A 144,179-nucleotide genomic window follows, 5' to 3' on the forward strand; every position below is an offset into this window, starting at 1 on the left:
CCACAGCTTGCACCCCTCACTGCCTCCTGCCCCAGGCTCTGCCCACAGCCCCCCCGCTGCGAACCCCTCGGCCCCAGCCCAGAGCCTGCACCCCCTCCCGGACCCGGACCCGGACCCCAACCCCCTGCCCCTGCCCCTGCCCCGTGAAAGTGAGTGAGGGCAGAGGAGAGAAAGGGACAGAGGGGCGGACGGAGTGACCAGTGCGGCGCCTCGAGGCAGGGGCGGGGTAGATCCTGGGTTGCCCTTAATTCAAACATTGATTTGGGGCTTAAATAGATTGGAGACACTGTGCCAGGCCCTGCCGGAACTGGGCAGACCGCCGAGCCCGCGGCCAGCAGATGAGCGACGCCGGCTGGGGCCTGTCAGCGGAGCTCCCACTCCGCCCCTGCGCCGCCAGGGAGCCCCGCCCCCACCCGCTTCCCCTCTGCGCCGCCAGGGAGCCCCGCCCCCATGCCCCCGTGCCCCTCCGTGGAGCCCCGCCCCCATCCTGCCGTGCCCACCCCCCCCGGAGCCCTGCCGCCCGTTGCTCCTGGTGTCCCAGCACAGACTGTCCCCCACGGGCCTAGACAGCGGAATCAAATTCCTCGGCGTCGGTTCCCGGGGGGGAATATTTTCGGGCCGCTCCCTGGCAGGTGCGTGAGGTGGCTAGCGGGGGCGCGGCGAGACCGGTTCCGCTGCGGGCGGGGAAGATGGCGGAGAGCCGGGGTGAGGTGGCGGCGGCGGCGGCTCCGCCGTCGGGTTCCTCTCAGGGGCTCGCCGGCAGCACCGGGACCGCGCCCCCCAGTAGCAACCCGCTGTCCCGTAAGCTCCACAAGGTCCTGGAGACGCGGCTGGACAACGACAAGGTGAGAGCGGGGCGGGCTCCGGGCCTCCCTGTGCGGCCGGCACTGCCTCGGGGGGGCGGCGGGGCTGGGCGTTGGGTACCGGGGGCAGCGGGCTGCCCAGGCCGGAGGGGGCGAGTATGCGGGTGTGTGCCCAGGCTGGGGGCAGCGGGCTGCCCGTGCGAGTTGGGCGAGCACTAGAGCAGGGGGAATGGGGAGATGCCCTGGCGGGGGTGGAGAGCAGGCGAGAACGTGGGGGGGGGGCAACGTGCCTGGGATCGATGCTCTACACCGTCTGGCCCCCGAGCATCCCGGGGAAGAGGTGAGCCCCTCTTGACTGATCTCCAGGGCGCTCTGGCGGTCGGTGCTTGCCGAGATGCTCTCATGCAGCCCCACAGCAGGTGTTCACAGTGGTTCGTACCCTGACCCGCTGCACTGGGCCAGGCGGGTTACCGGGCCAGCCTGCGAGTAGGGGTGGCTTGATGTTGGAATGAATGGGTGATGCTGGCTGCCCCGGCACACCCTTATGCTCTTCTCTTATCCTGCATCATCATCCCATTGGAGTGTAAAAACCCAGGTGTGGCTCAGGCCTGCAACCCATAAATAGGTGTCTGGTCCTCTGGGGGTAAAACCTGCAATGTTGATGATAAAGTATGTTCACTGGGGTATATATAGGCACCTAGATCTCTTTCCAAGAGTCCTCCAACAAGCTTCAGCTATGGAAGCAAACTTTTCAAAGTACACATTTACCCTTTTAATTGGAATAGTATGTTATAGGATTTTGGCCAGAGTAGTTTTAATGTGGTATTACAGTATGGTCAGCAGTTTGCAACAGAAAATATTCAGCAGGCAGCTGTAATATCCCATAACTTCAATCAGAATAGCAATAAATACTATCTACATTATGTGTTTCTGTCACAACCTTATTTTCTAAGACTTTATTACTTGGACATTAAAATTTATGTATTTTGTGTTTAAATTAACATCACGTGTCACCCACTCTTTTCTGACCATAAGGAAATTCACACTGAAGAACACCTAATGGTTAATTATTTGTGTCAATCTAAATCTTGATTGGTGCATGGCACATTCATATCAGTTATTAATATAGTGGTTGAAAATCATGCACCATGTCACATATGAAAATTTGAAAAAAATAAAATAGAGATAATCTAACTGCTTGAGGAGTTTGTTCTAATTTTTTTTTAAGATGTGTTAACTTTAGATGGTTAAATAATACAAGATGTTGATGTTGAGTATCTCAGAACAGAAGTTTTTAGTTAATTTTCTTATATTGTACAGGAAATGCTGGAAGCTCTCAAGGCTCTTTCAACCTTCTTTGTGGAAAACAGTTTGCGAACCAGAAGAAACTTACGTGGAGATATTGAGCGCCGTAGCTTAGCCATAAATGAAGAATTTGTCTGCATTTTCAAGCAAGTTAAGGAGGTAACATTTTTGTTAACAAATCATCTTAAAACATCTAGAGTTGATCTGAAAAAGACCCCTGTAAGCTTGAAAACTCATCTTTCACCAATACAAGTTGATCCGGTAAAAGATGTTATCTCGCCCACCTTGTCTCTCTAGTATTGATTACATGAAAACCAAGCCTCAAAGAATTTTTCCTTTTCCAAAACAAATTTACCATCATAGTAGAATTGTTTCAGCATCTTCTATAATTTGACCATTTTTCTCATGTGTAAGATATTCATCATTTGGCTTATGAACATAAATACACTGGACCTAAAGCTGTCCTGGAAATGACTTGACTCAGTGCATGTAAATATGTATGGTTGGAAGGAGCCTTCAGTGACTGGATTTGATCGTAAAGTGATTTCACTAAAATCAAGCAAAACAGATGCTCTTTACTGAATTGTCTCAGGGACATCAATTTGAAATTTGTTTGGCTGTAATGTACAAGTCTGAGTCAGACTAACAAGAAACAAAGATACGCTAAACTTCCAAAGCTAGCTGCTTTTTCCCTTAAAAATGAACCAACTAAATGCTCTGTGGTATCCAGATTTAGTTTTTATTGGTATGATAGACTGGCACTGAAGAGCCAAAGAAGTGGCAAGTTTTCTTCTGTAGTAATAAAAGGTCCTTCATATTTTGCTCAGCAGAACAAAATTGCAGTATACTGAACAGTCTGTACAGATGCTGATGCATCATGGAAGATAATGTGTGCACTGCTTCTTAGCAGATAAAATGGCAATATTTTCTACTACTCTTTAATCCCAAAAAGCTCACTAATATTCTCATTGAGTGAAATTAAACAAATTTAGGAAAAGTACATCCAAGAAGAGAACTGGACTAATAACTTCTACTCCTGAGAGGGTGGGGAAGGGGGAAGTGTTGCTGAAACATAGATAAATCATGCATGCCAACATTTTGAAAACTTCTGTAGGTAGATTCAAATTGTAGACTTGATGTAGCATGACCATTACAAAAAATACGCCCCAATACAAATAAATTACCAGTCTTATTCTATTCTTAGGAACTTGAAAGTATAAATGAAGATGTTCAGGCAATGAGCAACTGCTGTCAGGACATGACCATTCGTTTGCAGGTACTGTAGGAATAGATGTCTGTTTTTCCCTGCCTTTCCCTGCTGTATCTTGGCAGGTTACTTGACTGCTTTCTGTTAATACAGTAACCAAAAAAGTTTTTTCTGTTAACAGCTCTATTAAAGCAACTCTAGAATATTAATGCTACTATTTAACTGTTATCTTAGTACAGTAATCAGTGTGTTTCTAGCTCTAAGGAAAAGGCGTTCAACGACTTTGGGGGGAGTTACATATCACTACTTCTATTTCAGCTATGGGAGTATGTTTCTTTCAGAGTATCAAGGTATCTATCCGTTTTTTATTGTGAAAAACTGATTATGTGAAGAATGCTGTATTTTAATTTTGAATCTAAAAGTGTATTATATAGTATAATAAAACTACCTTGTTCCTCCTTAAGGTGTGTATGGAACTATTATGAGGATTGTCAAGATTCCTTCCCCATTCTGAACCCTAGGGTACAGATGTGGGGACCTGCATGAAAGACCCCCTAAGCTTATTCTTACCAGCTAAAGTTAAAAATTTCTCCAAGGTACAAACTTTGCCTTGTCCTTAAACCCTATGTTGCCACCACCAAGCATGTTAAACAAAGAACAGGGAAAGAGCCCACTTGGAGACGTCTTCCCCCAAAATGTCCCCCCAAACCCTACACCCCCTTTCCTGGGGAAGGCTTGATAAAAATCCTCACCAATTTGTACAGGTGAACACAAACCCAAACCCTTGGATCTTAAGAACAATGAAAAATCAATCAGGTTCTTAGAAGAAGAATTTTAATTAAAGAAAAGGTAAAAGAATCACCTCTGTAAAATCAGGATGGTAAATATCTTACAGGGTAATCCAATTCAAAACAGAGAATCCCTCTAGGCAAAACCTTAAGTTACAAAAAGACACAAAAACAGGAATATACATTCTATTCAGTACAGCATATTTTACCAGCCATTAAACAAAAGGAAATCTAACGCATTTCTAGCTAGATTACTTATTAACAGAATTTCTGAGACTGCATTCCTGATCTGTAGCGCAGCATGGTCGGTTTGCAGGTGGAAACGCTGTCCCCAAACGTATGGGTGTAGCTTTTCCAGAGCATAGATAATGGCGTAACATTCCTTTTCACTGATTGACCAGTGGCTTTCCCTCTCGGACAGCTTCTTCCTGAGAAACACGGTAGGATGGAACTCTTGATTTGGTCCTTCCTGCATTAAGACTGCTCCCACACCACAGTCGGACGCATCTGTGGTTACTAGGAACGGTTTGTCAAAGTCTGGGGCCCTTAGCACAGGGTCAGACATGAGTGTTGCTTTAAGCTGGTTAAAGGCCTTCTGACACTATTCAGTCCACTGAACTGCATTTCGCTGTTTGGTTTTGGTTAGGTCTGTCAGTGGGGTGCGATTTGGCTGTATTGCGGTACAAAATCGCCTGTAATATCCGGCCAAGCCTAAGAAGGATTGGACCTGTTTCTTTGACTTTGGGACAGGCCACTTTTGGATAGCATCCACTTTGGCCTGTACGGGGTTGATAGTTCCTTGATCCACCTGGTATCCAAGGTAAGTCACTCTGAGGCCTATTTGATTCTTCTTAGCCTTAACAGTTAGTCCTGCCTCCCTTATGCGCTCAAAAACTTTTTGTAGATATTCCAGGTGTTCTGCCCAAGAATCCGAAAATATGGCCACATTGTCAAGGTAGGCGACTGCATATTCTCCCAATCCCGCTAGGGGACCATCTACAAGTCTTTGGAAGGTGGCAAGTGCATTTCACAGCCCGAAAGGGAGCACATTAAATTCATACAGCTCGACGTGTGATGAAGGCTGATCTTTCCTTGGCGGATTCACCTGCCAGTACCCCTTGGTTAAGTCCAAGGTAGAGATGAACTGGGCCCGTCCCAGTTTCTCCAATAGTTCATCTGTGTGTGGCATTGGATGGTTGTCTGGGCGAGTTACATTTTGGCCCGGACTACCGTAAGCTAAATGCTGTATCTCCCCATCTGGTTTGGGAACTAGAACCACTGGAGATGGCCATGCACTGCCAGAGGGGCGGATTACACTCATCTGTAGCATACCCTGGATCTCCCATTCTATAGGAGTTTTAGCTTGAGGAGACACCCAGTAAGGTTGGGCTTTAATTGGATGAGCATTACCTGTGTCAGTGGAGTGGTATGCCCATTCAGTCAGTCCTGGGGTGGCTGAGAACGTCGGCACGTAGCTAGTGCACAGCTCCTTGATCTGCTGTCACTGCATACGCCCAAAGGTCATGGAGAGGTTCACCTCTTCCACACCACCATCACTTTTCCCTTCGTAGTAGACACCTTCAGGCCACTCAGCGTCATCTCCTCCCTGGGTTGTAAACTGACAAACCTTTAATTCTCTGGATCGATTAGAAGAGCTGAGAGGCGGTGGGTTGCTCCGTGTCACCGTCCAAGCTCTCTGGAGGCTTTCATCTGCTTCCTGTTTGGTCTGGTACTGTTCCCTTGATGCTGGAGACATCAGTTCCTTACTGGATTGTGGACCTGGGCTTGGTCCCTCTGGAAGAGATGCAGGTGATGGGGCTGTTCCCGTTGACTGTGAACCGCTCTCCGCTGGTGCGCTTTGTTGGGGTTCAGGCTCCGGCTAAGCCTCTTGTGTAGGGTTATGGGCTGCTGTTGGTTCAGGTTCGGTGGGGCCCTCTGGTGTTGGGGTTGCAAGTACTGGATTCAGTGCTGGCAATGGTTCTGGTGCTGGTTGTTCCATCGGTTCCGGTTCTGAGACTGGCTCTGTCTGGGTCTCTGTGGCTGGATCCACTACTGCTGTTGCAGATGTTGGCATGGGGTCCGGTTCCATCACCTCTGACCGGGTCCTGGTAGAAGTTTCCGGAACAGAGCTAGGTGTGACAGCTTGCTTAGCCTGGCTGCGGGTGACCATTCCCACCCTCTTGGCTAGCTTCACATGATTGGCCAAGTCTTCCCCCAACAGCATAGGGATGGGATAATCATCATGGACTGCAAAAGTCCACATTCCTGACCAGCCCTTGTACTGGACCGGCAGCTTGGCTGTAGGCAAGTCAAAAGAGTTTGACTTGAAGGGTTGAATTGTCACTTGGACCTCTGGGCCAATTAAATTGGGGTCCACTAAGGAAGCATGGATAGTCGACGCTTGTGCTCCAGTGTCCCTCCACGCGGTGACCTTCTTCCCACCCTCACTCACAGTTTCCCTCCGCTCTGAGGGCATCTGGGAGGTATCTGGGCCTGAGGACCTCTGGTGTGATTCCGGTGCAATGATCTGTAGTCTGTTGGGGTTCTTGGGGCAGTTGGCCTTTACATGCTGCAGCTCGTTACATTTAAAACATCGTCCAGCTGACAGGTCACTGGGGCGAGGTGGGTTGGTGGAGAACTGTGTGGCGGGACGATAAGGTGTCTGGAGTGTTCCTTGGGGTGTAGTTGGGGCCTTGGGCTGCCCCCGGTAGTAGGGAGGGTCTGAGGTTGTCCCTTTTGGTATCTGCTCCAACTGCGACCAGGGTTGTTTCTCCTCCCTCCACCCATTTTGTTCCGGTTTGCCCTGCCTCTCTGGCGGTCTGGGACTGCTCGTATTAATCAGCATAAGAAGCAAGACTTTCTGCTGAGTCCATTTTCTTATCCCAAGCGTGTGACCCGTTTTCATATATTGACTTTGCTACCATGATCTGGGGCAGGGATTCAATGTAGCTGAATTGAAAGGGAGGCTATAAGCCTGGGAATGGGTAATGAGGGAAGAGATTGAAGGGTAAATGGGAATTTGAATTAGTAGGGGAAGATGGAGGAACTAAAAGCACAACAGTCATGGATCAGCGAGTGACGAATAACAACTTGTTCATTTTTTGCATGTTTCAATCCCTTCTTCTCGCTCTTTTTGGTCCTATGTTATACGAAAGCCTGTCATTCTGACCAATATTGTCACATTGGTTCCTTGTACTTCCCCATTGGTCTGTGTCCATGTGTTGTCTCTTGTCTAAGGCCTTGTCTACACTACCAAGTTTTGTCAGCAAAGCTGCCTTTTGCTGATAAAACGGGGGAGGTGTACACACTACAAAGCTACTTTTGGTGGCAAAAGGAAACCGCCTCAGTATGAGGCATAAAGCTTTTTGTGGCAAAGTTAAAGCAACAAAGCGTCAGTGTAGACACTGGTGTTTGTTTTGTTGACATAACTGCCTTCCATTTGTATTCCACAATGCTTGCCATGATCGTTCTGCTTACTATTTTGATCTCTGCTGCCCTGCAGGCATGCACCCCTCCCCTTTCAAAGCTCCAGGAAGTTTCTGACAGCTAAGCATGCTGCTACCTTGCTAGCAAATCATTAATGTGGAATGCTCCTGTTCTGCCTTGCAGTATGAACACAGCAGCAGGGGACAGAGGGGACTGCTGTGCTGTTTTGACATTCCTCAGCACAGAGAGCTCACAGAGGGGCTGTGGGAGAACTCAGAGGGAATCACAACTATAGGCAGGCAGAGCTGGCTGCTTCAGGAGAGACTGCTGTGCCGAGCAGAGGGGTGTGTGTGTGTGTCTCCCCACCTCAGGATAGGTCTGTCAGCCTGCTGTCTCTGCTGTCCCAGAGACACCACTCTCCTCTCCCTCCCCCAACACATTTCAGTTGGAAAAGCCACTGACAATCTCCTAGGATGTTCCTGGAAGGATGGGATTGAGGAACCTGCATCATGTGACGCTGTACCTGCTCTCTGAGGCATTGCAAACCCTTCCCAAAGCACTCTGTGACCAGTTGCACAGTGGGATAGCTACCACAGTTCATTGCTCTCTGTGTCGATGCAAGAGCTGCTAGTGTGGATGCATTCTGCCGACACAAGATGCTAGTGTGGACATGCAACAGCACTTTTTAGTAAAGTGACAAAACGTTTGCTGACAAAACTTTGTTGTGTAGACAAGGCCTAATACTTATGTGATAAGCTCAGGGACGGTATTTGTTCAGTGTTTGTATAGCACAAAGCACAATGGGGTCCTGGCCTCTAGCACACTGGAGCTCCTAAGTGCTATGTTAATACAAATAATAACAATTGGGAGCTCCTTGGGGGCAGGGATACTGTCTTACTCTATCTATGTGCAACATTTAGCCCACTTTTGGGTGCTAAATAAATAAGACATTCCCACAGATGTATATAGCCAGCTCTGAATCAAGATCTTTCTAATTTTTCTCTCCAGTTTTGGTGTTGGTATTTCTTTTAGCAATTTGTATTTCAATTCAGAAAGGAAACTAGGACCTTGACTTCTCCAAAAGAGGTGTTCTTCAGAAAGGAAGCTGATACCTTCTCTTGTGTTTCGTGGCTTTTTTTTTTTTAAATTAAAATATGTAACTTTGGAGAAAAGATCTGGATACAATGCACTTTTTCATAAAATGGTTTAGACTCAAGTCCTTAATTCTGAGCACCTGAATTTCATTTTAATGACCATTAAAGGCTGCATTTCTTTATTACTGATCTATTCTGATTCTTCACATTTGTGTAATAATGTTCAGTTCTAAAAGGTCCTAAAGACATTAAACTTCATAATCCAACCACACAGTATTATACCTCTTGTTAACAAAATATTTTGTAGATACTCATGAATTCAGGAAAAAGGTAAATGCATTTTAAAGTGCTTTCTGGAATAAAACCTGGAAAAAAATTGCCATGTGAATTTTAAAATGCTTCCTTTACTTTATTATTATTTCCTTTTTTGCTTTAAGGTTAATGATGCTTTCTTTACATTCGGGAGGATGTGATTCTAAGGAGCAATTCACAATGTGCATGCTCTACTACGTTTTTGACAATGGCTAATAGTATATTTAACTAATCAGTTACAATGGAAGAAAAGCTAACTGGGATAGTGGAAAAAAGATTCAACCTTACGCAGTAATATGAAACGTGCTTGGGCGAAGTCCCATCCCAGTGCAACTTCATTAATAACTGTGATGTTTCTTACCTGCCCTCTTCTCCCCTCCCCACACTGCTCCTCTGATAAAAGTACCCACTGAGAGAGGGAGAAGGCAAAGGTAGTTTGATAATGGGGAGTTAGTACCCAAAACTGTGTTACTTGGAGGTTGAATGAGACCTCTGAAGTATATTATCAGAGTACATTTATACATGCTGTTAAAAACTTTTAACTATATCTTTTTTAAAAACTCTAAGCCTCTTCCCTGTAGAGTTACCCTTTCCTCCCTACCCCCAACAAAAACCTGTTGCTGAGCCTTACAGTATAGCTTTATGGTCAGTAGCCTTATGGCTTTGACACATGCATGGATATTGAGGGCTCTGGAATAGGACTGATCTACTTCCATACCACCAGTGGTAAAATCTAGGGCCTGTTCTCATAAACTCTTCAGCTGATCTTGATGATTGTGGCATAATTGTTAGTGAGGATAATGTTTCATAGAAATGTAGGACTGAAAGGGATTTCAGTAAGTCATCTAGTCCAGTCCCCCTCACTGAAGCAGGACTACGTATTATCTAGACTATCTCTAACAGGTGTTTGTCTAACCTGGTCTTAAAAACATCCAATATCAGAATTCCATAACCTTCCTAGGCAATTTGTTCCAGTGCTTAACTATCCTTACTGTTAAGACATTTTTTTAAATGTTTAACCTAAATCTCCTTTGTTGCAATTTAAGCCCATTGCTTCTTGTCTTGTCCTCATTGGTTAAAGAGAACAATCTATTGTCCTCCTCTTTCTAACCACCTTTTATGTACTTGAAGACTTATCACGTCCTCCCTTAATCTTCTTCAGATTAAACAAACCCAGTTTTTTCAATCTTTCCTCATGCTTTTTAGAACTTATTCATTTTTGTTGCTCTCCCCTGGACTTTCTCCAGTTTGTCCACATTTGTCCTGAAGTATAATGCCCAGAACTGGGCACAATACTCCACTTGAGGCCTTATCAGGGTTATAGTGGAATGGAAGGAATCACTTCTTGTGTCTGGCGTACTAAAATCCTGCTAATACATCCCAGAATGATTTGCTTATATTATAAAGTTTGTGATCCACTATAACTCTGTGACATACCAGTGTACAATTCAGACCAATGAGTAACTGTGTCACCCCTGCCTTGTAACGTGGGGTGCCCTTTACAGTGCTTTGTTGCTGTAGCCTCCAACTGGGACTGCTCACAAATAGCCTCCAGCATGTAAATCACTTCCAACTTTCTGTGTGTGCTGCAGCCAGCCAGCTGCATCTTGTCTCTTACCAGCCTTAAAGAGTACTAGAGAGTGACCGCAACACACTCCCAAGCCCAGATTTTCCCCTGGGAATGTATTTCCTGTACTGCCCAGCCCTCTCCTAGCCAGTAGAAATATATTGAGTCTGTTGTTCCTTTAAGGGAATATTATGCACAAAACTTGTTATCCCAAATGGGGTTACCCAGGCACTTCATCTTGAACACACTGGATAGATAAAACAAAACCAAGCTTATTAATTATAAAGAGAGATTTTAAGTGAGTACAAGCAATGAGCATAGAAGTCAGAAGTGATTACAAGAAAAATAAAGATAAAATACTTACTGATGCCTAACTTAACTACATTAGATTCAAAGCAAAGTTTTCTCACTACGTGCTTCCAGCAGTCTTATCCCCAAGCTCCTTTGGTTAGGACCCCTCCCCTAGAGTCCAATGGCTGCGTCCTTTGCCTCTTCTGTTGAAGTGGGTAGGGGGAAAGAGTGCAGGGAGGTGTCTACCTCTTCTTTTTATATTCCTTTTCCGCCCTTAGAGAAGCATTTCCAGCTGGGAGCAAGGCGACCAGCAGTCTGTGTGGAAGGAAACTCCATGCTGTTGCTTTGCTAAGATGTAGATTTTTTGCCCCTGCCTCCTTTCCTGCCAGAGAATGGCTACTTAGTGGGTAATGTCTGTCAGCCTTGTTTATAGCTGGCTGAGATGTCAGCTTGTCCTGTGTCTCTGGCCACTCCCCAGACTTAGCTTGCAGAACATGCTTTTAGTCATGATTTCAGCCTGTGTTTATATCTTCACATATAATGCTGCTGTGTGCATTTTGTCATGGTATTATTGATCAGCAAATTGAGTTTTGAAATGATACCTCAAAAGATATGCCTTGTACAACAATTATTGCAACACTGTGTGGGGTGTTTACACAGGTATATTCTGTCAGATCCTTTTCTGAATAAAACCCATGGACTTCAAAAAAAGCAGACCATAAACTCAGATAACTGGTAGGTAAGGACCAATGGGTAGAAAAATTTTAGCAATAAAGTAGTTCAGGAGACAATACTAAAGGCACAACAGCAAACTAGCCTGATGAAGAGGAAGGACAGGAAGAGGTCAATATGGCTCCATCAGGAGCTCTTCAATGACCTGACACTCAAAAAAGAATCTTACAAAAAGTGGAAACATGAACAAATTACTAAGGATGAGTACAAAAGAATAGCACTAGCAAAAAAATCATAAAGGGCTCAGGGACAAAATGATTTAAACCTAGCAAGGGACATAAAATGGCAATAAGAGGTTATTTAAATACATTAGGAACAAGAGAAAGACTAAGGAAAGTGTAGGTCCCCCACCTAGTGGTGAAGGAGAGTTAATAAGGGATGGCATTAAGAAAGCTGAGGTGTTTAATGACTATTTTGCTTCTATCTTCACTAAAAAGTGATGCTTAACACAATATTAACAACGAGGAAGGAACATAAGCCAAAATAGGGAAAGAACATCATTAAAGAATATTGAGTTAGATGTATTCAAATTGGCAGGGCCTGATGAAATGCTTCCCAGGATATTTAAGGAACTATCTGAAACAATCTTTGAACTGTTAATATCTTTGAGAATTCATGAAGGGCAGGTGAGGTCCTAGAAAACTTGAGAAGGGCTAACATGGTACCTGTCTTTAAGAAGGGAAATAAAGAGGACCTGGGAAATTACAGAACAGTCATCATTACTTTGAAAGCATCTAGTGAATAATAAGGTTATATGTAATAGCCAACAATGGATTTGTCAAGAACAAACATGCCAAACTAACCACTACTTGGCCTAGTGAATAGAGGGGGACAGTAGATGTTACATCTTGATTTTGGTAGGGTTTTTGAGACAGTCCCACATGACATTCTCATAAAAAAGAAAAACCCTAGGGAACTGTGATCTAGAAGAAATTACTGTAAGGTGGGTACAAAAGTGGTTGAAAGACCATACTCAAAGAGTAGTTATCAGTAGCTGACTGTCAAACGGGGGAATATATCGAGTGGAGTCCTGTAGAGGTCTGTCCTGAGTCTGGTACTATTCATTCATTTTATTAATGACTTGTCTAATGGAATGAAGAGTATGCTTATAAAATTTGCAGATGACACCATCCTGGGAGGGGTTGCATACATTTTGGAGGGACAGGATTAGAATTCAAAATGATGTTTACAAATTGGAGAATTGGTCTGAATTCAACAAGATGAAATTCAATAAAGACAAAAGCAAAGTACTGCATTTAGGAATTAAAAATCAAATGCATAGCTACAAAATGGGGAATAACTGGCTAGGGTGTAGTACTGCTGAAAGGGATCTGGGTTATAGTGGATCACAGTGTGATGCAGTTGAGAAGAGAGGACTGAGGGGAGAACTTTATAACTGTTTTCAGATATGCAAAAGTCTGACAAGAAGGCGTAATCTGCTGCAAGGGCAATTTAGGGTAGATTTTAGGATATAGGAGATTTTTTAACTATAAGGATAGCTAACCATTGGAATAGGCTTCCAAGGGAAGTTATGGAATCCCTGACATTGGATGTTTGTAAGAACAATTTGGACAAAAATCTATCAGGGATGGTTTAAGTTGACTTGGTCCTGCCTCAGAGCAGGGGACTGGACTAGATGACCTCTTGAGATCCCTTCCAGCCCTATATTTCTATGATTCTGTGATTGTTTCCTATCATATATCTTTCTAGGTCTTTTCCCACTACTTCTGTTGGGAGATTGTTCCACAGCTGAATACATCTTGCTGTCGGGAAGTTTTTCTTGATACTCAGCCTAAATCTTGCTTTAGGGTTTCCTCTGTCAGTGGAATGACACCCACAGTATCTAGAGGGAGTACATATAGACCAACAGTATAAAATAGAGCTCATTACCTCATGGCTCAAAGTCACATTCCTGTGCTATTTCATTTTGACGCTAGAGAGAGCCACAGCTCTGGTGCAGCTGGCTGTCACCTGGGGGGCTAGCCCTAACGGATCTGTTGTGTTGTCGCTGCCCAGCAGCCAGAGCCTATGCTGGGTGTACTATGCTTAAAGGGTCCCCAGAGAGTGGGGATAAATAGATATCTGAGCCCTTTTGCGTTCAGATGAGCATGTCCAACTCATTTGTAGCACAAAGTATTTGCAACTGAAGGACCAAATAAAATAATTGAAATGGTTTTGTAGCACAGGTCAAGAATTTTAAATGGAATTCCTTTTTTATGCCAAACTATTGAAAACTAGGAAATAATTGATTAATGGTTATTATAACAAGGCAGTTCTCCTTCAAAGAGTACTTTGTTTAAATGTCTTGTAATTAGAGGGCTTTTAAAAATATATTTAAAAACAGTAGAAATGGAATTAGTTTGGTACTGTATGTTAACTTCATATAGCTACAGTGATTCAAATTATATTCTAGGCAGCGAAAGAACAGACCCAGGATTTGATGGTGAAGACGACAAAGCTACAAGCAGAAAAGTATGTATGCTACCTTATTTATAATTCATATAATATTGTGGATTGCTTTTAAACTGGATTCTGCCATCCTTATTTTAAGAAGTACCTTTTTTTGCAAGAGGTCTCAATTGAAACTCAACTTAAATAAAGGTAGCAGAATTGGGTCCTAGTTATCATAAGATGACGTGAACCTCATTAACACACTGCTGCTTGTTGTTATCAAAAGTCAATGTTTCCAGTAGAAAAGAACAACTTACTGTGGTACAGTATGATGAACTATAATGCAGTTTATCTGATGTTTAGCTGGTATATAACATTTACTACAATAATACATTATATATCAGTTCATGGTACATAGTTAAGGCTACGTTTTAGTCACAGGTATTTTTAGTAAAAGTCACAGACAGTTCATGGGCAGTAAACAAAAATCCACGGGCCGTGACCTGTCCATGACTTTTACTAAAAATACCAGTGATTAAAACTTGGGGGGGCTGCCCGGGGGCCCCGCGAGTGCTGCGGGGGGCAGGCGGGTGGTGGTGCATGGCCCGGGATCCTCGCTGGTGCTGGAGGGCATCAGCACACGTCTTGGGACCCCCGCTGGTGCTGGGGGGGGGATTGGCAGAGTTGGCAGGCTCCCTACCTGGCTCCGCATGCCTGCCCCCCCCCAGCAGCAGAGTTTGGGAGGGGTAGGGAATTGGGGCACGGGACGGGTGAGGCGGGCTCTGGTCCGTGCTTACCAGGGGAGCTCCCCGGAAGCGGCGACATCCCCCTTGCTCAGCTGCTAGGCGGTGGCATGGCCAGGCAGCTCTGTGCGCTGCCTCCACCCAAAGCACCTTCCCTGCAGCTCCCATTATACCCCCTTCCCTCCCCCCAGAAAACAAAAACAAAACTGCTCCCATTTACAAATCCTAGACAAATAACTTCATAACCAAACATTACCTAGATCCCAGTGCTCAGTCTCCCATTGTAGGCTGGTTTTTTGTTGTTGAAAACCACTCATTCAGTGGGCTAGTATTGTGCTATGTTATGTCTGCAGGGGAGAAAAAAAGTATGTTGGTACAAAAAAAAAATTAGAATACAGTTCGATTTTGCCATATTTAAAGTCCATTCCGAAATATAAAACTGCTCTTTAATATGAATTAAAATGAATAATTTCCCCTTAAACTCCATTGGATACCCAGTACCGGTGAAAAGGAAAATATCTTTTCTTTGCGTTTACTCATGGGGACCATCATGGCCCATGACAGCTTTATGTACTCTTTACGTGTTTTGTGGTTAGGACATATCTTGTTACAGCTTTAGTATTTATTGTCATCTTAAGGAGAATTAAGCTGTTTGCTCTTGTCTTCTTCCTCTGAAAAGTATATGTAGATCACTGGAGATTAATTTATCACAGGAAACAATTACTTAGAACAGAAATTATGAGCTAGAGTAGACCTGATTTTGCTTCCAAAGAAGTCAATCGGAGCGTATCATGGATTTTACTGGGAGCTGGATTGTGCCCTATGACAGTGTGAGTGTGGGGCTGTAGTGTAATTTAAACATAGATTTAAAGTAAGATGTAGGATGTTGGGTACATTAAAGAGATGAATGACTTTGCCAAAACCTTGATACAAATTTCACCCTTTGAATAAGTAATTGAGTAAAAGATAGGTAACTTTGATAATTCATTAGTTTGAAAGATGAATATGTGAAATGGTTAGAACTGAGATGCGGTTATCTTTTTTTGTGGATATATAAATATATTTTAACAACAAATGGCTGCTTATGGTTGAACGTAGTTCTGCAGGAATTTCTGACTAATGGGAATTAATTGCATATCTGAAGGTAGAAGCCAATTGGGTGAAAGTGATCATAAAATAGTAGATTTCATGATTCCTAAGGAAAGGAAGTGAGAGCAGCAGAATAAAGACAATGGACTTCAAAAATACAGATTTTAACAAACTCCGGGAATTGAGAGGTAAAATTGTGAGGCTTCCTTGGGGTGTTCAGAACTGTAAATCGCCTTGTTACCCCTCTGCCTCAGTGAGAGAGAGGTTTGCTGCTGTTAAACTTGTATTAGCTCCCTGATACTCCAGACTGTTAGGTAGCCCAACAAACACCTCAGGACCCTTTCAGCCATTACTTCAGCTTGCAGCTAACACTTGGTGCACTTTAGTTCCTGCACTCCCTTGGAGAGCATTCCCCTGCTACAAAATGGGGAATATTGGTTTGGTTGTAATACTGGTGAAAAGAATTTGCAGGTTATAGTGAATCACAAATTGAATATGAGCCAACAATGTGGGATAGTTGAGAAAAGAAGACTGAGGCGGGAAACCTGATAACTGTCTTCAAATATGCAAAGATTTGTTATAAATAGGACAGTGATCAATTGTTCTCCATGTCCACTGAAGGTATGGCAAGACGGCTTCATCTGCAGCAAGGACAATTTAGGTTAGATATTATGAAAGCTTTCCAAGTATAACTGCTGGAATAGGCTTCCAAGGGAGGTTGTGGAATTGCTACCATTGAAGGTTTTTAAGAACAGGTTAGACAAATACTGATCAGAGATGGTCTAAGTATACATGGTCCTTCACAAATTTTATAAGCACACTCTCCACTCCATTATCCAAGTTATTAATAAAAATATTGAATTGTACTGGACCAAGGACTGACACCTGCGTACACCACTAGATATGCCAGAAACAACTGAAACATACTCGGAGTAGGGTTTTTTCCAAACAGATGTGCACCCGTGTTACAGTAATTTCTTCTAAACCAGTGGTTCTCAACCAGTGAGGTCCACAAACTGTCTAAGATTTCCAAAGGGGTTCTCATCTGCGTTCGAAATTTTGTAGGGGTCTGCAAATGAAAAAAAAGCCGAGAACCATGGATCTAAACCATATTTCCGTAGTTTATGAGAGTGACATGTGGGACTGTGTCAAAATATTAATATTGGACATCTACTGCTTCTGTCCTATTCACTAGGCCAATAACACTGGCAAAGAAGGAAATTAGGTTGGTTTGGCATGATTTGTTCTTGACAAATTCATGTTAGCTATTCCTTATCACCCTATTATCCTCCCAGTGCTTACAAATTCATTGTTTGATAATTTCTTCCAGCATTTTTCTAGGTATCAGAGTTAGATGTCACAGTTCAGGGCAATGGCTCCTGTATTCTACTTCTGTGGTCCATGGAGGGCACCCACTTTAGGCTTCTGGTTCCTCAGCAGTCACCTCTCTTGGGCAGAGACCTGTGTCCCTCTCCCTCCTGACTGAGGTTTCTCCAAGCCTCACAGTTCCCTGGCGACACTGCATTATTCCCAGCAAGCCAGACTGCCAGAACAGGCCAGTGCCTGCATTTTACTTCCTCTTTGAAGGATATCAACAGTGTAATGACACACTGCCATAAGTTAGCACAAAGATTTTCTAAGCAAGCACATTTATTCTTAAGGTAAAAGCATAACAGAGGAAATATATTAAAAATGATTAAAAAACAAACCTCTACACACATACTAAAAATCACAAACTTTGCAAAAGGACTATGGAGGGTGAGAAACTGTTTTAGCCAAAGGATTGTAAACTGTTAAGTTTTAGTAATTAAAAATTGTGTTATACTCTGGTTTTATTTGTAACCATATTCTGTTTCTCTTATCCTTGCTTAATATCACTTGAATCTCTGCTCTTATTAATACACTTATTTTGTTTTATTATAAATTTATCTCAGGTGTGCATCCTCTGCTGAGCCAGCAGGCTGTTGTGTATACTGTCTCTTTGGAGACAGTGGAATAGGTAATTTCTGTGAGTGTCCAGTGACAGGGGCTGGATACGGCAGGGGAATGCTCTCCAAGGGAGTTCAGGAACTAAAATGCACCAAGTGTTACCTGCAAGCTGAAGTAAGGGCTGAAAGGGTCCTGAGGTGTTTGTTGGGCTACCTAACAGTCTGGAGTATCAGGGAGCTGACACAAGTTTAACAGCAGCAAATCTCTCTCTCGCTGAGGCAGAGGGGTAACAAGGAGATTTACAGTTCTGAACACCCCCAAGGAAGCCTCACAATTTTACCTCTCAATTCCCGGAGTTTGTTAAAATCTGTATTTTTGAAGTCCATTGTCTTTATTCTGCTTCTCTCACTCCCTTTCCTCAGAATCATGAAATCTATCATTTCATGGTCATTTTCACCTTCTACCTTCAAATTTGCAATTAATTCCCATTAGTCGGAAATTCCTGCAGAACTACGTTCAACCATAAGCAGCCATTTGTTGTTAAAATATATTTTGTTAACAGGTGTTGTAATTAGTATTGAGTTTGAAATTGTCTGGCAATTAGGTTCACTTTAAAAACTAAAACCAAATAAAAATACTCAACTCTGGAATGGGGGATGGAGACCTTTTTTCAATTGGGTCTCACAAATACAAACAAAGCACTTGTTTGAAGCATTGAAATAATGCCAGAGACCTTATTTACCCTTACTTTACCACATTTTAATTACTTCACAAACATATAGACCGCTCTTAATTTGTCTCATCTCAGACAAATCACAGGTCTTAATACTCTCCTTTAAAGGTAGCTGCTTATGTTTTGCAGGAACCACACCATCCTGAAAGGGTAGGCGATTTCCTCAGGGTAGCCAGTGTGCAAGAAAATCAGAGAGTAAGAGGAGTCTTTGAGTCCTCTGAGACTTCAGTTGGTGCTTCCATCTTTGCAGATTATTCCCATTGATCTCTTCTGAGGTAGCTGCCAAGGATAATGGTCCAGTGCAGGGACCCTCCAGGTTTATTCAGTTATGTTCTGTAGAATGGTTGTTTCTTTTCTTTTTGCTTGAAGTATAGTCTCCTCGTATGCTGTACACAGGTCATTTGACTCAATTCCTGGTTAGTTAGACAAATTTTGACGGCTTTCAATTTGATAACTTACTTTTTGACTTAGAGAAGGACTTAGGGAAATTGATGGAGTCTGTAAATGAAGGGTCCTCCTCTGGATTACCATAAAATAATCCTAAACAAAGAAGTTGACTCTTCTCCTTTAGGGGCTTCTTCTGATCCCACAAGCTTGGCCATAGCAGTGAGGACAATGGGAGTTGTAGAATGTTGAGCTCTTTTGAAAATTAGCCCATAATGTGGACAAGTCCTTTTGTCATTTCACAGTAGTGAAGATTTAGGAGCATATTTACACCTTACTTCAGCCTGGCACTGCCTGGGTTCTATGGAGGCTTTCCTAGATCTGCTATTGTGGGCCTATCTAAACATGCCAATCTAGTAATTCTCCTCAGGTACTTGTTTAGCTATGTATCCTTTTCATTTTGTTTAAATATTTTCTAGCAATTGCAGCTCAGATGGTTTTCTTGGAGGCCTCAGAACAGTGGTGAATCATGAACATGAAATGAGTTGTAATGCCTAGATATACCAGGTAGGCAAGGAATAAAATAGTTATATAGCAAAAGCGGCAATGAGTCCTGTGGCACCTTATAGACTAACAGACGTACTGGAGCATGAGCTTTCGTGGGTGAATACCCACTTCGTCGGATGCACAAAGTGGGTATTCACCCACGAAAGCTCATGCTCCAATACGTCTGTTAGTCTATAAGGTGCCACAGGACTCGTTGCCGCTTTTACGGATCCAGACTAACACGGCTACCCCTCTGAAGCTAAAATAGCAAGGAAATTCCTTACTTTTGTACATGCTTAAGAAGCTTTTGGACATTATTTTAATGTGGTATTTTTTTTAAAGATATGTAATAACTTGTTCTTTTTAGTGAAGGGCTCTATATTCGTTTTAATAGTAAACTTCTGAAATTTGGTGCATCTGTGGGTTAACATTAACCTTAGCTGTCTTACATTTTTGGATCTGAGATTGTAAGATGATTATTTCAGTATTAAAATAACTGGGCTCAATTCAGCCTGTTATATAGATACAGAACATTTTTTGGTTAGATAAAATACATTAACAATTATGATGATTTTGTGGCATAGGATCTTTCAGTGCAGTATTACACAGCATTGTGTATTATTCTTACCCTACAAATCACTTAGAAATAATTGGGCTTATAGGTATGTTACCTTTTTCTTTTTTCACAGAACATTTATTATTCGTTAGATAAGTGTTATGAAAAGCTTATATTCCATTTAAGTGTTCATTGCAGCTTGGTTTGAATATGAGGCATGTATCTGAAACAAGTTGGTAAGGTTTTATTCTGTTTGGAGGGAGTGCCTCTAGTCTCTGCTGTATCAACATTTTAGCCCACAAAATGAATTACTGGCAAGGTGGAGAGACTATAGTACTTAGTGAGCACCGTAAGAATAAGTTAAGGAAAAAATGTGTGATCCATAAGACTAAAGTAATGCTGTAATTATGAAAATAGTTTAAAATATTAAAATGAGTCTTTAAATACTAAATTTAATTCTTTGTTAGCCCAAATACACACTTTATTACACTGGAGATAAACGTTCAAGTGCTCTGCTAAGCAAAGTAATATACATTTGGAAATGCCCTACTGGGCAAGATTGTTCAGGCTGAGCTGCTGAGATCAGTTAGGAAACAGTTGAATGCTTTCTTGGGAGAAACGAAATATTGGAAGTAATGAGCCATAATGAGCTGATGGACTTTTTCTTGTCTCAGGACTTTATGTTGCTTTTGTCTAGAATTTCCATCTACAGATTTGTTATGAATCATTGAACATTTAATTCTTGTTTAAGAATGGCTAGAATCAGTGACAGCTTAAATTTCTTTTCATTACCAAGGTGGGTGTATATTTTGAAATCATTATCTTAAAATTATTTACAACTCAATAGAAATATAAAATATTTCTATAAGACAGCCACATTTACCACATAGATGCGCCTTGTAAATCTTGCCGACCTGATTTTTACCTTAAAACAAATAAAAGATGAACAAACCATGTGCTGTAGTTTGGTTTTTAAAAAAGCATATCTTATCAATGCATACCTGGGTACAGAATGTAATTGTGTTCAGAAAAGTTATGTAAAATTCTTACAGAACATTCTGGTAACTAGTTGTTTTAGTGGTTAAAATAAGATTTCACAGCTTTTTCCTCTCTTTAGCACTGCAAAGCCAATACAGCTATGGTAGAGTGAGCAGGATTCTTTTCTGGTCCATGTATCAACAAAATTATTAAGTTCCAATTGCAGAATCGCTTATTACTGATGGTAATGTGCAACCTGAAAGTATCCAGCTTGACTTTCATATCGCACATTGATTTGGCAGGGCTAACAGTTGCTTTGATAGTGAATGAATTGAAAAGATAAAATGGAATCCCACACGGCCAGTTTTACAGTCACTTTTCAAAAGAGTCATGATTTAAGAGAGACCACAAAAAGAGTAGTGCTTGGAAATAAAAATGAACTGATGACAGTGAAAGTCTACTGAAAAGATACTTAAATTCCCATTAATAATAATTGAATGTTGGCAGTTTTTATTGGAAAAAAGACCTTAAAACGCGTAGTAATGGCGACTGTTCCATCCTTCTTTATTGCACGCTGACCTAACCTCCTCTGGATGTGGTTGCTCTTAGGTCATTCTGGGATGCAGTGGTGGAACTTTGTGGGGACAAACTGTTCTTTACCTATCTCATTTTTGTTTTAAGATTTTTTGTATCTCAGCTCAGTCTCAACTGTGATGTGTATTGGGATTTATTACGTGTTCCAGCTATATCTAATCTTGACATTAATTCACAGCTCGGCTTGCCTAATAAGTGTGTTGGATATAAACAGTGTAACAGAATCCAAGATAGACAGCCATCATGGGAGACAGCAAGTCCTATGTAGTAGCAGAAAATGGACAAATATATATTTATCCTGCTTAGTTCTACTATGGGTTATGATTCGATTTCACTTGCAGTGAACTTGTAATTCTGATGAATCTGCCAGTCATCCTGATGGAAGATTGCGAAGCATCTTGAGAGTGAGAAGTATATCCATGCCACTGACCCCTCTCATATATTTAGAAAGCATTATACATAGGATGAAAAAAGAGTAGAATGTTGTTTTTCACCAAAATCAAGAATTAGCAAGAACTGAGCTACTGTAGGCTGAAAAGCTACTTAAACTGTTTGTATGATGGTTCTCAGGAAGTGACATAACTCTTTTGAACGTGCAGTTTCCCTCTCTTCCATTCTCCATACCTTCAGGACAATTTTACTGCTCTGTCATCTTTTCCACTCAGAATACTCAGGAAAATACTTGCTACAACATGCCCTTCACACTCAATATTGAGGATAGTATTGAAGGATTGCCTTGAGCTTTTTTCTTTTCTTGTTTTGTTATTATAATTTGAATTACACTTAGATATTTCCCTAGCATAAAACTATGTCAAGACAGACTTTTAATTTGCAGGTTTTGGTACTTTATGGGATTACATGTCTTTATGGGTGCTAATCTTTGCCGTAGGATACAAAATCTTGACTAATGTTTAATGCTACTAGAAATTATCTTTATTTTGGCTACCTGTTTTCTGAAACATACTGTAGCTCCACAGGATCCTTCACAAGCAAACCAAAAACTATTCTTAATGTATAAACTGGACAACAGTGATGAACTAGGGCCCAGTTCTGTTGGACATACTCCCTGTACAACTCGGATTGTTAACAAAAACTGTGAAATTCAGCTTTCCTTTTTAATTTATATCATATGAAGGTATTTTACTAACTTACTTATTCCACCTATTGAAATACACTGCTAATGCATGATAAGGGTAAGGAACTGAAGAGAGACAGCATGTGATAAAGATAAATTATGAGCAATTCCCACCAATTTACTAAAACAGATAAGCCTCAATCAGGCTGCTTAGCCAAGTAAAGGACACCTACATGATGATAGTTGCACAACAATCTTGGCACCAAAGCATTTGTGTGTGTCAAAGAAGTAGCTCAAATTCAAAGTAGCTTGTGATCTGAAATCTGCTAGTAAGAAACTAAAAATGGTACTACTGATGATTCCTTTGTGTTTTAATATTGTGCTCCTTAGAACACTCTAAAAACACTTCCTAGGTAGTTACTGCATTTTTGAAGCAGGCTGATTCAGAAAAGCAGAATAATTTTTGCACAATAAAATGTTACCATTTGTTATGTAAGTATAATTAAGTGACTTGAATATTTATTGTGTTCTTATGCCCATCTCTTCTCCCCTCCCCTCCTCTCCTCTCATATGTTGCTTGTCTCCATAGATTATATCTTCGCGGGACTTTTTTTTTTTTTTTTTTTTTTGGCGGGGAGGGAGGAACAGTTGTCTGCATTTGTAAAGTGTGTAAGACTGGTGACCTGAAACTGATTGGGGTCCCTGGATGAAACAGTACATAGTTTATTATAAGAGGAACTGGCAGCATGGCCTATAATTGTTTGCCCATTACCTCCTATCATAAGACCCAGTTTTCAGTTGCTGATAACTTTGCCAAACTTTTACCATTTGGGATGGAAATTGTCATGCTAAGTCTGTCTGCCTTAGGCTGTTTTTTGAAAAGTTTCAGCTAAAAGGTGGCAATTTTCAAGAGTGAGGTTAGTTCAAAATATGTTGTTTTCCCATGTGGAAAAAATTGTGATTGTTTAAAGACTATCGTAATGCATGCACCTAAGGGGGACAATTTTAGGTTGCCTAGGAATGCTTAATTATGGTATTTCCTAACTTTTGAGTGCTTGACTTTGTGACCCTAACATTCTTTTAATGTAGTTTTTTAAAAATATTTTACACACAGACACACACCCACACACACACATATTTTACACAGAGAGAGAGAGAGAAGAGAGCATAGGGTTACATAACTCTTGAGTAACTAATGCGGCATTTAATGTGCTGGATGAGATACACCACATGTTGTGATAGGCCCTAATAGCAACTATGGTGATTGTCTGGTTTCACTCACATTCTTTTAAATGAACTCTCACATAAAAATAAGACAAAAACACCACATCACCTGTGGGCGTACACTTTTCACAAAATGAGCACGCCATATCTGACCTCTCAGTCCTGGTCTTCAAAGGAAACCTACGCAACACCTTCAAAAGTTGAGCCTGGGAGCTTAAATTCATAACTTTGCTAGGCACTAAAAATCATGGTCTTAATAAAGACACTGGTTTTATGACTTACTACGCTCATGTCCCCCTTTTGTGTCCTGTGATGATTGCAGGGGTGTTACTACCTTTATGCCATACCTTATGCTACTATATAAACTCACATAGTATAACTACATCACTCAAGGATGTGAAAAATCCACACCCCTGTGTGATGCAGTTATACCAACTTAACTGTGGGTTTAGACAGTGCTATGTCAACAGGAGGACTTCTCGCCTCTCACAGAGGTGGATTAACTACACTAACAGGAGAGGCTCTCCCATCAGCATAGCAGAGATTGCACTGAAGCACTGTAGCGGAGTTGGTCCAATAAAAGATATTACCTCACCCTTCTTGTCTCCTTAAGGGATTTAGGAACTTTCAGTGCAACTTGTGCTCCTAAATACCTTAGACTTTTAAATCTCCCCCTTGGTTTTCATGCTGCTAAGACATGTATTGTGGGCTGTGGGTCATTATTTTTAAAATGCATTTTGTTATTTTAAAACTGAAACTGCTCGTATGAGCATGCCGTTAAAACTATATAAACTGAGAACAATAAATTTCTCTTTTTGTAGCAATCTTTCATTTGTGTATTTGTTTTGTTTTTGTTTTAATAAAAATGAATCCAGAAAAAAAGCCTATTGTGATATTGGAATATGTAGCTGTTAGTTATATTGATTCTGAAGAATTTGTTTCCTGTAGCATTAAGTAAATTAAACAAGATGAAACATCAATAAGCATTAAATAAATAACCTTTAACTATATTTTATAAAGTATTTTTATGGTGGTCTCAAATGCATTACTAGTGTTTACACTATTTATAAAAGAAAAAAGAGTGAGCATAGAGAGAGCACCCACAGGTCTCAGAAAAACAGGCTTGAAAGCCTTTCACTGGGAACAATGTTTTCAATAAGCATGCATTCTGCAACAATAATCTTGCACATTCTACAGTACTCCCTCAGCTGAGAATCTTATTGATGTGTTGGATATTTTTTATAGATTACTTTCCCATTAGTAATTGATTTAGAGGGACTTCAGGAAGTTCAGCAATGTTTGTGGCAGGTTGGAGAAATATGCTTTCATCAGTATCCATAGAGAAAAGAAAGTGGTGATTTGTACTAATGAGATGCACTTTGTGTCCTGACCTTATGCTGGAATTACATTTTGTTTCTGTGAAGAACATTTCATGTGAAAGATCGACTAATTGCCTAAACTTTTCAACACAAATTAATTTGAGGGGGGGGAGTTAAGACCTGGAGCCTGATTCTGCTCTCACTTACACCAATATATAAAGCATAAGTAACGAGGCATTAAGCAGGAATAATTCCACTGAGGTCAGTGGAGTTTTGCCAGTATAAAAAATGGTATAACAGATGCAATTTGGGCCATCTATCTACATGAGGAAATTGATCTATTCCAGATAATGCCAGCTATAGGCCACCTGCACTGCTATTGAACATTGTCTGTCTATTGGGAATTTTTTTTTGGTTAAGTATAATACTGTATTAGAACTGAGCTGAGTCTGAATCAGTCTCTAAGAACAGGTTAAACGTACTAACACCTGTGAAGGATGGTCTAGGTATACTTGGTGCTGCCCCACCATTGGGGGACCTCTCAAGGTCCCTTCCAGCCCCACATTTCTATGATTCTTGAAGATGAACAGGTGAGTTCTTAATGGGAGAATTAGTGTAGATTAATGTTGGTTGGAACATTAACCTATCATCATAAGATAAATCATGAATGCATTAAATACTATGTTCCTGATCCTTATTTTACATCACTGTAAGAGTGTAAAAGGGCATTACAGTGAGCATATATGTCCATTTTAAGATCCTTGACACTGCCCAAACATTGCCTTAATATAAACAAGAATCAGGCTCAGAGTTATATTTAATAATGTGGCCTACAAAAAGAGGTTAATCCTGACAAGGAACGAAAGTTATTTGATGTAAAACAACTTTCTTGTTTGTCTCTATCAACCTTCTTTTGGAGAACACATGGTGAAATACTGAAAAACTGATTTTTGCTAACTTTTTTTTTGAATTCTGAACAGCTGTTTGGTTCATGGCCATTTAATTCAATATTAGTAGTTGAAATCCCATGTTGTTGCATGGGTGTAATTTGTAAATTCACACGTGTAAGAAAGCAGCAAATGGCTTAGAACTTACAATCCAATTTTTAACAGGCCGCAGATTCCACTGATGATTGAACCTGGTAGTATACTGAACAAACAGAGCTCTCAACCATGCTTGTAGTTGTTTCCATTTCTTCACATTGACTCAAGACATCTAGGGTATGTCTACACTACGAAATTAGGTCGAATTTATAGAAGTTGGTTTTTTAGAAATCGGTTTTATATATTCGAGTGTGTGTGTCCCCACAGAAAATGCTCTAAGTGCATTAACTCGGTGGAGTGTTTCCACAGTACCGAGGCTAGAGTCGTCTTCCGGAGCGTTGCACTGAGGGTAGCTATCCCACAGTTTCCGCAGTCTCTGCTGCCCATTGGAATTCTGGGTTGAGATCCCAATGCCTGATGGGGCTAAAACATTGTCGCGGGTGGTTCTGGGTACATATCGTCAGGCCCCCGTTCCCTCCCTCCCTCCCTCCTTCCGTGAAAGCAAGGGCAGACAATCGTTTCACGCCTTTTTTCCTGAGTTACCTGTGCAGACGCCATACCACGGCAAGCATGGAGCCCGCTCATTTTGTCACCGTATGTCTCCTGGGTGCTGGCAGACGCGGTACTGCATTCCTACACAGTAGCAGCAACCCATTGCCTTGTGGCAGCAGACGGTGCAATAGGACTGGTAGCCGTCATCGTCATGTCCAAGGTGCTCCTGGCCACATCGGCCAGGAGCGCCTGGGCAGACATGAGCGCAGGGACTAAATTTGGAGTGACTTGATCAAGTCATTCTCTTTAGTCCTGCAGTCAGTCCTATTGAACCATCTTATGGTGAGCAGGCAGGCGATATGGATTGCTAGCAGTTGTATTGTACCATCTTCTGCCGAGCAGCCCAGAGATGTGGATGGCATGCAGTCCTTCTGCACCATCTGCTGCCAGCCAAAGATGTAAAAAGATAGATGGAGTGGATCAAAACAAGAAATAGACCAGATTTGTTTTGTACTCATTTGCTTCCCCCCCCTCCCCCGTCTAGGTCACACTGCAGTCACTCACAGAGAAGGTGCAGCGAGGTAAATCTAGCCATGTATCAATAAGAGGCCAGACTTGTTCCAATAAGAACAATAACTTAGGTGCACCATTTCTTATTGGAACCCTCCATGAAGTCCTGCCTGAAATACTCCTTGATGTAAAGCCACCCCCTTTGTTGATTTTAGCTCCCTGAAGCCAACCCTGTAAGCCGTGTCGTCAATTGCCCCTCCCTCAGTCAGAGCAATGGCAGACAATCGTTCCGCGCCTTTTTTCTGTGCGGACGCCATACCAAGGCAAGCATGGAGGCCGCTCAGCTCACTTTGGCAATTAGGAGCACATTAAACACCACACACATTATCCAGCAGTATATGCAGCACCAGAACCTGGCAGAGCAATACCGGGCGAGTAGGCAACGTCAGCGCGGTTGCGTGAGTGATTAGGACATGGACACAGATTTCTCTGAAACCATGGGCCCTGGCAATGCATGCATCATGGTGCTAATGGGGCAGGTTCATGCTGTGGAACGCCGATTCTGGGCTCGGGAAACAAGCACAGACTGGTGGGACCGCATAGTGTTGCAGGTCTGGGATGATTCCCAGTGGCTGCGAAACTTTTGCATGCGTAAGGACACTTTCATGGAACTTTGTGACTTGCTTTCCCCTGCCCTGAAGCGCATGAATACCAAGATGAGAGCAGCCCTCACAGTTGAGAAGCGAGTGGCAATAGCCCTGTGGAAGCTTGCAACGCCAGATGGCTACCAGTCAGTTGGGAATCAATTTGGAGTGGGCAAATCTACTGTGGGGGCTGCTGTGGTGCAAGTAGCCCACGCAATCAAAGATCTGCTGATATCAAGGGTAGTGACCCTGGGAAATGTGCAGGTCATAGTGGATGGCTTTGCTGCAATGGGATTCCCTAACTGTGGTGGGGCCATAGACGGAACCCATATCCCTATCTTGGCACCGGAGCACCAAGCTGCCGAGTACATAAACCGCAAGGGGTACTTTTCAATAGTGCTGCAAGCTCTGGTGGATAACAAGGGACGTTTCACCAACATCAACGTGGGATGGCCGAGAAAGGTACATGATGCTCGCATCTTCAGGAACTCTGGTCTGTTTCAAAAGCTGCAGGAAGGGACTTTATTCCCAGACCAGAAAATAACTGTTGGGGATGTTGAAATGCCTATAGTTATCTTTGGGGACCCAGCCTACTCCTTAATGCCATGGCTCATGAAGCCGTACACAGGCAGCCTGGACAGTAGTCAGGAGCTGTTCAACTACAGGCTGAGCAAGTGCAGAATGTGCATTTGGACGTTTAAAGGCGCGCTGGTGCAGTTTACTGACTCGCTTAGACCTCAGCGAAACCAATATTCCCACAGTTATTACTGCTTGCTGTGTGCTCCACAATATCTGTGAGAGTAAGAGGGAGACGTTTATGGCGGGGTGGGAGGTTGAGGCAAATCGCCTGGCTGCTGGTTACGCGCAGCCAGACACCAGGGCGGTTAGAAGAGCACAGGAGGGCGCGGTACGCATCAGAGAAGCTTTGAAAACCAGTTTCATGACTGGCCAGGCTATGGTGTGAAAGTTCTGTTTGTTTCTCCTTGATGAAACCCCCCGCCCCTTAGTTCACTCTACTTCCCTGTAAGCTAACCACCCTCACCTCCTCCCTCCGATCACCGCTTGCAGAGGCAATAAAGTCATTGTTGCTTCACATTCATGCATTCTTTATTCATTCATCACACAAATAGGGGGATGACTACCAAGGTAGCCCAGGAGGGGTGGTGGAGGAGGGAAGGAAAATGCCCCACAGCACTTTAAAAGTTTACAACTTTAAAATTTATTGAATGCCAGCCTTCTTTTTTTGGGGGGCAATCCTCTGTGGCGGAGTGGCTGGTTGGCCGGTGGCCCCCCTACTGCGTTCTTGGGCGTCTGGGTGTGGAGGCTATGGAACTTGGGGAGGAGGGCGGTTGGTTACACAGGGGCTGTAGTGGCAGTCTGTGCTCCGGCTGCCTTTGCTGCAGCTCAACCATACACTGGAGCATACTGGTTTGATCCTCCAGCAGCCTCAGCATTGAATCCTGCCTCCTCTCATCACGCTGCTGCCACATTTGAGCTTCAGCCCTCTCTTCAGCCCGCCAGTTACTCTCTTCAGCCCGCCACCTCTCCTCCCGGTCATTTTGTGCTTTCCTGCACTCTGACATTATTTGCCACCACGCATTCGTCTGTGCTCTGTCAGTGTGGGAGGACAGCATGAGCTCAGAGAACACTTCATCACGAGTGTGTTTTTTTTTTTTCTTTCTAATCTTCAGTAGCCTCCGGGAAGGAGAAGATCCTGTGATCATTGAAACACATGCAGCTGGTGGAGGAAAAAAAAAGGGACAGCGGTATTTAAAAAGACACATTTTATAAAACAGTGGCTACACTCTTTCAGGGTAAACCTTGCTGTTAACATTACATACATAGCACATGGGCTTTCGTTACAAGGTCACATTTTGCCTCCCCCCTCCCTGTGACTAACAGCGGGGAACATTTCTGTTCAGCCACAGGCAAACAGCTCAGCAGGAACGGGCTCCTCTGAGTGTCCCCTGAAGAAAAGCACCCTATTTCAACCAGGTGACCATGAATGATACCTCACTCTCCTGAGGATAACACAGAGAGATAAAGAACGGATGTTGTTTGAACGCCAGCAAAGATACACTGCAATGCTTTGTTGTACAATGATTCCCGAGTACGTGTTACTGGCCTGGAGTGGTAAAGTGTCCTACCATGAAGGACGCAATAAGGCTGCCCTCCCCAGAAATCTTTTGCAAAGGCTTTGGGAGTACATCCAGGAGAGCTGTGAATGCCAGGGCAAATTAATCCTTTCACATGCTTGCTTTTAAACCACGTATAGTATTTTAAAAGGTACACTCACCGGAGGTCCCTTCTCCACCTGCCGGGTCCAGGAGGCAGCCTTGGGTGGGTTCGGGGGATACTGGCTCCAGGTCCAGGGTGAGAAACAGTTCCTGGCTGTCGGGAAAAGTGGTTTCTCCGCTTGCTTGCTGTGAGCTATCTACAACCTCATCATCATCATCTTCTTCATCCCCAAAACCTGCTTCCGTGTTGCCTCCATCTCCATTGAAGGAGTCAAACAACACGGCTGGGGTAGTGGTGGCTGAACCCCCTAAAATGGCATGCAGCTCATCACAGAAGCGGCATGTTTGGGGCTCTGACCCGGAGCGGCCGTTCACCTTTCTGATTTTCTGGTAGGCTTGCCTCAGCTCCTTAAGTGTTACGCGGCACTGCTTTGGGTCCCTGTTATGGTCTCTGTCCTTCATGCCCTGGGAGATTTTGACAAAGGTTTTTGGCTTTTCGAAAACTGGAACAGAGTTCTGATAGCACGGATTCCTCTCCCCATACAGCGATCAGATCCCGTACCTCCCATTCAGTCCATGCTGGAGCTCTTTTGCGATTCTAGGACTCCATCATGGTCACCTCTGCTGATGAGCTCTGCATGGTCACCTGCAGCTTGCCACGCTGGCCAAACAGGAAATGAGATTCAAAAGTTCGCAGTTCTTTTCCTGTCTACCTGGCCAGTGCATCTGAGTTGAGAGCGCTGTCCAGAGCGGTCACAATGGAGCACTCTGGGATAGCTCCCGGAGGCCAATACCGTCGAATTGTGTCCACAGTACCCCAAATTCGACCCGGCAAGGCCGATTTAAGCGTTAATCCACTTTTCAGGGGTGGAGTAAGGAAATCGATTTTAAGAGCCCTTTAAGTCGAAATAAAGGGCTTCATCGTGTGGACGGGTGCAGGTTTACATCGATTTAACGCTGCTAAATTTGACCTAAAGTCCTAGTGTAGACCAGGGCCTAGGCTTTAGAGCAGGGGAGGGCAAACTACGGCCTGCAGGCCGGATTCAGCCCGTCAGGGCTTTCAATCTGGCCCGCAGGATTTGCCAGCCCAGTGGTGCAGCGGGGCTAAGGCAGGTTCCCTGCCTGCCCTGGCCCCGCACCGCTCCCGGAAGCGGCCGGCACCACGTCCCTGGGGGAGGAGGGAGCAGAGGGCTCTGTGCGCTGCTCTCGCCTGAAGGCACCACCTCCCACAGCTCCCATTGGCTGGGAATGGGGAACCACAGCCAATGGGAGCTTCGGGGGTGGTACCCGCAGGAGAGGGCAGCGTGTGGCAGAGCTGCCTGCCCCGCCCCACCCCCAGGAGCCACTGCTGGACATGCTGACCGCTTCTAGGAGTGGCGCGGGGCTAGGGCAGGCTGCCACCCCAGATCCGCTCCTGCACCCCGCATCCCAACCCCCTGCCCTGAGCCCCTGCACATCCTTCCTGCACCCCCAACCCCCTGCCCCAGCTCTGCATTCATGGCCCTGCATACAATTTCCCCACTGAGATGTTGCCCACCCCTGCTTTAGAGAGATGATGTGGGTTGTGTTGAGTTGTTGGTGGGTTATGTTGTGCTGGGAGAATTCTGTGCAGGTGGCGAATGAGGAACGTGTGCTGTGTTGAGAGGCTGTCTGTATTTGGGTTTAATGTGTATGCTTGTGTTCTGCTGGGAGAGTTGTGTGTGCTACTGGGTGTATCATTTGGGCCAGGTAGTGCACCATCTGTGCAGTCTCCCTCATTCAACCAATGAAATTGTTTCATGCAAATTAGCTTTAGAGTAAAGCTGGTGTTTGGTTGGGTTACCGGAATGCTTACAAAAGGGAACTTACTCACTGAAATCAAGATTGGTTCATGAACAGAGAAACATAGATTAAATTTAGTGAATTTCTTTGCAATGAATAAGTTGTTTAGTTGCAATATTTAATAATCATAGAATTTGTTAACCATAGTACACAAAGGAATGCTGTTAATATCACCTGGCACCTAAAGTATTGCTTGTGATTTATCTTGTTTCATTTCCCCGAAAAGATTTTTATGGTGGAAGGTTAGTCTCTTTATGCCAGTGCTTGTGCAGATCTTTAATATTGTAAGGTAGGCCTGATCATCTTGTATTAATGTATGTAGTATTGTAGCCGTGATGCTCCCAGGAAATTAGAGACGCCAGGTGGGTGAAGTAACATATTTTATTGGATCAACTTCTTTCAGTAATAGAGACAAGCTTTTGAGTTTACACTCTGTGTAAATTCAAAAGCTTGTGTCTCACCAACAGAAGTTGGCCAATAAAAGATATTACCTCACCCACCTTGTCTGTCATCTTGCATTAGGGTTGCCAGATGTCCAGTTTTTGACCGGAATGCCTGGTCGAAAAGGGACCCTGGAGGCTCCGGTCAGCACCGCTGACCAGGCCGTTAAAAGTTCTGTCAGTGGTGCAGTGGGGCTAAGGCAGGCTCCCTGCCTGTCCTGGCTCCACGCAGCTCCTGGAAGTGATTGGCATGTCCTTGCAGCCCCCAGGCACAGGTGTGATCAGGGAAGCTCTGCGTGCTGCCCCCACCCCGAGTGCCACTGCCGCAGCTCCCATCAGCCAATGGGAACTCCGAGGGTGGCACCTTTGGGTGTGGGCACCATGCAGAGCCGCCTGGCCGCGTCTCTGCTTAGGGGCTGGACATGGCAGCCACTTCTGGGAGCAGCGCTAAGCCAAAGCAGGCAGGGAGCCTGCCTTAGCCCCGCTGCGCTGCTGACTGGGAGCCCCCTGAGGTAAGCACCACCCAGCCGGAGCCCACATCCCTAACCCCCTGCCCCAGGTTGGAACCCCATCCCACACGCAAACACCTTCCCAGAGCCGGCACCCCCTCCTGCACTCCAATCACCTGCCCCAGCCCTGAACTCCCTCCTGCAGCCAAACTCCCTCCTGGAGCCTGCTCCCCGAACTCCCAGCCCTCAGCCCTCTCCCGGAGCCCCCAGCCCGGTACCCCCTTCTGCACCCTGAACCCCTCATTTCTGGCCCCGCCCCGGAGCCTGCACTCCCAGCTGGAGCCTGCACCCCCTCCCACATTCCAACCCCCTGTCCCAGCCCAATGAAAGTAAATGAGGATGTGGGAGAGTGAGTGACTGAGGGAGCGGGGCTGGAGTGAGTGGGGCAAGGGTGTTCGGTTTGTGCAAATTAGAAAGTTGGCAACCCTAGCTTGCATTGAGGCTATTTAGTATGATTTTTAAATTTTTGCCATTGTATAGTTTTCCTTTATTATATCCTATGACTTACATGAAGACATTCAGCAACTAATGGGTCCAACCTGTTGTATTAAAATGTGTGCTTATTAGGTAAAATATAAAACACAGACATTAATGGTACATTACCACTCTGCATTTACAACATTTGTTTTCCTATTTGCAGCTGAAGTGCATGTTTGTGGATGGTTTCCTTGTACTTACCAGTGTCTCCAGAAGAAGTCATCTTATGTTTTATTTTGTGTATATTCCTTCCCAGTATATGTTCCCTGAAAAAGCAGCATTTTTCTAACAACTTGGGGAAGGGAGGGTTAAAAATGACGGCTATGGTCTCTTTTTATGCTTTTTGTTTGTTTGCTTAAAATAAGTTGATCTTGAATCTTGTAAATTTCAAAGCTTTAAAATGTGATGAATCCTTAGTGCATTAAACTGAAATTAATTTTCAAGGGGTCAGAACGTGCTGCCATGACTCTTCATATGACGGAAACTAACAGACTGCCAGGAAATGTTCAGTAGCAATATAAAACTGAACCACAGAAAAGGCAGTCTCTCCCCCACCTCATTCTTTGAGGAGTCTAGGTGATAATCCTAGCAAACAGAACGCTTTTGTGTTTGGTTCAAGGGAAAAGTGCATGAAGTGCATAATTTTCCCAGCAGTTTGAGTGCTCTCACAGAAGTATTCTGTTTCCATGGTAACTATTAACTGGGAAATTGCTCTTCACTGGTTTCCCCCTGACAGCTTAAAGTGCAACAGTGTTTGGTACTTCCCCCTTTTGCATTGGTGCTACGTTCCCATGATATGTTAGTTTTGCTCTTTTATGCAGAGTTGACTTTTGAAAGGAACCATTGTATTTTGCATAGCAGTACAGTATCTGCATACCCTCTGCTATAATTTATATGCTCAGCACATAATTTAAAAGTGATCTCCAGTATGTCAGATAACATATTAGGGCCTGAAAAACTGTGCCAGGTACTAGACAAATCTCTTTATTATGTTGTCTGTGTAAGAGATGCTCCTCCCTCTAATTTTTGTTGTTGTACATACTCTGTAAATTGCACAGCACTTTTCCATCGTGTGTGTTAGCAATGCACTACCGTATGCATTAGCAGTATCTTTGATTGTGCTTGCTTTCTGCTGAATTGATGGCTCTTGGAACTATTATATTAAATTCCACAATTTATTTTAACAACAAAGTTCATGTGCATGCTGTTGTTCAAGAAAATATGCTTATTTAAAAAAATTTCAAGTGTAAGTGGCTTTATATTAATGCTGTATACTGCCATGTGGAAGATGTTGGTTCATTTTCCAGTCTCCTGCTGCCTAGGAGTCAGATTCTGTCACCCTTATTCATGTTGAAATCAGTGGGGCTACTTTCATAATAAAGTACTAGTCAACATAAGTAGGCTTGGAAGGATTAAATTTTTATTGATAAATGTTGGTAAACATCTATTTCACAGTACACCACAACCCAACAAAAATATTTCTATCTATAATTGAATTTTACAGATAGACCAAGCAAGAAAAATGCTGCTTGAGAATTTATTAGTCAAAATCCAGTGATCTAGGCTTTTTGAATTAGGCTTGTTACAAATGGACTAAAGAATGAATAGTAAAAACAGGTATGATATGTTCATTTGAGGATATTTACTTTGCATATTTTGATATCTGATGTTGACAAGTTTTCAGTGGTTTATAAAGCTTTAATATTTTGAATCTCAACATCTACTGTCATTAAATAATTGTCTGACCTCCCCATAATTTCACGCAACTGTGAAAATTTTACTAGATAAAAATGGGAAAAAGTACTTTAAAATAAACATCAGTATTATCTGCTGAAATTGTAAAGACGTAAAAATCACATTCTTCCAAGCCTAAACATAAGTGCAGTATAATCTGGTTCTGGACCCAGATTTAAGCAGCTAATTTAAATCCCTTGGAAGGGAAAGAAATCCTTTGTTACACAACAGTCGCTTAAAGAACAGCATTAATATATTTTGATGGAAGCCTAGCTATGAGGTGGGAAAAGGCTGTGTAATGTAGAAAGAGGGATTTTTAACTACTTTAAACAAGTTATCAGCTGAATGTCAATCTGGTGAACATAATAATGAGTAAGCAACAGGGTTTTAACTAACACACAAACTGATAGGATCCTTGTTTTAATAATTTTCCTCCTTATAATCAAATTATATTGTATAAGATAGATAAAACATTGCTGCCACCTAGAGGCTCTTGCATATTTTGCTTCATGCCATGTGCAATGCTGTTGTTTGACAAGTTCACCCCAAATCCTCAGGTTTTACTGCATTAGGCTGTGTTTTACTGAAATTATTTGATGATTGTGAGAATTCAAAGTGGGTCAGTTTGTTGTTCTGGCAGACAGTCACCAAGGACATATTGAGGCTAGAGTGGATTTAAAGCACATTGTTTTGGGAGGAGCATCACTCCTGACTGTGGTGACCACCCTGGAGAGATGGTCATACTAAATGAGGACATTTGGAAGGAGTGAAGTTGCAGTGGGTGGATGGTTGCAGATGGATTGGGGATTATGAATAAAAAGATTATGAATGTGGCTAGTGAACCCTGAGAGGAGAGGACTGTTGCATTTTTCCATTTCTTTGGTAACATAAATGGTAGCTGCCTTCTCACAGTTATTTTTGTATTTTCTTTCCAAAGGTAATTCTCTCTAGAGCAACTACATTTGCGTATTGTAGTATGACTGTTCCTTTCAAATATCCAAGCCTTTAAGATTGTAATAATAATACTGGCCTAAAATTTCAAAAGTGACTTGATTTTGAGTGCCTCAATTTTTAAGTCATCAGCCTGAGACAACTTTAAAGGGACTTTATTTTCTGAGAGTGTGGGCCTCAGTACTTCTGTAAATCAGGCCACATAAGGAGAGCATCTCAAAATTGAGTTTCCAGAATCACTGGTCATTTATGAAAATTTAAACTAGCATAAGTAAACAGGGTACAGTTAAGAACATTTTATAAAAATAACTTTAAAATCTCCATAAAAGATAGCCACAAATAAACAGTTCAGTCTAAATCTGATCAACTTTTAACCAGAAAGTAAACAAAAATTTCTTCAGAACTAGGGGAACTCAGATCAGTCATTAAGTAAAGGCAGCTTAGTTAAGCAAGCTGCCCACCACTGCAAAGAAATCTGCTGATTGGGCTCTGCATAACTACACCCGTTGGGCTACATTCAGGGCCTTCCATGACTGTAGGACTGGATTTGCCCCAATATGCACATAGATACTGCCCACTCAGTGATTTTTCCATTTAATTGTCTGTGAGATTTACGTTAAGGGGGTGGAGGGGAGAGAAGGGGCAAGAGGATGTGGGAACTGGCTAATACGTTTTTGAGGGTGTATGGAATTAGTAAATGACTCCTGACAGTGTGTTCTTAAATAGAAATTGCATCTGTTTTCCAGAAAATGGGTGAGTTAATGTGCCAGTTGTTTCTGGTTCTTCTGTTCTGGTGTTCTGTGGGTACAGCCTTTTTTTCATCTGTGAAAACTTGAGCTAAAGGCTGAGGCAGACTTCATTCTCACAATGAACTTCTTGAAAGGAAATGACAGGCATATATTGAACTATGGAAGTGTGGATACCTGTGCCATGATATAAATGCTAACTGAATATTTTAATAACTTGTTCCTGCTTTCAAATACATGGGCTCACATTGCTGAGTAAAATCGATGAAGATGTGTGTGAGCTTAGTAGGTAATAATATCAGGTATATGGTGATGCAATTTAATTATCTGAGGGCAAGATTGCACTATTAGAAGTAGATAGAGCATTGATTTTTAAAATACTAATATTTTCAAAAATCAGTACGTGCAAAATAAGTTGGAGATAATATAAAAAACTAATGTCCTTGGCACTTTTATTACAGTCAAAGACTAGAAATGAAAGCACAAGTTACAGGTGCTTTCATAGAAAAATTCCAACTGAGTCCAGGTGAAATGAACGTTCTTCGAGGCACAAGAGATGGCCCAATTACTGAGGTAACTCATAATACATTATAAGTTTTTTTTATACTGAGTTAAAAACACAATTGTACATTATAGACCTTCGTATCACACCATTACTTTCCTTTTATATAGAATGAATTCATCTCTTAATGGAATGACGAGCTTCTGATAAATTTCGTGTGTGTGTGTGTGAGAGGATATCATAATGAGTAAAAATAATCAGAGTAAAAATTTCTGTTCTAATTAATGACTTTGATGAGGGGCAGTAAAACTGATATTTTAATGTTGTATTTCTCCTCCACTATAAAAAGAATTTTTTTAAAGCCTCAAATTCTGTATTTTTAGTTTGTTAAAACTCTGTCTTGACCAAGTAAAGAAACTGAACAGTTTGTGGTACTTTCAGATCATGTAACACCACTGTTGTGTGTGTATATATTTTGCTTGGCTACTGCAATATTTAAAGTGTTTAAGTTGATTTAAAGTAGGACTTTCCCTCATTGTTTCATTTGTTGTTGTTTGAAATATTAGGTGCTGACTCACTTATTTTTAGTCACCTTCTAAACTAAGTTTTTAAACATATTGATATGTTTTTGCTTAAAGCACATTGTTCTTTGGTGAAAGCAATTAAAATATCCAGAGAATTAAGTACATTTAATAGCTTTTATTATTTTAGTTACATGGAAACTTTCAATGAAATACTGAGTCTCAGTAGGTATTCTGTATCTCATTTCCACAGACATCCTGTTAACAGTGAGAGCATTATTAAAGACATGGAGCAGATAGCCATAAACAATACTAACAAAAGCACAAATGAAAGCATGTTAAATGATCATGCACTTGAGTAATTGCCATGTATTTAATAAAACACCAAATGTTACCTTGAAAGAAACATTTGAGTTGTGATAGAAAACAGTTAGTTCAAAATACAGACATTTTCATAAAACAGTTTTCTCAAATATTTACTTATCAAGGCTCTAATCCAAAACTCCTTGAGGGTTTGTTTTTTTTTTAATTGACTTCAGTGGATTTTGGATGAGGCCCTAACCTTTATTTCTGTAGTTATCTCTATGCTCCTGCTCCTCCTCCTCCTCCTTGCATGTAGGAGGCAATCCTGCAAGATGCTGCATGCCCTCTAATCCAGTTACAGTTGAGGGAGTGCAGTAGCTCACAAGATCAAGTCCTAAAAGATTCTCTTACCCATTCCTGAATGAAGTTGCTGAAGTTCAGACTCTGACAGAAGCTAAACTAAATCCATATCCTAACCCTTCTCACTACACCACACCTGTGAAAAAGGGAGTTCTCTGCTGTCTTCCTCCTTGCCTTCCTGGGAGAAAATGTATATTTCCTCCTGGTGAGCTCTCCAACAATGGCAAGAAGATCATTTCTCCCTACCCTGTCCAAATGGAGTATGGGCTATGAATCCATGAAACTCCTTTCATGTTTTCTCTCTTCTCTTTGTGTAGGAAGGGATGGAGAAGAGTAGGGACATGAGCACCCACATAACTGAGTAAATTTACTCAACGTTTGGCTCAGGGCAGAGCAGGGAACATTCCTTTGTTGTGCATTCTTTTTAATCTACCTAAGACCGTGCAGAAATTGTGTGAATAGAATTGCAGTTGGGGTACTGAAGCAGCAGACTAGATGATGCACAATCAGCTAGTTACAAGTCTAGTGTGGACCTGGACTGTAGATAATTCCAATGTTTTTTAAAAATATATTGTAGGACTTGAGAATTACATTCCTCAGAATTGAAAAACACAGTTGGTAACACTGTATCAGAAGAGAGTTTTATTTGATTCTTACCTTTAATACAGGTGATAACAAAATACAGTAGTTGATTATACAATCAATGACTACTTCAAGTAAACAAAACAATTTTTAAAATTAGATTTCCTGTGTAAAAGTATAGTGAATGTCTAGTGGACCATGATGACCTCATGTGTGTCCTCCAATAATTAAGCACAGTAGGATTAATTCAGAAAGCTACCAGACAACTATTGTGCTATGCTAGCAGAAAATTTATGATGCATGTTAGCTTTGATTTCTTTGCTTTTATTATTTTTTGTCAGAAATTTACTATTTTTGTTACCTAGCTTACAGTGTGTGAATTTGCAAAGCTGTTCTCAAATCCCCACTCCCTCACTCATGCATTAAAAACTTTAAAATACCAGCCTCTTTAATCTAAAAGTATCTGTAGAATAATTTTTAATCTGTTGTCTAAACTCATTTTGGCCAAAGTTTACTGTGCAGGTTGACATGCATGCACTACAAAGTATTATGAACTTCTTAGGAAATAAAAAATTGACACATGCCCAATGTCACTGTCTCTAAATCTGAAATAGTACAGAGACATTTTTAAACTATAAAAAACACTTCTGAAGTTGTTTCAGATTTCAGATATTTTCTCTGGGGAGACCTTGTATGTCAAAATTAATCAAAGATTAACTTTGCCTTTTAATGTTTATTTAAATGAAAGAAAACCTATATTTTGCTACCATGTTGGTTATAAATCCCCCAAATCATGGACAGTAATGGAAATATGGTACGTCTTTAATGATAACACAAAATACAAAAAAATGACTATTGTGGGAGTCTTTTTAACTGCTGATAGTGTATTGTATATTTTTGGCTTTTATTTTGATATGCAGAATGATTTATGATTAAAAAACTCTGGATTTTATTTTGTCTGCTGCAAATACTTAGTTTCCTTAGTGGGTTATTATTCCATTCATATTTGAACAAGAATTAATGGAGAAGAAAGAGGCATAGGGAGGAATGATAAATTCAATTTTTTTCATATTTGATTTGCGATGGCAGTGGGTTCTTCAATCGGATAAGCAAGTGAAGCTGCTGGAGATGTGAAATTGAACCCAATGTGGGAGAGGTCAGACGGTAGATGTAAGAAATGTTTGCCGAAACTCTAGATATGGCAGAGGTCACAAAGTGGAATGTGTGCAGAGCAGAGGTTTCCTAATTGTGATCCATGGAACATTTGCTGGTGTTCCAAACATGCTGCTTATGTGCTGCTGGCTGTTGCCATTTTTATCACTGGAGAAAATCCAAACAGAAGAGGAAAAGCAGGTAGTCTGATGGCTCTGTTTCAAAAGAGGAGACAAAATGTTCATTGCACAAAAGTCATTCCAGCGTTACTTTTCCATGTATGTGGTTGCTGTGGTTGCCACAAGGCTGCTGTGAGCATGTGTGCGCTGTGGAGGAGACGTTCTGCCCAGTTGCATACGCCACTTCATCCAAAAATCCTGACTTCTAATGTCAAATAGTTGTCAGTACAACCTCCAGTATAGCATTTTAGTACTATTATTAAGTTTATTTTTCTTCATTTAAAAACTGGAAATGTTTTAAATCATGAAATTCCTGTTTTAAAGGATTTTTTCAAGGCATTAGGAAGAGTAAAGCAAATTCATAATGATGTCAAGATTCTTCTCCGTACAAACCAACAAAGAACAGGGTGAGTTTAATCTGAATAATTGCAAAGAAGTCATTTAATAGTTAAAATAGTAATTGTATGGAGATGCCTTATTTGTTCTTTCAAATGATGACAAAAGGCACTGCAAATCTGAACAAAATGTACACTTAATATAAGTCATTCATTTTTAAATTTCCATTTCTTTATAATGCTAACTTTTAAATTTAGATTTTAGATGCTTCTATAAACATCTAATAAAATATTTTTATTTTGTAGCCTAGAAATTATGGAACAGATGGCTTTGCTCCAAGAGACTTCTTATGAGCGACTTTACAGATGGGCTCAAAGTAGGGTTACACCTTTGTTTTTGTTTTTAGAAGATTTAGATTTATGAATATTAGGGTGGTCAACTTTTTAGTTTTTTAAAATGGGGGTAATCTTAGCTAGAACCTTTTCTTTGACTAAATCAGAAGGACATCTAAAACATTACAATTGTTGACAGTTGTTTTCAAACTGCGGGTCACGACCCAGTACTGGGTCGCAGAATGTAAGGTACGGGGTCATGGCGTCTCTGGTCAGCACCACTGACCGGACCATTAAATGTCCTGTCGGCAGTGCTACCCGGCTAAGGCAGGCTAGTCCCTACCTGTTCTGACACCACGCTGCACCCCTGAAGAGCCCAGCAACAGGTCTGGCTCCTCGGCGGAGGGGCCATGGCGCTCCACGCACAGCCCCCACTCTGAGCACCAGCTCTGCACTCCCATTGGCTGGTTCCCACAGCCAATGGGAGCTGGGAGAGGGCGGTGACTGCGGGCGAGAGCTGCGCGGAGGCGCTTGCGTACCTCTGCCTAGGAGCCGGACCTGCTGCTGGCTGCTTCCGGGGCACAGCGCGATCCATGGTGCTAGGACAGGCAGAAAGCCTGCCTTAGCACCCTCCTGTGCTGCTGACTGGGAGCCTGCACCCCAAGCCGGAGCCCCTTCTACACCCCAAACCCCTCATCCCTGGCCCACCCCAGAGCCTGCACCCCAACCCTCTGCTCCAGCCCGGAGCCCCGTCTACACCCCAAACCCCTCATCCCTGGCCCACCCCAGAGCCTGCACCCCAACCCTCTGCTCCAGCCCAGAGCCCCCTCCCACACCCTGAACCCCTCATTCCTGGCCCCACCCCACAGCCCTCACCCCCGCACCCCAACCCTATGCCCCAGTCCTGAGCCCCTCCCATACCCCAAACCCCTCATCCCCGGGTCCGTTGGGTTGCGGGTATCAACAATTTTCTTCAACTGGGTTGCCAGAAAAAAAGTTTGAAAACCACTGCTGTAGAAAGACCTGTGAAATTGGCTAGCAGCTGGGAACTAAACCAGTCACCAAGAGATTCTGTTCCTTCTCTTTGAGCTGCACTTATATTACAGGGCTGATCTGGACTCTGTTGTTAAAACTAATTTCTTGCTTGTCACATGACTTTCTTCCATGGCTAGAATCCTAAATGAATAAAATTTGGTACGCCAGGGACATACTTACTACTGGGACATAGGACATCGTGTTCTGACTTTTTGATGGTTTCAGGAAAGTTCTGATGAGTGCTAACTGGCAATCACTAACCGTAGTTTAGAATGTAGGAGTGGTTTGATGCTACAGAAAGCATATTTAGTTTTGGAATGTTCTTTGTTTCAATAGTAATATTTTATTCTTTCCTCATATAACTACTTTCTATTTTGGTTCTAAGATTCAAGATTTCCCAAAACATGTTGGCAATGTAAAATGCAAATGTTCTGTATCTCTCTTCTCTAAGAGATTAAAAGGGAGATTCCTGGGACCAGCTGATACAGTCAGTGAATTTATGGGTTAGTTTTTCGTCAGCGGAGACCTAAATTTATATTCATCTTAGATCACATGGAAAATGAGATTGATAGTTGCAGCCAACTCCTTAATGGAAGTTTATCCATATCAGAAATCAAACTACACAATTTGACATGATTGTATCAGCCTTTTCACATGAATTATATAAGACTAAAAAGTCATAGTACATCCATCACTTAAAAAGCCACTCATGTATAAAGCTGCTCAAAACTAAATCTGCTTTCATTTTCCCAATAATTGTCATAGAATGTTGCAGTTCCTTATTTACTGCCAGAGTTTTGCTGGTTGGAAGCTTGTACAGCTCTTACCACTGATTTTTGTCTGCAGATGTGTGTGCCAAGAACTTCTAAAAATCATACGTTCGGTACGCACAAACTGAGGCACTCAAAAACAATGGCCAGTGTGAGAATTTTGCCTTTAAGTGGCTTTATTCCATTTTGAGCTAGCTTGTTTCTTGCAGTATAGGAGTGTCTAGTTATCTCTTTGTAGGCACTGCTTCATTTAAAATTGAGGTAAAATGTGCAGTCTTTTAAAACCATCTTTATTTAAATTTGTATACAGTAATACTCCTGGTTTAAAAATACGAACTTGATGGCATGCACAAATCTGTATTCAGTAAGCCTCATTTTATATTGTTTTTAAAAATTGTTAAGAATTGAGAACCACATCACTCACCTAGAAAACTACTGCTCAAGGGGAAATTATAGTGATACAGACATGGGCAACCTGTTACATATTCTGAAAGTTATATTGTAAAATGAAGAGACTCTACTTGTAACCTAATATCTTTCTGGGACTTTCTCTCCTAACTCTTTGTTTCCTGCATGATAGCAAGACTTAAGAGATGTTATAGCATCTTTACTGTCTAAATAACATAGGTTTACCTAATATTGTATTGCTATTTTATAGGCGAGTGCAGGACTTTGACGCAAGAATCATGTGACATTTCTCCAGTTCTCACCCAGGCCATGGAAGCCCTGCAGGATAGACCTGTTCTGTATAAGTAAGTAAACGTTTATGATTATTTCTAACACATGTAGGGTATCTTTTCTTCTGTTAGCAAATAGATCCATTCCAAGTCTGTAACACAGGTACATACGTGTACAAACAATGATACTGAACATGATGATGATTAGTCTGGCATAAATTTTTAAGAAAGGCATGTTTCAATGTCTCTAAACTTTCAGTGTATTCTTTGTGCAATCACTGTACAAGAAGTCTCGCTGCTGGTCTTCTGCAAACATATTTGGGATTCATTTCAAATAAAATGTTACACCAGCTATACTTTCCTCCAATTAAAATGTGAATGTGTGTGCTCCCTTAAGGTTTTTTTGTTTCGTTTTAGTGGGGCTAGTCTAGGTTTCCTTTGTTGGAATGCAAGTCAGCTAATTACCCTATTTACTTGGGGAAAGTAAAAATTTGCCAAAGCTTACTTAATTTTAATACAGATTCTACCAATACTTAGAGTATTTCCTATTCTGTAAATTATAGTAGTCCATTAAAAGCAATGTATTAAATATATATTCCCTACATGCTTTCTTTTCATATAAAGAACGCACTTGAAGATATTAGGTCTTCCAGTTCAGTGCATTGCTTAAAAAGTTAATGATGAAGTACAAACTACTGTATGTGGTTTAAAATGGAGATCGTCTGACAGCCTCATTTCCTGCATTGTTGGAGGCTCCCAGTCAAGGCCTTGGTCAGGATTTACAGGGCTTGATCCAAAATGCACAAGTACATTTCTTCACGAGTACTAATGGGGGATCAGGGTGAATTGTGTGTTCTCCAGGTTTCCATCTTGCTCATATCCCCTCCTCTCCTGGTCTATGTTTAGCCTTTCCCACCAACATGAATAAAGTTAATTCTGTTTTTTTTGTGTCTTTTGAATTCTTTAACTTTCTACTTTAATAACATAACTTTAACTTTTAAAATACAAATTTTTGTTTTATAAAGAAAGGACATTGTATGTGTAAGTATTCTGTTGACATCAAGAAAACTTTATTTATTTCCTGCACTACAGTAAATGGACTGCACAAGCTAAAGAGTAACTAGTTATCTTCTGTAGTGAATGCTTAATTCTTGATCAGAATTTTCTAACAAGACTTTTAAACCTAAATCCAGTTTGCTGATAACAAATGCAAATTAACCACAAGGTGGCACTATCAGAACTGTCTTTGTTTTTGCTTGGGATGCTCATGTTAGCATGTTATGCATTGTACTGCATTTAGCCTGGATAGAGCAAAATACTTAAGTGTGTCAAATTTTTAGCAGATGATTAGTCACTTTGACTTCAATATGACTAGTTAAGTGCTTAAAGTTAGGTAAGGGCTTATGTGCTTTGCTGAATTAGGGCCTTATGAGCAATATTATTTGTGGCAGAATTGAAAGAAAGTAATCATGCTGAACATCAAACTCTTGAAATAACATCAGAAATTCATTTTTTTTTCCAGCCATTGTGCTGTGACTTGAATGCAGAGTTAATTTTCAGTAATTATATGTGTAAGTAATTTGAAACAAAAGTAATTTTAAATAGAAATAAAAAATATTTTTATCTCCCTCTGGGGATAAATGGAGATTCCTTAAATCTCTCCCCAATGCCCTTTTCAGACCAGTTTAGGTTATGCCACAATATTGCTCACTATATTTTATTAGGGTCATACTATACAGTACATCTACAGTAAATACTGTGTTGTGTTTAAATATTCCCACTTCAAAACCTGGGAAAGTGCAGTGATGTGTTATTAACCTTTACAGCAAGTTTCTGATCTTTGGTAATGCCAGTACTACTGTCTGTGGGAAAGATATTTCAGATATCTTTTGAAGGTTCTTTGCGGTCAAGTCAGATGTCTGTTCTTGCTGCAAAACTAAGAGTGTGAAAGAAATTGTTTCCATAAATGAAAAGGTAAACACTAATGAAACACCCTGTTGGTGCTTTATAAAACCTCAAGGAACATGGCTGCTACTCCTGAAACCTGTCATTATGCAAGACACTGAATTTAGCCATATGGAGTGGAAATCTATCAACTTCCCACTGAATGCATCCGATGAAGTGAGCTGTAGCACACAAAAGCTTATGCTCAAAGAAATTTGTTAGTCTCTAAGGTGCCACAAGTCCTCCTTTTCTTTTTGCGGATACTGACTAACACGGTTGCTACTCTGAAACCTGCTTCAATTAAAGGTCTCTAAGGGCTTGTCTACACTGGCACTTTACAGTGCTGCAACTTTCTTGCTCGGGGGTGAAAAAACACCCCCCTGAGCGCTGCAAGTTTGAGCGCTGTAAAGACAGTGCACCAGTGCAGGGAGCTACTCCCTTGTGGAGGTGGGTTTTTTATAGAGCTGGGAGAGCCACGGCAGCGCTTTAGCATTGCCAGTGAACACATGCCCTAAATCTTTACTAGAGCCAATAGTAGGCTTTCACAAAAAGAACAGAGGTGGTAGTTTGTGATATAATTTACCGGCCATAAAGTTTCGACCTAATTAGGAATAACATTTAAAGTATGTTCAGTTTTTTTTCTGAGTGAGAGCGAATCTTCACAGCAAAGTCAGGTTGAGTTATAACTGAAGTTTTCCCACGAATTACGTGGTGCATTAAGCTTGAGCCAACTAGTTCGGGAAGGGGGTCGAAACCTAAGCTGGCAATGCAGTGGAGATGCAACAGCTTCAGATACCACATCTCCTCTGAAGCTAATCATTTGTGCTGCTAATCAAATCACTCTGCAACTAGAGTGTGGTTTTGAAGTATGGTCACTGGAGCTAGGCTAGCTCAAGTGCAGTTACCTCGTGTGTGCTAATTTGAGCTAACTGTGCTTTGGTTAGGAAATGATCATCATTTTTATTTAAGTGTTTCAAGAATGGCAATAATGTTTGTCATAATCGTAATATTTTATGACACAAAGGTTGCAATGAAAAAATGTGTTCAAATTAGTTTGTAAAATCAATGTATTTTGGAAACATTCTCAGTATTTTATAAACTTAATTTCTTATTAGTGTTCGTATAATTTTTAAATTTGAGAGATACTTGAACATTTTAGATTAATTGTGAGTCCAGAGTGATGCCAAAAAAGGAGGAAATGTACATAAAGTGATACTATGTTATGGTGATTTGAATTGAAGATTATATTTTTTTACTCTTTTTTTCCATTTAAAAACAAAACCAAAAAAGCACAGCTATTCTTGCACACAATCCAGTAGTGGAACAAACACTTCAAAAGTGTTCAAACCTGGTATTGTCCTCCTTGATGAGATTTTCAGAGATTTAAACAGTGCTGTTGTGCTAACTGAAAGCCAGCTGTCTTCCCAAAAAATTTGTGCTTACATTTAATACAGAGTCTTCCTAAGACAAGCAAAAGTTCGGAAAATAGGGAACAGGCAACAGTAGAAAAATCTGCAATTTTTCTTTTAATATTTTGGGTTTTGTCTTGTTAAAACTTAGTTAACAAAACTTATTAGCAATACTGACATACTTCCTGGAACTGCAGTCAGTCCAGAGCAACTGAAATAAATGCGTCATCTGGGTCTTCACTTCCTCTTCCCAACTAGAATAAAGACAAATTTGAAAACTGTGGGTTTTGTAGATGACGCATGAGCAGCCACAGCAAGAAAGGACATTTCCCTGCTGATTTCTCAAGGTTTTCTCCACCCTCTTCCCTTCCCCAATCTCCAATTATAGCTCCACTGGGAATATGGCCTATTGTTGGAAGAGAAGCTAAAGGAATCCAAATACTATTTTCCTTATCCATAATGAATACTTATAATAAAGCTGTAGTAAATGCACCATTTCAAGTGCAGATAATAATTCGTTATTGCTGAATTTTTATACAATGCTGAATTATGTCATAATTATATTGTATTCTATTGAGGGTAAAAAGAAAAATATAATTTTCTATTTCCTCTTGCAAACATAATTGTCAGTATTATGTTACAGTTCTCAAAACCGAGGGGGACAAAATTACAAGATCTAGTCATTTGCCAAATCTGATACTCCGTAATATTATTGCTTGTTTGAAAGAAAGAATCAGTTTGGTTTGTGCAAAACACCTATGGTCTTGTACTATTTTTTTCGGGGGGGAGAAACATGACTGCTGTCCCTATTCTGTAGATAATGAGTTGACGTTAGCGATCTAGTGCTTTAATCAGATACTCTTCCTAAATACTAAAATTCATTTAAAAATAAATCTTTCACTTGATTCACCTAGCAGTAGCATTTGTTTTGTTTACATTCTTTTACCAATGGGTGGCAAGCAGACTTAATTTGGGGGTAAAAATATAATGGATTATGCAGAAATTTAAGTACCTATCAACATGCTTATTGTTTGCAAAAAAATAACTAGCAATTTATAGTCAAGATAAATAAGGAGGACTTGTGGCACCTTAGAGACTAACAAATTTATTTGAGCATAAGCTTTCGTGAGCTACAGCTCACTTCATTGGATGCATACTGTGGAACATACAGTGGGGAGATTTTATATACACAGAGAACATGAAACAGTGGGTGTTACCATACACACTGTAACGAGAGTGATCAGGTAAGGTGAGCTATTACCGGCAGGGGGGAGAGAGGAAAAAACAAAACAAAACAAAAAACCTTTTGTAGTGATAGTCAAGGTGGGCCATTTCCAGCAGTTCACAAGAAAGTGTGAGGAACGGGCGGGGGGGGGGGGTAATAAACATGGGGAAATACTTTTACTTTGTGTAATGCCCCATCCACTCCCAGTCTCTATTCAAGCCTAATGTAATGGTGTCCAGTTTGCAAATTAATTCCAAATCAGCAGTCTCTCGTTGGAGTCTGTTTCTGAAGTTTTTTTGTTGAAGAATTGCGACTTTTAGATCTGTAATCGAGTGACAAGAGAGATTGAAGTGTTCTCCGACTGGTTTTTTAAATGTTATAATTCTTGACGTCTGATTGGTGTCCATTTATTCTTTTACGTAGAGACTGTCTGGTTTGGCCAATGTACATGGCAGAGGGGCATTGCTGGCACATGATGGCATATATCACATATGCTTTAAAAAGCAAAAACCCTTGCAATCTCAGTGTATATTTTAAAAAAAAGTACTTATTGGTACCTGACTGTCACAAATCCTTCTTTACCTTATGACATACAGAATGGGATTCTGTCCTCACAAAATTTCTTGAAAATGCTGTAGAGCTTTCCTCAGCCTTTGGAAGCAGGGGGCAGTAACACCCCTATTTAGAACATTCTGATAATATATGATTACTTTTTCCTCTTTTGCAGAGAGACAAGATTGCCAGAATTTGTATAAAGTTTCAAGATGCATTTGCTTTGTGTTCACAGGCTTAGAGAGGAAGTAAAAGTAGATATACAAAATAAAATAAAATAAAAAAGAATAAAGAGGAAATATATACTGTAGTAATTAATATAAACCAGAAGCTAGGAATTATAGAAAATTGATACGAGAAGCAAAAGAAAACAAGGAAAAATCTATATCCAGCAGAGATAAGGACCCATAAGGAGGAATTTATGTATACAAAAATAATTATAACAGTGATATCCGTCTGTTACTAGTTGGAAATGGTAGAATTGTCAGTAATAATGCAGCAAAGGCAGAAGTGTTAAGTATTTGGGAAAAAGTTAAATAATGTAGTCATACCATATTATGATAATACTACACTTTCCATTAGTAACTCCAGAGGATGTTAAAGAGCAGCTACTAAACTAAACATTTTAAAATCATCGGGGCTGGATAGTTAGCATCCACAAATTTTAAAAGAGCTGGTCAAGTAGCCCTCTGGACCATGAATGTTGGTTTTCAATAAGTATTGGAACACTGGGGAAGTTCCTGAAGACTTGAAGAAAAATATTTGTGCCAATATTTAAAAAGTTTAAATGGGATGATATTGGTAATTATACTCCAGTCAGCCTGACATTGATCCTGGGCAAAATAATATAATGATTCATATAGGACTCTATTAATAAAGAATTTAAAGGAGGGTAATGGGGTGTTCCCTCACACTAGCCTGGAAAGAGTTAATGTGGCCCTGATAGGCCACACCTGAGGAAGAGTCAGGCTTGATAAGCAACCACTGATTGAGAATGAAGCCCAGCTGAGCAGGCAGGGCTAGTATAAAGCCAGGAAATATGCAGCAGAAAGAGAGCTGCAGCATGAAGGCCTCAATAACTCTCTGGGTTTAGCGAGGGAAAGGAGGAAACACGGGGAAAATAGAAGCCCTGGGACCCTGGCCCTGAGGGAAAGGTTTACACAGAGGAGGGTGGACAAGGAAGCCTGATAGGGGTGGAAAAGGGAAAGGCCCAGGAAAAGGGCAGTAAGGTTTTGGGTTCCCTTACTAGCTACTGGGAAAGTGAGTTGGAGGACTGCTGGGAACGATACCATCAGCCAGTCCTGTGAGACTTTGATACCTTATTGTGATCCCAAGCCTCGAAGAGGGTTTTAGTTTTTTTTAAAAGAAAAAATGCAGAGAGGGTCATTGTGAATCAGATTTTTACAGCTAAATCACAAACCTCAACATTTGGACTTTGTATCTTGGAAACATTGACACAACCATATATATATAGCCAAATGAATGGGCACTAGTACAATGCTCTTAAATTAAGCTGATGTACATTGTGAGGGATAAAATGTTTTTTCTGAATATCTTCATGTTTCAATTGTAGGTACACCCTGGATGAGTTTGGAACAGCTAGAAGAAGTGCAGTAGTCCGTGGCTTCATAGATGCTCTTACCAGAGGAGGTCCAGGTGGTACTCCCCGACCTATAGAAATGCACTCCCATGATCCTTTGAGGTAGGATAGTAGTGAAACTGTTCATTACATAATCTTTTTGTCATTCATACAATAAATCCTTTATGTGGCAATTCTTGTTTTTATTTAGATATGTAGGAGACATGTTGGCATGGCTGCATCAAGCTACTGCTTCTGAAAAAGAACATCTGGAAGCTATGTTAAAGCTTGTAACTACTCAAGGTATTATTAGATTTTAATGCGTATTTTGCAAATTGTAGAAACTGAAGTTAGTGGTGAGCAATATGCCAGAAAACTACAACAAAACTCCTAGAGTGGACTTCAATTGCTCTGCTGAGGGTAAATGGTATTGTAAATGACTTCAGAAAATGTAATCGTTCAGTTTGCTAGGAAGAAAACCTTTAATCAAAGAGAATGTTTCAAAGTTCACTGGTGTGTGCATTTTCCTGCCCTCTCAATATATTTAGATTTAGAAGGGAACTTTTCATGCTAGACTTCAGAACTCAAGTGAATTTCTGAAAAGGAACTTCGTAAAAATGCCATTGTAGGGTACCCTGCTTGTATCTTGGGGATTTTGGTATCAGATTTACTTTTTCTAGAAAACAAATATTTTTCTAACAGCCTATCCTGCATGTTCCTGCTCAGCCTATGGATCAAGTCTGGCTTCCTTCCATCTTGTACCATATCACCATTAAAATGGTCCAAATGCCAAATAGGGCCCCTGCAATTTCATAATCTTCAAATTCTTCTGCATTAGCTAGTCCACAGAGCCTGCATTGAGTCTTCAGCCTGCTTGCAGTTTTTGAGGCAGATTTGGACCTGTTCTCAGTAGTGCAGTGGTAATCCCTGTAGAAGATGCCAGTGTGATCTATCTCTGTAGCTACAACCAGGGGCTTGTTACAGCTGAGCATACCTGTCTCACCTATAACAAGTATTGAGAGTTACCAGTGAAAGCCAAGTTTTTGTCATACTGAGATACAAACAGCTACTTGAACCTTAACTGGTTCACAAGGCCCTGCCCTGGGATTTAAATTTAATCTGACTTGTTTAGCACACGCTTATTTTCCTGTACTTTTGGAAATAGAAAGTGGCATTCCTAATAGATGTCACATCAGCAAGAAGGGTGTTGGAAGAGCTCCCAGTTTCAGTCAAACCACAATAAGGCCAAAGATTGAGAAGTGTGGAAATTTTGTCTATTTTGGGTTATGTATATTTTAGGGTCCTTTGAAAATGTTTAAACATTTTCTACTCCTATTCCCAGCTCTCACCACATTATCAGTTCTGCTCCAGTTATAGGCTATAAAAGTTGAATACTTTTTTGTACCGTGTTTAATACATTTAAGAAGCAAGAAGCCCAGACACTGCTGTGGGGTGTGGAAGAGGAAAAGACATGTCAATTCCATTAATTTTACATGTGCCACAGGAGCCCTATACTTCCACTTCTTTTAGGAGGAGACACTCTCTTAGGAAGAGCTCTCTGAAAGCTGGAATCACAGAGTCCATCTCCATGCTCTGCTTTTGCTGTGTGCTTTACAGCCACTCCTCTCCCCACAGCCTCACCTCCTACTCTGAAATCACTATATACTGGGAGTGTAAGGCTCTCTACTTAAATGCTCCATTCTGAGGTCAAATAATAGAGCATCTAACCCCCAATTCCTACCACACACACTTGTAGTGTCTGTAGCCATAACCACCCTTAGCCATAGACTGGACCAACATATCTGAGGATATGAAAACTATGAGTGTGCATGGGAAGAGTGTCTGACCACAATTCCCCGTTTAGTTTTCTGGGAGAATCTGGCACTTAATTGAGAACCCACGACAGGCTATCCAAAACTGGGAGTCTCCTGGGGAAAGCTGCACTCCAACAATGTAGTCTTAAGGTAAACCCAGCATTTAAGCTTAAAGTAAAATTTCATTTCCCACAAAAATAGGTCACTTGTCATTCTCTCCAAATTCCAAGCATTCTGGAGAGAACATGGTGCACAGAGATGTTAAAGACTGATATCCTGCTTGAAAATTCTCCTGCAGTTTGTGAGGAGAGGACTCCAAATCATCTATAAGCCTGCTAGGTGAGACTACTCACTAAGGGCCTATTCCAACTCCTATTGAAATCAAATGGAAGGCTTAGGTGGGAACTGGATCAGGCCATGAGCAGTAGCTACATCCTGAGCTAAGAGATTATATGCCTCGTACAAATAAATATGGAAAGCTGCTACTTGGTCATTATTGAGTATGTCAGCTAAGGTAATAAAAGATCATTGTGTAACTCTCAACTGATGTAGCCTTCAGATGACTGGTGTTGCACAGTGAGGTAGCTCAGTAAGATGCCACAACTTAATTCTATCATAAATCATTTTTGTAGTTAAATAGTTATTAACTTCAATGATCTGCCTCCCAAAATTCACAGTTCTTAGGAAGCCCCCTGTAGAGTCTATGAATCCATCAGCAATGAAGAAAAGAAAAATGTATGAATCTGAAAACTTCCTTTAGTCTGCAAACACAAGGCCATAGGTCCATCCCTCCCTACAGAATGGAGGGTGTTGGGCTCGGGGAGAGTGAGGAGGATGGAGGTTTGGTGTTGATGGAGGAAAAACTGTTCAAGGCTCAAGTGACACATTTGAAGAAAAATGTGAAAAGTCCAAGCTCACATTTTAAGAAAACTGCCCTTTGTTTTTTAATAAAAATAGTCAAATAGCACATAGTCACATGGTTGAAAATAGTTTTAAACTATTTAAAAGCTTTGCATTTCAAATTCTAACTTTTGATTTAGTCCAACAACTGTGCTGTTTTAAATTTGAAAGGGCTAATAGCAAGTGCAAAGAAATTTAACCCCCCACTTTGTAGAGCCAGAAAAGAGAGATTCTTTCTCCTTCTGTGGAGCTTAGTTGCTCCAGCAGAAAGAAATAGCAAAGACTTTCCTCTCTTGCAGAGTTCCTGAGCTCCACAGGAAGGGAGAAATCTCAAGAATTCTGCTAAAGGGACGCAACAGAGACTCCCCATCCTGTGAAGTTAAAGGGACTCCACTGTAAAGAAGCATCCAAAACTGAGTGGGAGAAAGATACTAGATATGTCCCTGCCGGTTACTCACATCTGCTTTCTGCCACTGTGCAGGTGCCTTCTAAAACTCTGTGACTTTGGGGAAAAAAGGTATCCTGTAATCTTTTGGGTCAGCGTGGCAAACTATTGTGCAATTAACAGAGCTGGCAGGTGTATTTTTATTAAATGAAAATTACCAAATTAAATGCAAAAACAGTCTACATTAATGTACGTATGTGTATGCAATATGAACATATCATTGTTGCTGTGTGTAAAGTATTACTACCTGAATTTTTACTTTTCTGCAACTTAAAATTTAGCCAATATGCATTAAAATTTAGATTTTTTTTTTTATTTTTAACCTGTTTTTAATCGTCTGTTGTGTATGTGGGCAAGGATTTATTGTTCTGATGAGCACTAAAATGTGAGGGCTCCAGATAGCCTTACAGGTAAAGTATTAAAAGGGATAATGCAAAATCAGGAACGTTTCTTTTAGATAGTAGTAGTTACAAAATAGGTGTATCATGCGTGTGTTAGCTGATTTTCCTTATGTCAATGTTTATACATGTTAAATTTCTGAGTGATTATTGATTTACCAATTTATGGCATTAAAACTCTTAATTCAGTGTAATTAAGAACGTAAGAATGGCCATACTGGGTCAGACCAAAGATCCATCCAGCCCAGTATCCTGTCTACTGACAGTGGCCAATGCCAGGTGCCCCAGAGGGAGTGTACCTAACTGGTAATGATCAGTGATCTCTCTCCTGCCATCCATCTCCACCCTCTGACAAACAGCTGATAGGGATACCATTCCTTACCCATAATAGCTAATAGCCATTAATGGACTTAGCTTCCATGAATTTATCCAGTTCTCTTTTAAACCCTGTTATAGTCCTAGCCTTCACAACCTCCTCAGGCAAGGAGTTCCACAGGTTGACTGTGCGCTGAGTGAAGAAGAACTTCCTTTTATTTGTTTTAAACCTGCTACGCATTGCTTTCATTTGGTGGCCCCTAGTTCTTATATTATGGGAATAAGTAAATAATTTTTCTTATTTACTTTCTCCACACCACTCATGATTTTATATACCTCTATCATATTCCCCCTCCTTAGTCTCCTCTTTTCCAAGCTGAAAAGTCCTAACCTCTTTAATCTCTTCTCATATGGGACCCGTTCTAAAGCCCTAATTTAGTTGCCTTTTGTGAACCTTTTCTAATGCCAGTATATCTTTTTTGAGATGAGGGGACCACATCTGTACGCAGTATTCAAGATGTGGGCATACCATGGATTGGTATAAGGGCAATAAGATATTCTCCGTCTTATTCTCTATCCCGTTTTTCAATGATTCCTAACATTGTTTGCTTTTTTGACTGCCGCTGCACACTACGTGGACGTCTTCAGAGAACTATCCACAATGACTCCAAGATATTTCTCCTGATTTGTTGTAGCTAAATTAGCCCCTATCATATTGTATGTATAGTTGGGGGTATTTTTTCCAATGTGCATTACTTTACATTTATCCACATTTAAATTTCATTTGCCATTTTGTTGCCCAGTCACTTAATTTTGTGAGATCTCTTTGAAATTCTTCACAGTCTGCCTTGGTCTTCACTATCTTGAGCAGTTTAGTATCATCTGCAAACTTTGCCACCTCATTGTTTACCCCTTTCTCCAGATCATTTATGAATAAGTTGAATAGGATTGGTCCTAGGACTGACCCTTGGGGAACACTACTAGTTACCCCTCTCCATTCTGAAAATTTACCATTTATTCCTACCCTTTGTTCCCTCTCTTGTAAGCAGTTCTCAATCCATGAAAGGATCTTCCCTCTTATCCCATGACAACTTAACTTACGTAAGAGCCTTTGGTGAGGGACCTTGTCAAAGGTTTTCTGGAAATCTAAGTACACTATGTCCACTGGATCCCCCTTGTCCAAGTTTGTTGACCCCTTCAAAGAACTCTAATAGATTGGTAAGACATGATTTCCCTTTACAGAAACCATGTTGACTTTTGCCCAACAATTTATGTTCTTCTACGTGTCTGACAATTTTATTCTTTACTATTGTTTCAACTAATTTGCCCGGTACGGACATTAGACTTACTGGTCTGAAATTGCCGGGATCACCTCTAGAGCGCTTTTTTAAATATTGGCGTTACGTTAGCTATCTTCCAGTCATTGGGTACGAAGCTGATTTAAAGGACAGGTTACAAACCATAGTTAATAGTTCTGCAATTTCACATTTGAGTTCTTTCAGAACTCTTGGGTGAATGCCATCTAGTTCCGGTGACTTGTTACTGATAAGTTTCTCAGTTACTTCCAAAACCTCCTCTAATGACACTTCAATCTGTGATAATTCCTCAGATTTGTCACCTACAAAAGGCTGCTCAGGTTTGGGAATCTCCCTAACATCCTCAGCCGTGAAGACTGAAGCAAAGAATTCATTTAGTTTCTCCACAATGACTTTATCATCTTTAAGTGCTCCTTTTGTATCTCAATCGTCCAGGGGCCCCACTGGTTGTTTAGCAGGCTTCCTGCTTCTGATGTACTTAAAAACATTTTGTTGTTACCTTTTGAGTTTTTGTCTAGCTGTTCTTCAAACTCCTTTTTGGCTTTTCTTACTACATTTTTACGCTTAATTTGGTAGCGTTAATGCTCCTTTCTATTTACCTCACTAGGATTGACTTCTGCTTTTTAAAAGATACCTTTTTATCTCTCACTGCTTCTTTTACATGGTTGTTAAGCCTGGGTGGCTCTTTTTTAGTTCTTTTACTGTGTTTTTTAATTTGGGGTATACATTTAAGTTGAGCCTCTATTATGGTGTCTTTGAAAAGTGTCCATGCAGCTTGCAGGGATTTCACTCTAGTCACTGTACCTTTTAATTTCTGTTTAACTAACCTCCTCATTTTTACATAGTTCCCCTTTCTGAAATTAAATACCCCAGTGTTGGGCTGTTGAGGTGTTCTTCCCACCACAGGAATGTTAAATGTTGTTATATTATGGTCACTATTTCAAAGCCGTCCTGTTATAGTTACTTCTTGGACCAGATCCTGCGCTCCACTCAGGACTAGATCGAGAGTTGCCTCTCCCCTTGTGGGTTCCTGTGCCAGCTGCTCCAAGAAGCAGTCATTTAAGTATCGAGAAATTTTGTCTCTGCATTTCGTCCTGAGGTGACATGTACCCAGTTAATATGGGGATAATTGAAATCCCCCACTATTATTGAGTTCTTTATTTTGATAGCCTCTCTAATCTCTGTCAGCATTTCATTGTCACTATCACTGTCCTGGTCAGGTGGTCGATTATAGATCCCTACTGTTAGAGCATGGAATTACTATCCATAGAGATTCTATGGAACATGTGGATTCATTTAAGATTTTTATTTCATTTGATTCTACATTTTCTTTCACATAGAGTGCCACTCCCACCCCTACCCCCCACCCCCCGCCCAAGGCACGACCTGTTCTGTCCTTCCGATATATTTTGTACCCCGGAATGATTGTGTCCCATTGATTGTCCTCACTGCACCAGGTTTCTGTGATGCCTATTATATCAATATCCCCCTTTAACACAAGGCACTCTAGTTCACCCATCTTATTATTTAGACTTCTAGCATTTGTGTACAAGCACTTTAAAAACTTGTCACTGTTTATTTGTCTGCCCTTTTCTGATGTGTCAGATTCTTTTTTATGTGCATGTTTCTCATCTGAACTGGCCCATACTTTATCCTCTTCCATCCTCTCCTTCTGACTAAAACCTAGAGACTCTCTATCAATAGACTCTCCTCTAAGAGAAGTCTCTGTCCAATCCACATGCGCCTCTGCAGCAATTGGCTTTCCCCATCTCCTAGTTTAAAAACTGCTCTGCAACCTTTTTAATGTTAAGTGCCAGCAGTCTGGATCCACTTTGGTTTAGGTGGAGCCCATCCTTCCTGTATAGGCTCCCCCATCCCAAAAGTTTCCCCAGTTCCTAATAAATCTAAACCCCTCCTCTCTACACCATCGTCTCATCCACGCAGTGAGACTCTGAAGCTCTGCCTGCCTACCTGGCCCTGCGTGTGGAACTGGAAGCATTTCTGAGAATGCCACCATAGAGGTCCTGGATTTCAGTCTCTTTCCTAGCAGCCTAAATTTGGCCTCCAGGATGTCTCTCCTTCCCTTCCCTCTGTCATTGGTACCTACATGTGCCACGACCACCGGCTCCTCCCCAGCACTACACATAAGTCTATCTAGATGCCTCGAGAGATCCGCAACCTTCGCACCAGGCAGGCAAGTCACCATACTGTTCTCCCGGTCATCACAAACTCAGCTATCTATGTTTCTAATGATCGAATCTCCCATTACTAACACCTGCCTTTTCCTAATGACCGGAGTTCCCTCCCCCGGAGAGGTAACCTCAGTGCGAGAGGATACCCCATCATCATCTGGAAGGAGGGTCCCAACTATGGGAAGTTTCAGAGTGGTTTCCCTCTGCTCCTGTTGACTGCTCTCCTTCCCTGGGTCTTTCATCCTCCTTAACAGTGCAGGGGCTGTCTGACTAGAGGTGGGACAAATCTACAGAGTCCCGGAAAGCCTTTTCAACATACCTCTCTGCCTTCTTTAGCTCTTCCAGTTCCACCACCCTGGCCTCCAGAGTCTGTACGCGCTCTCTGAGGGCCAGGAGCTCCTTGCACCAAATGCACACACATGCCACCCGCCCACAGGGCAGGTAACCATACATGCTGCACTGAGCACAATAAACAGGATAGCCCCCACTCTGCTGCTGGACTTCTGCCTGCATTCTCTCCTACAGCTGCCTAGGTTAATGATAGGGTTTTTGTTTAAATCAAGAAGTTTTGATTAAAGTTTAGTTTAAAGGTTTTAAAGAATGGCAAGTGTACCTTGCCCCCTTCCCAACTCCCTCTCAAAGCTCCCTGTTAGCAGTCCCTGGTCGCAAAGCTCCCTGGTCACTTGCTCACTGCTTTAGAAAGCCCTGGCCTTCTTGTTAGTCCCACCCCCTGACTAAGGCTCAGCCAGTGAACAGAGGCTTCTAGATTTCAAACCTTGTTTAGAAGCTCACAGCTTCCAACTGCTGGCCACAGCACATAGTCCTTCAAACAAACAAACAAACAAACATACAGACAAACACAAGCTCAGCACACACCAAGTAACCCCCAAATACAAACACACACTACAGACAGCCGCTTACCCCAAGGGTCCCGTATTTGCTCCTCCTTCACCTGGAGAACTCCCTCTCACAACTCCCTGTTAGCGGTCCCTGTTCGCAAAAGTTGCCTTGTTTTAGTTGCTTCTGCATAAGCAACCTCTCTCACGTTAATGCAAAATGATGTGGCTTGTCTCTGATCTTGCTTCCCAAGGATTAGTGTTCACAATTCGTGTCTTCGTTTTGTGGCTGAAAGATAATCTGTTTTGGTGTGAAATAGGGAAGTAACATGGCCTAGTGTCACCTGATTTTATCACGTGGCTTAACCACACTTAGTTGCAGTTTATCTCTGAGGTTGATCTCATGTTGATAGGTTTTAAATTACAATTATTTTTAGACAGTATTATATTGAGACCTATAGAGCAGGTATTTCTGGATGGATAAATTTGACAGTACTGCTTTTCTGTTTCATGACAAGAAGATAGGACAATAAGTTTTGTTTGTTGGTTTATTTTGTGAGGAAGGTTGTGTTTGCACTATTCACTTGAACTAGTTAAGATCCCAATGAACAAGTACACCTCTACCCTCATATAACGCGGTCCTCAGGAGACAAAAAATCTCACTGCGTTATAGGTGAGACCGCGTTACATCGAACTTGCTTTGTCCCCTCCCCCCTTTCCTTGTTCCCTGACCACCCCCTTCAGAGACCCCAGTCCCTAATCGCCCCCAGGACCCCACCCCCTACCCAACCCCCCTGCTCTCTGTCCCCTGACTGCTCTGATCACTATCCACGCCCCCCCGGCCGCTGACAGGCACTCACCAGCAGCGACAGGAAGCGGAGCAGCCTGGCCCCAGCCCGCTCCACTCCACCACCTCCCAGCCGCGGCACTTCACTTCCCGCTGCTGGTGGGTGCGGGGAGGTTGGGGAAAGAACGCCCCACATACTCACCTGCGGCGGGAAGCAGAGCACCGTGTCTGGGAGTGGGCTGGGGCCAGGCTGCTCTGCTTCCCGCGGCCGGTGAGTGCGTGGAGGTTAGGGAAAGGACGCCCTCCGTACTCACCGGCGGCGGGAAGCGGTGCGACGCGGCCCCAGTCCACTCTGCTTTCCTGGCCCTGGCTCCAGCAATGTTGCTCGAGGGGCGGGGGGTGTTGGGGAAAGGTCCCACACTCACCTGTGGCTGGAAGCGGAGCACCATGGCTGGGAGCTGGCGGAGTGGAGTGGGCTGGGGCCGAGCTGCTCCGCTTCCGCTGCTGCCAGTGAGTGCGGGGAGGATCCCTTCCCCCAAACCCCCTCCCCTGAGCGACAAGGCTGGGGCAGGGGCTGGGGCGAGGGAAGCGAAGCGGGCTGCTGCTCCCGGCCCCCCGCTGATCCCACAGGCCGCTCTGGAACTGCGGGGCCCCCAAAAGTGCCCCCCACAGCTCCTGCCTCCCAGGGAGCCCCTGACTGCCCCCGAGACCCTCTGCCCCTTATCCAACCCCTCGGCCCAGGCCCGGCACCCTTAACATGCTGCTCAGAGCAGCATGTTGGAGCTTTACCGCGTTGTATGCGAACCCGCGTTCTATCGGGTCGCTTTATATCAGGTTAGAGGTGTATGTGTTATGGTATGCTATGGCAGGGAAGTAAGTGTGGTACATAGTGCATATGTATCTTATGTACTAGTTTTTCCAGGGTGCACGTAAATTGCTTTTAGTGGAGAGGTATGACCTAAGATGAAACAAAATTAGCAAATGTGTGGAAGAAAAGAAACTAAAGTAAATTTGTATAATGCTTGCTGTATGTTTTCTTTTAACTGTAGGTGTGGAAGAAAATGTACAAGAAGTAGTTGGACACATCACAGAAGGTGTCTGCAGACCTCTGAAGGTGGAATATTTTGTTTGTGTGTGCCTGCTGCTCATTAAAGCTGTATTGTGTTTTTATTGCAAAATGCATTTTGTCATATATATCAACTGAACACAATAACAGTGTATTACCACGAGTGGTAGATACATAACTTGAATATTGAGGGATTTTATTAGGGCCCTACCAAATTCACGGCCATGAAAAACACATCATGGATCATGAAATCTGGCCTCCCCCTGTGAAGTCTGGCCTTTTGTGTATTTTTACCCTATACTATACAAATTTCACAGGGGAGACCAGCGTTTCTTAATTGGTGATCCTGACCTAAAAGGGTGTTACAGGGTGGGGTCACAAGGTTATTTTAGGCGGTGTGTGGTATTGCCACCCTTACTTCTGCGCGGTTTTCAGAGCTGGGCAGTCAGACCGCAGTGGCTGCTAGCTGGGCACTCAGCTCTGAAGTTCAGCGCCCCGCCAGCAGCAGTGCAAAAGTAAGGGTGGCAATACCATCCCATGCCATCCTTACTTCTGCGCTACTGCTGGCGGTGGCTCTGCCTTCAGAACTGAGCTCATGGCCAGCATCTGCTGCTCTCTGACTACCCAACTCTGATGGCTTTACTGTTGCCAGCAGCAGCACAGAAGTAAGGGTAGCAATACCACAACCTCCCCTAAATAACCTCATCAGCCCCCTACAACTCCTTTTTGCGTCAGGACCTCTACAATTACAACACCATGAAATTTCAGATGGTAATAAATGAAATCATTAAATTTATAATTTTTAAAATCCTATGACCGTGAAATTGACCAAAATTCCATATAAGCTATAAATCAGTTGTTTTTTAAAGTAGAAAAATTACGATATTTTAAGGAATTTTATTCTATCTGACTAGTTGACTAATACTGTAAAATGTCTGGTAATCTAAATACTAAAAAGCAGGCTGTGGCTGAAATATCCCCATGTCCTTGACTGGAGAGGTGAAAAATTGAAAGAAGGATCAGAAAGGGGGTGTGTTTGTGAAAGAAAAGACAAAGGAGAAAGCACCACTAATCATGTAACCACCATAACATTTCACAACTTCAAAACTTGCTTCTTACGATATAGCACAGCTCCCTCTTTTCCCTAAGCATTTGAATGTTAAATGTTAGTGTAACACTTATTTTAAGATGGACTTACTTTTCTTCTCTGATTACATCTGAATATATACCAGATTGTATATGACTTTTTTGATGGTTTAGGCTTACTTATAAAGATGTCTCTTTCCTTGTAATTTCTTAACATTTGAAGAAATAGTTTGGTTATGTGGAATAGAAATTGTCCCCATTTCTTAGTGATATTTTACTTGTGCTTGTAGATCTTAAAGGTCACCATTTTCAAGCTTGGATGCCTAAAATAAATGAGTTAAAATAAAAAGTAGGGCTGTCAATTAATCGCAGTTAACTCAAGTGATTAACGCAAAACAAATTAACTAGATTTTTTAAAAGTTGCAATTAATCACAGATTTAATTGCACTGTTAAACAATAATAGAATACCAATTTAAATTTATTACAGATATTTTTGGATGTTTTCTACAGTTTTAAATATATTGATTTCAATTACAACACACAAAGTGTACAGTGCTCACTTTATATTATGTTTTATTACAAATATTTGCACTGTAAAAAAGATAAACAAAAGACAGTATTTGTCAATTCACCTCATACAAATACTGTAGTGCAATCTCTTTAGCAATTTAGCAATCTCTAGTGCAATCTCTTAGCAATTGGCTGAACAAGAAGTAGGACTGAATGGACTTCTAGGTTCTAAAGTTTTACATTGTTTTGTTTTTGAGTGCAGATTTTTTTTAAAAAATTCTACATTTATAAGTTGTGATTTCACGATAAAGAGATTGCACTACCGTACTTGTATGAGGTGAACTGAAAAATGCTATCTTTTGTTTCTTTTTATCGTGCAAATATTTGTAATATATAAAGTGAGCATTGCACACTTTGTATTCTGTGTTGCAGTTGAAATCAATATATTTGAAAATGTAGAAAAACATCAAAAATATTTGATACATTTAAATTGGTATTCTGTTATTGTTTAACAGTACAATTAAAACAGTGATTAATCGTGATTATTTTGTTTAATCTCAGGATTAATTGCGATGGATCATTCTTTAAATCGTTTGACAGCCCTAATAAAAAGCAGCCTAATTTTCAGAGTGGCTGAAAATCTGCAACTCTCTTTTGCTTCTGTGGGATTGGAAAAATACGGCCACTTTTATTTAGGCACCTGCATATAAATTAAAGTCGAAAAATTTGATCTGAGTTAGTGACTAACTCTCCCATTTCATCATAGAGGAGACTGTGGTTAAAAATCACACAATTTTTTTTTTCCTTCTGATTTAAAAGGTTTTGCTATTCTACTAAAGCCAATTAAATATAGAATTCTTAGCACCCTGTCTGTCCTCCCAAAACACACAACCAAAAAAAAAAAATCAGAAAGTGTGATGGTGATAGATGTCAGCCTGGCAAACTTGTCTATAGGGGGTGGAGGAGCTCCCTTATAACTTTTAGCACAGTAGTTAGGGTATCACCCGGGATGTGGGAGACCCAGGAGCCAGTCCCCCCATCCAGTGATTTGAACTGGGGACTCCAAGATCCCTGGTGAGTGCCCTGACCACTGGACATTAAGTTACATGGCCTCCCCTTGGCTTCTTGCTAAAATGCATAGCTACCTAATGCCAAGTGAGGTTTTGCAGCTGAGAATCCCAAATGGAGGGAAATGCCTCCTTGCAGCCCAAACAGAAGCACCTGTCCCCAAGAGGGGTGAAGTTTAATATATGCACTTCGCTTGGCACTTCCCATTGACTAGCTTAGGCTAGGAGCTGCCTAGGGTGGTGGCTTTTGTATATCCCATTCTGATGCACCTGTCTTTCCCCATTCATTGAATAGGGAGCCTATGTGCCAAACTCAGGCTTTGTGAATCTCAGTGACCTTCTAGGTGCCTAAAATTTAGGCATGGCAATGCACAGTGTCACCACGCCTAATATTCTTTGTGAATCTGACCCTGGGATGCTACATTGAGCAGCAGACAAATAATTTGGAAGGATGATGAATGGTTAGCAATATGTAGATGGACTTGTCACATATAAGCACTTGGGGAATAGTGTTATAATAGTCACTGACCATGATTGCTTCCTAAATGCCTAAAAACTGATTGTGGGGCAGCCCCCTTATGATCGTGTTGAGGCTGCATGTGCCATGGAGACAAAAAAAGTCAGGCCTGTTTTGCTCTGTAATCCAGCATCTCTTGGCCCAGTCAGCATGTCAATACATGTTTTGTAATAGCTTCAAATATATCTGCTTACCTACTGTTAGCATCTCTTTTCAAGATAAAGTACTGGCTAGAGGTCATGACTAGGAGGTGAGATTAAATCAGGTAAAATAAACTAAATAAACCCCTTGATAGATCAGTTCTGATTATTCTGCATCTCTGCTGAGTGCTGCCATTGATGATCTGTTGTAATTTAGGGATTTTGCAGCTGTTCTTGCTATTCGGGGCTGGGTGGAATTCCAGTATGTACTGATGCTAATCCACAACATGATTTCATTATACAGAAATTTCCAGCAACAAGTTACATACAAAACTATGGGAAACAGGGCCGTTCTTAAGGAGTGGCATACACCTGCTTGTTTTCTGCCCTTCAACTTGCTGCAAAGAAATGCCCTATTCAAGAGGAATCCTGCAATATAAGTGGACGATGTGATGTTCTTATGCTTCTTGCAAAGTTTATTTGTCCATGAACATCCCTCATGCACGTAAAAGTATCGAGGCTGTTTTTCAGAATATGCCTCTAAATAAAAATTATTATTTTTTGTTCCACAGGTCAGAATTGAGCAGGTGATCGTTGCTGAACCGGGAGCAGTTTTATTATACAAAATATCTAATCTTCTCAAATTCTATCACCATACAATCAGGTATACAAAATTACAAAACATGTTAAGTAACTCTCCTGTTTGAACATGCATCAGTTCTGGTACAGTAAAAAACACTCCCTCTGTTTTGCTTTTTGTTTGTTTGTTTTTTGGGGGGGTTGTTGGTTTGTTTGAGTTCTGACTGTGCTCAGCCATTTACAGAACAAAGAGGAAGACACAGCCCTGACTTGAAGTAGTAATCAATTATTTTATTAGAAATCTGTCTGTAAATGGAAAAAAAATTCAACATATAGACATACTTTATCACTCTGTAGCATTGTAGATAAAGTTCACACAAAAAACTACATTAAAAGAACATTAAGGTTGCAAAATTAAAAACACTCAAAAGTTAGGAAATGCCAGAATTAAAGTTACCTGTGCAAACCTTAGCTTCAGTTTCAACGCTTTACACGTCTCTGAATATGTACACTGTGAGATTTTTTTTTTTTTCAGAGGTTTATATCTTGGCAGTTTTTCATGGGAACAGTAAAAGCCACATCTCTGACATAAAGTCAACCTGCCTGCCAAGTTTTAATTCCCTACTCTAAAGAATGAGGCAGTACAGTTTCTCAGTAAAACAGTTGTAAGATTTTTTTTTTTAACATAAGTTATACATCATATTTTCTCCTTATCTTGTTCTCTGAATGGCAGAACCATTTTTGCTAAAACTTTCCAAAAGTGGGTGAGGAAGACAACCAGAATACTTTTTTTTTTTTTTTTTTTTTAAGGCCAAAGTTTAGCAGTTACAAGCAACTGAAAACAATCTTATAATGGGGAGTGTTTTGCAGCCTTAACTATAGGCATTGCTGCCTATACTGTATTGTTTAAAGATCAAAGATTATAGTACTGATCCTACTAGTCAAATGTTTTTTTCAAAAATAGAGGAAAACAGATCTAATTACTATAACAATGTCTAATTTGAGAGATGGTGACTTTACTGGGGCTGATGGTGCTCTGAAAACCAAGCTGCTATTTTTTTTTTTTTAAGGATGTCACATTAGTCCCACTCAGAGATGATAGTTTTTACCCAAGACAGTCTGTAACTTAGAATTACTTTTAGTTTAGACGACAAACTCATATGCAAGAAGTGTGTAGAAAAGTGTCATGGCATAATGGGTGTAAAACTAATAAACTAATTTTGCACTTCCAGTAGCCAAGCATGTACTCTTTAACACTTTAAAAATGTACAGTTTTATATGTGAAGAGACACATTTACCTGGAAAGTAGTGGAGGTGGAATGATGTTATCAACACATCTTTCTCATCTGGATTTTGTTCTCTGTAGCAGAAACAAAGCTGAGTATTTTTTCCCACTTATTTAAAAAGACAGTAGCATATTGGATAGGTAAATATTTTTAGCCCATCTTGAAAAAATAAAATGTTAGTTTCGTTATGGACTACGTTTTTTTTGCTGTAAAACTGAAAATTTAGCATTTTCTCTTCCTTGTTGGCTTTAAACATTCAAACAAACAAAAATCCACCAAGGCAAAACCTGAATTGGATGCTCAGGTAATTTTCTTTTTAACAAAGCTGTAATTCCAATATATTTTTTTATTGAATATATGACTTAATTTAAGTTATGCATATGTTATAGCTGAGATAGTATATAATTGTTTATTATCTTGGCTGGTGGTGCTTGTTCTCACTAATCATCCTATCTTACAAATTATTATTAGCATTAGTTAATAGGGGAAGCTGTTTCCTATGACAGTTCACTGTGCATTTCCAACTTTTAGACTTGGTGTCATACTCTTGAACATTGATTAAAATATCTGGATCTGTTTTATATTTCTTTCTTGGATTTAACAAAGTATTTTCTTTTTTGTTTCAGTGGTATTTTGGGAAACAGTGCAGCCACGTTGTTAACCACAATTGAAGAAATGCATTTGTTAAGCAAAAAGATATTCTTCAGTAGTCTGAGCCTACATGCAAGTAAGCTAATGGAAAAGGTTTGTTTCAGAAATATAAGCTTTTCATATTTTAAAACACATTATCCAGTTTTTCCTTAATGTAAGGAGACTGATGGAGTAAAAATTGTTGTTTACAGTTTGATTCATTATCTTAAAATTGACATTTCATGTTGCTATGTGCTCTATAACACATACAGTAAATGAGGGTGGGATGAATTAATTATTATTCACCTTATTGTCCCTGCCAGTTGTCCAACTATATATGTGTGCGCATTTCTGATCGAAGACTTTTCGTTAGTGGCGCCTGCAGATCTGTGCCTTGTGCTCCAGACCATGGGTATATAGGTAGGGACAGAGGCACCACCACTCCAGTTCCTTCTCAGCCTCCTGTGTAGCTTGAGACAGAGTGTTGCAGTGTCCGCTAGCTAGCTCCTTAGCTTGCCCATTTTCTTCTTTACTTTTTTAGTATTTTGTCCTTTTTTATTTAGTTTATTGTTTTCTTCTCTGTTTTATAGCATAGGTTTGTACTTCCATGAGGGTTCCCACCCCATTCATAGTCATGGCCTTCACCCCCACAGCCTCTCTTTTGTTTGCGGCCTGTCTTACATGGGTTATGCCCAAAACTATAGGCTTCAAACCATGCCAGATCTGTCCCTGGTCCTTTCCCCTCAGCAAGGGTCATTCCAGCTGCCTCAGAGAGTCCCACATCCCATTGAATGTAAGGTCTGCTCCGGCTTCAAACGTAGATCCAGAAAGATGAGGGAGGACAGATTGAAACTACTCCTTATGAATTGCTCCTTGAGATCTGATGAATATACAGACTGCCCATCTGTATCGTCTCTGGTACTGCTCGACACATCCCATCCTGAGGAGTAGTGCCCAGGATCACCAGTACTGACCATGTTTCTCTTCCAGGAGGTTCTCCAGCTGTTGGAAGGACTGAATCCCTCTACTACAAGTACCAGAGAGGCATTTCCTGCCAGTACCAACATATATGCATGCCCTGACACGTCCTCCAGTACCTCCGCACCTTCACACATGAAGTCAGCCACCGGTACTGATGTGGATGATAGTACTCTCTTGGCCTCCAGTACCAACATGGCCACTAGTACCAACGCCCCTAGCTCTTCCCTTGGATGCAGGGGATGACACTTCCTCTGACTTGGAAATTTCTCTCCAGGTGGTGAAATCCTTCCCATTCCAGCCTCCTTTGGTGGCATACCCGGTTGATGAGACTCTAAGGGCTAGTCATTGTCCACCCCATCCTCCCTGGCAGGAACACCGTGGGATTCCTTCCCCTTTGCTTATGCTCCTCCACAGTGTGTTTTTTGGAACCTGGGGCTCCCTACAGTGACCAGTTCTATAGGATGTCCCCACATAAGAAGAACCATCAAAATGAGTAGGCACCAGTAGATGGGACTCTCTTCCATAGGGAGACCCTTTGGAAGAACAGGAACTAAGGGCAGAGGAGGGGACACACCCTTCAAACAAATCCTCTTCCTCCCCAGATGAAGTTGTTATGCCTCCTCCTACATCCTATGCTAATGATTTCAGCATCTTTCGGAAACTGATCAAGAGACTGGCTGACACTTTGCAGATCCCTCTAGAGAAGATACAGGAATCTCAATAATTGTTGGTTGATATCTTGCATACCTCTCTTCAAGGAAAGCCCTGCTGCTAATGATGCCCTCTTGTTACTGGCCCATCCCATTTTGCAAACACCGACTACCCTCCTACCTACATACAAGAAGGCTGACAAGCAGTACTGTGTGGTAGCCAAGGGCTTGGAGTACCTTTTTTCTCACCCTAGCCCAAACTCTCTGGTGGTCAACGTGGTTAACAAAAGAAAAAGATGGTGCTGATCCAGATCAGCTTTTCACGATAAGGGGCTCAAATGCCTGGACCTCTTTGGCCATAAATCGATCTCTGGCTTCGCTGCAGTTCCACCATGCCTTGTAATCACATTTTGCCAACATGAAATATAGTAAAAATTTTTCATTTTATTGACCATCTACCACAGAACTATCTACCACAAGCCCTCATCTCCAAGAGCCAGATGACTGCCAAGGCTTCTCTGTAGGCCTCTCTTGACACACATGATACCGCATCTCGCTCTATGGCAATAGGCATAATTATGCATCGGACTCCAAGGCTGCAGTCCTCTGGTCTCCCCAGGGAAGTACAGCACATAGTGGAGAATTTTTTGTTTGAAGGAGCCATACTCTTTAGTGACAGCATGGACAGGTCTCTCCACTCTCTCAAGGACTCTAGGGCAACATTGCGATCCCTTGGCATCTACGCTACTACAACAAAAAGAAAATGTAGATCACAGACAACCCAGTGATCTCTCCCAGTACAGTATTTCACCTCCCAGAGGTGGACCAAACCTCCCCAAAAGAGGCCCAGGGTCCACAAGCAGGGGCCATCTTTCTCTGTTGCCTCCCAAGTGACCAGTTTGACCCACTGGTAGATAGTCATGAATCACTCCATTGCCCTACCTTCCATATACCCTATGGGGACTGCCTCTCCCATTTTCCTACTATTCTGGGACGTCATTACTTTGGACAAGTGTATCACAGTAGTTTCCACAGGCTCTTCTACCTAATTCAGTTCCACCCCCCTTCTCCACTCCCAGTCCCATTTCAGGGACTCATCTCTCAAGAGTCTCTAAAGACAGGAGGGTACAATCCCGCAAGTTCCTCCCAGCTTCAGCAGAAAATGTTTCTATTCCTATTACTACTTAGGCCCCAAGAAAAAAGGAGAATGGAGACAGATCTTGGATCTCAGGACTTAGAATACATTTTATCCATGCACAGGATGGTAAGCCCTGCAGCAATAATTTCAACTTTAGGTTTGGGAGACTGATTCATTGCCCTCAAACTCTAGGATTCATACTGTAGCTTGATTTATAGGTTATGTATTAATTATATTGATTACAGTAGAACTTCAGAATTACGGACACCTTGGGAATGGAGGTTGTTCGTAACTGTGAAATGTTCGTAACTCAGAACAAACCATTATGGGATGCTCCTCAGGGCGGACTGCTCAGAGCGGGGTCTCACAGTTGTGCCTGCAAACTTCAGCATCTTCACCTCCTACCTGTAAGTGGCTGCCCAGTGGGTGGATGTGTGCGTAGGCGGCTGGTTCTAGCCGCTTGGCTGCAAGAGTGATGAGTGAGGCACCCTGGGGCACCGCAGTGTCAGTGGGCACATGGTGCCCTTTAAAACTGAGCAGCTCCTCCAGAGCGCAGCATATCGGCAGGAGCTTGGGTTCCAGCAGCAAACATTCCAGGCCAGGTTCCAGCAGGAGCTTGGGAAAGGGGAGGAGGGAACCTGTGTCTCTGATTTACAGGAAAGCCACAGACCCCAGCACTGCTCCTGCTCTGGGTCTCACAACTATGCCTGTGAAACCCACCATCTTCACCTCCTACCTGTAAGTGCCTGCCCTCCATGTGGTGGGGGAGGAGACGGGCAGCCCAGATGTGCCGACCTCTAAGGTGCAATACAGGTACAGTATTTGCTGGTTTTTTGTTTTTGTCTCCGCTGCTGCCTGATGGTGTCTGGTTGACCGGTCAGTCCGTAACTCTGGTGTTCGTATCTTTGAGGTTCTACTGTACTTAAGAATTCCCCGTTATCACTTCGAGGTTTTACAGATTCTTGTCCCAAGATCAGGCTCAGTATTATTAAAATTACTGTGTAGTTGGGACCCCCTGTAAGCACAGTTGCAACACTCTGACTGTATAGGAACCCTTCTGTATTTACAATAGTTTATTAATACGTTTAGCAAAATCACAAACCAGTTCAGTAAGGTAGATAGAGATGATACAAAATGTACATCTGAACATCCATATACTCACAACTTCCCTTCAGAACAACTTGTGATGTTGGCCATTATCTTCCTCATCACGATCACCTTCCTCCCAAGGACTACATCTCTCTCTCTCTCCCCCCCTCCTGAGCACAGGCTGGGATACAGCTTTTATGTTACACTGACACCACTATTTCTAATGCATATTCAGTAGGGGTTTCTCCTCTCTTATTTGTATTTCTTCACCCTACTAATGTTGGGGTGTCATTCTCTTGTAGGTTAGCATATTAATGATCTCAACTTATTATCATGTATGTCAGCTCATTGCTACGGCACTCTTGTGGTCAGACTTTTATGGATGTTCTATCCAAAAACTGGTGTTAGCTCATGTTTCTGTGGCTGGCTGATGTCATTATGGACAAAATCCTGCCCCCCCCCCCCCCGGTGTCGCCATGCCTAGAGTGGGCCACAGATGGGAATGCCCAGACTCAGGACAGACTGCCAGAAAATAGGGCAGACACCTCAAACCGGTGGTATATTCTATCATTAGATTTTACCACGCCAGTAATAAAAGGGTACTCGTGGATCATTGTACTAGTTTACCACAGAGTACAGACAGCCAGGCAAACTGGGTCTTATGATGTTAGGTTATTAAAACCAAAGTGACCACACATTAGGTTTTTCCAGCCCCAAAGCGTTGGTCACCCAAGTTTGCTGGATACTTCAGGATCTCATCAAAAACAACGCCGTTAGCTAATCCTTAGTAAACTAACTAAATATATATTAATTAAGAAAAAGAAATGAGTTATTAGAAAGGTTAAAAGCAGATAAAATACATTACAGTTGAATCAGAATATATGAGTCCACTTGATTGCAGAGATACCGTGTCTGCTAATTCTCCGTTAGTCTTTCAGGGCTTTCCCAAAACTAGCTTTTTGGGGATTTCAGTCCAGTGGCTCAAAACTCCCCCTGTTTAGAGTTCAGCAGATTAGAGATGGCAGGATCATGCCCAAGGCTTCTCTTTTTATAGTTAAAACAGGCTAGCAAGCTGACCATCGTTATTACCATGTGGGAATTTCCTTTGATGAAGAATAAGTAATTCAAACAGTCTGAATCTCTATTGTTAAACCAACCACATCCGCTTTGAAGTTAACCTTCTACTTCCCATGTATACACACATAATCCACAATGTATATTGATTTAGATAAGGTAATTGCTGGCCATTCATTATAACAGGGCTAGATAATTGAAGACAATACAGGTAATATCATTAGTTTCATGCAGTATATACACATCTTTGATCTGAAGGTTGATTGAGTACAGGATACAGACAGATGAAAACAATACCATCCACATTTTCCTTGATCTCTTATCAACACAAGTGAATGGGCTGGTGTCTGGTAGCCCATTTAACATCCCTTTGATACAAACACACAATTGAATTAGCCTGACAGCATTGCACTGCCCCTTGACATGCCTTTAAAGGTTACACACAAGTGAACTGGCCTGTTAATTTTAACCTGAGCTGGTTTGTTGGTGTCACGCATTCTGTTTCCAGTTCCTCAAAACTTAGGGGTGACCATTAGGTCATTTGTCTGTGCCAAAGTTCATAGACCTCAAGCCTTAGGCTAACTGCTGAAGCCAGTGTCTTACAGGCGTGTAAGTTCCTTGCATTACTGCTGACTATAATAAAAGATAGAATATAATGAAAGCGAGACAGAGAATATAATAAAGGCAAGCTAGCCCTATGGACTACATTACTTCCATGTTGCTGTGCCCCTGTGCCACAGATACTTCCGACAGTTCATTGTGGGCAAGGACCACTTTGAGTGCAGAGTTCTTCCTTTCAGCCTTTTGACCACTCCAAGGGTCTTTACAAAGGTCTTCTCAGTAGTTGCAGCCCATCTTTGACAGCTGGGAATAGTCATACTCCCCTACCTGGAGAATTGACTCCTCAAAGTTTGTTCCTTCCAGAGGTTCAGTCAGCAATCAACAAGGCCCCTAGCCCTCTTCCAGTCACTGGGTCTTTGTCTCAATGCAGAAAAATCGACAGCGACACTTGTCTAACATATCAACTTGATCGGAGCCATCCTGGACTAGACAACCAGCGTGGCTGTAATAGGGTGCAGGCAGGCCCCTCTATCTTTTACCTCTTCTGCACCAACAAACCAGCAAGAGATCTCTGCTTTGGTGCAATCACCCGTGCTCTTTATTTACAGTACAAGTTCCCACCACCTTGTAGATACAGACAGCGTCAGGCTCACAGCCTCAGGGACTGCTAGCTTTTGCAGCCAACAGGGGAGAGCAGCCTTTAGCTCCTCCCTTTCCTCTCCCCTGGCTTCCTTCCTGCCAGCCTTTATGTAGCCCCTTGCTAATGAGGCTGGCAGCTGTCCCCTATTTGCCATTTAGGCCTGGGCTTACTCAGCCAGCTCCAGTTCCCCTTTCCTGATGGGAGCTGGTGTGACAGAGGGCTGGCTCAGGGTTACCCTGTCACAGTGGCATACCAGGTTTGTCATGTTGTGCAATCTCATTTCCTCTGTGCAGCAGAGTCCTTAGACCATAGCAAGGTCTTGCCTTCAACTTCTAGGCTATGTGGCCACCTGCACATTTATAATACCCCATGCCAGACTCCATTCTTGATGCCTACAAAGCTGTCTCAAAGCCATTATACTCCCAACAAGCACTACCTGTCTGTGTGAATGTTGGTTCATCAGAGAGTCTGCAGGTCCTTCCACCACTTGAGGGATTCCTCAGTTTGTGTGGGAGACCCATTCTTTTCCCCTACAAAAGTCATCACCACAGAAACCTCACTGTTAGGTTGGGAAACTCACCTCCGAGACTTCATGGCACAAGGCAAATGGACTCCACAGAAGTCATCCCTTCATTCAACCTATTAGAACTCAGACGGTTGGATATGCATACCTTCATTTCCTACCCAGGAACAGGGGTTATATAATAAAAGTTATGATGGACAGCAGGGCAACAATGTACTATATAAACCACCAGGGAGGAGTAAAATCAAAGCCATTATGTGCAGAATCAATACAACTTTGGAATTGGTCCATACTGCACCGAATAGACATCTCAGCAGTCCATTTTGCAGGTCTGGAGAACACTATAGCAGACACCTTGAGAAGACTTTTCTGTCAAGATCATGAATGGGAACTAAGTGATTCTGTATTTTGGAACTTCTTTATCTTCTACACCATCTCGGAGAGATCTCTTCGCAACACTGTCCAACATGAAATGCAAACTTTTCTACTCAAGGGGAGTTTTTGGTTGTAACTCTCTGGAAATTGCCTTTCTCACTCCTTTGCCTCAAACGCTGCTACACGTCTGTCGTGCAACACCGCTGCTCCTTGGGGTCCTGAAACAGGAAAGAGCATTAACTTATTCTCATAGCTCTATCATGTCTGAGGCAGGTATGATTCCCCAATCTGATTTGCCTATCCGTGAAGTCACGTCTCCACCTTCCCAAGTTGACAGACCTTGTCAAGGTTCCTTCCCCACTCTGAACTCTAGGGTACAGATGTGGGGACCTGCATGAAAGACCCCCTAAGCTTATTCTTACCATCTTAAGTTAAAAACTTCCTCAAGGTACAAACTTTGCCTTGTCCTTGAACCCTATGCTGCCACCACCAAGCGTGTTAAACAAAAAACAGGGAAAGAGCCCACATGGAGATGTCTCCCCCCCGCCCTCCGCAAAATATCCCCCCAAGCCCTACACCCCTTTTCCTGGGGAAGGCTTGATAAAAATCCTCACCAATTTGTACAGGTGAACACAGACCCAAACCCTTGGATCTTAAGAACAATGAAATATCAATCAGGTTCTTAAAAGAAGAATTTTAATTAAAGAAAAGGTAAAAGAATCACCTCTGTAAAAATCAGGATGATAAATACCTTACAGGGTAATCCGATTCAAAACATAGAGAATCCCTCTAGGCAAAACCTTAAGTTACAAAAAGACACAAAAACAGGAATATACATTCCATTCAGCACAGCTATTTTACCAGACATTAAAAAACGAAATCGAACGCATTTCTAGCTAGATTACTTACTAACTTTTTACAGGAGTTCTGAGCTGCATTCCTGATCTGTTCCCGGCAAAAGCATCACACAGACAGCCAGACCCTTTGTTCCCCCCCACCTCCAGCTTTGAAAGTATCTTGTCTCCTCATTGGTCATTTTGGTCAGGTGTCAGCGAGGTTATCCTACTTCTTAACCTTTTACAGGTGAAAGGGTTTTTCCTCTGGCCAGGAGGGATTTTATAGCACTGTGGACAGAAAGGTGGTTACCCTTCCCTTTATATTTATGACACGCTCCCCAAATCACAGATAGGGTGAAACACTGGCTGTGATTTCTTCCTGGAGCTCTAGGAGAAAACAGAGTTAATAAGACACATGCACCTCTAAATATACTACCAAGTGTATAAAGACTAACAATATTTTCCACATCTCAAGGATGATTTTAACCTGTTGATTCTGGGAAACTTTCACGGGAGAGTGCATCAGCCACTTTGTTAGAAGCTCCTGAGATGTGTTGTATGTCAAAATCAAAATTTTGGAGAGCTAAACTCCACCGAATAAGTTTTTTGTTATTTCCCATGGCGGTATGAAGCCACTGTAGCGCAGCATGGTCAGTCTGCAGGTGGAAACGGCGTCCCTAAACGTATGGGCGTAGCTTTTCCAGAGCGTAGACAATGGCGTAACATTCCTTTTCACTGATTGACCAGTGGCTTTCCCTCTCAGACAGCTTGCTGAGAAACACGACAGGATGGAACTCTTGTTTCGATCCTTCCTGCATTAAGACTGCTCCCACACCACAGTCGGACGCATCTGTGGTTACTAGGAACGGTTTGTCAAAGTCTGGGGCCCTTAGCACAGAGTCAGACATGAGTGTCGCTTTAAGCTGGTTAAAGGCCTTCTGACACTCTACAGTCCACTGAACTGCATTTGGCTGTTTCTTTTTGGTTAGGTCTGTCAGTGGGGTGCAATTTGGCTGTATTGTGGTACAAATCGCCTGTAATATCCGGCCAAGCCTAAGAAGGATTGGACCTGTTTCTTTGACTTTGGGACAGGCCACTTTTGGATAGCATCCACTTTGGCCTGTAGGGGGTTGATAGTTCCTTGACCCACCTGGTGTCCAGGGTAAGTCACTCTCTTTAGGCCTATTTGACACTACTTAGCCTTAACAGTTAGTCCTGCCTCCCTTATGCGCTCAAAGACTTTTTGTAGATGTTCCAGGTGTTCTGCCCAAGAATCCGAAAATATGGCCACATTGTCAAGGTAGGCGACTGCATATTCTCCCAATCCCGCTAGGGGACCATCTACGAGTCTTTGGAAGGTGGCGGGTACATTCCGCAGCCTGAAAGGGAGCACATTAAATTCATACAACCCGACATGTGTGGTGAAGGCTGACCTTTCCTTGGTGGATTTATCTAGCGGTACCTGCCAGTACCCCTTGGTTAAGTCCAAGGTAGAGATGAACTGGGCTCGTCCCAGTTTCTCCAATAGTTCATCTGTGCGTGGCATTAGGTTGTCTGGGTGAGTTACAGCATTTAGATTATGGTAGTCCACGCAAAAACGTATCTCCCCATCAGGTTTGGGAACTAGAACCACTGGAGATGGCCATGCACTGCCAGAGGGGCGGATTACACCCATGTGTAGCATACCCTGGATGTCCTGTTCTATAGCAGTTTTAGCTTGAGGAGACACCTGATAAGGTTGGGCTTTAATTGGGTGAGCATTACCTGTGTCAATGGAGTGGTATGCCTGTTCAGTCAGTCAGTCAGTCCTGGGGTGGCTGAGAACGTCGGCACGTCGCTAGTGCACAGCTCCTTGATCTGCTGTCACTGCATACGCCCAAGGGTCATGGAGAGGTTCACGCTACCATCACTTTTCCCTTCGTAGTAGACACCTTCAGGCCACTCAGCGTCATCTCCTCCCTGGGCTGTAAACTGACAAACCTTTAATTCTCTGGAATAAAAGGGCTTTAGAGAATTAATATGGTACACCTTAAGCTTTTGGTTGGAGGTGGGGAATGCTATGAGATAATTAACAGCTCCCAGGCGTTCTTGGTCCGTGAATGGCCCTTCCCACGACGCTTCCATTTTATGGGCCTGGAGCGCCTTTAAGACCATGACCTTGTCCCCTAATTTGAAGGAACGCTCTCTGGCATGTTTATCATACCAGGCTTTTTGCTCTTTTTGAGCATCCTGTAGGTTTTCTTTAGCAAGGGCTAAAGAGATTCGGAGGGTGTTTTGTAGGTTGGTTACAAAGTCCAGAATGTTAGTTCCTGGAGAAAGTATAAACCCCTCCCATTGCTGCTTCACCAATTGTAATGGCCCCTTAACCTCGCAGCCATATACAAGTTCAAATGGTGAAAACCCTAAACTGGGATGTGGTACAGCTCTGTAGGCAAAGAGCAACTGCTGCAACACTAGGTCCCAATCATTGGAGTGCTCATTTACGAATTTACGTATCATGGCCCCCAAAGTTCCATTAAACTTCTCCACCAGGCCATTTGTTTGATGATGGTAAGGGGGTGGCAACCAAGTGATTCACCCCATGGGCTTCCCAAAGGCTTTCCATAGTTCTTGCATCTGTGAGGATGTTGGAGGGCCAACCTATCCTGGCAAAAATGTCTGTTAGTGCCTGGCACACACTTTTAGCCCTGGTGTTGCGTAGAGCTACTGCTTCCGGCCATCGGGTGGCAAAATCCATGAAAGTCAGTATGTACTGCTTTCCTCTGGGTGTCTTTTTCAGAAAAGGACCCAGAATATCCACAGCTACTCGCTGAAAGGGAACTTCAATGATGGGGAGTGGCTGGAAAGGGGCTTTGACCTGGTCTTGGGGTTTTCCCACTCTTTGGCACACCTCACAAGACCGGACATAAGTAGAAATATCCTTGCCCATTCTCTCCCAGTGGAACAACTTTCCCAAATGGTCTTTGGTTCTGTTCACCCCAGCATGGCCACTAGGGTGATCGTAGGCTAAGCTCAAGAGCTTGGCCCGGTATTTAGTTGGAACTACCAACTATCTCTGAGGATGCCAGTCTTCCTGGTGTCCACCAGAAAGAGTTTCCTTGTATAAAAGTCCTCTTTCTACAACAAACCTGGATCGATTAGAAGAGCTGAGAGGCAGTGGGTTGCTCCGTGCCGCCGTCCAAGCTCTCTGGAGGCTTTCATCTGCTTCCTGTTCGGTCTGGAACTGTTCCCTTGATGCTGGAGACATCAGTTCCTCGTTGGATTGTGGACCTGGGCTTGGTCCTCTGGAAGCGATGCAGGTGACGGGGCTGTTTCCGTTGACTGTGAACTGTTCTCTGCTGGTGCACTATGTTGGGATTCAGGCTCCGGCTGAGCCTCTTGTGTAGGGTTATCTGCTGCTGCCAGTGCAGGTTCGGTGGGGCCCTCTGGTATTGGGGTTGCAAGTACTGGATTCAGTGCTGGCAATGGTTCTGGTGCTGGTTGTTCTGCTGGTTCCGGTTCTGGGACTGGCTCTGTCTGGGTCTCTGTGACTGGATCCACTACTGCTGTTGCAGATGTTGGCATGGGGTCCGGTTCCATCACCTCTGACCGGGTCCTGGTAGAAGTTTCTGGAACAGAGCTAGGTGTGACAGCTTGCTTAGCCTGGCTGCGGGTGACCATTCCCACCCTCTTGGCTAGCTTCACATGATTGGCCAAGTCTTCCCCCAACAGCATGGGGATGGGATAATCGTCATAGACTGCAAAAGTCCATGTTCCTGACCAGCCCTTGTACTGGACCGGCAGCTTGGCTGTAGGCAAGTCAAAAGAGTTTGACTTGAAGGGTTGAATCGTCACTTGGACCTCTGGGTCAATTAAATTGGGGTCCACTAAGGAAGCATGGATAGCTGACACTTTGTGCTCTGACGTCCCTCCACGTGGTATCCTTCTTCCCGCCCTCACTCAGTTTCCCTCCGCTCCAAGGGTATCTGGGAGGTATCTGAGCCTGAGGACCTCTGGTGTGATTCCAGTGCAATGAACTGTAATCTGTTGGGGTTCTTGGGGCAGTTGGCCTTTACATGCCCCAGCTCGTTACATTTAAAACATCGTCCAGCTGACAGGTCACTGGGACGAGGTGGGTTGGTGGAGAACGGTGTGGCGGGACGATAAGGTGTCTGGAGGGTTCCTTGGGGGGTAGGTGGGGCCTTGGGCTGCCCCCGGTAGTAGGGTGTGGTCTGAGGTTGTCCCTTCTGGTATCCGCTCCAACTGCGACCAGTTTTTTTCTTTTCTGCCACTTCCACCCATTTGGCTCCAATCTCCCCCGCCTCAATTACAGTTTTGGGCTTCCCATCTAGGATGTATCTTTCTATTTCCTCAGGAACACCCTCTAAGAACAGCTCCATTTCCATTAGGAAGGGCAAATCTTCTGGAGATTTAACACTTGCTTCTGATATCCAGGCATCCCAATGTTTCACAATGTGGTAGGCGTGTCGGGTAAATGACACGTCTGGTTTCCACCTTCGGGCTCTGAACCACCGACGGGAATGCTCGGGTGTTAGCCCCATTTTGACTCTCGCCTGGGTTTTAAACAGTTCATACTTGTTCATGTGTTCCTTAGGCATTTCAGCCACCACCTTGGCTAAGGGTCCACTGAGCTGCAGCCTCAGCTCTACCATGTATTGGTCTGTAGAAATGCTGTACCCAAGGCAGGCCCTTTCGAAGTTTTCTAAGAAGGCCTCGGTATCATTGCCTGCCTTGTAGGTGGGGAACTTTCTGGGATGGGAAATGGTACCTGGAGAAGGATTGCTAGGGTTTGTTGGTATATTCTGCTGAGCCTTTGTCTTCTCCATCTCCAGTGCATGCTTCCTCTCTTTTTCCTTCTCCTCTGGTTCTTTGTCCCTTGCCTCCATTTCTTTTTCCCTTGCCTCCATGGCTCTCCTGTGGGCAGCCTCTAGGGCTTTTTCTGCCTCTTTCGCTACCTCCAGTCTGGTTAACTCCAATTTGTGTTGTGCCTTGGTTTCTGTCATCTTAGCCTCTCTGTTTTTAACTATACACCCAAGAGTTAGAAAGAAAACCACAAAAAACAAACCCTGGCTTGTAAAATTTTGCTGTGCTTTAACCTGATACTTATGTTCTCTGATAGCTATTCTCAGCCTACAGAAAAATCCTTTTAAAAAAAAAAAGCCAACACCTTTGTCTCCAGGCAAATAGACAGAAAACCCCTCTAGCTGCTCTTAGCTAAAAAAAACAAAACCCAACCTCTTCAGGTCTGTGAATTTCCCTGCAGGAGGTTAACTACCCTGCCTTTAGGTAGAGAAAACTCCAGCTCAAAAAAGAAAAATCCCTTTGTTATGCCTGCTGCTCCGTCCCCCCAGGCAGAGACATAGAATTTATAGCTGCAGTCCTCTTTTACAAAACCTTTTAAAATCTTGCTGCGCTTCTGGTGTTCAAGATATTTTGCTCCATTATCTCCTCCTTTCCCCTCTGCTACAGAGTCCTTGTCCTTTTAGACTCTATGGTTGAGAAAAATGGGAGCAGCAGCAGGTCCATCCCTCCTTATATCATGGAATATCAGGGTTGGAAGGGACCTCAGGAGGTCATCTAGTCCAACCCCCTGCTCAAAGCAGGACCAATCCCCAACTAAATCATCTCAGCCAGGGCTTTGTCAAGCCTGACCTGAAAAACTTCTAAGGAAGGAGATTCCACCACCTCCCTAGGTAACGCATTCCAGTGTTTCACCACCCTCCTAGTGAAAAAGTTTTTCCTAATATCCAACCTAAATCTCCCCCACTGCAACTTGAGACCATTACTCTTTGTTGTGTCATCTGCTACCACTGAGAACAGTCTAGAGCCATCCTCTTTGGAACCCCCTTTCAGGTAGTTGAAAGCAGCTATCAAATCCCCCTTCATTCTTCTCTTCCGCAGACTAAACATCCCCAGTTCCCTCAGCCTCTCCTCATAACTCATGTGTTCCAGTCCCCTAATCATTTTTGTTGCCCTCCGCTGGACGTTTTCCAATTTTTCCACATCCTTCTTGTAGTGTGGGGCCCAAAATTGGACACAGTACTCCAGATGAGGCTCACCAGTGTCAAATAGAGGGGAACGATCACGTCCCTCGATCTGCTGGCAATGCCCCTACTTATACATCCCAAAATGCCATTGGCCTTCTTGGCAACAAGAGCACACTGTTGACTCATATCCAGCTTCTCGTCCACTGTAACCCCTAGGTCCTTTTCTGCAGAACTGCTGCCAAGCCATTTGGTCCCTAGTCTGTAGCGGTGCATTGGATTCTTCCGTCCTAAGTGCAGGACTCTGCACTTGTCCTTGTTGAACCTCATCAGATTTCTTTTGGCCCAATCCTCCAATTTGTCTAGGTCCCTCTGTATCCTATCCCTACCCTCCAGCATATCTACCTCTCCTCCCAGTTTAGTGTCATCTGCGAACTTGCTGAGGGTGCAATCCACACCATCCTCCAGATCATTTGATTTACTTTTGGGTTTCACCTTTATTTAGTGGATAACAAGCAAGCTGTATGGAAAGGGGCCTTAAAGGGACTAAGATTTGGGGCTTTATTTTCATAAAATATAAAAATTGTACACAACCTTGTGCTTTGCCAGAAGAAACTGCCCACCATCATACTGGCTAGTATCCTTCTGGTTTCCTTTTGCTGATGATATTTGTAGTTTGATAAGTACTTGCTTCCCCATATCCCTTATCTTCTCTTTGAGTGATTCTGTAAAGGAGTCATAATTCTTGGTATAAAGTGCTTCTATCACAAATTCAGAATAGTTTTACTACAGGATCAAGTAAGATAGTTTATGCCTATGTTCTGTCAGTTTTCAGCAAGGCAAAATGTTGAGTGGTATCCCAAAGATAGGTTCTAGGATTGGTGGTATTTAATATACTTATCAATGATGGGAAAATGAGTGAGGTGGCAAAACTTGTAGATGAAAAGATTGTTTCAGTTAGTTAAGACTAGACAAGGTTATCAGGAATTTGAAAAGAACTTAACAAAGCTAGGTGAATGGGCAGCAAGATATTGATTGAAAATCAATATTGACATATGCAAGATAATGCACACTAGAAGGAATAGATTATGCTCTTCATACATCTTCCTGGGTTCTAAAGTAACTGTAAACTCAGGTTAAAGACCTGGGCATCATTATGACCAGCTGAATGAAGATCTCTGCTCAGTGTGTGGTGGTAGTAGTCCAAAAAGCAAACAAAATGTTAGTATGTGTAAACAGTGGGAGAGAAAATAATACAGAAAATATTATAATTCCAATATATAAATCATTTTGTGTTCCCTTAACTAAAATTTAACACGGTATTCTGTGTATCTCATCTCAAAAATTGATATAACAGAAATAGAGGGGTATTGTGAGAGGCAAAGAGAATGACAAGGAATCTGGAAACACTTTCAAATGCAAGAGGACTGGGACTATTTACAGAGGAAATAAGGGGTGTTATGACAGAGGTATACAAAATAATGAATGGTTTCAGAGTGGTAGCCGTGTTAGTCTGTATCAGCAAAAAGAACGAGGAGTACTTGTGGCACCGTAGAGACTAACAAATTTATTTGGGCATAAGCTTTCGTGAGCTAAAACCCACTTCATCAGATGAATGCAGTGGAAAATAGAGTAGGAAGATATATATAGACACACACAGAGAACATGAAAAAATGGGTGTTGCTGTACCAACTATAACAAGACTAATCAATTAAGGTGAGCTATTATCAGGAGAAAAAAAACTTTTGTAGTGATAATCAGGATGGCCCATTTCCAACAGTTGACAGGAAGGTGTGAGTAACAGTAGGGGGAAAATTAGCATGGGGAAATAGTTTTTACTTTGTGTAATGACCCATCCACTCCCAGTCTTTATTCAAGCCTAATTTAATGGTGTCCAGTTTGAAAATTAATTCCAATTCTGCAGTTTCTCACTGGAGTCTGTTTTTGAAGTTTTTTTTGTTGGAGTATTGCGACTTTTAGGTCTGTAATTGAGTGACCAGGGAGGTTGAGGTGTTCTCCGACTGGTTTTTGAATAGGAAGCTCTACTATTCTTGAGAGTATAGTATAAAAACTCTACTCTTTCTCATAATCCTACAATAAGATATTCAATAAACTTAAGTCTAAAAACGGATAAAAATATTCATATGGTAATATATGCAAATAAAATATTTTTAAGAGTTAGGGGAGTTAAAAGTGTTAAAAATGGTTAATGGGATTAAACCAGCTGCTACTGCCTCATGTTAGGAGGAAGGCTCACTTTATTGGCAGGTTATTCCATAATTGTCCCTACAGGGTGTTTTTCACATTCCTCTGAGGCATCTGGTTCTGTTTCCTGTTGTGATAATTGGGCACAGTAATTTACCCTAATTGTGGGCTCAGCTGTATGTAAAAGTTCATAAGATGTCACAATGATCTATAATAAATATTTATGGGAAAAGACAAGAAAGGGAGACAGACTGTATTAGTCCAAACTAAAAGGCCTACTGATATAACTCAAGAACTGTGTTAAGACCATACTTGGTAAACAAGGAAAGAGTGGACCAGAAATCAGTGAACCAAAATTGGTGTGTCAGAAACTAGGCCTAGTTGGTGGACAAAATGATGAGGGGGTAGACTATATTTCTCACCATTCTCTTTGTGGGTCCTGAAAGAAAGAGTCTTTGGGAGAGAAATTGGCTATTGGAGGGAGCTTCATCATCATGGCTGCCACCCCCACCATCTCCTGGGACCCTGGGCCTTCGTCATCCTGATCCTGAGAGATGTCCTGACCAAACTGGGCCAGAAAGAGGGACCCAGATGATATTACCTCTTCTATGCTCCAGCTGAATCCCAAACACCATGTGGAATGAAATGGGATCAGACTTTAACAACAACAGCAGCTCCAGTCTGTCTCAGCTAACCCCCTCTCTTTTCACCAGAAGGCCAGATATTACCATCTTTGTTACCATGTGAGACTGTCAACAAGGGGAAGAGAGGGGGGATTTCTTTCTAAAAACTCCAGCTAAAGGATAAGGGATGTTGTTAAATGAAAGCCTTTCCTAATACTTTACATTTCAAATGCTTTAACTGGTTTTCTCCCCCCCCCCCTTTTTTTTTTTTAAATACAGAGTTAAAATTTTTTTTTAAGGGAGTGTTTGCCATGGCATTAAGAGATCGGAGGTCTCTGTATACCAAACCATGGACCTCGTTTAACACAGTTTAATGTTGGACAGTGACTAGATAATGTTAACACCTTTGGCCCATATATTCCATTTAAATTAATACAACATGCATCTCATACATGGACCACTGGTCTGATCCAGTGTAGCATTTCCTGTGATTCAAATCAATTCTACATTGATTTTAAAAAATTGCAAAATTGATGACATAACTATATACTCAAAACAATTTCCATAAAATAAAGTGTTTTATTTAGTTGTAACTAATTTTCATTACCTCTGTAAAAGTTTAAAAATGCAGACAATCAGCTAAACATTTATACTGGAACTTTTTGTTGATTTTAAGTTAGTGGTGAATGTCTTTTTTTTTTTTAATTAAGAGGGATCACAGGGTTATGTTTTTAATCATCCAGTTTTTTATTATTGTGTTTCAAAACCGAAAGGGGGTGGGGGGGCTTCTATTCTATTCACATCCCTACTTTTTTACCAGTTCATTGGATTGTGCTTATGTGCATGTATCAGCACACTGAAACTGTTTCTGAAAATGTTATGGTTTTCAGGGAAGATTATAGCACTAGAAAGTTTGTTGAGCTTACAGTATGCCATTTGCTAAGGATTCAGTGCACATCACCTGGCATGCACACTTGAGAATACTTGTTTGTAAAAGTAAAATGTGCTTATTGTTTTATTGTTTCTAGATTGTTTAACAGTTTCCCCTATTTCTTCATTATTGCTTGAATTATGTATTTTAAAGGAACTACTGTAAGATCTTAAGTCTCTTGATTGTTATGCCTGTTTCAGAGGATATTGAATATTCATTAAGTATATAAATGAAATAAAATTAATTTATAAAGCAATTAAAAATCACTTTAAAAACTTTTTAGGAATACCAGTAAGTAATTACTAAACTTATTTTTTGTAATCCAAATGAACCCTTTTTTAATTTAGACTATTTTTGTGTGAGAACTAGAAATGAATCTGATCTGGTTAAAATATAATTTTGATTATAATGCTCCCTTGATAACTTAATTTGTTTGGGGTAGTCCAGAAGTCTTAAACTGTTTATCCAGAGATTTTAAATAAATTGCAGCTTAGATTCCTGGAACTGCTTTCTTTTTAAAGATCGTCTCAGTTTTTGTTAGTTACTGTTCACATGCTGAATTCCAGATGATTAGACCATTTATTCCCTTCTATGCTCTATACATTTGACTTAGGGCTCTTTTATACCACTTGCTAATGCTGAATTGGAAATGTACTTTTGCTGTGGTGAGGGAAATAATGCAGAATGACTGTCTAGATTAAACTGAAATGTCAAGTCTCACAATATGGATGCAGTGCTGCCTGTTTTGATAGATTTACGTTCTATGTCTAGTAGTCTGTGGAGAGAACAGAATCACATTTTGAGCAATTCTTGATCTTGAGTACTGATGTGCCCCCACTTTATATTAGTAAGTAAAAAGTGTCATTAGGACATAGAGCTACCAAAGTGTGTTTTTTCTCAAGATACCATGAGTTCAGGATTCTCGCTCTTTGGTCCTCATGCATTCAGTATAAGTTATGATGGAAAACCCCTTGCTCTTAAGATTTTTGACCCTATGTGGCACATGTCAGCTTGTTCAAGAGCACTGCACTAGTCAGCATGCTTCCAGTGTCTCTGAGGCTCCAGTTCTGTGGTCAGCCAATAAAAGTTCCCAGCAGATTCAACCAACACAGTTTCAGTTCTTGCTGGAATCCTTTTTCTGCTTCTTTCCTGCTTCTGATTTGGCTCCTTAGGAGCTGTAATATTGTACATCGGTAACACATGTAGATCCTCAGCTTGGTGCCTGAGGATAAGTAAATCTTGGCCTGTGGAGAGTATAGGCATTGGGAAGTTGTCTTCGTTCCCCAGACCAGGCTTGAAGCATTGACACTTATGGCAAAGTTTGGTAGCAAGGGATCTTCTCCACAGTGCATCAGTTGTGTGGATCTTTCCATCCCCACTCAATACCAAACAATGCCTCCTAAGGACAAGAGCCTATACAGGAGCTCAGTGTCAGGGAGTCCTTCCCATGCCACCTCAGCTTTTGTATGTCAGAGCCAACAGATTGGTTGAGCAACAAGGCCTTTCCCAGCGCCTCCTGTGTTCAGTGCATCAGCACTCTCAGAATAATGTATTGCCAGGGGACCTTTCTTGAACTTCCACAGGGTTCCTATCCTGAAGAAACAGTTCAGCATCTGTCTTCTCCATGCCTTCTTGAATTTGGTGTATCAGTGCTGGTGGAGCAGTTTAGAACCATAGTCAGAGTTATTGGCATATCATTGCCTCATTGGCTTTCTGGACTGGTGTCATTAGATTTTGGGCACCTTTAGTAGTTTGAGCCCTCATATTGTGTGGTTTCTGGTGTTCCTTGCACATTCATTGTTTGGTGTTAAATGCCTGCAGTCCTATAACTGTGATGCTTTTGCACTATATAAACTTCGACACATTCTCCCCAATTCTACACCTGCCAGTGTGTGTTCCCTTGACCCACTGTAGTGGAGGGATTCTGTGGCACTAGTTCATACAGGCACTCCCAGCAAGGATGCTGACACTTGCAACACCCAACATATTTTGCTGACCTTTATGTGAATAACTTTCACATGCCCTGAACAAAGTTGTGATTACTAGGACCAGGCACAGGCTGCTTCTGCGCAAGATCCAAGGGAGAGGAAAATTGTCCTTTCTTAACCAGAACACTCCCCTTTTTGGTTCTGATTTTATTCAAGAAAGTTCTGTTATCCCAGCCTCTGTGGGGGATTTGTGGCGCACTCATTGCAGGATTTTGTTCACTTGATAGCCTCTGTTCCTCTGATTACTTTTCTTTCTGGAAACTGTGCAATGTGTCTAAATTATTTGTCCATTATGAAGGGCTGTATAAATAGCACAATGGGCTGTTGACTCACTTCCAGCACTCCAAACTTCAATAAAATGACTTAAGAAGTTTATATTTTCCTCTACATTTTACAAGCCACTACAGATTTTAATTTTGCCAATTTCTGAAGCAGCCATGATGCATGTTGCTGAATATTAAATTTAATGCTAGATATGACTGAGATGTTGGTTGGTTTTCTTTATTGTCAGTAAGTGATATTGTAACGCTGCAAGTCATAGGCAAGTATATTTTGGAATAAGTTATAGATCTGTCCAGTGTCAAAATATTGAACTCCATCTCTGCTTGACTGTGTGTGACTTTACCAGTAGCTGATTGGTACCTACTAACATGGATACATACTGCTTATTATTTCCTGTGAATATAACGCAAATAGGGAATAAACCATCTGTTGTCTAGGTTGAACTCCCACCACCTGATCTTGGCCCAAGCTCTGCACTGAATCAAACACTCGCATTGCTACGTGAGGTTCTGGCATCCCATGACTCATCTGTTGTGCCATTGGATGCGCGTCAAGCTGACTTTGTACAGGTATAGTTTGTAGAGTTCATTTGAACACAGAGAAATATGCACATAATTTGGTCTCAATATAAAAAATACTGAAGAGGCATGAATTTGGTTTGCCAGAAGTTGGGAATGGGTGACAGGGGATGGATCACTTGATGATTACCTGTTCCGTTCATTCCCTCTGGGGCACCTGGCATTGGCCACTGTCGGAAGAAAGGATACCGGGCTAGATGGACCTTTGGTCTGACCCAGTATGGCCATTCTTATGGTTTTTGTCTACAATTGTTTATAGGCTTCCTCCCACCCCCTCCACCCCCGATTTTAATACTGATAACACTGTGGCTAATAAAATCGATAATTACATTACAGCATGGAATGTCCTATGACAATATCCACATTCTGTTATCCTATTGATAGTTATTTTTCTTAAATTACATATATATACTATGCACATATGTTTGGTCCTGCCCCAGTGTGGGCATATGGACTAGGTGACCTCTTGAGGCCCCTCCCACCCATCATTTTTATGATTCTATGAACCACCAATCTTCTCTTCTAAGTTGCTCCATGTCCTGCGTGGGTAAAATCTGTTCCTTTCAGGTTCTTATATCACACCACTAGTCTGGTAGCTGATCACCTGCTGGTCAAGAGCTATTTTCCACTAGATCTCAATAGGGGACCTCTCATTTCTTTTTATTTTGTTTTGGGAAATAAATAGATGATAAAGGCAAAATGGTCATTACCCCGCAAGTCTAAAGTTTCATGAAACATTTTTTTCCCTCTTGTTCATATTGCCCGTTTAGGTTCTGTCTTGTGTGCTAGATCCATTATTACAGCTATGTACAGTATCTGCTAGTAATTTAGGCACAGCTGACATGGCAACCTTCATGGTGAATTCACTTTATATGATGAAGACTACCCTGGCTCTCTTTGAATTCACTGACAAACGTCTGGAAATGTTACAATTTCAGGTAAGCATCAAGAATAAGTGCAAAGGTAATTGCATATTGTTTTGTAGCTGGTAAGCTGTGAATAGCAGACATAACCAACGTTTTCAAACTTGGGTGCCTAAAGTTAGGCTTCTAAATCCATATATAGGCACCTAAATGAGGCATTATTTTCATAGGTGCTGAGCAGCCCCACTTCCACTGAGATCAGTGACAGCTGAAAGTACATAGCATCTTTGAAAATTAAACCTCTTTTATTTAGGCACCTAAATATTGATTTTAGGAGCCACATTTCAGGCACCCAGGTTTGAAAATTTTGACCTGTGGTTTTTATCGGAAAGTAAACCAATATAAGTGAAAGTATCTATTATTCCAGTCACTCATTTTTTAAGACAAACGATCTGAGATAGTTAAAACAAATGGAAGTGTAAACACCAATATGCAATATCCCTAATTATCTACTCCTGGGGGAATTCTGAGCCATTGCATGCGTGCATAATTAATGTGCCATGGATATTTTTAATTTTATCGCAGAAAATAGCCTTGCTGGAAAGTTGCTGCAGTTCCGCCTTTTGCCCACTTCCAGCCCGGTAGAGAAGAGAGAGAGCCTGCAGTGCCTTCTTCACAGCACCTGCCGGACCAAGTCAGGAGACAGGGGATATGAGGAGACAGACAGCTTGGGGATGTTGCGGGGGGGGGGGGGGTCACAGACAGAGGCTCATAAGGGCTAGTGGGGCAGAACAGACTGGGGCAGAGGCTGAATGGGAGTGGAGGCGCAGGGCCACAGGGGGGAGGAAGGGGTGCAGGGCCACAGGGGAGAAGGGGGTGGCTGAGTGGGGGCACAGGGACACATGGGGACAGGGATTGCAAAGTCGCATGGAGTTGAGGGGAGGGGGCTGGCTGAGGGGGTGCAGGGACACATGAGGACGGGGGGGAGGTGCAGGACCACATGGGAGAAGGGAGTTGCTGAGTGGGGGCACAGACACATGGGGACGGGTGGAGGAGGCTGGCTGAGGGGGTGCAGGAACACATGGGGACAGGGGTGCATGGAGAAGGAAGGTGACTGAGTGGGGGCACAAGACACATGGGACAGGGAGGGGATGGAGGGAGGGGTGTCTGAGTGGGAGTGGAGAGACTAGTGGACAGGGGGTGCAAGAACATGTGGTGCAGGGACACATGGGGACAGGGACATATGTGGCTGACTGAATGGGAGAGGCTAGGGGTCAGCCAGGGTCTGCATGGAGGAAGCACCCTAACAATCCCTGCCTGCCCCCCTCAAAAGCACCCATTCCTTACTTTTCCCACCTATACCCAATAACCCTCCCAAGTTCACACCCAGGCTCCTTCCCAACAATTACTTCCCTCTCCCTCAGTTCCTCCATTACCCCTGACACCCCCAAGCCTTTGCACTGCTTCTGAGAGGTGCAAGTAATATGGTTCTGTGTTGTAGTTTAAATGAATTATTACTATGAGTTCTATATTAATATGCCTAGTAAGGAATCTATTTGTCAAAAAAAAATTCCTGTATCTTTTTTGTTGTCTGTATTGTTACAGACATACTTGCTGACAGGTATTTTGAAATAAATTACCAAAATAACTGAAACTTGTGTGATTATATTGTGATATTTTGACAAATAGAATATGCAGAATTTTAAAATATTGTGCACAGAATTTTATTTTTTGATGCAGAATGTTTGACTTTTTGGCATAGAATTCCCCCAGGAGTAATGATCAAAGTATGAACATCAGTCAGTGTTTTGTTTTGTTTTTAATCTCCTTACTCTGAGGCGTCAGGATGACCATGGCTAGAGATTGGACAGGGAGAGCTAGGGCTCTGAGCTGGCACCAAGCATTCTCTCTTTCAGGTGCTTGGCTGGCTGGTTCTTGCTCACATGCTCAGGATTTAACTGGTCGCCATATGTAGGGACAGGAAGGAGTTTTTCCCCCAGGCCAGATTGGCAGTGACTTGAGGGGTTTTCATCATCTTCTGCAGCATATGGATGTGGATCATTTGCCAGGACTATGGGGGTATATCTCACTTAATCATTTCCCTGCGGGGGAAATTGGGCACTGGTGCACCTCAGTCCCTCCCATTCTCTGTCTGTGGTATATAATAGTCTAGTCTTCTGTGGGCTGTAATACTTCGGTCTAATTTTGATTTTTGAGTTTACTGAGCAGGTGCTTGGTGGTGCTGGTGGCCTGTGATATTCTGGAGGTCAGACTAGACAATCTGGTGATCCTTTCTGGCCTTAAACTATGATTATGAGTAATCAAATTCTGTTTCCCTGAACATGGGTCTATATCCATGGTAGGATTAGATGTTACGTTTTTTCCCCCGTGCTTGTTTTTACTTAACATGCCAAAATAATGTTTTACATATTGTAATATTTTGAAGTAATAAATAATGTTAACACTAGCCACAGTTCACTAAGACATTTAAAAATATATGCTTTTTGGATTGTTAATTTTGGGACACATTTGGCATAATCCATCTTCAGATGTATAGATCAGTGGTTCCCAAATTTGTTCCGCCGCTTGTGCAGGGAAAGCCCCTGGCGGGCTGGGCCGGTTTGTTTACCTGCCGTGTCCGCAGGTTCGGCCAATCGCGTCTCCCAGGGGCCGTGGTTCACTGCTCCAGGCCAATGGGAGCTGCTGGAAGTGGCGCGGGCTGAGGGACATACTGGCCGCCGCTTCCAGCAGCTCCCATTGGCCTGGAGCAGCGAACCGCAGCCAGTGGGAGCCACGGTTGGCTGACCCTGCGGACGCGGCAGGTGAACAAACTGGCCCGGCCCGCCAGGGGCTTTCCTTGCACAAGTGGCAGAACAAGTTTGGGAACCACTGGTATAGATTCCTTATGCCCGCAACAATTTTGCACTGCATCCCATGTCCTGATTTTGTTCTTTAAAATGTTTCCCAACAGGAAGCACAATTATAGGGGGTTTCTTTGGACAAGTTTTTAATTAGTGACTCTCCTGTAATATTTCAGAGGGTTGTGGAGGTTATCTCTTGCTCCTCTTCATTATCACCGCTATGTCATTAGCAGTAGAAACTGTGGCACTTGAAGCTGGCCATTTAACTAATAAAAAAAATGCAGATTGTCTAAAACCAAACTAATAGTGTGGTTTTTTTTAAGATACTTCTGGAATCCATTTATTCTGCTATTCAAAATCTAGAGACTAAGTGGGAAACATTTGCTACTAACCCGGATTCACTTTCTGTAAACATTTCACAGTTAAAACTAAATTGGAAGGGATGTCTTGAGGTCATGCAAAAGAAGGTTACTGATTTTGAGATAGACTAGTGTAGAACAGAAACATTTATTGGGGGTATTCATCAAAAATAATTTACTGAATAGGAAAATTGAGACCTTTGAAAATTATTGAAATCACCATATTCAAATATTAGGTTTTCCTTAGAGATCAGGCTGGAAAGATATATTTTATTATATTCTAGTTTCCATAAATTCATTAGAAAATGATGATCCTTCTCTGGAGATATCAAAGATTTGTAGGATACCTAATAAAGGTTCTGTATCTACTATATCTATTAAATTAAATTGGACTCTTTGTGCTGTAACAGAAGTTTTTTGTTTCTTGTGTAGACCAGGAGAGAAATAAAGCGAATGGAGGATTATGTATTTTTAAAAAAAAGTATATTTTTTCACTTCTGTCTAAGGCCACTCAAACCTGAAGGAGAAAATTGCTGCTCCTTTGCGTTAAATCGACTGGATTTGGGTTCTTTGTTTTTATCTCCAGCAAAGTTGCAGTTGTACAAAAATTGTAAAATTATTTTATGAATATATGGCATTTTTGATGTCTCAGAAGTAATAAGGAAGCTTTTTCTGAAGATGATAAAAGCACAGCTGACAGTTATACAGCTCTTCATTGCCTAATTTTTGAATAGGTGCTTGTAGTTAACTTTCTCTTTCTTTAAAATAAAGTAAATTATGCCTTTTGAATCCTATACTGATTGCCTAACATGGTTTAGGTTTCAGTTTTATTCTCTTCATGAAATCTTAATGGTTTCATTTTATTTTTTGTTTGATCTTGTCTTGCACTCTTCAGCATTTTCAGCAAGAATTTGATTTCTTTCATGTAGTTTCAATGAATTATATCATTCTAGTTTTGATATTTTACTATAACTTTTTGAAGTTTTAATTTTAGGCATTAGTTTTTGTCTTTTATGGCTATGGATTTTTCAGATTTGAGCATTTAGGCGACAGTATTACAATGTGGGCAGACCCATGTGTCCAAGTCAAGCCCTGCTGAAGTTAGTGTGGTTTCATCTGTGCACAGGTTCTTCCTTTGTGGAGCTTACTGCAGGATTGGGACCTCAGCTTTTGGCAAAACATCTTGCTTCACTGAGCTCCCTGGTAATGCAAAATAATCAAGATCCAAATTGGCTTTACAAATTAAACCTTGGCTTTCTGTAGTGCATGTGATTTGAATTCTTAGGTGCTCATTCTCCTTTTATTCTGAGTTGATTTTCTGGATGACTACTAAGCTGTCACTTTGTAATTAAGAACAACTTTTATTTAATGTTTCTTTTAAGTATCTCTTCCCCTCCAAATTTCAGATTGAAGCACACTTGGATACGCTAATAAATGAACAAGCTTCCTGTGTATTAACTAGAGCCGGTCTAAGTTGCATATACAAATCTGTGCAGCAGCACAAACCAGAGCAGGTAAGTATTTACTTTTTCAGCAGCCAATTGAGTACTTCGTTTTGCCTGAAACTGTTGAAAGTGTGATGCTATCTGTTCTCTGTGGCTATCCTAACTTCAAGACCGTCAGAACTAGCGTGACACAAATAAGATTTTACTATCCTTTGAGAACCTGCAATCTTAGCTCCTGTTCACTCATCTTTTTATGTAGCTAATTTGTTATACTACAGGTATTATTAAATTCCTTTTTCTCTTCAGCTAGATTTTTGTCCTGTGTCTTTTAACTGCAGTGAACTCAAAATTCTCTGAATAGCTTCCCATGATTAAAAGTGATAAATTGAGCATGTGTTTGAAGAGAGGGTAGTTAGTGTATTGTTCTGTAGAGGAGGATACCTAGAGTTAGGTTTCTTGTTTCCTAAACCAGTAGAGGGATTGATTTTTGAGGGGGGTGGGTGGGTGTGTGTGTGTGTGTGTGTGTGTGTTTGTGTGAATGCCCCAACATAATGGGGAAATAATGTTAAACAAGCATTTTTAAACATGGCAATCCCCATTAAGATGCTAAATTTGATTTCTTGGTCATCAGAGGCCCATTTCTATTCTAAGCCTATTTTCAAACTCTGTTCTAAATTATATTGATTCCATGAAACAATTTGTAATACAGCAGAATGGTGGAGATTGTAATGATGATGTCTGTGGTAATGAAAAGGGAGGAGGAGGTGGTTGGGAGGACAGATGAGGAGCTCAGTTTTAGTTATTTTTAATTTAAAGAAGTGATAGGAAATGATAAATGGTCTGTTTTAGTGAATGTATTACTTTAATATTATTACCGTTTTCCTGTACCTACAGGTGTAGTTGTTGACAGTCATAACAGGTAGTCAGACATGGTCCCTGCCCCAAAGAGTTTACAGTCTAGCCTTGGATTACAATAAAATCTTAATCTAGGATTATTTTCACATTTTATCCACTTGTTTAAAATGCTGCTTCATTTGATTACCTATTTTTAGGGGCCCCTGGCAAACTTGCCTAGCTTGGATTCAGTGTCACTGAAAGCTGCAATGGTGAGCTTTTTGCAATTTCATGTTCAGCTGTGTTGTTGCTATGACTTTTAAAGGAATACTATCCAAGTTATAAGCAAAAATATTTATCAAAAAGTCTGTGTTTTGTCTTTGGAGCTTAATATCTGTATTTCTATAAACATTTTTCAATCCATTCATCAGACTCTGAGGTAAAAAAACATTCTAAAAACCATGCATAATAAAGTGAATTAAAGTTGTAGATGACAGAAGGAACTTCTAACAGAATTAAGACAAATTGTGCATTTCGTTTTCGTCCTGCAACCCTTTAACTATGTTTTCATCTAGCTGTAGGTCTTAACAAATCAATTATACTGTTTGGAAAAGAAAAATGAACATTTATCTTATACAGAAATTATTCAAGAATAAAATGGGGGTATTTTGATACAGATGGTAACGTGTGTTATTACAAAACTAATTCAGGGACTTCAAGAATTGACAGTATTTTTCAACTGTTTCCCATAGCAATCATGTCACAAAGAAATTTTGTAATGTTGTGTTGGGTCATAACTAAGGCTGTTGATTAATCGCAGTTAACTCACGCAATTAACTAAAAAAAAATCGCGATTAATCACACTTTTAATCGGACTGTTAAACAATAGAATACCAATTGAAATTTATTTAATATTTTTGGACATATTTCTACATTTTCAAATAAATTGTTTAATTACAACACACAATACAAAGTATACAATATTCACTTTGCAAATATTTGTAATAAAAAATAATCATATAATGTGAAAATGATAAACAAAAGATATAGTATTTTTCAATTCACCTCATACAAGTACTGTAGTGCAATCTCTTTATCATGAAAGTGCAACTTACAAATGTAGATTATTTTTGTTACATAACTGCACTCAAAAACAAAAGAATGTAAAACTTTAGAACCTACAAGTCCACTCAGTCCTACTTCTTGTTCAGCCAATCACTCAGAAAAACAAATTTGTTTACGTTTACAGGAGGTAATACTGCCCACTTCTTCTTTACAATATCACCAGAAAGCGAGAACAGGCGTTCGCATGGCATGTTTGTAGCTGGCATTGCAAGGTATTTAGTGCCACATATGCTAAACATTTGTATGCCCCTTCATGCTTCGGACACCATTCCAGAGGACATGCTTCCAAGCTGATGGTGCTCAATTAAAAAAAAAAAAAAAAAAAAAAGTAGGGGTAAATTAAATTTGTGACTGAACTGCTTGGGTGAGAATTGTATGTCTCCTGCTCTGTTTTACCCGCACTCTGCCATAATATTTCATGTTATAGCAGTCTTGGATGGTAACCCAGCACATGTTGTTCATTTTAAGAACGCTTTCACTGCAGATCTGACAAAACACAAAGAAGGTACCAATGTGAGATTTCTAAAGATGGCCACAGCACTCCCCAAGATCTAAGAATCTGAAGTGTCTTCCAAAATCTGAGAGGGAAGAGGTGTGGAACACGCTTTCAGAAGAGTTAAAAGAGCAACAGTCAGATGCGGTAACTTCAGAACCCAACCACCAAAAAAGAAAATCAACCTTATGCTGATGGCATCTGACTCTCATAATGAAAATGAACGTGCATTCGTCCACACCGCTTTGGTTCATTATCGAGCAGAGCCTGTCGTCGGCATGGATGCATGTCTTCTGGAATGGTGGTTGAAGCATGAAGGGACATATGAATCGTTAGTGCATCTGTCACGTAAACATCTTGTGATGCCGGCTATGACAGTGCCATGTGAACACCTGTTTTTACTTTCAGGTGACGTAAACAAGAAGCAGGCAGCATTATCTGCTGCATATGTAAACAAGCTTGTTTGAGCGATTGGCTGAACATGAAGTAGGACTGAGTGGACTTGTAGGCTCTGAAGTTTTACATTGTTTTATTTTTGAGTGCAGTTATTTTTTTTGTACGTAATTCTACATTTTTAAGTTCAACTTTCATGATAAAGAATGCACTACAGTACTTAGGTGAATTGAAAAATACTGTTTCTTTTGTTTTTTACAGTGCAAGTATTTGTAATAAAAAATAATATAAAGTGAGCACTGTATATTTTATATTCTGTGTTGTAATTGAAATCAGTGTATTTGAAAATGTAGAAAATATCCAAAAATATGTAAATAAATGGCATTCTATTGTATAACAGTGCTATTAATCACAATTAATTTTTTTAATCGCTTGACATCCCTAGTCACAACTTGTTGAATTACATTAATCTTGCCTCACATAATAGAAACCATCACACTCTTCTGAGACACTTGTATTTAAATTTAAAAATCCATTAAATTGTGTTTTGGAATACTTTTGTTGTTTCTAGTAGTGGGCCTTTGATCTACTGAAGTAGTACAAATATAAAATTATTTGTGAACTGGTAGTAAGACTCAAGTTTCTAAGCCTTGAGAAACAAAATTTTACTTATAATGTTACACTGTGAAACATTTTGAATTGCTGAGAGCAAATATTAATTCTAATGAGTTCTAATCACTGAGATTTCTTTTGCCTGAGTGCTTTGAAATACAGGGATTATAGTTATAAATGATAGGGAAAAGTAAAGCTTTCATTTTATGCAAGTAGTTCAGTGAAGCTCAAAAGTTAGGTACTGGGCATATGTCACAGTTGATTTTGTGTTTGTTTTTGGGGGGTGTTAAGTTTCATTACACTGTAGATTTAAAAACAAATTATCAGTTATTGCTTTTCATCTTAAACAACATGCAAAAGTTAAGTGACACAGATGCAATCTCACAGTTCAACAGCTAGCTCTAAATGAACTGTCAATCTTCTCAGTAAACCTTTACAGTACAGTTTGCTGAAAAGGTGACTGACTATCCACAGCTACTTGGATTCAGTGATTTCCATATGAAACTTGCTGAGTTCATAAATGAGAAAAGAATTTTTTTTCCTGAGTTCTAGCCTTAAAAAACTCAAACTGGGTTGTGTAGGTCATGCTGTATATTTTGATTCATGCATTGTCACTATTAATAAAGATTCTGCAGACTAAAATCTGCCCTCGGTTGTGTTTGTGTAACCCTTTTTTTCCTCAAATGTTGCTGTTAATTAACACCAGTGCAACTCAGTTGTGTTCAGTGGGATTGTAAAAGCGTTTCTGCAAATGCACCATAGTTGTTAATGTTGTTAGTTAATTAGTGAGAAAAAAAATCAGTTCATTCTCTCATAGCTATATTGTATCTGTAGGGCTAATACAACTAACATAGTATGTGTGTGTGTATATAGGAGCTAATTGGCTGAGTAAGAAGGTGCCATTTTAACATAGTCACTTTTCAGAGGGGGACTCTATTTTAGAGGAAATTTGCATGGAGAGGTCTGTAGCATGTTCTTGGTGCTTTGGTATGGTGTATGTTGCAAAGCTCTTACTTTTTATTACTTCTTCTAGGTTCAGTTTGATCGTTACCTGTCTGCTCCTGATAATCTGTTAATGCCACAACTGAATTTCCTTCTAAGTGCTACCGTGAAGTAAGTGTTTTGACTGAATTTCTATGTTCTGTACCTTTTTAATGTGCAAAAGTACAGACTTGAGTGGAATATAGCAGAGTATGTTAGAAGTGGAATTATTCTATTGTAAATGCTATTCAGATATGCTTTTAGGTTCTACTTTAATTTGTTTTGGTTACGCTTTCTTGAGCAAGTAATTAATAAGGAGTAATTTTATAACTTTCTAAAGTAGCTACTCCGGAGTCCATGGACACACTGACATGACAAATACGGATTGGAAATAAGGCATAAATTTTTTAACGGTGAGAGTAGTTAATCATTGGAACAATTTGCCAAGGGTTGTGATGGATTCTCCATCACTGACAATTTTGAAATCAAAATTGGATGATTTTCTAAAAAATATGCTCTAGGAATTATTTTGAGGAAGTTCTCTGGCCTATATTATACCAGAGGGTAGACTGGATTATCACAGGTTTCAGAGTAGCAGCCGTGTTAGTCTGTATTCGCAAAAAGAAAAGGAGTACTAGTGGCACCTTAGAGACTAACCAATTTATTTGAGCATAAGCTTTCGTGAGCTATGAAGTGAGCTGTAGCTCACGAAAGCTTATGCTCAAATAAATTGGTTAGTCTCTAAGGTGCCACAAGTACTCCTTTTCTTTTTGGATTATCACAATGATCCCTTCTGGCCTTGGCGAACCTGTGAATCACACTAATCTATTTAGAACATGTTCCCTGTATCATCACCAGTTTTTCGTCTCTGTTGGAAATTTTTAATTATTTTGTAAGCCTCCATAAAAGATTTTTCTTTTATCCCTATTTCTATATCTACTTTACAGAATTCTACAACTTTGTGGCACTGTATTGTAGAATATTGATATTCTTGTCTCATTTAATATAGTGCTGCAATTATTTTTTGCAGAATTTTTTGACTTCTACTTTGAAGTATTAAAGTGAGGATTTTATTATATATCTCTCCTCTTGTTTTCATGAATCTATTTTAAGATATGACAAATATGGGCATAATCAACCCTAAGGCTAGAATATGCCAAGAATTTCTTTCCAATTAAATGTGAAGCTCATGAAGACATTGTATAACACTTACATTCAAAAAATTAGATATGCTACAGTGATCAAAAGGTCTCTTGCCACTATTTTTGGCACTTTGTGAAAATACACCGATTATATAGTATCATATGAAAAACTGTTAATATGACATTAAATTTATTGTTTTAATACTACAGAAGTCAGCAGTATCAGCAACATTAACTGTCCATGTGTTTCTATGCATTACACAGGACACTGTCTTGTCACTAAAATGGTTGTATATGTGACTGAAAAATTATTTTTGCCACCATAAAGTTTAAGAATCACTAGCATTTCCCTCCCCTGCTTTCTTGCTGCTAGCAATGTTGATGAGGCCTGCTGATTAGTGCTCGCTCTTCCTTGTTTGGCATCACAGGAGTTCTGCCTGCCTGATGTGTTGGGTTTTTTTAAGAGACCTGGGCTGTGGCAATGCAAGCTTCTGCACGCTAAAGTGCCTCCGTTTTACAGAGTGACCACCTCTATAAAGTATTTCAGTCTCTATGCCTATCAGCTCATTGGCCTTTTTATTAGAGGCTAAGTAACAAAAGTAATAGGATGTTTTAGTACAGACGAATTATGGGTGCAGTTTCTAGTCAGTCAGCAGCAATTTTCGCTACTTACCACCTGCTTGGCCTGCATTTGGAGAGGGCCAAAAAGGAGGCCAGCTGAGGTCATGCAGACTTATAAAATGTAGGTGCCCTCTCATGGGATCCCAGTTGGGAGTTGGAATCTCCTGGAGAAACAAGGAGACTTAGAGGAAGTACAGCAAGATGTTCTATCCACGGACGTTCCTAGTCTCTCTAGTCTCAGCTAGGTTGCTCCTGCCATAGCTGTCACCCTCAGTTCCTGGAGAAAATTGTGTAGAGTGCCTTACAGCCCCTCTGTGCAACAGTGGAATTCCATGATGGGAGCTGTGACAGGAATCAGAGGAACAGCACCACAGCAATGACAGACAGGGTCAGGAGACAACCTCAGTGATCTCAGTTCATGGGGAGCTAGACAGACAAGTATGCAACAGCCTCCCCCCTCCCCAGAAAGAGACAAACAAGACCTCCCCCAGTAGAAATCTGGAGCCTTATGGATCCTGCTGCTTGGAGCAGCTGTGGGGTCTATAGTAGATAGCAATTAATGAGCAGCTGTGGGATCTATTAATACTAGAGTTAATGTGGCACCAGTAGATTTCATATAGGCTGCCAAACAGCCATCACTAGATGTACATGTGGCACTCTTCAGAGAAAAGAAAGGAATGTGGAGCACAGCTAGCATAGCTGGACAGGTCTGATGATGTCAGGACATCAGGAAGACTGTACAGAGAATAGCTAATGTCAAAACTGGGTACAAAATACCCCTATTTTTTAAAATTTATTATTAGTACAACAAATTATAGGATAGTATACCAGACTTCGGATGTGTCTGTGTGAACACTAAGTTGACAGCAAGCTGGGGTATAAATCTGCCCCACGCCAGCGTGCCGAACACTTGTTCTGTCCCATTGGGAGCTGAGAGCTGATTGTTTGCCTCTATAAAGTAGGCCATGTACTTGTAGCAAGAGATGAGCCATATTATTGATTCATTCTGATGATCTATTTGTAACGTTTAAACGCTATAACCAGGAAAAATATTTATAGTGTATTCTGTTTTGCTTGTTTCCAAATTAAGATAATTCCTTTAATTGTTTAAAAGCTATGAATTAATATTTTAGTTATAGCTATAATAAAACTCCATTTTAGTTTGAATAGGAAAACAGAAACTGAAAATTGAAATAAGATGCTATTTTTAGAAAATGCAGTGGTTTGTATTGATAAAAATTGTATTATGTTATGACATCTGAAATCCAAATGCAATAATTAGTGACAGATACACCATTGACACCAGTTGTTGAAAAGGCTCAGGTGTTGATACAGTTCAGTACTTAAAAATATTTTTGATAAACTGGTTTTCCATCAAATTATTTTAACTGAAAATTATCTTATGTAATTCAGTTTGCCAGCTCCAGATGAGTAGCTGCATAAAATATTTGCTTAAAGATTTTCACACTTCAGCAGTTTTAACATTTTTAGGTTGTGCTGAGAAGAGAGTTGGTAGAAAATGTGAATGTATTCCTGTACTTGCAGGACTTCTGGATTTGATATTGTGTCTGATCCATTTTCATGTATTGTAATAGTCAAGAAATTTAGGAAATCCAAAGGCCTGATTCTTAGCAGTGTATCAAAAGAAAATACAGTTGAATAATAATTTATTTCTGCTAATCCTATTTGCTATAAATTCTGTTGCTTAGCGTTCAAATATTTAAAAGTAGGGAATTCTGCTGAAAAATAGTTGGAGACTTACAAACATACATCTTGAGAGTCTATTAACTTCTCAAATCCCACTAGTCCAGCTGACCTGGTGCTAAATTGAGACATGACGTTTGTAGGTGTAACTCTGCTGTCTTCTCTGGAGTTACTACATTTTACACCAGATGTGACTATGACCCATGATCATCCTGATATCATTGAGAACTCCCAATGTTTGTGAACCTAAATAGCAGAAGTTACAATTACTGTACAGTTGATCTACATCTAGCTATGTACAGTAGATATGCATAACTATAGACAAGTTATGGTAACTAAAGCAAAATGAATGTACAGGTTGAAAAAATATAACACTAATTCATTGTTTAAAATGCTAAAATATTTCTGGAAATCAGAATGTTATGATTTTAGTCTCCAAACTCTCCTACTTGCAGTAACATTCATTTCTAGCCCTGACAATTAACAAGATAACAGAATCTTAATACTGTTTTTGGTGCAAAGTAAAATATAACAATACACTGGACAGAACTGGGAAACTTTCAAGATGTGCTCATATTTGAGCCATGTTGTGAGAGAGGATATCAGAAGGGGAGTAAAACATTTTAGTGGTAGATTTTTTTTATTTTAAAAAAATAGCAGCTGAGGAAAAACCACTTGATAGGATTAACATTCTATTAGTAGTCCCAGCAAATTGCAGGTAAGAAGGTCATGTATGCAAATTAAATGCAGTTTATTCCATTCTTTGCAATTTCTCATGTGGCAGATACAAAGAGGCTTATTCCATGCTTATCAAGATCACATATGTGGTCTTATGTGCGTGTGTGTGTGTGTGTGTGTGTGTGTGTGTATATATATATATGTGTGTGTGTGTGTGTGTGTGTATAGTACACAGACGCAAAAAACGTTTTTGTTGTAAACTCTAAGCTGATTATTTTCACTGTTGAAACAAAGGACTTGTGATGCATCCAAAAATCTTGGATAGTGGAAAATCTTCCACACACATTCTGTTACAGATTTAATATCTTGATCGTAATTTTACTGTACACTCCGTTCACATAACTTTTTTGTTTTTTAGAGAGCAGATAATAAAACAGTCCACAGAACTGGTCTGCAGAGCCTACAGTGATATATATGCAGCCGTGATGAATCCAGCCAATGAATATAAGGATCCGGAAACCATAGTACACAGATCTCCTCATCAAGTTCAGTCACTTCTCTCATAAACTTATTTTCCAAATTATGTTGCAGAACACTTACTGTAATGTTACTTAACATTACATTCCCTCAATATTAAAGCCCTGAATATTTTCAGTCTGCTTTTATATTTTTGAATTTTGATTATAACCATGCAGTTACCTTGAAGGGCAGTGATAGGGTTTTGTTTAATATATCTAACAGAAGTCTGGCCATTTCTATACACTTTGTGTTGAGTTCTAGCTTTAGACAAGAACAAGAATATAGAATATAGATTAATAATTATTTTTAATTTATTCTTGGAAAGGAAATGAAGGACCATGACAACTTTTCTGATTAGAAATGAAAAATAATAGTCTGCTACTTACTACACCTAATCCTTTGAATAAGATGTTGAAACACTCTATCTTCTGACGTCATTAGTGAACTAGCCAATACTCTCTTACTTGCTGTTTCTCCTTGCTTTTTTCCATTCTATTACTAGGTGCTTTATTCAATAGCCTATTGCAAGTAAGCATATTGTTGTTGTTTGTATTGTCATAGCATATAAGAGTGGTAGTCATGGACCAAGACCCCATTGTGCTAGGTGCCGTACAAACACAGAACAAAAGAGTTTCCCTACTGATAATACATAATTTGGATATAGCTGATACACGTCTGAATATCTAGAAGTAAATCAGCTTTACATCCTGTATGTCATTTCAAAATATTTGGCACTGTGGCATACTAAGATTCTTTAAATCCCACTGATTTCAAGTCTCTGGAACAAGGTAAAAAAATCAGTTTTGTTTGTTATTGGTTCTGGTGTTTTTCTTGATGCCAATGGTGCCCATACCAAAAAAATCTAAATTGAGAGAACAAATCATTGCCTTGCAAATGTAAAGGAGAATTTAGAAGGTTAGTAACATAACTGTGAATTATATTCCATTGTTAACAGGGAAAATAATTCAGACCATTAGGCAGTTAAAAATTTGTAACATATTTCCAATAAGAACAGGAAATACAGTAGATTCCGCTTACTAGTACCCTCTCAGTTGCCAGCAAATAGTTGCTATTATCTAGCAGTTGCTAATAAGCAGAAGGCAGGTTTGCTAGGCAACAGTCAGGATAAGAAGTGCTGGGGTGTGTCTTCCCTGGCTGCAGCCCTGCAAACCTGCCTGTAGGCAAGGCAGCAGCGGGGAGGAAGGCTGCAGCCTGGATGCCAGGGCTTTCTATATGGCGCTGTGGGGCTGTACTATCCCTCTCCCTGCTCTCTCCAGGGATTGGGAATCAGCACATCCCAGCACTTCCTTCCCCACATGCAGTCTCCTGGCAGGATGCAGCACAGGGAGAGGTACCATGCAACTGTGGCATTCATGCTGTAGTCCCCTTCTCCGCTACTGCCCTGTTCACAGCCTCCACTGCCAGACCACAGCCCCTTACCTCCTGTGCAGTACCTGTGCACAGGCAGGTTTCCAGGGCTGCAGCCCCAGAAGGAAGTGCTGGAACGGTCTGATCAATGGCTCTGGGCATGTTTCTGGGATGTCAACCAGGGCAGAAACGTTCAGCACTTCCTTCTCTGGCTGCAGCCTTGCAAACCTGCTTGCAGGTGGTGCTTTTCTTCCGAAAAACATTGGCAAGGGCACTCTGCTTATTAACAATCTCTGAATCCCATTAACGGTAAAGTCAATAAGACGGGATTGGCTCCTGGCAAAATGTTGCTATTAACCAGAAGTTGTTAATATCCTGGTTGCTATTAAACTTAATCTGCTGTATTTCAATTACAGTACTTTTCCTGTACACTCACACATGATGCACACAGTCTGCACACTCATGCAGTCTGTGGTGTCATTCACAATGTGGGCTGGATGTAAAATTCTGTAGAAACCCTGCAGATATCCCAACAACTCTTGCATGATTCCATAAAACCTGCTGGGGGTGTAGTTTTTAGTTGGTCATAGTGCATTTTTCTCTTATTCTAGAAGCTAAAGTGATGAGCCATTTGTGTTTGATTAAATGATTTTTCTTTAAATAATACAAATCATTAAACAAAACAAAACAAAAAAGTCATTTTTAATCCTTGCTTGAAAACTGTACTGTTATGGCCAGAGTGTCAGCAGTGGCTTTGGGTACCATTGGAAAATGAAGAACTGTTTTGTATAGTGGTCACCATTACATTTTGTCTTTGCAAGCCCATGATATCACTGGGTGTATTGCATTATTTAGCACAGAGAGTACTTGCAAAACAAATAAATACGAACTACTTGCCTTTGTAAATAAGTTACTGGTGACCAGTGTAAGATTTTTACTCTGTAATCCAGAATTTAATAGTTTTTCTTTTCTCAGTCCCACTTTACTGAAGAGGGAATTTGTTTGAAATAATTATTTATTCTGTATGCATCTTTATATTAACTGAAAATCACAGATCTGTTAGGAGTGATCCACAGAAATCATATGGAATTAGTGAATCACCTCTTTGCAAACATTTTTTAAATGGTGTAGAAAAAGTCCACCTGCTCTAGGAGTAACAAATTTGTTCAGTTAATCATGTTCAAGAGATTTTAGTGGTTAACAAGTCTGCAGTGGTTCTCTTAAAAATACAGTTGGGATCAGTTGTGGCAGTTGTACACTGTAGTGCATCGCCAGCAGTTCAAACTGCTCCTCCACAACGTAACTCAGGGTGGGTTTGTGCAAGATGATGCAAGGTTTGCAATGGTGCTTGGCCAATGAGTGGAGTGAGCAAGGGAGTGTCCCTGCTCCTCTCTCCATCCCATCATTAAATTACTCAAGATAGTTAAGTCCAAAGCAGACTGTGAGGAGTTACAAAGGGATCTCACTAAACTGGGTGACGGGGCTGCAAAATGGCAGATGAAATTCAACACTGATAAATGCAAAGATGGAAAAAATCATCCCAACTATACATATATAATAATAAGTTCTAAATTTAGCTATTACCACGTAAGAAAGAGACCTTGGAGTCAAAGCGGATAGTTCTCTGAAAACTTCCGCTCAATGTGCAGCAGCGGTCAAAAAGGCTAACAGGATGTTAGGAACTATTAGGAAAGTGATAGAAAATGTCTTATTGCCACGTATAAGCCCATGGTGCCCTCACATCTTGAGTACTGTGTCTAGTTCTTGTTGCCCAATCTCAAAAAGGATACAGTGGAACTGGAAAAGGTGAAACTGCCAGGAGACGTTGTGATGGCCAAAAGTATAACTGGGTTCAAAAAAGAACTGGATAAGTTCATGGATAAGTCCAGCAATAGCTGTTAGCCAAGATTATCGGGGGCTCAATCCCGCACTTGGGGCAACCCTAAAACTCTGACCGCCAAAAGCTGGGAGTGGAAGATAGGTATATCACTCCATTAACTGCCCTTTCTGTACGTTCCCCAAGAAGCTTTGGTACTGGCCACTGTCAGAGACAAGATACTGGGCAAAATGGACCATGGTCTGACCCAATATGACAGCTCTTACGCTTTGTATGCCAGTGTTGCAGCCACGCACAAGCTGTGCATTTGTGCCTTGTCACTTCCATCTAAAACCTTTATATCTGTAACCTGCTTTTCCTAGAAACCAGCTTTTCTTTTTTTCTTTCTATGTTTGTGGTTCTAGTTAATTACATAAATATAGACAGCTATAGTGCAGATGATCTATGCTTCCAGAAGGAGAGTAAAATATATAATAGAAAGTTTACTGGATTTCCAACTGACCCATTAAGAGACAGTGAAAACATTATTATAAATTGAGAATATTTGCTTCATTCAAGAAATCCTGTCTGAAAAATCAGAGGTTACCAATAAGGGATCTTTATACTATGGAAGAAGGAGGCACAGGTGGGAAACCTTCCTTTGGGAGACCTGTTTCCTTGTTTTCTTTTCCTCCAAGGTTTTCTGTAGGAGGTGGACAATGGGTTGTTTCAGGTGCTTCGGTTTAAGCTGGTGCATACTTAGATGGGATGAGCTACCATTCACACAGAATTTTGTATTATGTATTTTAAATTTGTGGGATGTGCATTGTGACGAGTTGGGGACTCTGTACAGCTTATGAATTCTGGATGATATGATGTATCATGACCATTACTGTGTCACTGTAAGCCTATATGTGTGTGGATCCGCTATTGCTAACCAGGCATACTGCAAGTGCACGCTGCAGACTGAGAACAGTGGGGAATACTTAACGTTAATGATAGTGCTTTGACCACACAAAGGTTATGTTAAAAGCTGACTGCATCCTAAAAGAAAACCAGTGTTCTCTGAGGGATGTTTTTGGAGCAGTGGAAAATTACCAAACACAGATTAAAGAAAGCAGGGATTTAAATGAGGAAACACAGGAACAGAGAGGGTGCAGTTGAGGGACTCTGAGGGAGAGCTGGGGAGGAAGACTCCATGAGGGAGAAGCCACTCAGTATGTATCAGCCTGCATGAGGCAGGGAAACCCTGCCTGCCTTCCTGAGCCCAGGTGGCCTTCCAAGGGAAAGGTGAACTAGCGAGGGGCATTGCAGCTAGGATTTTTTTTCTAACTGATGCATACTCTCTTGTGCTTGATATGATTAAGAACAAGAAATTTTGTTAGACTCTGGGCAACACATCTGTGTTATATGCTTCACAATTACATGTGCCTCCTGAAAGAATTAAACTGTAAACCAGAAGGCTCACATTTTTCCATGAGACTCTGGGACAGGGTGTGTTTAAGAAACTGGAGTATCTTGGGGGGTCAGTGCTGGGAGTATTCTGGGGGCCTAGGACACATGGGCTGAGAAACTCTGTGTAGGGGTTGCAAACAGTCATTGCCCAGGAAATGTGCCAGAGAGGCCAAGGGAGGACAAGATACTGGACAAAATTGCTGAGACCCAAGGGAGGCTTAAACCGTGGAAGGACTGAGGCACCCAGAGGCTTGGCATCCCCTCATAGCAGTGCAGTAGGTGGCCTGCAGGGGGCACCTGAACGAATCTGTGACAGGCACCCGTAGAGGTTTATATAAATAATATACCTCCATGCCAGTTATGTGCTAATCAGCGGCCACATCGACTGCCCAGTGTATGTCTGTAAAAGAATCAGTGGCAGAGAAGAACAGCAACTCAGAAGTTAATCCTAGAAAAATAGTCCAATCCAACTATCTGTTAGGAATCAACTGCAGTGGTAATGTCACAGGACAGTGATCCTCTTCATTTTCTAGTGTATCGTATACTTTACTGGCATAATATAAAAGAACTAGAAAATATAAGTGTCCTAGATCTCTTAGAATAAATGACTCTCATCTGTTATAAACGTGATTGTTATGTGTATTTTGGATCTTTAAATAATTTAAAGGGAGAGTAAAAAATATGGTATCATTTTGAACTCTTAACATCATGCAAGGCAAGAAATCCATCAAGCCTGGAAAAGGCTTCATATGGAGAACCCAGCCCTAATTCATAAAACACATCTGAATTGAGAAGCTCCCAAGGAAAACAATTCTTCAGTACTTCTCATTCATCTGTTACCAGGTGAGATATCTTCAATTGTTCGATCTTTACATTACCATGATATGTATGGAAACAGTTTTGTTGAAGTTATGTAATGTGCTGTATATACTATTGTTTAATTAACGTGTTAAATTATGGGAATTGCATAACAAGTAGTAAGAGGACAATAAACATGGGCTTGCGATAATAGACACATGAAACTGAACAATTTTTTGGCTTTGAAGCTTAAGAAAGACTAAACAAATATTTCCTCCAGTCACAGAAACTGACCGCAAATGTCAATAAGCAGTCAACAGCTTGTAAAAGGATTTGCGAGACGTTATTTGCTATACTTGAGTCCATGCTGAGACTTCTCCATGATGTGCCTCAACTAACCCTTTCATCCTTTCCTGTTAGTAATGTAAAGGTCATAAAGTTGTTACTTTAAAAAAAATAAAAATCAATCGCTGATTTTGGCTTCATCAATAGAGGTGAACAACAAAGGATCATAGGTGAGAAAATTAGTCAATAAAAGCTGAAGTAACTGATTAGGTCTTCCTTGGTGGTGATGTCTGATTTTCCCTCTTATTCTCTGAAAGGAAAAAAGACTTTGAGCTTTTTATTTGCAGTTTCCGATTTGTAAAATAAAAGTCAATAAGGAAAAACCTGCCTGTGTTGATCCTGTAACACATATGCATCAGAAAATGGGAAGCAGTTTGTCCTTGCAGAGGGCCCAAACCTGCGGACGCCTGCTACTCAACATTAGCACTTACACCTGTAAGCAATCCCATAAGTATTGTAACAAATGGGATTACTGGTGGGGGAAAGGACTAACTTTCACTTATTATCATTGTATGCAGTGTTGTTGTAGCCGTGTTGGTCCCATGATATTAGACAGACAAGGTGGCTGAGGTAAAATTTTGTATTGGATCAACTTGTGTTGGTGTGAGGGACAAGCTTTTAAGCTTCCACGGAGGTTTTCTTCAGGTGTCCTGACGCTTTCACATAGGTTTTGCTTTCGTGTGTGTGTGTATAGTTATAATATGCAACCACTGAGAAAAGTAAAATAAAAACTGCTTTCATAACAGTAGCAGGAGCCATGTTTATATTCCTTGTAGAGTTAAACATATGGTTAAGGTGTTATTAATAAGCAGGTTTACATATTGCTGCTTGTAGGCTATAACGGTGCATTTCCCATATACCATGTTGTGCTGAAACTACAGAGGGTGTACTGTGTTAAAGTGTTGGGTTTTTTAGAAGCAGCTTACTTTTAGCCATAGAGATTTCAGGCTAGATTTTCAGAATTTGCATGCCTATGTTTTAGGCCTTGGGTTTCAAATACTGTACCTGATGCAGAATGTCGATGTTGTACAAACACACTTTTGGCATCTGTGCATATTGAAATCTGTTCTTTAAATACAATTTTCTGTTTTTAAAGCTCCATTGTACAACTGCTTTCAATTTGAACAGGTGTGGATGCACTCATGTTATTAATGGTCTATCAAAATCAAATTGGGGAAGCCAGTGAATTTTTAAAAAAGTAATTATTTCAAGAGGATTCAATGGACAAAATAGAACCAAAGTAAAAGCAAATACAACAACTGAGCTGAATTCAGAAGAAAAAAATGTATTTTCAATGCCAAATTGTGCACATGTAGGGATAGGTTGGTGGCATGTTGGCAGGAAATAAGTGTTTACTCGTGTTTTTGTGTGCGTGTGTGAATGATGGCACATTACACCTTTCTTGATGTTTTTACAATAGTGTATTCTTCTTCCACATGGGGGTCTAGGATACTTCATCTCTTTCATATGGAGAGCCACCAGTTTGCCAACAAGAAAATAAATCTTGCTATTGTAACCTGACACCTTCAGTCCTGAAAAAGTGGATAAGCACCATGTTTAAAACTGAACCAAATATACCACTCTGCAAATTAGCCCACAGAAAGTGCAAATGTAGAAACTAGCCATCTGTTCACACACAGTGGCCTCTGAATCCAGCTCTCCTGTACTGCACAACTGTTACCTCACGTGACATAAGGCCAGTTCAAGCTTTCTTGATATATACGTTTAGGCTGAGCATGAGGAAAAACTTCCTAACTGTCAGGGTGGTTAAGCACCGGAATAAATTGCCTAGGGAGGTTGTGGAAACTCCATCATTGGAGATTTTTAAGAGTAGGTTAGACAGACACCTGTCAGGGACGGTTTAGATCAGTGGTTCTCAAACTTTTGTTTTTCCACAGACCACTTGAAAATTGCTGAGGGTCTTGGCGGACCACTTAATGATCTTTCCAAATGTCATTTGTACAGTTAGCTAATTATTGTAAAGTGCTTTGGATAAAAGCACTATGTTAAAAAAAACCTTAATAAGAATTAACATTTTTTGTTCTACAAATAAAAGCACAAACTCATATTTTAATATCAGTAATCTTACCTTTCTAATGCAATGGATGTGCCCTCCTTTCCCTGAGCTGGGGCTGGGAAGGAGAGGGGTCTCTCCCTGGCAGCCGCAACCCGGGTGCTGGGGAAAGTCGCCTCTTTCTCTGGCTGCCGCAGCCCTGCATGTCCCAAATTCCCCCCACCTCCTCTTCTCACCCCACTGCCCCCTCCCATCTACCCCATATACTCCCCAAGGCCACCACCTCACCTTACATGTGCGTCTTCTCCAGGGTCAATGCACCTAATGAGTGGAGCCACACCTGTGCAGCTCCACTAATTATTTGGGTGGCCCTTCATTCTCTTGTGTGCGACCGCCCAGGGGCGAACCTTAGTGGGAATTGTCAGTGGACCACCTGAATGGAGCTCGCAGACCTCTGGTGGTCAACGGACCACAGTTTGAGAACCTCTGGTTTAGATAATACTTAGTCCTGCCATGAGTGCAGGGGACTGGACTAGATGATCTCTTGAGTCCCTTCCAGTCCTATGATTCTATGATGCTTTATCCCACATACTTTAAAATAATGCATCACTGTTTGTCTAGTTCTAGATTAATCTTAATCACAGCTTGAAAAGTCTGTGACATGCCATATTGACTCTTGTGGCAGTGCTAAAATAACACTAGATTGGGGAACTAGTAAGAGTTTTACAGGGCAGTCTCATGAAATAACTAAACAGGAAATAAATATTCTATGCTTTTAGAAAGCTGGCAATCCCAGCTGCTTAGTGATGTGACACCTCAATTTGTCTTGGCAAGTTATTTCAAAAGCTTATAATTATGTCATCTGGATTGCCATCTTGCTTAGTTTTTCCCCACTTCACCTGCAGTGTGATTTTAGCAGCTGTTTTCTCCAAGTGACAGTGGTAGAAACAGTTGCTTTATACTTTCGGAATGCTTGGAATGTCAACTTTCAAATGTTATAAAGTATTAATCGTGAATTTTAGCAGTCTGTGAGATTTGCTGCTAAAATCATGTTACAGTTTACGTGGGGAAGGAAAACAAGATGTTCAGGATGTGACTTTTAAGGTCTAAGATGATGTGATATCGGACCCTCACTAAGTGGTAAATAGTGGAGTCCTTTATTGAAAATCTTGTCTTAAGATCTTATCTTTATATATTGGCCCAGACACTATGTTGATTGGTGCTGTATATGGTGCTATGTAGACAGGACAACAAAACAAAAGAGCAATGTGATTTTACATTCTGATCTCCCACCAGGATTGTTTTTTATGATCTGTCACAACCTCGCGACTATCCCAAACTCTGGGAGCCCTGGACGATCTCTTTAAAATTACACTCAGAAATAAGCACTCGCTTTGTTTACTCCCACATCACCGTACTCCAGCAACAACAAAAATTTAACGTACCGGAATCCTCACCACAGTGTTTCTCCCAGCTGTGCCTGCCATTCCTCACCTTCGGAGTCAGGGATAAGACTAGAGAAAAACATGGCACTTCAGTCGAAATGCTTTCAGTGCTTATTTCAGAGACCAGGTTCAGGCAATTTCTGTCATGCCCTGCTTTAGCTGGCTGTTGTCACCTCTTTTTTTATTTATTTATTCCCCCCCCCCCACACACACACACACACACACACACAAAGGACAGAAGAGAATTTGTTTCCTCTCCCCTTATGTCCCGCCTCAATTTTTAAAGGTTTGTTTTCCCTGTTGCACTATGGCCGTCCCCTGCCGTAGAACTTCTGAATCCGTTCTTCACATTCAAGGGGTTGACATTTCTGATGTACCTTTGATCCTCTGATTCTTTGACATCTTTTATGTCTTATGATGGGTTTTTTCCCTATATCTTTCTAAGATTTTTTTGTATTATGCCAAAAGTATGTAAAATACACTCCTTTTATCTATAAACACTAGCTAAAAGAGATCTATTTCTCCCCCTGTCTGTGGTGCTCATTTTTGTACTTTTCAGGCGGTATCTAATTTTTTTTTTAATGTTCTATTCTGTGTAGGACTGTTCAGAAAACAAAGATTTCATTTCATTAAAAATTTCAAGGTGTTTGATGTTTGTTTCAGTTCCAGAACTACAAGGAGCTTTAGATGTTCTCATGGGGTGGAGGAAGGAAGAGACACACGCTCATTCGCTCACCTGGGATGTGAGAGACTCAGGTTCAAGTCCCAGCACTGGACCATGATGGAATTTTGGCTCAAAATGAGAGAGAGAAACCCACCCCAGAATAGGCAATAACCCAGTGATTAGACTACTCACCTTTGATGCAAGAGAGACAGGTTCAAGTTACTGGTCTGAATCAGGCAGAGCAGAGACTTACACCTGACTCTCTCGTATCACAGCTGTGTGACCTAACCAGTGGACTGTTGGGGCTCTCTGACTAGAAACTCCATCCATTTCTTCCTGAAGATAGTTTTGTTGAATCTGATACTTTCCATGAAAAGTTTCAGTTTTGATAAATTGACATTTTCCAATGAAAAAGACTTTGGTTAAAAAGTTCCTGACCAGCTCGACTTCTGTGCAATTTGTGATTCTATCCGTGCATTTTCTCTCAAAAGAATGCATAATTGTTATTTCAAAAGCTTAATTTTTAAAAAAATTAAAGCCTTTCAGGACCACTCATCTTTTCCAGTTTAAAAATTACTGCCTTTTTTAACCTCTGCTTGCCTTGCTGAGTCATTGTCCCGTGAGGAAAAAGGTAGAACATTTTGAGAATAAATGAAGGAGTAAGACTTACTTTGATGACTAAAAGATGGGGCAGACGTGGGTGTATAGCTGTTTGAAAGCTACTGTCACCCACTTGTAATGAGGGAAAGACCTGCCCAAGAAGCATTTGTTTTGTAGGAATGCAGCAATTCTAACAGATGACGACAGTGGGCCGAATACCATCACAGATGTATTATGTTTAGTTAATCAAAAGGATTTTCAGAGCCCAGATTATAAAACACTAATATAAAAGGATGTCCAGATGTATTGTATAACTGTACTTCTTCGAGTGTTGCTTTTACAGGTTAATGAACAAAACCCACATGACTCTTGAGATAACTTAGAAAACTTTTCTTGTTGTAATTAGTGAATGAATCATGAGCAGGATGTTTGAACTGATGCATTACCGCTAGGTGGAGAAAGGTCATTCCATTTCACAGAGGATTTTGATACTTTGACATTTGTTTTCATTCAAATTTAGAGTCTGTGCCTGGTCTCCCCAGCAGCCCTCCAGATAGCTGTGATGAAACCAGGCAGCTGGTTTCTAACAAAATCCTGCCCAAGTTCTGTCAGCACTTCATCAGAATCAGTCGCTGCAAAAAATTTAGATTTCGGTGAATCAACAAATTCCAATTTTAAAAAAAAAGTTTTGGAATTTCTCCAACCAGATCTACATTGGATCCTTTATGGCAATCAAATTTCTCCTTTTATGTGCCCCGTTCAATCTCGAACTTCAGCAAGTGCGTAAATCCCTTGAAATCAGTGGGGCTAAAGAATATATTTTAATGTGAAGCACAGGCTTAAATGCTTTTCTCAGTTGGACCTCAGTGTCCACTTCGTAATTAGAATTTTCACCTCCCTGCTGTATTTATTATGCAGGAGCAGATTGGTGCTAAACCAATACATTGGGTCAGGTACTCAGCCTAGCTATAGCAGTTTAGTGCAGCTCTAGCATGAAAATCTTCCCTTCAGTTGGTTTATCCAGCTATTTGAAGATTACCACTGCATCCCTGGGGAGCTAGAGCCAATTTCGTGGCCCCTCACACAGGAGGTTTGGCTGGGGTAGCGTGGCCAGGGCCTCCCCTATACCTTGGTGGTCCTCAGATAGTTGAACAGCCCCTGTGGGGCCAGCAGAGTGGTGCAGTTTTCCAGGACTAGGGGACCAGATTGGTGCTGAGCCTCCCAAAGGTAGGTAGGGAACACAAAGAGCACCTTTGCACATGCTCGTGCATACACACTCCCTGAGCTGCAGGACGTTTTCCTTGGCCACAGCTCAGGGTCTGACCCATTAAAGATACAGACCCCATACAGGAATTTGATGTGCGTTTGAGAGGTGAACCTCACTCAAATACATTTTATTTTTGACTGCTTTGTTCAAGTTTTAAAGGAAACTTAAATGATCAAGCAAGATATGGTTGGAAGACGTGAGGTGTCATTAATGTAAAGTGGTTGAGTAAAAACACCATTAATCTGTTGAGTGTTTAATGTGCAGTCAATAAAGTTCTCATTGCTAGCTAGATCACAGATGTGGTATTGTCAAATTAGAGGAAAATGCCTGCCAGGCAAGATCACTGACTATATTTAGGGAGAAGACATTCAGAACACACTATTTATAGAACCCACACAGATATGCACAAAGTTCTTAATCTGCCAAAGGTAACATTAGTCGTGATTTATCAAAGTAATCTTTATCCATTTTCAGTAAAATAGTGTAATTTAATCCTTTATGAATGTAATGTACATTTCACAGGATTCTTTTTGTGGATAGAAAGTCATTTGTTGCACTTGTTAAGCCAATTAACCTGTTTCTGGGGTTTAGAATAGAATAAAAGGTGCTCATGAATGGAAAATACGGGGGTTTTAAAGTTTGTGAAAGATATTCACTGTGCTTTGCAAATCAATATTCAGCTCCAAACATTTTCTGCACTTAAATGCAGCCTTGTGTCAATTTAGATCCTACAGACAAGGCAGATCTATTTCCATTTCCTTAGTTCCTCGCTGTACTATTTTAAAACTGCACCTTTTCTCTGGTTTGATCAGCAACTGGGTGGACCCTGGTTTCTCCTCACTAGCTGCACTGAAGGCAGAATGACAACCAATTAAATAAGATTTTCATGCTCTGAGATGTTGCACCCCATAATGCTTTATAGAAATATGCTTATGAATGTAAATGTCATAACTGGAATATATTTTTATGCTACATATGCCATGTAACATATCTTTGCAAAGGTTATGTTCTACTGAATGTATTCATCCTATTCGTATGCATGTATCATTTTTATATCTGAAGTTATGAGCGTTGGCTCTATGCTTGTATTTAAAGTGTTTGCTCTAGGAAGCACATAAGACGGATTTGGTCAACATAGCGTGAAGGGGTTATTCAAGTAATTGGGAGTACTTAACTAACAATGAACATTGAAAGAGGCCAATCCACATCTGAGCTTTCCTGGGAATGTTCAAACTAACATGTAGACAATGGCGTCGGCCTGTAAAGAACTGAGTCATGTATGGACATGTGACTTGCCCATGTGATTCCAAAACTCCATCTTGTAGCTGTGATTCTACACAGGGGGGGAGAGGGGTTTCCACCCACAAGAGAGAGACTGTATAAGCACCTGGAAACCCCTCCATTTTGTCTTCAGCTGGCTCAAGAGAGAGCCTCTCCACCCCCAAAGAGATGCCTGAAAGAAACTGGAACAAAGGACAGTATGAGTGATTGCTGGACCCAGACTAGGAGGAAGTCTAGTCTGTAAAAAGCATATTGGAACATCTCTGAGGGTGAGATTTACCTGCATTTAGTTTCCTACTGTATTAGGCTTAGACTTGTGTGTTTTGTTTTATTTTGCTTGGTAATTCACTTTGTTCTATCTGTTATTACTTGGAACCACTTAATCCTACTTTTTATATTTAATAAAATCACTTTTTACTTATTAATTAACCCAGAGTAAAGCAATTAATTCCTGGAGGAGCAAACAGCTCTGAATCAGTGTTATAAAGGGCGAACAATTTATGAGTTTACCCTGTATAAGCTTTATAGAGAGTAAAACGGATTTATTTGGGGTTTAGATCCCATTGGGAACTGGGTATCTGGGTGTTGGAGACAGGAGCACTTCTTAAGCTATTTCAGTTAAGCCTGCAGCTTTTGGGGGACGTGGTTCAGACCTGGGTCTGTTTGTTGCAGGCTAGCGTGTCTGGCACAACCAGGCAAGGTACTGAAGTCCCAAGCTGCCAGGGAAAATGGGCTCAGAGGTAGTCCCAGCACAGCAGGTGACCGTTCCCAAGGGGGTTTCTGTGACCCAACCCATCACACACTCTATTTCACACACACACACCAACTCCCTAGATTGAGCCTGCCTCTAAGCAAGGAGCAAGAAGAAAGGTGACTTCCATGACCACACCTGTCTATTTGATTTTTTCCCCCACCACATGCAGACAAATTCCAGGAGTCATGGAGAAGGCAAGAGGAGGGAAATAACAGCACAGTCTTAGTGCTTCCTACAGCAGTCCTTTGCTGCCAGCACGTTCAGCCCTCAACAGGAGCAGGTCCGGCTCACAATGGGAGGTGGAGCAGCCTCTCCTGCTGAAGCTGCACAGGGCCTTGGCTCTGCAGAGGTACAATCAGCTGGCTGGATAAGTAGGAAATGAGCTCACTTTCTGGGATCAGAGGAGGAAAGGAGGGCACAATTAGGACATAAAACAAACCCACCAAAGGAATGCCAGACCCTACACAACAGTATAAAAAGGAGGACCTGGAGAAGGAAACGGTTAGGGTTAACTAATAAGTACTAAACATTAACAAATTTACCAGTTACCTACCTCCCGACACTCTCACAACACTTTGCAATCCCTAGCTCCCTCCCTGGCACCTTCCCAGGCACGTAGATGGTACGCCGAGGTTGAGTTGAGTGCTTCAGTGAACACTGGCCAGCTTAAACAAAAAGGGTCCCCTGAGTATGTCTGCGCCCTGGGGTGAGGTAGGGTCCTCTCCTGGATTCCTGGTCTGGAGTTCTGTGGTCTTGGCTGGCTCTCAGTTGCTGGCACCATGTTGGATCTCTGCCCCTCTGGTCTCTGCAGAGCTGGAACTACCTGGCCCAGGCACTAGATCAGGGGCGGGCAAACTTTTTGGCCTAAGGGCTGCATTGGGTTTCTGAAATTGTATGGAGGGCCAGTTAGGAGAGGCTGTGCCTCCCCAAACAGCCAGGCATGGCCTGGCCCCTGCCCTCTATCCGACCCCCCCCCCCCGCTTCTCACCCCCTGACAGCACCCCGGGACTCCACCTCATCCAACCTCCCTGTTCCCTGATGGCCCTCAGGGTACCTCTGCCCCATCCAACCACTCCTGTCTGTCCCCTGACCGCCCACGGACCCTCTGCCCCTAACTGCCCCCCCACCCCATCCAACTCCCCTTTCCTTCCTGACTGCCTCCCGAGGACCCCTGCCCCATCCAACCACCCCTTCTCCTTGACTGCCCCCAGAACCCCTGCCCCTGACTACCCCCCGCTGCCCCATCCAACCCCCCCCTCCTTCCTTACTGCCCCCCGGGACCCCTGCCCTCTGACTCCCCGGACCCCTATCCACACCCCCCACCCCCGACCATCACCCTGAACTCCTCTGTCCTCTATCCAACCCCCCCTCTCCCTGCCCCCTTACCATGCTACCTGGAGCACCGGTGGCTGGCGGCATGGCTGCACCAGGACAGGCAGCCGCACCGTCTGGCTAGAGCCAGCCACGCACCGTGCAGCAGAGAGCACCGGGTCAGGCCGGGCTCCACAGCTGCGCTGCCCCAGGAGTTCACTGCTCCGCCACCCGGGGCATTGCGCCGGTGGCACAGTAAACTGAGGCTGCGGGGCAAGAGGTGAGCCTCCCAGGCCAGGAGCTCAGGGGGCAGGACGGGCCCATGGGCCGTAGTTTGCCCACCTCTGCACTAGATCCCACAGCAGTTCCAAGATGCCCTCTGGGGAGAGGTAGGGGGGAATTAATCAGAGACTCCCTGAGGTGTTCTGCTTCTTTCTCAGCTCCAAATTCAAAGATTAAATTTGAGACTAAAACCAGTCTCCTGTCTTTGAGTCAGGCTGTTCACTCCCGCTGAGGGGCTGAGCAGCCCTGGCTCGTCATTGGCCCAGCAAATTGTTTTTCCATAACACCCCATGTAGAAGCCTCCCTATTGGGCGCAGCAGGAGTTTCTAATAGTCAGTTCTGTCCTCACCCCTGACTCCAACCATGCTGGGAAGTGGGAAATGGTGTCAGAGGGTTCTGGTACCAATTACAGATGTAGTCCCTTGGTGGGAACCCCTAGAGGCTCTGTTTGGCACTCCAGAAGCTGCCAAATGGGGGTTTGCAGAAGGTACTGTCCTCCACTCCTGGAGTGGAAACAAAACCTTCGGTAATGAGAGAACCTAAGCCATCGGATCCTAGTTCCAGAGACAATGGAACCGCACAGGTGTCTGCCTCTGTTAGCAGAACCAATCCTAATGGTAAGTGCCCCTTTGGATCAGATTCCTTCAGCTCTGGATAAGAGTATGACATGAGCTACAGGTTCTGTTAGCAGGGCCAATCGCTATTCTGGGTCCCTCTTGGATCCTTCAGGGTTGGTTCTGAAAATGTCCTCAGAACCTAGGCCAAAAGTTAACGACACCACACAGGACAAATCCCTAAAGAAGGATTATGTGACACTCTCTCAGGGTGTCCAGGACTGTGGGTTACTGTGTTACTCTCCTGCGTCCAGTGAGAGGGAGTCTTGCTTTTGGTAGCTGGGAGTCAGCTCCATGACACTGGCACCCCTTCAGCCACTCAATTACGCTCCTCAGGGCTCTGCCAGTCCCTACTTTGCCTTTCAAGTTAACGCTTGGTGAGCGCCAGGCCCTGAACTCCTCAGAAGCGTCCCCCTGTAGTATCCAGCCCCTGGACGCTCAGTAATTACCAGGTAAGCTATTAGACAAAGAGACACTGAACCCACAGCTTGACTGGTACAACTCAGGACCAGGTCCTTTATAGCAACACAGCACTGGAATCTACTTATAGAGAAAACAAATATAAGTTTATTTGCAAAGATTAAGATTTAAGTGTTCTTCTTTGCATAGATGCAGCCACGTATTCCACTTAGGTGTGTGTGCGCCAGAGCCAGAAAATTTTGTCTACCTTGATCCATAGGGGGTGGGTGCTTGCCATCTTATGGCTATAGCCCCTCCCCTGGCTATATCAGGTGGCACCTCCCCACCCACCTTAGTTCCTTCTCACTGCCCATGACTAGAGTAGCAGCTCTGTGTGGTTTTCACCTCACAATCCTTTCTCAGTTACTGAGCATTTTCTCTGTATATCGTTTTCACTGTGGTATACCCCATTTACTGTTAGTGTTAGTATAGTTAGTTGCCCTAGGTGATGTCCTCACCGGGGTTCCAACACTGTCCATTGTGTGAAGGAGGCAATCCCCATCAGTGATTTTTATGAGGTGTTTGCTCTGTTTGGGTGAGGGTCATGCCAAGGCATGGTGTTCGATCTGTAAATTGTTCACTAAAACGACTCAGGTGGCTAGAGACCTTTGCCTGAAGCAGCACCTCCTCAAGTACGGCATGAGGCCTGTTTCAGCACCGCAACTCATGTTGGATCAGTGGTTACCCTCAGGCTCAGTGAATGACTCTGCTCTGCATTCCAGGGCTGGCATCTCTCCTGAGAGATGGAGAAGCCATTCTTCCTCGAGTGCACCAAGGAAAAGGTCTCAAAAAACAGATCAGGACTGCTACAGGTCTCCTGGAGACCCTTCTTTGTCTAAGAGGAGTACAGACCAGCGCTACACACTGCTGGCACATGGGATGGTGCAGATCCTTCAAACCACTCCCTGGTATGGCGTAGAGATATTCAGGAGCCCGTTCTGTTGACTGCAGTTCCAGCCCTGGGGTGTCTGTTGAATCCGGTACTGACAACATTGATGCCGGCACCAGTTTTCTCCATGCCAGCAGCATACCAGGCAGTGGCAGGACTACTCGGCCCATTCTGGACTTTTTTCAGTGGTGGACAGTTCAGGATAATGTATTCCAGGGCGGTCCCTTTACTTGGTCTGAGGAACACATCTGGGGCCTCTGAGAGCTCAGGGTCTGTGCTCAGAACGGGAAGCTATATTTCATATCAACATTCTGGAACTTTGGGCTATTTAGAATCATAGAATCATAGAATCATAGAATATCAGGGTTGGAAGGGACCCCAGAAGGTCATCTAGTCCAACCCCCTGCTCGAAGCAGGACCAATTCCCAGTTAAATCATCCCAGCCAGGGCTTTGTCAAGCCTGACCTTAAAAACCTCTAAGGAAGGAGATTCTACCACCTCCCTAGGTAACGCATTCCAGTGTTTCACCACCCTCTTAGTGAAAAAGTTTTTCCTAATATCCAATCTAAACCTCCCCCATTGCAACTTGAGACCATTACTCCTCGTTCTGTCATCTGCTACCATTGAGAACAGTCTAGAGCCATCCTCTTTGGAACCCCCTTTCAGGTAGTTGAAAGCAGCTATCAAATCCCCCCTCATTCTTCTCTTCTGCAGACTAAACAATCCCAGCTCCCTCAGCCTCTCCTCATAAGTCATGTGCTCTAGACCCCTAATCATTTTTGTTGCCCTTCGCTGGACTCTCTCCAATTTATCCACATCCTTCTTGTAGTGTGGGGCCCAAAACTGGACACAGTACTCCAGATGAGGCCTCACCAGTGTCGAATAGAGGGGAACGATCACGTCCCTCGATCTGCTCGCTATGCCCCTACTTATACATCCCAAAATGCCATTGGCCTTCTTGGCAACAAGGGCACACTGTTGACTTTAGAATGCATGTCATGCCTTTCAAGATTGCCTCGGGGTGGGGGGCTCAGTGGTTCACATTCTGACAATACCACTGTGATGTATTATGTGAATAGACAAGGAGGAGCATGCTCGAGAGTGCTTTGTCAGGAAGCAATCAAGTTTTGGTGGTTTTGCATCAGAAAGAACATTACTCATCACTTACTTGGAGCCCAGAATCAACTCACGGATCACCTCAGCAGGAATGTATCCCTGAGCCACGAATAGTCTCTGAAGCCTAGTGTTCTGTGGTCCATCTTTGCAATTTGGGGCATCCCTATGATCAATCTGTTCACTATGAGAGACAACAAGAAATGCAGTCTGTTTTGTTCTTGAGAGAGCCTCAGTCCAGGCTCCCTGACAAACAACTTTCACCTGGGTTGCGAAACAGCATTTCTGTATGCTTTCCCTCCAAATCCAGTCATCCCACAGGTAATCCTTAAACCCTAGCTGGACCATGCCAAGGTCATCCTTGTTGCTCCAGCATGGCTGAGGCAATGTTGGTTCTCGGGCATTATTGATTCAGCCTCCCATATCTCTTCCTCGTCATCTTGATCTCCTGAACCAGCATCATGATCAGATCTTGAATGCCTCATTCAGCTGTTTGCATTTCACTGTCTGCTGCTCTATGGTTAAATGAGGAAGAGGAGGTTAAATGTTTGGAGGCTGTCGGACAGCTTTTTCTTAACAGTAGGAAACCCTCCATCAGACAGGCTTATTTGGCCAAATGGAAAATGTTTTTCGCTGTGGTTATTGGCTTGTGGGGTTCAACTGATGTTGATTGGGGTTCAGAACATCTTGAAGTACTTGTTGCATTTTCAGTCTTCAAGTCTTGCACTCAGTTTATTGAAGGTCCACCTGGCTGTGGTTTCAGCAGTTCATCCTCCCATCCAGGAGAAGCTGGTATTTTTGAATGCCATGATAGCATTGTTCTTGAAAGCAGTCCTTCACCTCCACCCATCAGGGAGAGTCCCTTTGTGGGACCTCAGTACGGTCTTAGTGGCTCTGATGGGACCTCCATTCAAGCCATTGGTGGTCATCTCCTTCTCCTTTTCTGTGTTAAAAGACGGTATTTCTAGTGGCTATAACATCCATGAGGAGAGTGTGTGATTTGCAGGCTTTGATGGCTGAGCCTCCTTACACTCAGTTCTCTTAAGACAAAGTGACCTGGTGGCCACACCCTAAGTTTTTATGTAAAGTGCTGTCTCAATTTCACCTGAACCAGGCAGTGTATCTACCTGTGTTCTGTCCTAAACCGCCTCCAACCCTGGAGGTGCAGCATCTTCATTTGCTGGACATCAGGTGCTGCCTCGCCTTTTACCTGGACAGGATTAAACCTTTTCATTCTTTACCTTATATGTTTGTGTCATATGCAGACCAGATGAAGGCACAAGGAGTCTCTTCACAAATTATCTCTAGGTGGATAACTTCCTGCATCAAGACTGCATATGAAATAGTGCAAGCTATGCACCCTCAAAGGGTGCGAGCTCACTCTGTGAGGGTGCAGGCTACGTCAATGGCGTTTTTAAGTGACGTTTCAGTATTGGACATTTGCAGGGCCGCCAGTTGGTCATTTGTGCATACGTTTACCAACCCTTATGCCGTTACCATGGCATCCAGAGCAGATGCAAACTTTGGTAGAGCAGTCCTGCAATTCTTATTGAAGTAGACTCCAGCCACCACCTCCTGTGGGTACTGCTTGTGAGTCACCTATGTGGAATACACGGCTACATCTACTCAAAGAAGAAACAGTTACTTACTGTAACTGTAGACATTGAGATGTGATGCAGACGTGTAGTCCACCACCCACCCTCCGTCCCCTCTGCATTGGAGTCTTCTTTGACATTCGGTGCAAAAGAACTGAGGGGCATCGGGACAACGCCACCTCATATAGCCAGCGGAGGGGCAATGGCCATGAGGTCTGAGCACTGTTCTCATGGGTACTGTTAGGCAAAATTCTCCAGCTCCAGTGCACTGGGTGCACACACGCCAAAGTGGAATAAATGTCTGCATCACATCTTGAAGAACCACCATTCCAGTAGGTAACCATTTCATAATGCGCAAAGATAAGAAGACCAACAGGTTACATGTAAAACAAAAGGTATAACATGCTTCTTAGAGTCTAACCTTAACAGGCTAAAATCCTGGTCTAAAGCAAATTCTCACCTCAAGCAACCTCTCAGCATCAGTACCCCACAAGGCCAGGATCCAACTTTCATTAATGCAAAAAATTTGCTTTCTCAGTGAAGGATGACAAAATGGGGTCTTTTTGATTCTCCTCATATTTCCCAAAACTAATTGTTTTCTCCCCCAAAGACAGGATGACCACCGTGGTTCCCCTTCTGGGCTCCAAGGTGTCATTGCATACTGTTTGTTTCAAATCCCCCCATCGATCTGTTTTTCTTGTTGAGTTTCACATATAAATGGGGCTTCCACTGTGTTGGCTTTACAATGCTTAATCTACATATGAACCTAGGCAGGCATCTGAAAATACATCCTTCTGTCTGGCAATACCAGTTTTTTACCTCTGCTAGGGAGTAACACCTTCATACAAACTATAAGGACATATTTTCAGTTTAAAGACCTATTGTTTTAAATATAATCAGTGCATACATTTCATAAGGGTATTAATGACCAGCATGGCCCTAGCTATCATTTAACCTCTCACCCAACATTCTTTACAGATAAATACTATGACAGCAAATACTATGACAGGAGAGCTTGTCAGGCATGGTGGGAGTTGCTGTCACAGAACAGTGAACCCTTTTCCAGTTGGCACCAAGGAGTTCTTAACATCACAGGTCATACTGTAACAAGTCTACTAATTCCAGATGTCAGTTCCCATTCCTTGGTGCTGCCAGCTTCCGTTATGACAGTAGATGCCCTCTCATGTTGTAGAGTGGTGTTGTGTTGTCCATAACTACTTAGGGTACCTTGCCTTGCAAGTGAGGAAGAAAAGATCTGAGAACCCAGTGAGTGGCCCACTATGTTGCTTATGTGGCTTCTTCGCCATGTGGTTCCAGTTACCATGAATTGTTAGGTCACTGAAATGGGCCCTGTTCCAAGTTGGAAGTGTTAGAGGCGGCAGTTGCTGATGGAGCTGTGGGGTGTTGAATATTACTTCTTTAAGGGTGTTTAGACACTGTATCCACCATGGAGGGACAGGAGCACTTCTTCTGGAGAGTCACTTTCAAGACCATGCTGTCTGAATGTGGCTAATAGTGTTTGGCAAGCCAATGTTGCTGAGTCCTCACTCTCAGTCAAGTATAGGGGTTTACGTATGCAGCTGAGGCCAAGAGGCCCATTGGTCTGAGGAAGAATATGACTGTCTGGTTGGAGTTCTTCTGAAGTCTGAGCACAGCTGACTGAATGTTCAGGAATCTTTCCAGCGGATGGAAGGTTCTGCCAACATTGAAGTCCAGAGTCACCCCACTGAAGAGGGAGAATTTTGTGTAGAAAGCAAACTGTGAGAATTTTTTTTCACCATTTCATTCTGAGTCTTAATTCTGATCTTGGAACGGAGGCAATCTGAGCACCACGCTTCCTGTATAGCCTCATCCTCAGAACATGCAGGCACAGGGAGAAGAGGGGTAGGAGGAAGGGACCCAAGAGCACTCCAATGAACTCTGCTACAAACTGTTCCACCCTCAGAGCTGTGCTGCTGGTACATCCCAGGAGTGTGAACGTGCAGAGTCCATCTCAAAGAACTCCAGGTACAGGTGAGTAACCTTCATTTCCTGTCATCACCCCTGTGGTAGTCCCACACCCTCAACCTCTCTTTATGCCCCTCTGTACCCATCTGCTATGTCTTTGTCCTTGTTCAGACTCTTCACTCTTTGAAGACGGAGCTGTGTATTTTGCCTCTCTTTATACACTGCCCCTCACAATGGGCCTCTGAGCTCAGTTAGGGCATTGGGGCAATAACATAAGAATAAAGTTGGAGAAGGAGAGTAAGCAGCAGCAGGCAGTAGGTTTGTGTGTTGACAGCAAGAGAGAATGGGGCAATCAGCAAACAAAGTACCAGCGCTGCTCGTATAAGCCTGTGGAGACTGAGCTGGTGAGGGAGAACGTTCGTTTACGCAGTCTCCATCATGATGAGGAATTGGGATGACAGGCTCCTCACTATCACCACAGCCTTTTGCTCGTCTCTCTTGGTTCTGTCTTCCACTGTAGAGACTGGCCAATCATGTACGTCTTCATTTACTGTCTGTGCAAGCAGAGGGCAAAAAGCTCAGCTCCTGTGTGTGTAACTACCTCCTTATTAGGAAATCAAAATCTAGGAAATGAAATCTTCAGCGCAAATGGGAGAGCAGAATTTTGTTCGTACAATTCACGGAAAAAATTAGCTGTTTTGCTTGTGTTTTTTATTTAAACACCAAATGACATGGCTCTTAGTTAAGGGAACAAATGTGGATTGGCAAAATAGCAGAAGTCAGATGCAGTATTTTGCCTACCAGTAAGTGCACCCAAGAAATGCCATGGGTAAAGTAAACAGGTGGGGTTTCTGTGATGTGGAACATGTTCTTCTTTTTCTTCTTGGAAAATCACACTCAATTAGTCTGGAACATTGAATAAGCTGATGCTAATGAAGTAAAAGGGTTCATTAGGTTCCACAACAATATATGCTTTGGGTAAGGGAACAAAATTCAATATTTGCTCTGATTCACAACACAGTCAAAACACCAGGAGTATCACAAATAAAAAGGTGTGAAAATTTCAAAAAATCCTACAGCCTCAAACTATAAGCAAGGGTGGAGACTATGGAATATAAAGGAGTAGAATTGCATAGACTGTTACTTAAATAGATTCTTTCTGACTCTCCACTACAAATTGCTTCTTTATAATATGACAGGTTTCAGAGTAGCAGCCGTGTTAGTCTGTATTCGCAAAAAGAAAAGGAGTACTTGTGGCACCTTAGAGACTAACCAATTTATTTGAGCATGAGCTTTCGTGAGCTACAGCTCACTCAAATAAATTCCACTGAATGCATCCAATCAAGTGAGCTGTAGCTCACGAAAGCTTATGGTCAAATAAATTTGTTAGTCTCTAAGGTGCCACAAGTCCTCCTTTTCTTCTTTGTAATAGTTGCCACTCCACCTCACCACCCCAGGGCATGTGGCCTATGTGGATATGTCTGCACTGCAGCTGGAAGTGTGCCTCTCAGCCTGGGCGGACAGACTCACGCTAGCTCAGCTCCAGCTAGTGTGGCTCAGGGGGCAGCACGGGTTCTCAAGCCTAACCAATCCCCTGGCTCCGAGCTTGGGTGGCTCACCCAAGTCGCCGCAAGAACTGCAACCTCCACACGGCTATTCTTAGTGCTCTGGCTCCAGCCGAGCTAGCACAAGTCTGTCTCCTGAGGCTGGGACACTGAGTCCCAGCTGCAGAGTAGACATGCCCAACAGGGCCAGTTCATCAAACCTTCCTAATTCAGCAGAGCACTAAAACTTGTGCTTAAGTCCCATTGACTTTACTAAGATTTAAGCATGTGCTTACATTTAAGGTGTGTGGGAGAAGATCTATTTAAGCAAAAAGTCAATGTTGGCACAAGAACAAATGGGTACAAAGTGGCCATGAGTAAATTTAGGCTAGAAATGAGAAGAAGGTTTCTGACAACCAGAGGAGCGAGGTTCTGGAACAGCTTCCCAATAGGAGTAGTGGGGGCAAACACCCTAACTAGTTTAAGACGGAGTTTGGTAAAATTCATGAGCAGGATTATATGTTGGAATTGCCTGTGATAACCAGGGACTGGATTCAGTGACCAAGGGGGTCACTTCCAATCCTATGTGCTTAAGTGCTGTCATGAATCAGAGCCTATGGCCCTGAGCCAGATTCTACTGAAACCAATGGCATAGCTCTTAGTGACTTAGGGGATGTCTACACAGCAAATAAAATGCTGTGACAGCAAGTCACAGAGGCCAAGTCAACTGACTCAAGCTCACAGGGCTAAAAATAGCAGTGCGGATGTCGGGCCTCAGGTTGGAGCCCAGACTCTGAACCCCATTCAGGGGGGAGGGTCTTGAAGCCCGGGTTCCAGCCCCAACATCTACACTGCTATTTTTAGCCCCGCAGCGCAAGCCCTGTGAGCCCAAGTCAGCTGACCGGGCTCTGAGACTCTCTGCTGCGGGTCTTTATTTGCAGTGTAGACGTACCCTAACTGGTGCAGTATCAAGCACGAAGTATGGGAGTGTTCTCCCAGTGACAGAGTTTGCTGTCTTTCAACAACAGGACTTTGCAAGTGTACTCCTAGCATCTCCGAGTGCTCTAAGAGTGCTACAAAACAATACACATAATTCTAACAAAGCTCACAAAACGTGCATGCTGCTACACAAGCCATTTCACATTTTTCTTCTTCTTTGAATATTCGCGCAGGTGTAACAGTCCTGAGCACTGGCTACCACGGCTTCTGTTTCAGTTGTGAGTGAGTGGGTAGCACTGATACACAGGACAACTGCATGACTCTCTTTAAACCAGCCTGAACCAGATCGAGGAACAAATAACTGGGCCCATGTTCCACCTGGAACCAAGAGTGGCCCTATTTATGTATTTTATTTATTTAGATTCAAATAACGAAAGGACCCCTATCCAAGGCTCTAGGTGCCATACGGTACCCTATATCATAACACCATATGGTAACACCATAATCAAATCTCAGCAGCAGTAAAATAATTCAGCAGGAACCACAAAATGCCTTTCTGCCCCTGCATTGTGGGAAGCATTCCCTCAGCTCTCTCCAAACCCCTCTCAAAGAGGTGTCTTTTGCAATGTGCCCTGAAAATCACCAAATGTGTGCTATTATGGGCCAAGGGGGACAAATTCCAGAATCTTGGAACCCTGCCAGCTGCTCCCCCCCTTTTTGTTTTTTACAAGGAGGGGGACCCACTTTGAGTACTATAGCTGATCGTAGCCGTGGCAGCATGACACAAGGAGAGAGGTGAGCCATCAGGTAGGTCAGTCCCGGGCTATTTAGGACTTTAAAAGTCATAACTGACAACATAAACTGCACCCAGAGACCAATGGGTGGCCAATGCAGATACTAGAGCCAGAGATGACCTGTACCTGACAATAGTGGGGGGAGGGGAGAAGAGTGAGGGCATCAGGGTTACTGAGCATGCTCTGTCCATGTAAACATGCTCAGTACAAGCCAAGCAGCAAATCTGGGGGGACACGTGACCCCACATGCCCCCTTTCCTCATGCCTCACACTACAGCCCTGTGTGGTGTTTGCTTGAAATGCCCTTTTTTAAGTCTCTTGTATGGCTGGAAGATAGAATTCAAGTTAGCTCTCATTTAACTTCTTCCCCTAAGGAGGAAGGCTTTGTGCTTATAGATCATAGAGATGGTGGCCTTGTGCAGCTTACCGCGCCTGTGCCCTCTAATCCATCTCCTCTGGACTTACTCCTGGCCTCTCAGCAGCTTCAAACACCTCCCACTTTTATAAACCATCAAACGGAAACACTTCTTTTTTCTTCTTCCCCATCCCCCGAATACTGAATTTCCCCCTCAAAAATAAAGGACATCTCCTAAGGCTTAGAATAGGTGAGGAACAGTTCTGCACTAGTGATAGCTTTTCTATGCATTAAATTGTCATGGCTTTAAAGTCTGTTATCATGTCTAGGGCTAGAAATTGACATTCTTTTCAGCTTCCCAATGAGCTAGCCCTGGCCCAAGTTATCAGAGTTTATAGCCACAACTTTTGTAGGGTTAGAAAAAACTGCCTAAGTGTTGTCAAGGCATAAGAAATGGATCACTCAGAGCTCTGTCAGAGATAAATACAATCTGGCTAGTATAATCAGATGGGGTTTTCAGTAATTAGCTTCTTCAATAAGGCCCTGATTTGGCAAAGAAAGATTTATACAATGTGTTGAAGTTTACACGTATAAGTTGTCCCATTGAACTCACCTATGTAGAATTAAGCATGTGTCTTTGAAGGATGGGGTCTCTGAGGACATGTCTACACATCAATTAAATATCCACAGCTGGCCCATGTCAGCTGACTCCGGCTCGTGGGGCTTGGACTGCAGGGCTGTAAAATTGCAGTGTAGATGTTCGGGCTCAGGCTGAATCCTGGGCTCTTGGACCTTCCTCCCTTGTAGGGTCCTAGAGCTTGGGCTCCAGCCCGAGCCTGAACATCTAGACTATGTTTTTACAGCCCTGCAGCCTGAGTCCTGCAAACTCAAGTCAGCTACCATGGGCCAGCCACAGCTGCTTAAGGACTGTGTAGACATACCCTGAGTGTGTGTGTTCTCATGGAGTTCAATAGTTACATTAACAAGAGCACATAACGTTGCATTTCAATAGTTCTAACACTTTACAGAAGGTGCAAGCTATGATTAAATTCTGTTGCTGCTCTGTAAGGTGTAAGTTATTTATAGCAGCAAATAAAAATAATTGTGAGGATGCTGTCTCTATAGAAACTGCTGGTGGACTAAACCTAAGAGGTCTCTTACAAGAAATCTCTTTTCTTTGTTCTCTCCCTCAAGAAGATCAAGAGCAGATTGTTTTCTTAGTCAGGGCTGTTAGAAATTGATACATTTGGCATCTGAACGTTTTTAATCTCTTTCATTAATAACAATCTAAACATTCACATTTGACAGGATTTACTTAAAAAGAATTGTCCTCAGTTAAAATGTATCTGTGTATTCATTGCGTTAAGAATTCTTCTGCACCCCACCCCCATTGCAAAAGAGGAAATTCCAAAATAAAAAACCTGTGTTAACCTGTGATGTCCATCCCTAAATAATAGAAACACTAAATATACCCCTCCACCCCCAAAAGTTACAATTTTGGCACAAACTTTGGAAATTTACTCATTTAAACGTAATACTCCAGTTAATTCATATATATACATATAATTGTCATTGAATGTCATGATCCCTTTTATACCAAAAATGTTTGTTTGGGATGCTATGAATTCAGTGGCACCAGACCTTTATTTTATGTATAACAAATGCTTTCTGTTTATCATGTATAATAATTTGTGTACAATGTATTTCATATTGAAATACCAATATTTTTGTTTAATCTTTCAGTTGGTTATATTTGTTACATGGAATGGTTTCCTCATGGTCATCTTATTTGCTGAGTTGGTACAAAACTGTTTCAGGTGCCAACAGCTTGGGAAAATATTTAAATACACAGAGGAACATTGCTATTTCCTTCTATTCATACTCAAAGAGCAAAAGAAAGAGAGAGAGGTATATGATGTATCTTTTAAGACATATATATTACAAGATTTGGTCAGAACACTTCAGCTGATGAGTCAAAAGTGAACACATTAGCAGCATATAGTCAAGAAATCCTGGCTTCTGAAAACAGGAAACTGATTGGAGTTTCAAAATCACAAGACTGTAAAGAAGAAATGCATGGGGTTGGAGAAGTGTTAGGAACAGGAGCAAGGAAAGATGTATGGTCTGAAGAAAGCAATGATGTGCAAAGTGCTTACTAGAAAAGCAGAGCGATTTGGGACAAATGGAACAGAAAATATTACAGGAAACTGTAGACATTGATGGCAGGATGAGAGGACAGAGGAAGGAATGTTAAAGGCAGATAAGGGAGGCAGTTAGAACACTGGCCAGGGGGATTTTGATTATCCTGACACTGACTAGGAGAGGTAGTTACGGAATGAACCAGGGAAGGTGTGTGTTTCTGGAGATAGCACAAAGCTGTTTCTTCACACAGCTTGTGCAGCCAGCTGACAAGATCAGTCTGTTTAGAATGTAGTTCTAGGAAATGAACCAGATAGGATAAAGAAGAGAGAATGTAGTGATCACCTGTGAAAGAGGGATCGTACATCACTTTAAAAATAAAACATGACCTGAGAGAATAAAGGCTTTTCAGGTTTCATTAAAGATATTTCAGACAGGCCTGCCTGCCTGTCTCAAGAGCTGGTAATAGTAATACAGTGTTTTGCAGGAGCCTGAATATATATATACATTAAAAAAAAACATTAAAGTTGCAATCTCAAGCACTCAGAAGTTACAAAATGTCAGAGTTAATGCAGCCTCTGTTACCTTAATTCAGCCTCCTTGTATGTATGTGTTATGATATGCTCTTTAATTACATGGTCACGTACTGGTTTTTTTCCATAGGACCCCTGCCTCAGTCAATGCACAGACCTGTATGAATTCTGGAGCTGGGGGCATATGGAGCCATCACACTCAGCGCCGGGGGTGAAAGTAAGGTGGGAGGGGCCGGTATGGCGTACCAGTAAAAAATGGCCATTGGTACCGGCTTGGACAGCTGACTTTAAAGTGCTGCCACAGCAGCGCTGTAACGTCGTTGCCCCTTTTGCCCCCCTCCCCCGGGCTGCTGATGGGGAGGGGGCAAAAGGAGCAGCTGCCCCGGGGCCAGAGATTTAAAAGGGCCCAGGGCTCTGGCCACCACTGCTGCCACCGCAGCAGCAGCAGCAGCCGGAGCCCTAGGCCCTTTAAATCACTGCTGGAACCCCGGGCGGCACGGATGGGCTGGCTGGGGGACACTGACCCCCAGCCCTGCCCCTTCCACCTAAGGCCCTGCCCCTTCCAGAGGGGCCAGAGCCAGGCCTGTACTGGTAAGAATTCAATTTTACTTTCACCCCTGCTCAGCGCGCAGGATGGATCTGCTTTGTGGATGAATCAGAATTGCGTAGTGAAGATGGCTGCTGACAGGAGCAATCCTGTTTCATTTTGTTGCAGAAATTAGAACATGTGCAGTGAATGAAGCTGGGGATTGCAAGACGAGAAAGGAGGTAACATGGGTGAGTTGACTAAGCACAATACTGAGAGCAAGGGACCTCCTGAATTGTAATCCCACTATAACACTTTCTGTGGGTTTAGTCAATTAACTTATCCTCTCAGCCTCAGGGTACTCAGCTCTAAAACATGGAGAGAATTCTACCTTCTGCTTACCCCACACGGGGGTTAATCTTTATAAAGTGTTATTAGAGAAGTACTGAGAGTCACCTAATTGTACACACAACCCTGCAGTTGCTGGCATCCTAAGAGTTCCCTACCCCTTTCTCCAAGCTTATCTGCATAAATATCCTTTGAAAAACTAGCCTAAATATTGTAATTGTGTAGAGATCTCAGCAAAAGTTCCCTGGGCTGCAGCTCTGCAGGAGGAGGCTAGTGGTGGCGAGAAGTTCCCACAGCCATTTTCTATAAACTTCAAATGCTGTCACTTCACAAACTGATGTGAGCACAATGGAGTGATTTTCTTGGCAGGGGGAGGGTGAAACTGTGTTTTGCAGGCCCAGGGTAGGAGAGTTTTGTGGTTAAGGCACGGGACTATGAGGCAGGAAATCTGGGTTCCTTCCTGCGTGCCATAGACTGTGGGTAAATCACTTAATCTCTGTGCTTCAGTTCCCTGTCTATAAAGCAAGGATAAGAATAGGTAGCATTCGACAGGGGTGTTGTGAGGCTAATTGTTAATGTCTATGAGGAAAAGCCCCCATTCACTATGTGTTTTAATCAAATTATAGCACTGAATAAGCAGGTATTCTAATAATTTGAGGTATCCCTAATGTGAATCTTTCTGTTCTGTTTGTGCCCTTATCTGGCCACAGCATGCCCTGAAAAGGCATGGAAAATCCCCTGCCTACATCTGATCGCACACCCTTTAGCTGCCACTGAGATAGAAAGACAAAATCGGATAATCTGCTTTTCCAGCAGTTTTTTTTTACATGAATGTTAGATCTGCGGGAAGATACTGTGCCTGAATGAGCTTGCTGCCATCAGCTGTAAAACTATTTAACTAAGGCCCTGAGACAGCAAGTCAATAGGAATAGGAGACATATGTGGAAAGCAGAGGATCTCCCATCTGCCTATTGTGAGGTTACTATACCTTCTTCAGAAGCATCTGGTGCTGGCCACTGTCAGAGACAGGATCCCGGACTAGATGGATCTTGAATATGACCCAGTTTGGCAATTCCTGTGTTTCTATTTATTACTCATAGAACTAAGCAATTTGTTTTTCATGAGACGTTTTTGTTGAAAAATGAGCTTTCTACACTTCTTCATTTTTCCACAATATCTTTTACCAGTATTTACCAGTACTCCCATGCTTCAGGAGGCTTGATTCAGTTCAGCTCCAGGGCCGTCAGTCTTGTCATTTGCTTTAATGGAAGCCAGATCGATCCTGAATCATCAGTGTTCCATGAAAACTCATGTTTCTTGGATCATGAATCCAACAGAATGGGAAAGATGCCCTCAGGGAAATAGTTACTGATACTATCTAAAATGGCCACATAAAGCTACTTGGGAAATTATTCCAGTTTTAAGCATTGATGTTTTTTCAGGATTTGTTTTGTTTATTAAAAAATGTTAGTGTTTTCTTTGTTGGCAGGTGAACCTGGTGGCTCATTTATAAGGATAAGAATCAGTTTGTACTAATACAATAGAACCTCAGAATTACACCCACCTCGGGAATGGAGGTTGTTTGTAACTTCGAAATGTTTGTAACTCTGAACAAAACATTATGGTTGTTCTTTCAAAAGTTTACAACTGAACATTGACTTAATACAGCTTTAAAACTTTACTATGGAGAAGAAAAATGCTGCTTTTAACCACCTTGAATTAAATGAAACAAACACAGAAACAGTTTCCTTACTTGTCAAATCTTTTTTTTTAAACTTGCCCTTTATTTTTTTGTAGTTTATATTTAACACAGTACTGTACTGTATTTCCTTTTTTCTTTGTCTCTGCTGCCTTATTGTGTACTTCCGGTTCCATATGAGGTGTGTGTTCAACAGGTCAGTTCGTAACTCTGGTGTTCATAACTCTGAGATTCTACTGTATTTTAAAAGTTATCTTTTTTAAATTACATCAAGAGTTGGCCCTCTGTGATGCTAGGTTCTGCTGACCCACTTGGCACATGACACTGTTACAATGGTGAATTAGGAGTATCAAGGATGTCTGTTTTACAAAAAAATACTTTGAGGTTTTTGCTTTCGTGTACTAATTAGGAGAATTTAGCTTAAAAATGGAAGCTGATATGTTTTAAAGCCCTGATTCCCTTTTGGCTAGCTTTTTGCTGCCCTTGTCTCTTACATGTTGGATTTATCTGATTCTCAGATTATTCTTGAGGGGTTGGCTCCCCATTCTCCAATTCCAATACAGATTTTCTTTAACTCTTAGATCTTTGTGGAGCCTGTTGTAATGCCACATTGTTTGGTTCTTATAGTCACATCTTTTAACCTTCTTCTACACTTGCTGATTTTAATTCTTACTCCTGGACGCTTGTTACTAGCTAGATTTCTTCATCGATCCCAAATTTTCTTTCCTGAAATCTTATACCTTTGTTCTGCTTCATGCTGTACTACGCTGAATTCAAGTAGCCTTCTGGTCATTAGTTCAAGTTCTTCCTTATTATTCTCAGTCAGCTTCTCTTTATCATTAAGAGGTAGGTTCAGGATGGCTTTTCCAGTCATTGAGGTATCTGCTTTGAGGATCATTAAGCTGTATCATGTATCATATGGGGACTTCCTTGATAATGTGTGTTTGGCTGCATTTTGTTTACACAAACTGGTATCTGTCTCTTTTTGCCTCAGATCTCCATCTATGAAATGGGAATAATACTTCTTTTCTCCCACTCTGTCTTGTCTCTTTAGATTGTAAACTCTTTTTGGGCCAGGGTCTGTCTCTTACTATGTATCTGTGCAGTATCTAGCACAATGGGGAACCTGATCTCAGCTGGGGCATCTTAAATACTACTATAATACTAATTATGCTACCAAAAATAATGAATAAATGGGAAATGTTTGTGATCTGTTCATAGAGTGAGGAAATTCAATAAATAAATTCACAGAAATTAAAAGGAAGGAAATACTACTTCACACACACACACACACACACACACCCACACACCCATGTAATTAGATGGTGGAACTCATTGCCACTGGAAGTTGTTGAGGCCAACAACTTAGCAAGATTCAAAAAGGGACAGGATATGATAAATATGCAGAGTTGGCATAATTAATAACAAAAAATTGGAAGAGCTATTAGAACCCTTGGTTAAGGGTTTAAGCCAATCTCTAACTACTAGAGATCCGGGTGAGACCTATATGGGAGGCAGATCATCCCACATCTGCCTATTGTGGGGTTATTATACCTTCTTCTGAAGTGTCTGATGCTGGCCACTGTCAGAGACCGGGTACCAGATCATATGGACCTTGAGTCTGACTCAGTCTGGCAGTTCCCATGTTTCTATTTATTACTCAGAGCTAGTCAATTTGTTTTTCATGATAATTTTTTTGTTGAAAAATGAGCTTTCTACACTTCTCCATTTTCTCACAATATCTTTTACCAGTATTTTTATCAATCATTTTAAAAATATTTTCAACATATTTTTGTTCACTCAAAACCTGTTTTTTGCTAAGAAAATGTACTTTTGGTGATCAAAAAATTGATAATTTCTAAAACAACGAAAATGTCAGTAAAAATATTGTGTCAATTTTATCCACAATGAGAAAGGGGTCCATTTTGTACCATGCCAAATGAAAACAACTTTGAAATTTCCAAATATTTCACAAAATCTTTGTCCTGTATTTTTACCAGCTCTAATTACTAATTATTTACTCAGATTTACATTTTAGTAAGAAAGAGACACCGACAGAGTTCTGAAATGGCAGTTCTATTTTAAAACTTTGGATCAGACTCAGTGCTGAATTAAATGGTGTTGTAGGTCACAAATCAGGTTTATGTTGTTTATAAAGTGTAACTGATCTGGCATTCAGGGAATGTGCAAAACTGGTGTATTTTACAAACTGAGTGGAGATAGAAGAAGGTGATTAAGCGAAAAAATAAATTAACAGGAGGCTGTCAAGTTAGGCAGCCTCAATTGTACATTATTTCACAGCTTCATATTAGCATCTTTCCCCCCGTACATGAACGTCTTTTGCTCCCACATGCTTATCTGTATGTCCACTGAATGCCAGATTGGTGCAAGTGACACTACTTTACCATTGACTCCTATTTATACTTGTTTTCTGACCAGCTTACCCTATGGTTTTCAAGTCACAGCAGAATTTGTCCCAAACTTTTCTAATGGAGCTGCATCGACTTCCATCAAGTCGGAATTTGGCCATTTCTTTTTAAAAACAGTTAAATTCACAATACAGACATAATAAGAAATGTTTGCTCACTCTGTGAACTGTCAGAACACAACTCTGAGGAAAGTGGATGCTGTTAACTTCGATAATGGGGAACCACTTTTATTGCCTCTTCACATCATGGAGGAGGATTTTTTTTTTTTAAAAAAGTGCTTCCAGGTGACTGAATCCTCCAGAGGTGCTGCAATTTGTCACATTAGATCAAGCTTTTCTAAAACGTGTGAAGAACCTTCAGATAAAAGTGTTCCTTGGCAAACAAAGTCACTCTCAGATGCTGGGCTGTACAATCTTCTAAAATAAAACTGCAATTAATTTGGAAACAACCACCCATGCCAAAGTTTTTCATTACACTTAAACCAAAAATGTAAAGCAAGCCATTACTGAACATATTTGTTGTGGGGGTTTATCCAACTAACCTTGGCACTTTTAGCTAAAGTGTTTTGTAACTGCGTGCTTTATTCTTGCTTGGCATAATAATTTGTAGTTGTACATAGTCTTCTGATTACTACTGTACCTGCATAGCCTCTGTGATTTCAGACTGTTTGAAGAACATTCTGCTATTGAGATACCATTCAAATATGCAAATACACACTGTGGGAATGCCCACAAAACACACTTTCCCATCCAACTTTTTATTTTTGTAAAGAAAGATAAACATTAAACAGTGGAAAGAACAAAAACATCCTAACAGTTGTGAATAGGAACCAACGTGAGATGATGGAGAAGTTCTCCAGATGAAAGTTCTTGCAAAACAACAAATATGCTATCCTTGAAAGACATGAACATTGTTTTCATTTAAAAGCAGCTCTCACATGGGCTATGTAGCAGTTTAAAGACATCTGATTAAGTATCTTAGACTACACTGTCTGATATTTATTATCAGAGTGTCTAATCCCAAACACCCAGCACATAAATCTGCTGATGATTTACCTATCTTATAAGGTTTTTTCCCCCCCTTGCTGAGAACGTCAGCTAGGGCGTCTGACTCTTGTGTATAAGTTTGAAACCTCAGCTGGCTCAGACCAGAGGCAGGGGGCAGACTGAGGCAGTGGTACTGTCTGTAGAGGAAGAGGGAGGCTTATGGAGTTCAAGGCTGGGCTCAGTCAGCACCAGTGCAAAACAGAAAAAAAATTATTAGGGGGCTGGGGCACATGACTTACGAGGAGAGGCTGAGGGAATTGGGCTTGTTTAGTCTGCAGAAGAGAAGAGTGAGGGGGGATTTGATAGCAGCCTTCAACTACCTGAAGGGGGGTTCCAAAGAGGATGGAGCTAGTCTGTTCTCAGTGGTGGCAGATGACAGAACAAGGAGCAGTGGTCTCAAGTTGCAGTCGGGGAGGTCTAGGTTGGATATTAGGAAACACTATTTCATTAGGAGGGTGGGGAAGCACTGGAATGGGTTACCTAGGGAGGTGGTGGAATTTCCACCCTTAGAGGTTTTTAAGGCCAGGCTTGACAAAGCCCTGGCTGGGATGATTTAGTTGGGGTTGGTCCTGCTTTGAGCAGGGGGCTGGACTAGATGACCTCCTGAGGTCTCTTCCAACCCTAATCTTATATGATTCTATGATTTTATTCTAAGTTTAGAAAGCAAAGGGGAAAATGGTAGATCCCTTCCTTCCCCTTAACAATCTCAAAGGCGCCTGGGTGTGGAACATGGCCTTTTAAAAAGGCACTTTTTAGATATTCTGCAAATGTTTGTGTATTAAATTATTTCACTCTTAAATTCTGACCTGTTGCCAGCATCAAATGATTGAGAGCTGTGGTTTTGAGATTGTTACAGTTACACTTTATCTAGCAGGAAAGGTGCTTTGCAACATAATATGATGCAATAGCATATTGGGTGTGACTGAGGATGAACTCCAGCCCTCACTGAATTGAGATGACTTCAGTTACTCCATTTCAAAATTTCTCTAAAACACTAACCCATTTCTAGTCCATAGCACAAAGGAATTTTTTTTTTTTGCTAGTGTGAGACCAGAGTGGGGCGCCGCTTCCAACACAGAAGAAAAATATTCAAATTGCTCTCAAGGATATTTATTGGCTATTGTGATACAGGCGCTATGGGTTACAATGCAGACATGAATTTTAAAGGGAAAAATGGCATGGCTGTAAGGTAGCTAGTAATGAGCTAGGGAGCCTTTCTTCTCGAGGTGACCAGCTCAAAGCCAGATTGCTTTGGTAGTTGAAAGTTATCATATGGCAGCAGTTCAGTGTCCTATGTGAAATGAGTATAGTTGCTAGCGACCAAGGGGTCTGCATCATTAAAAGCACCATCACAGCTGAAACCAAGTAGCACCTTTGGTAGAGAGTCCAAAACGGGAATGGAGATGGAGACTGACTTGTGATCTCACCCTTTGCTGTACGGATTGCAGCAAATTAATTAGGCAGCATGGGGAAAGCTGCAGGGCCTGTGCCCATGCCCATTCCATGGCTGTATGGCTTTGAACTACAAAAAATATCCTTTGGGAGATGCTTAATGCTTCTGATTCAAAGTGAAGACAAAGTGTGTTTGTTGTCTCTCTCACCCACAGAAGTTGGTCCAGTAAAAGATATTTCCTCACCCACCTTGTCATTCCAACTGGCAGCAGTCGCGGGCTCACCAGCAATGGTATTAACTAAAGGCTCAACGTTACAACGCAGGGGAAGAGGTTCTTTTAATTTGGTGCCCTTGTTTTCAACTGCTACCTTTACAAGTGATTAACAGACTTTCATTGATCTGATCCCATTCTTGTCCCTGCAGTGAGGGTCCCTGTTTTTGCAAAGCAGAGGGCCTCACCTTGTGAGGAACTGTGTGCCTCCTGGACCATTCAGTCTCTTCACTCCCATTGACTTCACTAGGAGCTCCAGGCTCTTGGCCTATCCCAGGAGATGTTCAGCATCTTGCTGGATCTGGCTCAGAAGTTGTTATTGGTACTGTGGCAGTGCCTACAGCTTCCAGTGAGGATCAGGATTCCGTTGTGCTAGGTGCTGTACATACATATATCAAAAGATGGTCTCTGAGCCAAAAAGCTGAAATGTACACATAATTTATCCAATGTGCCTCTCACCTTGGTGTCTAGGCAGTGAACAAAATCATGGGGAAGCATAAGAATCACAAAGATCAAAAACATACAGAGCTAGATCCTGTGTTGTGCTCTGATCCCTTTGTGCCACTCAGGTAGCACCAAGGGATGGATTCTGTCCATAAAGAGTGGCTGGAGAATTCCCTGGCTGGTTAGAAACACCCAAATCGTGTCTAGGGCCCTTAAGCAGGGCCCAAATCCCTCACTACAAGTAGCTGGCCCCCACCCTCTCTCAACTTATTGGGCTTTGGAACCCATGTCCCCGGTCTAGCAAGTGCCGTTTAGTTGAGGTTGAGTCACTCAATCAGGGTACACCAAGCACAGTTCTGCTGCTTGTGATTCACACAACAAGGATAACAACCCTCTATTGCTCCTGCCCCAATCAACTAGGTGACTGGGGATCCAATACCGGCCAAAAGTGGGCAAGCATTTGACCCTTCCTCTCTCCACCGTGTAATAACAGAGCTAATTTAGACTCAGTTGAGAGTCTTGTTACACCCCGCAGAGCTGAAATCACTGATACCTAGGTCTCAGGATGAGACCTGCTTTGGGACAGTGTCTCTGATGCAAGAGACTGCCCAGTGTGCACCAGCAGTGAGGCTCTCCCACTAACAGTTGAAATCACTGAGAGCTGTGTTAAGTAGTGGGACCTGAAGACATCCTGGCCAATCGGCTGGCAGGGCGGATTGTGGTGATCGGCCAGCAAGGAGACTGGCAGAGAGGATTGGGGCATGGGATTCGACAGCAGGGCATCTGGTAGAGAGGTGTGGTGATCGGCTGGCAGGATGGCCAGCAGGGAGGAGCTGATGAGCAAGTGCCTGGGCAACAGAGTGAGTAAGGTGCCTTCTAACTCCCCCCTCCACCCAAGGTGGGAGGTGAGCTCTGCAATGCACCTCTGAACTTTGGGTATGCACTAAGGACAACAATTGTGAGTGGGGTGCAGAGAAGGGACAGGCACGTTAAAGGGTCATTTGGTTGCTGGACTTAAGAATCTGAGGGGAAAAGGCTGAGGGCTTTTGCTCATGGTTTTATTTTTATGAATCCTGCTTGCGGCATTTCCCCAAATTGATGCCGGGTGACTTCCCTCCTTTTAATAAAAATTTCTTTTTTACACTCAGACTCTGTGCTTGCGAGTGGGGAAGTATTGCCTCTCAGAGGCGCCCCAGGGTCGTGTGTAATTGTCCCAGGTTACTGGGTGGGGACTGGAGCCGGTTTCGTGTTGTATTCTTGAAAAGGAACCCCTAGATACTGAACCTGGCCCTTGTTGCTGCTGATTCCAACGGGCAGAAGGTTACATATACTGTGTCATAAATATAAAGGGAAGGGTAAACACCTTTAAAATCCCTCCTGGCCAGAGGAAAAACCCTTTCACCTGTAAAGGGTTAAGAAGTAGGATAACCTCGCTGACACCTGACCAAAATGACCAATGAGGAGACAAGATACTTTCAAAGCTGGAGGGGGGAGAAACAAAGGCTCCCTCTGTCTGTGTGATGCTTTTGCCGGGGACAGAACAGGAATAGAGTCTTAGAACTTAGTAAGCAATCTAGTTAGATATACGTTAGATTCTGTTTTCTTTAAATGGCTGAGAAAATAAGCTGTGCTGAATGGAATGTAGATTCCTGTTTTTGTGTCTTTTTGTAACTTAAGGTTTTGCCTAGAGGGATTCTCTATGTTTTGAATCTGATTACCCTGTAAGGTATTTACCATCCTGATTTTACAGAGGTGATTCTTTTTACTTTTTCTTCTATTAAAATTCTTCTTTTAAGAACCTGATTGCTTTTTTTAAATTGTTCTTGAGATCCAAGGGTTTGGGTCTGTGTTCACCTATGCAAATTGGTGAGGATTTTTATCAAGCCTTCCCCAGGAAAGGGGGTGTAGGGTTTGGGGAGGATTTTTGGGGGAATGACATTTCCAAGCAGGCTCTTTCCCGGTTATATAGCTGTTAGACGCTTGGTGGTGGCAGCAATAAAGTACAAGGGCAAAAGGTAAAATAGTTTGTACCTTGGGGAAGTTTTAACCTAAGCTGGTAAAAATAAGCTTAGGGGGTTTTCATGCAGGTCCCCACATCTGTACCCTAGAGTTCAGAGAGGGGAAGGAACCTTGACATGCTGTATTCTCATTGGAACCTCCTAGCCACTAGAACACCTGTCTTCTAAGATTTAAAAAAAAAACTGTTCACACAGATGAGCTGCTTGTTGAGCTTAATTAGAAGAATTTGAGCTAAAAATTGGAGGATCCTGTTGTTAGCACCAAGTGGTGACCTTGCTGTTGTTGAAGTTGAAAGAAAAACTCCCCTTTACTCCAAAGGACGCAACAGCTAGGCCAGAGTGCTGAATTTTCCATCTGTTTTCGTACTTCCAAGTGAGCTGTGGCCCATTAGGAAGACGTCTGGTAGGGTTAAGCTAGCCCTTCTACTGGGCAGCAATAAAGTGGAAGGGTGGGCAAGAGTGGTAGGAATTGCCACTGCCAGATACTCCTGAAGCAGGAGACCGAGACTGACCAGGAGGGTATTCTGCCCCTACAGACCGTGTCTCCTCCCTCTGTGGGGGAAGAGTGTGGCAGGCTGGAGGAGTATCTGCTGCAAGACACTGGCAGAGTGGGGGGAATGCAGACTTTCCATGAGGCGTGACACCATTTTCAATAACACAGACACCATCAGACTGGCAGTTCTTTGTTTGCTTATGTCATTTCTTTCCTCACCCTGTGCCTGAGTCTGTTTCTGTGGGCTGGACAAACAGCTGAGAGGGCAGAGCTCACTGGTCAGCAGTGGTGGGGGAGGCTAGCTGAGGTGTCTGGTCAAGAGGGAGAAGTGGGTGGGGGAGTGGGTTAGAGGAATTGCTAACAGTATAGCTAACAAGAGCTGGTGCCTTTTGATGTTTTGCTAATATGTTGTTTCTTTTATTCTATTCAAGTTTTTATACAGCCCTGGCCACCCTAGTATCCAAGCATCTTCTGGAGGTGCGTGAAGTGATGTGAATGATATCTGTCACGAGTGGTGGTTCTTAGTTCATGGGGGAGTTCCTTCCACAGTCCGGGCCTGGCCCTGGAGAAAACCCTGTCTCCTACATGGCCCAGTTTTACTCCACTGTGCCTGAGGAGAGGAGTTGTTGAATGTGGTTCTCATCCAGAGATCTAGGTGATCTTTTTGGTACACTGTGCTCACACCTTTAAATACTTTGATGACAAGGACTGAGAGCTTGAATCTGACATGATGTTCTAGAAGGAACCAATGTACTGAGCGGAGGACATGACATATGTGCTTGCAGCCTGACTTGACCAGTTCTAGCTTGTGAGCATCTTCAGCTGCAGGAGAGCACATTGTGGCTGCAATCTCCTCAAAGTGCCAGTCAGCATAACCTCTGTCTTGCTTAGGTTCTGCTTTGTCTGGCTGTTCTTCATCCATATGATTTTGTCCATGCACTAAGCCTGCCTAGTGACAGTGCGGTTCTCATATGTTGTGAAGGATAGATTGACAGTACAACAGATAAATATTCTGTTCTGATTTTAAAGCACTTTGCGCAGGGACTGTCTCTTCGTCTGTGTGCCTGGCACATTGGACACTACAATAATACAAAAATAAAGTTTAAATTACAATATTAATTAGTAAGAAGAGGAGGATAACTTGCCTTTCACAGAAATGTTTTATTTTTATTATCTGTGGTGGCTGGTACCTTCTGAAAACAGAGATGTGATTTTATAATGTAGGGTACATTTGATTTTATGTGATTTTGTTTAAAATGTTTAATGTGAGAATTAGTGTGTGTACTCTACTGCAATCTAATTTCAAAGGAAAAGCTGGGTAATAGCACACGAGATAGCACTGAGTTGCATGGAGGATGTTTAGGTGAGAAGTCACTGTAGTTACACATTAATTAAAATCCAGTATGGGAAGCACTTTATTTGATCCCATATTTGATTGAAGAACCATAAATTACTTGCTACAATTGATATTGATCTCCAGCGAGGAACTGAAAAATTATCTGTCTTAGTTAGAGGAAAGCACAGTTCACATCTGTCTATTTATATTCTGCACAAAGCATATCCACAGTTTCCAGGAACTGAATCTATAGTTTCAAAGTGTTCAACTCACCCTTTTTGTGTCTGTTCTCATTTTAAAAAGTCTCCAGACTGCTGCTGGAGCTCAGCTCTACAGTCACTTAGCAACAGACATTGCAGTTACAAAACTACTAAAACTTATCCACAGCTATACCACATGAAGCTATGCGGCAATCCTGTCAGATGTCTTCAGGTAAGCAGGCTTAGACGTGGCCAACACTGGGATGGGACTGGAACTTGTAAGGTGCTTCAGGAAGTGGTGTTAGTGATTACGTAGGTCATATATTTCACTCGGAGTCAATACTGAAGCAATGCCCAGACATAGTGTTAGGGAGACTAGCCCTCACGGAGACACCATCTTTAAGATGGAAAAATCACGGAGCAGGTCCTCAAGGAATCAATTTTGAAGCACTTCGAGGAGAGGAAAGTGATCAGGAACAGTCAGCATGGATTCACCAAGGGCAAGTCATGCCTGACTCACCTACTTGCCTTCTATGAGGAGATAACTGGCTCTGTGGATGAGGGGAAAGCAGTGGACGTGTTATTCCTTGTGTAGCACCCCCTCTCCACCGGTTACCTTCTTTAATGGCAATCTGCTTACAGGTTTTGATGGACAGGTCTGGGTTCTTCTGGATCCTGCCACCCACTCAGCAGGGTGTCTCTTCTTTATTTTTTCCTATGAATTAATTTGGCAGTGCCTCCACCCCCCTTACTCCTTCCTGGCAGGGTCACCAGGGCAGCTTGGGAGGAAAATTCTAACCACAGGGTAATCCCCACTTACTTGCCAGATAGTTGGAGACTTCCAAGAAATAACACAAACACATACAATATATTTAACACAATAATTATATTAAACAGGAGACAAATATAACATAACAAGGTAAAACAGTATTTTTAGGTTCACCGGTGCCCATGCTGCTAATACCTGTGAATTTCCCCAGTCACGTGACTTGATGTAGCAAAATGTAAGATTAGTATCCCGTTGGTACACGTACTTTGTTGGGGCTGTTGATGACCTATGACCACAAAATTCTTCACTGCAGCCGTTTAGCAGTGTGGCTGACTGGGTTCAGTACAGCCCAAAGGACTCACAAGTGGGAGAAGGTGGTAAATCCCTCCACAGGTTTAACATGCAGCAGGTTATAAAATCCCCAAACCCTCACTCCCTGGCTTGAGGACACAGTTCAGGGAGTAGAGGGTCCCCAAAACAAATTCCCTGACTAACTAAAAGATGGTGCACTCACAAACTCCATGAATGATCCTCAGCTTCAGAGATGACTCTGGACTCCTCGGTCACTGCAGAGTTTGACTCTGCTGGCAGGGATCCTCTTCAGGCAGGAGTCAGGCTGCTTCAGTCCCAGGATTTCCCCTCACCACAAACGGGTGCAGGGCTCAAGGTGCAGATTGCACAACTGTACTAAAATCCAAACTGTAGTCTCCTAGCCCAGCCTCCAGACACATACACAGCAGGCAGCATCCCTGAACTAGCAGACAGCAGAGCTGACCATGTGGTGACTGGTCTCACCTAGGGAGCTGAACAGCTAAGTCAGCCTGGCTGGGGAAGTTTCCCAGCAAAACTCTACAAACTGGGAATCATCAGTGGAGAAGGAAAAGCCCAGCTGAGGGATCTTGCTTTCAGGTCCCTAGAGGCCAGTTTTCAGGGGGAACCTTGCATGCAGGCCTGGGACTCACCACCTCCCCACACAGCCAGTCCTACCCTGGCCCTGGCTGGCTTCAGACTGACTCAAAAATGGCTTCTCCCCTTTTCTGAACTCCCTTGGAAGAGCATCTCATGCCCTGTTGATTGCCGGGCAAACTCTGAGTTTGCCTTGGCTCCCCCTCCCTACCTGGGACAGTGTGCCTCTCCCTGAGCTGCCAGCAGACAGAGCCCCAGGAATCTAGGTAATCTCCTTGGGGGTTACACTTGACTTTAGCAAAGCTTTTGGCACGGTCTCCCACAGTATTCTTGCCAGCAAGTTAAAGAAGTATGGGCTGGATGAATGGACTATAAGGTGGATAGAAAGCTGTCTAGATCATCGGGCTCAATGGGTAGTGATCAATGACTCCATGTCTAGTTGGCAGCCTGTATCAAGTGGAGTGCCCCAAGGGTCAGTCCTGGGGCCGGTTTTGTTCAATATCTTCATTAATGATCTGGAGGATGGCATGGATTGCACCCTCAGCAAGTTTGCAGATGACACTAAACTGGGAGGAGTGGTAGATACGCTGGAGGGTAGGGATAGGATACAGAGGGACCTAGACAAATTAGAGGACTGGGCCAAAAGAAATCTGATGAGGTTCAACAAGGACAAGTGCAGAGTCCTGCACTTACGAAGGAAGAATCCCATGCACTGCTACAGACTAGGGACCAAGTGACTAGGCAGCAGTTCTGCAGAAAAGGACCTAGGGGTTACGGTGGACGAGAAGCTGGATATGAGTCAACAGTGTGCCATTGTTGCCAAGAAGGCTAATGGCATTATAAGTAGGCTTTATAAGTA

The 144,179-nt window shown here is 42.1% G+C and overlaps 1 protein-coding gene across 1 annotated transcript; it reads left to right on the forward strand.

Annotated features, from left to right (window-relative positions):
* Positions 1–563: 563 nt before the first annotated feature.
* On the forward strand, positions 564–106,162 carry COG6 (component of oligomeric golgi complex 6). The gene is made up of 19 exons (XM_074960086.1): positions 564–845; positions 2,124–2,267; positions 3,313–3,384; positions 13,939–13,997; positions 37,152–37,263; positions 40,614–40,696; positions 40,931–41,001; positions 43,421–43,514; positions 50,143–50,271; positions 50,360–50,451; positions 60,201–60,265; positions 64,111–64,202; positions 66,030–66,147; positions 86,351–86,482; positions 87,262–87,429; positions 91,981–92,088; positions 93,072–93,125; positions 96,510–96,589; positions 101,021–106,162. Exons 1-19 carry the CDS (start codon positions 690–692, stop codon positions 101,166–101,168), a joined length of 1,977 nt encoding a protein of 658 aa, XP_074816187.1. The 5' UTR covers positions 564–689; the 3' UTR covers positions 101,169–106,162.
* Positions 106,163–144,179: the final 38,017 nt, after the last annotated feature.

The sequence above is a fragment of the Natator depressus genome, chromosome 1 (genome assembly GCF_965152275.1).
Source record: "Natator depressus isolate rNatDep1 chromosome 1, rNatDep2.hap1, whole genome shotgun sequence".
NCBI lineage: Eukaryota > Metazoa > Chordata > Testudines > Cheloniidae > Natator > Natator depressus.

Bases quoted from the DNA above. Each gene is read 5' to 3' on its own strand.
- COG6 (XM_074960086.1), top strand. From the start codon at position 690: ATGGCGGAGAGCCGGGGTGAGGTGGCGGCGGCGGCGGCTCCGCCGTCG. The intron at 43,515-50,142 runs GTAAGTAAACGT...TTTCAATTGTAG, and splicing joins GATAGACCTGTTCTGTATAA to GTACACCCTGGATGAGTTTG. The intron at 87,430-91,980 runs GTAAGCATCAAG...TCCAAATTTCAG, and splicing joins TGGAAATGTTACAATTTCAG to ATTGAAGCACACTTGGATAC.